Raw genomic sequence first — 144,179 nt, forward strand, 5'->3', positions numbered from 1 at the left:
CAGGACTCCTGTCAATGTAAAATTTAATACCATTTAAAAAGTGTTAAAATAGCTCCATATAACTTTGTAACCAAAACCACAGTTCTGGCATTCATAAGTATGCCATGCATGCTCACTGAAATCATTTTAAAAGAAGATTCCTGGGACTGGAGAGGCAGCTCAAGGAATAAGAGCATTGGTTTCCCTTCCAGAAGGGCCTAGGTTTGATTCCCAGTGGCACATGGTGACTCACAATCATCTGATACTCCAGATGACCCAATATCCTCTTCCGGTCTCTGCAGGTACATGACATGTGGGCAAAAAATCCATATGCATAAAATAATAATAAATGAAAGGAGAAGGAGGAGGAGGAGGAGGAGGAGAGGAAGAAGAGGAGGAGAGGAAGAAGAGAAGAAGAAGAAAGAAAAGAAGGAAGAAATAATGAGGAAGAAGCATAGGAGGAGACAGCGGGGGAGGATTGCTTCTTCCATGAATGCAGTAAAAACCAGGATTCACTCAAATATCCCTGAAGAACAATAGGAAGTGAGGAAGCAACAAGTTTTTCCTTTATGAAAAAGGAAGCTTTTACATTAGAGGGACTTCCCACAAGCAGGAAAATGTGCTGGTGATCAAGAGCAGTCAACACTGTATTAACTTTAAATTTAGGGGTTCGGTTCCACAAATCCAATGGGAATTTGTATGTGTGTGTGTGTGTGTGTGTGTGTGTGTGTGTGTGTGTGTCTAAGCAAATTTTGTGAGAAGACAGGCTCTGCAGCAGACCATGTGGGGTGTCATCTGAGGCATGAAGAAATGGAAAGGAGCTGATTTTTATATGCCCTGGAGTGGCTACGGCCTCAGTCTCTCTTACAGCTTATACAGACTTTTCAAAGTGTATCAGCGTTAGTAGTCGTTCCTGTGAGCTAGGAAGCTAGTGCTACAGTTTGACATCATTTAGTGAGAGTCCTCAGATGTTTCTGGAGACTGAATTCCTATCTGTAAGGAGATCTGCTGTAGAACATTTGGTGACAAAGAAAACTGTTTCAGTTATGGGTTTATTTCTATGAAGAGACACCATGACTTCAGCAACTCTTATAAAGGAAAACATGCTGGGCGGTGGAGGCACATACCTTTAATCCCAGCACTAGGGAGGCAGAGGCAGATGGATCACTGTGAGTTCGAGGCCAGCCTGGTCTACAAAGCAAGCCCCGGACAGCCAAGGTTACACAGAGAAACCCTGTCTCAAAAAACCAAAAATAAATAAATAAAATAAAATAAAAATAAAAATAAATAAAAGAAAACATTTAATTGGGTCTGGAATACAGTTTCAGAGATTAAGTCCATTATCATCATGGCGGGAAGCATGGCGGCGCGCAGGCAGACATGGGGCTGGAGAAGGAGCTGAGAGCTCTACACCTGGATCGGCAGGCAGCAGGAAGAGAATGCCACACTGGGTATGGGGTGAGCATCTGAGACCTCAAAGCCCACCCCTCAGTGACGCGCTTCCTCCAACAGAGCCACACCTACTCCAACAATGCCACACCTCCTAATAGTGCCACTCCTTAAGGGTCTACGAGGATCAATTTTTAAATTTATTACAATTTATTCAGATTACATCCCAATTGTTATACCCTTGCTTGTATCTTCCCATTCCCACCCTCCCTCCCTCTTCTGCCCTATTCTCCTCCCCTAGAACTCTGACAGAAGGAGACCTCCTCCCCCACCATATGACCACAGCCTATCAGGTCCCATCCAGATAGCCTGCATCCCCTTTCTCTGTGTGCCAACAGACCTCCCCACTAAGAGGAAGTGATCAAATCAAGGGTACCAGAGTTCATGTCAGAGGCAGTCCCCACTCTCCCTCCCCATCTGTGGAGAATGAGCTGTCCATTGGCTAGATCTGAATTGGCGGCGGGGGTGGGGGGGGGGGGGGGAGGGGTTTACTAGGTTCACTGCATGCGCTAGTCTCGATTGGCGCAACAGTTTGTGCAGGCCCTATGGGGACCGTTTTTATGCAAACCTCTACCATACTGTGTAATAATTTGCCTCCTAAATTTCATTGTAATATTCTGAAATTTCACAATTAAACAATTTCAGGCAGGTGTTTAAAACTTCAACACAGGTTTAGAATTGGAGAACAGCTAGATTTGGTTCTTTGTTTGTTTGTCTTGAGACGTTGTCTCACTCTGTTGACCAGGTTGGCCTTGAACTCACAGAGATCTACCTGCCTCTGCCTCCTGAGTGCTGGGACTAAGGTGTGTACCACCAAGCCTGGCATACCCAGGGTTATTGAGACCTAAAGGTGAAAGCAAGCTGGGAGTATATCTAACTTGGGCAACACGTTGAATATCCTGAAATTCCTCTTGCAGTGCCTTTAATTCTTCTTCCAGTTACTCTCTTTTATATTTGAATACCCATTGTTTCTAAGCTACACCATGTAGGATAGCGTAACTTCTCAATAACTGTGGCAGCCAAACTGGCCAAGGTCATCACTCTGCTTTTACCTTTTTCTCTTTCGAGGCAGGGTCTTACTCAAGGCAATTCTTCTGCCTCAACCTCCCAAGTGCTGGAATTACAGGTATGAGCCCCTACACCCAGCTCCCGGGAGACCTGATTTCATGTGAGCTCTGATTATGCCATCCCAGCACCACTCCCATACCCACCACACAACCACCCATATCCGCCCAGTTGTTGGGTCCAGCTGAAGTCCTCGACCTCAGGTAGCTCTCCTGTCCTTCCAAGGCCACAGAGTTCTGCCCACTGCTAATGCCCCACCATACGGCCACTCTTCAGGCACCACTTTATGCATTTTGCTATTGTTGTTGTTGTTGTTGGTGGTGCTGTGTGTGTGTTCGTGTGTGTGTGTGTGTGTGTGTGAGAGAGAGAGAGAGAGCATGACTTCATGGATACTGCCTGTGTGTAAGTGACCCAGAGTCTAGAAGGGTGCATTGAAACAGATGACTGTGAGCCACCACATGGTTGCTGGGACTGAACCCTACAAGGACAGTGAGAGCTCCTAACCATGGAACCATCTTTCTAGCTTTATGCATTTTTGAGTAGCCTGCTTTAATTGCCGTGCTTCTTAAATGAAGCGTAATTTCACAGATGTGCTGTATTGCTATCTCGCTCCTTGCTTTTTCATGCTTCCTTGCCTCCCAGGATTAGGGGTTAAGCCTGGGGCCTTACTCATGTGAGATGAAACCTACCACTGAACTACACCTTAGTCCTTTCCTGGCTGTGCTTCCCATCATTTTAATTCAAGCATATATTCAATTTTGCTTCCTGTGTGTAATTCAGTATAGAGTGGGAAAGCATATCCGAGCAATAACGGCATGATAGATCTATGTGTGCCGTGAGCAAGCAGAGGGGCAGACAGCCTTCTGGAAGGAAGGTGTCACAGCAGTTATTGTCAGGACTGGATTTCCAAGGACCTGCCAGAGTTGGCCAGAAGGAGAGGAGACGGTCCATCTTTGAGACTGCAGGAAGCTCGCTATGGGTGGCAAGGAGCCCATGGTACAAACTGGTCCAGCATAGAAACCTCGAATGCCAAGCCACGCAGCGTGAATCCATCTGCCAAGGGGCGGGGAGCCATGGAATATGCTAATTTGAGCAAAATCCATGGGTGGAATTGCTAACTTTTGATGACATACATAGACCCATGTTAACCTGACACTCAACCTTCCTTTTTAAAAATAGAACCCTGATTTGGTTAAGAGTCCCGGTGTACTCAGATGAGAGTCTTAGCTCCTAAGCTTTTAACTTGTGTGTGTGTGTGTGTGTGTGTGTATGTGTGTGTGTGTGTCGGAGATACACATGTATGTATGCATTTGCCTGTGCAGACCAGAAGACAATCTTGGGTGCAATTCCTCAGGCGCAATTTACTTTGTTATTTTAAATTTTTTTAAATATAAAGACAGATTCTCTCACTGGCCTGGAACTTGGCCTCTCATTGACCTGGAACTGGTAGGGAACCCCAGATCACTCACCTCCTCATTTCTGGGATGACAAGCACATGACCTTAGCTCAGCATTTCTTTTTTTTCACACATCGGTTCTAGGTTTTAAACTCAGGTTCTTAATGCTTTCAAGGCTAGCGCTTGTTGACTGAGCTATCTCCCCTAACCATTTTTTTTTTTTTTTTAATTTAGCAATTTGATCCTGTGTGTGTGTTTTTTAATTAATACTGTTTGGATGTTTACTATATGCACTCATGAACTGAATCTTACTGGCCTCTAAGAAATCAAGATATACAGTGGATTTAACTTGATCTCAAGCTTTGTTAACCAGTCAGTGTCTCAACGGCGCAGGTGTATTTTTAGGCTACATAAATTCAAGCCCAAGACTCACTAAGACTAAGTTTATTTTATTCGAACTGCTCGCACTTAGAGTTGATGTTGTCGGTGCACAGTGTAAGGCAAATTGGGGTGTACCTAAAAAGGGGAGATGAAGAGGACTTTTAAAAACACTTGGAGAGCCGGGCAGGCGTGGTGGCGCACACCTTTAATCCCAGCACTTGGGAGGCAGAGGCAGGTGGATCGCTGTGAGTTCGAGGCCAGCCTGGTCTGCAAAGTGAGTCTAGGACACCCAAGGCTAACATAGAGAGACCCTGTCTCAAAAAACAAAAAACAAACCGCCCCCCAAAAAAATAAAAAAACAAAAAACAAAACAAAACAAAACAATAAAACACTTGGAGATGGTGTTTAAATGGAGCAATCAAACTTGTCTTCATAGCCTTAGATTCTTTTTTTTAAAGATTATTTATTTATTTTATCTATGACTGCTCTTTTTACATGTACACCCACATGCTAGAAGAAGGCACCAGACCTCATTATAGATGGTTGTGAGCCACCATGTGGCTGTCAGGATTTGAACTCAGGACCTCTGGAAGAGCAGCCAGTGCTGTTAACCACTGAGCCATCTCTCCAGCCTCAAGCCTTAGATTCTTATCAGGTGGCTCATACTTATCAATCTAGCACTCAAGACAAGAGCACTGTGAGTCTGGGGTCAGCCTGGACTATATCAGTAGCAGGTTCCAGTCCAGGCCAACCTGGGCTATTTAATGAAACTCCAACCCCCACCCCCACTATAAGAGAGAACTTGTTTTACTCTGTATAGTTACAAAGGCCCATAAGAAGATAAACACCACAGTTAAAAGCAGTGTTGAAAATAGATGGAGTGTTTTTGATTCTTTTGGGGTTTTGGTGGGGGGAGATGCGCTGAAGAAAAATTGCTTGGCCAAACGGGCAGAGATCTCACGGTGAAAGCAGGGCTCCTGGTGGCATCAGAAGTTGGGGCCCGGGATCCCATCTGGTTCTGAATATTTTCCGGTCATTGGGGTTTTGTCCTGGGTGTTTAGAGTGCTCTCTTCACACTTTGTGGCACTTTGTTCTTGCAGCAACAGGCCTTAGACTGCAGAGAGACTTTTACTTTGGGGAGGAGTGGATATTGCTGCTGATGCTTTTGTCTCTGTGCCTGCAGCTCTAGTTACAGCAATCCTCTGATTTCTAGGCTACCTCGATTTATTCCTTTTCCTTAATAGGATCCTCTTCCATTGGAGCTTGTTATTCTAAGTGGGCACACTGCGATCAGAGGCAAAATTTAAATATCACTTAGGGGCACTCATGAATGAGGTCTTGGTGTCGTAGATATTCAAAGTCTTTTTTTTTTTTTTTTAACATCCTTCCATGTTATCAGGAATATTCTACATTAAATTTATCAAATTTCATCTTTTGGAACTCTGCTATTGAAATCCTGTGGTTTAGCGAGCCCTCCCCCCCAAATCGGTAATCCATGACACTTTTGAATCAGTTTTTGAAAATTGCATATTATGAAATCATAATCAGTGATGTCTTCACCCCGAGCAGATTTTCCTTATGTTGGTCAACTCTCTTGGTTCCTTTCCTCAAAATGAAAATATAATGTGTGACAACTTAGACCAGATAAGCATTTTTTCCCCCTTTAAAGAGGAGTTCTCATATAGTCCTGGCTAGCCACAAACTTGCTATGAGGCAAAGCTGGTCTTGAAAAGCCCGATCCACCTGCCTCTACTATCAAGGGCTGTGATTACAGGTGGGAGCCAGCACACTGCATCCCAACAGTGCTTATTCGAAGGCTTGTCACTGGTTCTCTTGAGCTAGTTCTCCGGAAGAGGCATCGATGTAGAGAGCACACATTCCTCTAGAGTCCTGGGAACCATTCTCATTTCACTGGTTTCCTTCTCAGTTTCTATTCCTGGTACCTAACAATAGTTTTCAGATAACTCAGTCGAAACAGCGAACATTTACTGCATGTCTAACAAGTGTTTTCAGTTAAGAATAATGAGCAATGTAAGGGGGGGGGGGGAACAACGTAATTGTGTCTTGCAGAGAGAGACCAAGTGCTCAACTGCCACTTAAGGAGCTTTCCTGTTTTATTAAAGGAGCAGAGAGCCGGTTGCAAAGCACACAGCGTTGGTGCAGACAGCAAATGCGTTTGAAATTCATAACCAGACACGGATTAGCTCTGCCGCAACTTAATATATTGACTCAGAGATTAATAGTAAATACTGTCTTTCTCTTCCTTTCTCTTGGCCAGTAGGCTAATACTTGGCCTGAGAACCGTAGCCTGTTATACTTTTCTATCATTTGCTTAATAAAAAGAACAGTTGGAGAGGCATTTTAGCATCTTCATCAGGAACAGCTATCTGTGAGAGCCAAAGAAGGCTCCAACCTTGCCAATATTTGAAAGCTCACAGAATTTGTTTTCTAAAGCTGGTGATGGCTCCCATGTCGTCTGCCACTTCCAGTATTGGCCAAAATAATAATTTTAACACTTCCCAAGTGGATCACACTAAGCTCAACTCAGTTCCCTTTGGGAGCTAGAAACGTATATGCCCACAGCTGGGTCATTATAAATAACACCTACACTTGCCCTTAAAGCTCTAATTGAACACATCTGTAATGCTGACGATTTATAATAACTGAATGGTATCTGTAAAGCAGTTAGTTTTCTGGAAATTATTCAAAGGCATACGCTGAATGCTGCAATACAAAATTGCATTTCGACTTAACTTTTGCCAGTTTCCTTGGATGTGTAAGCAGAATTATATTTTCAGTCCCAGGCTGAAGTGCTATTTAATCTCCTTCCATAAACACCAGCCCTGAGCTACAATTAGCTGCTTGTGGTTGCTGCTAAATTGCTGCCCATAAGATATTTCATAACACTATCTTTCCCTTGCAAGCCATACTCTAAAGAATGTGGGAATGCACCGAGGACCCAGGTGTTCTCTTTGTTACATCCCTAGTACAGACCGCCTGATCAGGGATCCTGGTCTAAGAGGCCCTTGAGTTTGGTGAAAGAGAACACCCTTTAGACCAAAACCCCCAAACCGGTACACCTCCAGCACCTGTAGGCAGCAGCTGTTAGGTGGGTTACACTTGGCACACACTCGGTGTCAGTACCCCAGGCTGAAAGTTGGGGGTTCTGAACCGAGACCCTGAGACTCTCAGAGAAGGCGGTTCCGTGGAGTGGTGGGATGAAAGTTTGTTTTGCTGGGTGATTTTTGGTAAAGTAGTACTTTGCCTGTTTCGCGGCTTTTTAAGCCCCTTGGCGTGCCCTGACCTGATCGAGAGGGAGTCAACTGCTCTCAGGAATGTTCCTGGAGAAGGTGAGAGACTGTTTCCCAGGCGAGGCCCTAGGGTGCTGGAGGGCACCCTCGAGGTCAGGAGGGGAGATGCGTGCAGCGGGGGCCGCAGAGACTCCCTCCCAGGGAGGCAGCGACAACGACCCCGGACCGCGCGCACACACGCGTCTGCACCGCCCGGGCTGTCAAGCGCGGAGGGCGGGCGGGAGGGAGGGGTGGAGGTGCGAGGGGAGGAGGAGGAGGGTTGGCATCGGAGCGCCGCGGTGTCGGTGCAATAAAAATGCATCCCATGGAACTGCCCATGGAAAAGGACGGGATCGAGCCGCGGCGGCCACAGGAGGTGGGAAAAGCGGAGGAGGACGGCCCGGAGGCGGCGGCGGCGGCCGGGAAGTGAAAGGTCTCGCAAAGTTCAGCGTCGGCTGTGGGCGACGAGCCCCGGGCGAGTGGCGCACCCGCCCTCAGGGCCGCTCTGCGGGCAGCGGCCAGGCCGGCTATGGTCCCGGGGCTCCCGCCGCTCCTGAGCTGCCCGGGCTCCGCCAGGCCGGTGCGCGACGGTCACCCCGCCGCCCGGCGCGGCCCCGGCCCGCGGCTCCGCGCCCACGGTGCCCACTGAGCGAGCCTAGTGTCCCGGGAGGAGGAAGAACCACAGAGCCCCGGGTGCTCCCGAGGACCGCTGCTGTTTCATCCCACCCGCTCCCGCCGCTGCCCCGCCATGGGGAGCTGCGCACGGCTGCTGCTGCTCTGGGGCTGCTCCGCGGTGGCCGCAGGTGGGTGGTGACGCGGCCGGGCCCCCACCCCTCTTCCCTTGCTCCTGCCCCTACCAGCTCCGGGATTGGGGGGGATATAGGAGAGCCCGGACAGGGAGCCCAGGCTCGGCTACTGAGGATGAAGCGAGTGGCCATGTTCCGTCTCTTTTTGCCCGCGACTCCACTTTCAAACAGTAGTGATTCCCCCCCCCCCCCCCCACAACTGAGATACACAAGTCCTTGAATAACCAGATATCCTGGGTACGCCCTGTATGAGATAAAGAGATCAGTATTTCTTTCTGAGTTTGGCTGGGGGGCGGCGGGCGTGGGTGGGTTGGAGGAACAACTGCCTCTGCACTTGGTGAGGGGAACAAAGGACCCAGCTCGCCATCCCGGGCTCTCCATGGCCTGAGGAGTGACGAAGAGGGGTGGCCCAGAGCCCCTGGGCTTGTGCGGGCCGAGACCTTTCTCTCATTTAGAGCAATCACCACCTTACGGGGTCTCACTCTGTGTACTTGGGAACCAGGTAGGGCCACCTGGGGTGAGGGTGAGCGCCCTCTTCCCGGGGGCGGTGGCTGCCACGCAGTAGAACTCGGAGCTGAGGACCATGGGGGGTGATCACTCAAGTGGTGATTGCCTGGAGCTGGCTGACCGCCCCTGGGGAATCGGTACCCTGCCCGAGGCTCTGCAGGAGGTCGGAGGCGGGTCTGCTCCTTGGCTCAGTAACTGGACTGACTACAAGCAACCAGCAGATGCCCTCTCCCTCCCACTCGGGTCCTGGCTCTCTTGGACTGCCCTTAGGCCACCGGTTCCAGGCTCGCTGTTTCTAAGTCCCCGGGGGCCTTTCTGCGTCTCTCCCTCCCTTCTGGCAGGCCACCTGGTTTTCAGTTGGGCTAAGGGCGGCGCAGTGGGGTACAGGAGGAAAATCGTGAGGGAGTCTGATTTCATCCTTCTCAGATGGACTTGACTTGCTCCAGAAAGAGGAGTGTGGCTTAGAGGAACTAACTGGAAGGTTCACAGGTCTGTGGCAGGCATCTTTTCTGCTGGGCTGCTCCCAGTCTCTCCTCAGAGCTGCTGGCAACTAAGTTGAGACTTGAGAGTCTGCATCCTCTGTCAGGGTGTGTAACTCCCCCTCCCCCCAACAGTTAGTTCTTCAGGGATCTCGACTACTTTTGCTCACTGATAACTATTTATTATCAAATTATTAGTGTGTGAGAAGTTTTAAATTATTATTCCCTTCCCCAAAGGATCTGCCAAACGTCTCACTGTTAAAGATCTCACTTGAATTCTTCCTGATCACACCCCTCAACCCAAAAGTGAAGTTTCCATAAACTTTTCCCTTTTCAAGCCATGTTATGACAACCTGCTTCCCCCTGTGCCCTCCCACGCAAAAAAAAAGAAAAAAAATAGTTGTAAATAAACATCACAAGGCGAGTGTTGCAAGTTAAAGATACTTGTACAGGCAGTATGCAATTCCCTACCCCCCCCCCACCCCCCGAAACGCTTCTTAGGTGAGTCATAGTACACTGTGTGTTTGTGTGTTTCTGGCCACAGGCAGCTGCTGTGCCTGCTAATCAGAACAACGGCAAACAGAGTCAGGGCTTGGTGTGCATTTTCATAACACACACACACACACACACACACACACACACACACACACACAAAATGCATGAGGAAAGCCCTTATTTTGGTTGAGAGCCTGTGTGAGGTGGTGATTGTCAGTGTGTGAAATCTCTCCTTTCCAAAGTCAAAGCTGTCATTTGGCTCCATTCGATGCCTCTGTGATAACAGTTCAGAGGTGCTGTCTTTTAAACAGAAACATCCAATTAACCAGAATTTGGGGTTTGGGTTTTTCCTTTTCCTTCTTTTCCTCTGTGTTTTATTTTTTTCTTAAATGGATGATTCTTGCTTAAGATATTCACAATTAAGATTGCAAACCCAAATTAAAGGATTATGACATGCAGTCAGAATGTGAATAAGGGGGGTGCTGTTTATCATTCTAAGTATCCCAGAAGCATTAAGGTGCATTGGGAGTTGGGGAGGCAGAGTCTGTCTCTTTAAAACGGTGTTTAGTTTGTGACAGTTGTTAGAGGTGCAGCTGGTGTGCCAGACCATCAGCATTGTCCCACTAAGCAAACGGGAGCATTGTGCAACCTGTCACAGCAAGAAGCACTTAGGGGCCAGAGAGCAGGGACAATAAGCTTTGCTGTCCTTTGGTAGTTTGGAAGGTTGGGTTTCTGCCCCCATAGTTATATTTAGTTAACACTAGACATGGATACCACGCATTTGAGATCCAGTATATGTATGTGTGTGTGTATGAATGTATAGATGTATATGCCAGGTATATATACTGTCTCATGCTTGTAATCCCAGCACTCAGAGAGGCAGAGGCAGGCAGATCTTTGTAAGTACAAAGCAAGTACAGGACAGCCAAGGCCACACAAGGAAACCCTGTATCAAACAACAACAACAACAATAACAACAAATTATACACACACACACATACACACACACACACACACACACACGCACACACACACATATCATGTGAGGGAGATGGGGAATCACTAGCTCAGTTGCCAAAGTGCTTGCCACACAAGCATGAGATGCTGAGGTCAATCTTTAGCAACCACATTTTAAAAAGCAAGATGTGGTAGTTGGAGATGCAGTGACCAGTAGCTCTGTATATCTCATGGGCTAGCCTACTTGGCAAGTTGCAGGTCAGTGAGAGACCCTGTCATCTCAAAACACGAGGTAAAGGGCTGGAGAGCTGGTTCAGTGCTTAAGAACGCATGCTGCATTTGCAGAGGTCAGGGGTTCTGTGCCTAGCACTTAAGTCTGGTGGCTTACAAGTATATGTAGCTCCCATTCCAGGGAATGTGGTACCCTCTTCTGACTTCTTCATGCACATGAGATAAACATGCATGTACCCAGACACACACACAGAGACAGAGAGAAGTCTAAAAGCAACAAGATAGATGGTACCTTAGGAACAGTACCCAACGTATTCTGAACTCCACGTGCACATGCGTGCACACTCACTCGTGCACACATTCAAGTGCACACATGGACACACTACCATCTCTCTTTCAAGCATGCACATACTTGAATCACTGTGGGTACGTGATAGTGTTCATGGTCCAGTTTGGCAGGTTCGTATCTTTCTAGAAAGGCCGAGGTCTTAGGTTGACGACACCTTGACTTTTGTCGACAAACCAGGCACACAGAAGAGCACGCACATTTCCAATGGGTTTGGCTTGAGTGACGCCTCGCTTTCCCTTCCTCAGGACTGAATGGAATAGCGGGAGCACATTCCCGCTGTGAGAAGGCCTGCAACCCTCGCATGGGAAACTTGGCTTTGGGACGGAAACTCCGGGCAGACACCACCTGTGGCCGGAATGCCACGGAGCTGTCCTGCTTCTACAGCGAGAATGCCGACCTCACTTGCCGACAGCCCAAGTGTGACAAGTGCAACGCTGCCCACCCTCACCTGGCCCACCCGCCCTCCGCCATGGCAGACTCCTCCTTTAGGGTTCCCCGTACGTGGTGGCAGTCCGCGGAGGACGTGCACCGAGAAACCATCCAGTTAGACCTGGAAGCAGAATTCTACTTTACGCACTTGATCATGGTGTTCAAGTCCCCCAGGCCTGCAGCCATGGTGCTGGACCGGTCTCAGGACTTCGGGAAGACCTGGAAGCCTTACAAGTACTTTGCAACAAACTGCTCGGCTACTTTTAGCCTGGAAGATGATATTGTCAAGAAGGGAGCTATTTGCACTTCCAGATACTCAAATCCCTTCCCATGCACTGGAGGAGAGGTAAGGGCACCTGTTTAACTCTACGCTGTAAGGAAAGTGGGGTAGGAAAAAAATGTTACCAGCCCACATTTTTTAAAAAGCATGAAGTAAAAGCTATTGCTTGTAGCAACATGAATGAAATTAGAATTTTTCGTGCGCTCTGTCATAAATTATTTCTCAGTCTTGTACATGGATGTGCAGTTGTTCTCAAGCAAGACAACTGCCCACTGGCTGGATTTTAGTCAGAATTCCTACTAATATTCTAGATTTCTGTTGTTGTTGCTGTTTACAGAAAGAGCAGATAAACATCATTGGTCTGCTTAGGAGGTTTAAAGGTGGCTGGTCCCTCCAGCTAGTAGAGATGTTTATTGTGTCTCGGAGACTGCTTGCTTGCAAAGCACATACTGGTACCTTCCTGATATTTGTAACATAAATAGGTAGTAAAAAGAAAGCCGTGGAGAGGGCTGTGCTCATCAGAAGGCTGTGGAGAGAAGAGCTGAGGTGATGATTTGGCTGATGATGTCCTTCTCCTGTAAGCAAGACCACCTTAGTTCAGAAACTCCCCACAAAAAGCTGAGTGTGCATTTAGGTGCGTCCTGGCACCCTCAGCTCTGGGGAGGTGGAGACAGGGGGATCCATGGGCCTTATTGGCCAGTTGCTCTAGCCAAATCAGTGAGCCCCAGGTTCAGTGAGAAACCCTGGGCAGATGGCTCAGCTGGTAAAGTGCCTGTGATACAGGCATGAGGATTTGAGTTCAGATCCCTGGCACCCATGATGGATTCCCCAAGCTCTGTTGGCCAGCTAGCTTATCTAACTAGTTAAGAAGCTGTAGGGTCAGTGAGAGGTGCTATCACAAAAGATAAGGCTGAGAATCATAGTGAAAGACACTCGTCACCTCTGGGCTCCTCGTGCATATATATATATGCACACATGCACACACACATATAATACACATGCATTGACACACATGCACACAAATAAGGTGGACACGTGATTGATAAATATGCCCACTATCAACCCCTACCCTCCACAAGCAGGTATACACATATGTACATGCATACACACACTACACATGCACACATGTACACTACAGTACACACACACACACACTCACACAAATATAATGGAAAAGTGATAAGGGAAGATGATAGCTGTTAACCTCTGGTTTCCACATACATATACACGAATTCATACACATGTGCACATGCGCGCGCGCGCGCGCACACACACACACACACACACACACACACATCATGGAGGTTTGGTGTTAAGATGCCAAGAATGTGTAGCAAGCAAAGGAATATGGTTCCTTTTAGCACAAAGGATGCTCTGAGGCTCTCTCTCTCTCTCCCTCTCTCTCTCTCTCTCTCTCTCTCTCTCTCTCTCTCTCTCTCTCTCTCTCTCTCTCCCTCTCCCTCTCCCCCTCTCTCCTTAGGGACTTGGGTCTGTTCTATTTCCTGGGCCCAAAGTCAGGCCACATTCATTCTGTAAATCAGCCTTGCCAGCTACAGATCCAATTTCTCTATATTTTCCCTGATTTCATATTTTCCTTCCCTTGGGAGGAGGGGGGAATAGTTCTTTTTAACCTTCGCAGAGGCACCCGGGGAGATTCTCCCCAGGTGCCTGAACACAAAGAACTGCAAGAAAGCAGACCAAGCGACTCTAATGCTTTCGGCAACTGGATCAAATAGTGATTTGAACCAGTGAAATACTGACTCAAGAACAGCAAAGAGGGCCAAAGAGATGGTCCAGCAGTTAAGAGCACTGGCTGCTCTTCTAGAGGACCCAGGCTCCATTTCCAGCAACCACTTGGTGGCTCACAACCATCTGTAACTCCAGCACTAGAGAATTCAATGCCCTCTTCCGGCTTCCATGGGGACCAGGAACACACGTGGTGCACGGGTGTGCGGGCAAAGCAATCATACACATAAGATAAAATTTTTAAAAAATTAAATTAAAAAATAAAGAAGGAAATTATTGAGGGAGAGAGAGACAGAGAGTGGGAGGGGATGAGAGTGTCGCCTTTCTGATGGTGATAACTACCACAAGACTAGATAATTGATGTGCAGCCAGGGGTCGTTTTGCGTAATCCCCTGATGTCAGGACACCTAGATATACCCTATGGGGAGTGGCGAACATCATTGGGATCTAGTGGACAGAAACCAGGGAGAGAGCTAAGGCCTAGACAGTGCACAGAACAGCCTTTTCTACTCCTTCCCTAGCAGAATCACCTAGCCCAAAATGTCAACACTGCCCTGGTTGAGAGAGTGGGAGCTAGGTGTTGGGGACACATCCAATGTGCAGGACACGAGGCTGCAGTCACTGAGTTAAGCATGCTTGGTGCAGTAGTCTATACAACTATGCATAAGTTTCCCCGATGGCAGCATTTAACAAACATTTGTGGAGTGAGTCCCCCACTGTGTGTCAAGCACTGTTCTCAGCGCTCCTAGTTCTGATGTCGGGTTGGGAGAGGATCTGCTTGCCAGGGGCATGATGCAAAGTTGAGTTTGGGACTTACTTCGTCCCATGAGTCTCTGATATAGAGCCCCACTGCTTGTCCCTGTGGGCTCACCTCCAAAGCACTCAAGAACAGTGCTACTGGAACCAGAACCAAGAAGGATATCGTTTGCCTCTGTTTCTATTCTCCTTTACAACCCTTAACGCTCACTTAATGTTGTGAGCCTTTAATAATGCTGTCAAGATGGACGTTTTTAAAGATACTAGGACAGGAAAGAGAAAGACAAATTAGACTCATTGTTTTCTTATGCAGGGAGCACTTTGTGTTAAGAACAAGAGAATCGTTTGAACTCTCCACCTCCTTTGGAATTGATCCACAGGCTCAAGTTGGCTCCCTACATCTCCATGCTACTGGGTCACGTGTCTCTGTAAAGAAGCAAAAATAGTGGGAGTAATCAGATGGCAGGGGCCTGCTCACGGAAACACATTACACCCGATTTGTACAGTGACTCCACTATTACTCAGAGATGACTAACATAACAGTTTCTGTGCTGTTACTGAGCTGTAATGGAGGTGCAAACTAAACTGCCAGATAGCTCAGTCAATCAAGGACTTGCCTTCTGAGCACAAGGACCTGTTTTTCATCCCAGAACCCACATTAAAAAAAAAAAAAAAAGCTGGGATGGTGCCACGCACTTGTAATCCCTGCGCTGGGAAGGCAGAGGTAAGCAGATGCTGAGGACTTGCTGATCAGGCAGCCGTACCTACTTGGTAAGCTGCAGGACAATACGACCCCATCTTTAAAACACAAGAAAAAGGTAGATAGCCCCTCAGGACCAACACAATACCTAAGCTCATCCACTGGCACCCACACATCTTCACACACACATAAACACCAGGTACACATGCACACACTCATGCACAATACTAAAGAAATGAATACTTATTGTCACCAATGCTTATATCAAATTCCAGGCAGAGACTAGCAACTTTTATCAGTTGTTTCAATGGACAGTTACCTTTTTAATCTACTTCATAAGCGGTTTTTCAGTTGACCCTGCTGTTGTAGCAGACTTCTGTTTTCATGGTGAAGAAAGCTTTCTTTCAGCTTACTGACCTCTAGAGTGATAAGCTACTGCCGGATTTCTCCCCTAAACTTTCCCGTCTGAGTTAGGAAGCGAAAGAGAGTGTCCCTTCAAGATCAGAGCCAAAGGGAGCCCTAGAACCCAGCAAGAACTGACCTCTCTTCTTGGACTCCATAGCTGAAGTTGAATGGAATGCACACTATTTTGAGCTACAATGAATTTTGCAGTTAACACTGCAAATCACCAGGTTGTATCTTTGGACACACAGTTCAGTGTCCTGGACCCACTTTGTAAACCAGGCTGGCCTTGAACTCACAGAGATCTGCCTGCCTCTGCCTCCCAAGTGCTGGGATTAAAGGTGCGCGCCACCACCGCCCAGCCCAGGCATTCTTATACCCTGGGCAGACATATATGCAGGCAAAATACCAATGAACATAAAATAAAAATAAATTACATATTTTAAAAAATGTAGGTGTATTAATATACCCATATTTCTTTGCAAGGGAAGAACCCAGGGAGGGCCTTGGACATGTTAAGCATGTTCAACTATACCCTCAGCCCCCAAAGAGTACTTTTTAAACCAAAAATGTTAGACCTGCCACACAGACTTCCCAAGGTGGCCAGTAGTGTATTTTCTAAAGCATTGTTTCTATGTAGAAGACCAGTCCATTGCCCAGGCGTAGCATGATCTGCCCAACAATGTTTTGTGAGCTGTGGGGCAGAGTTAGGGAAAATTCTGTCTCCTAACCTGAAATCCAGTGTTTGCCCAGTCAATTGTGTTCCACCTCTAATAGTGACACCCAAGAACTGCTGTGCGCCTCCGTCCCTCCCTCCCTCCCTCCCTCCTTTCCTCTTTCAAAGCCATTTCCTGCTGTTCACTTGGATGACATGGAGATGAGAGAATTTTCCAAACCGCTTTCTCCTAAGAAACAATATCTCCTGAGATGTCAGTGGTGTTTCAAATGGACAGATTTCAATGGTCAAGTTAGTCCAGGAAACACAGCCTACGGTCCCCTGGTCTACTTTCCTTTGCTGTAACAGAATACTTTGAGTCCAGGCAATTTGCAGGAATAGACATGTATTTGGTTTGTAACTCTCTCTGGAGGTTTCAAAGTCCACCATTGTGCTAGGAACATCTGCTCAGCATCCTAACAGCGTAAAGGGCATCCCATGTGTTGACAAACAACCTTGCTAGCTTGCACCTCTCTACTTTTAGAAAACAATAACTCCATTACCCTGATGGAATCCCAATTACTGCTCTAAATCCCCCCCCCCCACACCACCAAATACTATCAACATATGAATTTGGCACATACGTTTCTAACATGTGAAATTTTGGTGAGCAAAATCAAATAGCTACAACTGGGTTGAACACAGATACCATCCTTTGCTCTGTACACTACCGAGGGAAAAGGAACATGGCATTCAATGTGTCTGGCCACGGGCCCGCTTTCTGCAGCACTCCAATTACAGTCAGCCAGGACTCCAGAGCTCCACGGTGGGAAAGGCTGCGGTGGAGGTGCTGAGTGCTGCCAAAGCTCCAGTGGAAGGCACAGACAGGCCTGGGCTCAGGTGGCTCAGGTTGTTTGATTTCAAGACTCTCTGTCAACTGGGGGCTTAGTCGACTTGACAGAGCAGTAGATAATAACAACCTTGGAGTGGAGGATGATGGGTCAATTAGAGTCTTTCAGGATGAAAAGGGGCCCATTTACATCCCCCCTGGGAACAGAAAATGTAGGAGAGTGAGGTGAGAAAGCCAATCATTCTGGGTCCCCTGGTCTTCCAGGCGTCCTGGACGTGGAATTTTAGTCATGTGAACTGAAAGCAATGGTAGATGGTACAGACATGCTCTCTCTCTCTCTCTCTCTCTCTCTCTCTCTCTCGTACACACACACACACACACACACACACACACACACACACACACACACACACAGATTTGTTGCTAAAAGAATTCTACATAGAATTAGATCACAACCAACCGAGCCACATAGTGGCTTTTCCCCTTCCAGAGCATATGAATATATCATACTCAAGGAGAAGAGAGAGAAGTCAGAGACGTCAGTAAAGGAAGCCAAGAACACAAGGAAGAGCTGGGTCCCCCGAGCAATTCTTGAATAGACAGTGACTGCTAACAAGGGCCGGGATTCCGCCGATATTATTTATAACCATTTCCTTGGCACTGAGGACACTGCTTTGTAAGCAGTCGATAAATATGTAACCGGAACGAATGCAGGGATGGGTGAGATAATACGCTGGGGAAGAGGAGAAAGATGCTCTTAGTGGAAAGTGAGGGAGAAATGAATGAGGCTTGGGTGGGGGGTAGTGAGAGGCGGTTGACATGGAGAAACTAAGTCAGCAATAACAGAAGGTAGATGTAGAGAGGGACAATTAATAAGGATGCTAATGTCTACCTGCCCAGTCATTTAAACAACTCTTGAGCTGCTGTGTGTCAGGGCCCATTCTCCATTCTGGAGGTAAAGCAGTGAACCAGGCGTAGAATTTCCCTGTTCTAATGTAAACTTAGATTCTAACTCAGCGGTCGGTGGGTTGGGGTTGAGGAGCCATGAATAAATAAAATGCATCTTATATCAGAGTGTGATAAATACGAAGGAGGAAATAAAACAACATGGGAAGTGGGAAATGGGAAATGTCAACAATGGATGGTATGTATATATTTTTTAATTATGGTGACCGAGTTTCTAGAGCGTTTTCATGAGGGAACAATATCAGTAACATATCTGTGTGTGTGTGTGTGTGTGTGTGTGTGTGTGTGTGTGTGTGTGTGTATTATGCATTTGTATGGATTTTTGTGTGTGTGCACATGCATGCAGAGGTCAGAGCAAGGCAGTGGCTGTCTTTGAACACATTCCCACCTTGTGTTTGGAGAAAGCTGCTCTCGCTGAACCTGTAGCCCCAGGGATCTTCCTGTATCCACCTTCCCAGCACTGGGGTACCCAGCTTTCACATGGGCGTGGGAGACTGAACTCAGACACTCAGGCTTTGGCAGCAAACACTTCACTGAGGACACTATTAATCTCTCTAACCCTCTGGGTCACATTTCCCTCAGCTTCTAGATAAAAGCAAAATTAAGTTGGATGCTAATTATTATGACACAGAGTGACCAAAATCCAATTTTTTTTTCTTTCTTCTTTCTTTCTTATTTCACTCCCCAATCCATCAAAAGCCACTTTACTAGGATGAGGCTATTTGAAAATGAACTTTAATGCCACTGAGGGGGGAAAGTACATTTCCGTACTCATGAGTGATTTAAGGGCTGCAGAGTTTAAATGGTTTTCCTAGACCCCACTGGACTATGTCTTCCTGACCTCTGTTCCCACTAGACGTACTAACCCGAGATGCAGCTGTGACAAGTGAAGTAGTGTGAAAGACTTGGGAGCCATGTGTGTTCCTTTCCTCTGCAACCCTGCAGCCTACTGGGGGAGATGGCATTTATGGACTGACTCCTTCAGTAACCCGGGACAGTGTGGGATTAGTCCCCAGATTTTGTCGTGTACATGGCATGCTTTTCAAGGTCCATGCATTTGATTGTCTCTGTAGGACAATGCAAAGTTTAGATTCTAAAGTGGAAAGCCAATTGAGTTTTTACATGTATTTACACGTATGTATTAAGCTGTGCTTGGGATCTTATTGTTTAAAGGATAAAATAAACTAACACAGGACTAAGAATGCTTTTTGGTGAGCCGCTGTTGTCAGTTCCTGACGTCTGCTCACCCCTGTCTCACCAGCACAAGCAGTGGTTAAGTCAATATGATAAGCTAATATCTATGTAGCCTTCCCATGGGAGGGACCCTGTAAGCACACTGCATCCCATTTCTTCCAGGAACCCCACTGAAGCCAGGCGTGGTGGTGCACACCTTTAGTCCCAGCACTGGGAAGGCAGAGGCTGGGGATCTCTGTATGAGTTTGAGGTCAGCCTGGTCTACATAACGAATTCCAAAATAGCCAGGGCTATGTAGAGAAGCTCTGTCTCAAAACAAAACAAACGAACTCCATTGATCAGGCATCAGCATGAACTGCATTTTGTAGACATAAAAATGGAGGCTTGGTGAGTCAGAGTAACTCGGGGTCAAGTAAGGGAAGAGCTAACTAATATGAGAGCTGGGATAATGAGCTTTACCTTGAAATTGTCGATATGACTAGGTTCTAATATAACTTCTAAGTAGAGAAGAAGACTGTCAAGATGGTTCAGTAGCTAAGGACACCGCACCAAGCCAGGTGACCTGTGTTTGATCCTCAGGACACATGATGGAAGGAGAGAACTGACTCTTGCAAATTGTCCCCTGCCTCCCACACACACACACTGTGACATGGACTGCCCCCAAATAAATAAATGGGAAAGATCATTAAAGAAGAATTCATTAAGTAAAAAACAAAACGAAAACTAGACTATTCTGTGATCGTTAAGGATTATAGAGAACTTCCAGACTGAAGGATAACTTGATATAGGTTGCATTATATACTTTGGGTTAAGAAATTAATGTTTTCTTATATTGGAAAGATAGTTATAATAAGTGATGACTTAACATTACTATCAGATGATTTAAAAATGGTGGTTCTCAATGTCCTTAATGCTGTGACCCTTTAATACAGTTCCTCATGTTGTAGTGACTCCAACCACAAAATTAATTTCATAACTGATATTTTGCTACTGTTATGATTCATCATAACATATAAACATCTGTGTTTTCTGATGGTCTTAGGCGACCCCTGTGAAAGGGTCATTTGACCAGGAAAGAGGTCATGACCCACAGGTTGAGAACCATTGGTTTAAAATAAGCCATATAGGAAGGAGCATTCAGCTTCTTGGTGTCATTGAGCATGCGTTTTGATTGGTCTGATTTTTGAGAGGAGAGGAGTACCTTGAACATAGCTCTTAACTACTCAAAGACATTTTTCTAAGTTAGTTATCTAATGTATTAATGTGTCTGTCATTTTGGAGTTCACCCTCAGGTGCAACTTGATTATATATAGCCTAGTGTATTATAGCTTTCCCTAGGAGTTATAGCTGAAAACATATAATAGCGTCTATTCGGGGAAAGAAATGTGCCTTCAGCTTATACAAAACTCACACAGGGATTAGTGGTTAAAATTATTTAAAGAGGCTACAGAAAAAGAGAGCCCAAACAGACATCCAGTCAATAAATGCCCAACAGACTATATGTGTGTAATTCATGTATTCATGTGTGTGTGTGTGTGTGTCCAAGTATATACAAGTGTACAGGCAAAGGGTCTTCCTCTATGACTCTCTATCTTACTTTTTGAGATAGAGTCTCTCACTTAACCTGGAACTCACCTATTTAGCTAGACTGACTGCCCAGGAAGCACCAGGGATCTTCCTATCTCTACACACATGCATGCGCACACGCGCGTGCGTGCGCATACACACACACACACACACACACACACCACAGCACTAGCTTGCCACCATGTGCAGCTTTTATGCAGGTTCTGAGGATCCAAACTTTACTTGCTGAGCCGAGCCACCTCCCCAGCCACCTGCGTGGAGTTTTCCTCCAACAGAACAATACCCTGGGTTAGCTTCTTGTAAAATGTCTGGTTTTGGCATCTGTTTGCTTTGTGCTTGTTCTATCTGATGCTCTAACTGTGCCAATATTTGGTCAGGACATTCTACAAATTTTGAGAAATCAGATTGCAAAATGCCCAAATTGTGTAATGAGTCGTTGAAATAGAAAGGCTTAATGATGAAGACCATACCAGAGGCAGCTATCTGGAAGTCAGGTGTGTTCGATCGCCTGAGGCAGTTTCCAGAAACAGAGAACCCTCAGAACCAGAACAGTGATTAAGGGCATTAAGTGTTGGGAGCTCCACAAGACTGTGAAGGTGACTCATTAGACAATGTGGGAGTGACTGCTCCGGCCGGTGGTGGGAGGTGTGTGGGAACTCAGGGGACTCCCTACCGTAACACACCTACTATCTCTTCCACTCCCACAGTGTTTGTTCCTTGAGGGCCATTGTTTTTTCTATCACTGTATTTCAGCTATGGCTACCAGCCCCCAAAGCTCTCAACCAATAAGAAGTAGATGCCTAAGATACATTTGTTGAGCTGGAACTGAATTATATGAAAGTAACTATAAAATATTTTTTGACTATGTTGCATGTTACAGCTTTACTAAGTAGTGATCGTTTCAAACTATTCATGGTTCATTCTTTCTATAAATATTTTGGGGCGGGGTGGGGGCAGAAACCTCCTAACTTGCAGAGAGAAAAGTTGTTGCTGTTGTTTGTTTCTTTTATTTATTTATTTATTTATTTATTTATTTATTTTTATTTATTTATTTATTTATTTTTATTAATTTATTCTTGTTACATCTCAATGTTTATCCCATCCCTTGTATCCTCCCATTCCTCCCCCCAACCATTTTCCCATTATTCCCCTCCCCTATGACTGTTCCTGAGGGGGATTACATCCCCCTATATATTCTCATAGGGTATCAAGTCTCTTCTTGGCTACTTGCTGTCCTTCCTCTGAGTGCTACCAGGTCTCCCCCTCCAGGGGACATGGTCAAATGTGAGGCACCAGAGTACGTGAGAAAGTCGTATCACACTCTCCACTCAACTGTGGAGAATATTCTGACCATTGGCTAGATCTGGGAAGGGGTTTAAAGTTTACCTCCTGTATTGTCCTTGGCTGGTGCCTTAGTTTGAGCGGGACCCCTGGGCCCAAATCTGTCACTTACCAGGAAACTGGGACAGAGGGGAAGGCATCCTATTGGGACTCTAAATGAGAGACACATGGGAGAACAGCAAAATAAAAGGATCCAGAGGGTCCTAGAAATCTACAAGTAGAACAATATGTTGTTTGTTTCTTTCTTTGGGGTTTTGCTTTGTTTTGTTTGAGACAGGGTTTTGCTGTGTGGGCCTGACTGTCCTGCAACTTGCTCTGTAGGCCAGGCTGGCTTTGAACTCAGAGATCTGCCTGCCTCTGCCTCTGCCTCTGTGTTCTGGTATTAAAGGCGTGCGTGCACCACCACATCCTGTTGTTTTGTCTTTTAATCCCTTTAGACTTGGACAAGTGTAAAGCAAATGCTAGTCAGGGAGAGGGAAAAGAATGTGCAGATGAAGTGCCCAGGGAAAATCCTCATGACGACTGTAGAATAAAGTTCCCAGGACAGTGTGCGCTGCAGGACTGTGCAGGGAAAGGAAGGGCCCTGGGCCTGCTGGCCTGGTACTTTCAGAAGAGCAAGGCAGTGGGTGCTGAAGCAGGGAGGTAAAGACGTAGTGGAGTAGATGAGACATGAGAGGTGACGAAGAACAGTGAGAAAACAAGTGACATTTCAAAAGCAGGTAGCCTAGGGAGCTCCAAGTTCACTCCCAGATCAATTAAGTCAGATAATTGTTTTCAGCGTCTCCTTATGCTAAGCAAAAATAAAAATAAGAATAGAAATCAATCCCAATTTGCGCCATCAATTGATCCGATTCACTTATAATGTCTTTACCCTGAGTGGTATTGGAAATGATTGTTGATATAATGTATTTTTAAGATACATCTTAAGAAAAGGAAGCAAGGTGAAGGAGGCGCTGGGGACTAGCAGGAATGCGTGGCAGGAAATCAGGCCAGATGTCATAGAGGCTTGATGGCCAGAGGGGGACGACGAAGGTGGCAAAATGGTTGGATTATGGGTCTCTTCTTTAGAAAGAGCTAGCACATTTTGCTGACAGATTGGGTAAATGATGTGTGTGAGAGAGAGAGAGACAGAGGGGAGAGAGGGAAAATATAAGGGTGCTTATCATCTGTGCTCCTGGAAGAATAAAATACCCATTTGCTGAGGAGCAGGAGAGTCCCGGGGGTGGGGTGTGTGTGTGTGTGTGTGTGTGTGTGTGTGTGTGTGTGTGTGTGTGTGTGTGTGTGTGTGTGTGTGTGCAGAAGCTCATGTTGCCACGCTAAGTGTGAGCTGCCTACTAGATACACAAGTGCAGACTAGACACTGAGGAGGAGAAGTGGACAGTCCACAAGTGACATCCGAAGCCTTGAACCTTGGTTGAGATAATCCAGGATGCGGGTATGGATAGGGAAGGCTAAAGCCGTGAGAAGAGACAACTCGGTCTCTCGATGCTTCTGTCTCTGAAACACTCTCAGAAGTCCTAAGGCGTCCAGTAAAGTCAGTCTCGCCCACGTGTGGCACCAGTGGGAATCGTGCATTGAATTCCGTTGCGTTGCCATGCTCAGAAAGATGAGTCTGCACAATGACACGTGAGAGGGAAGTTGGAAGCAGCGCTTGGGGTTTCCGCAAGAGGCACCGAGGCAGATAGAGGGAAGGATGGCGCTTGACTGGGACTGAGCGGCAGTCGAAAGCCAAGGACAGCAATGCCGAGCGCAGGAGAATGAAGTCTTTCGAAGCGCCCCTCCACCCTCAGCCTCCTAGCTGCTCGAAATTTGGGCGCACACCAGCCCGCCTTACGTATCATCTTGCCTTATTCAATTTTGCATCCTGTCTCAACTCTCAAAGCCACACCTATGGGAGTAAGTCTTGGGATGCCAGAGTCTAATCAGGCCGCAACACACACTTCTCTATGTAGGGCTTTGTGAGATTTGAATGTGCTGGAGGTACTTGGGCTAGACAGTGAGTCCCTTTTAAATGAGAGTGTTTGCGTCTTGCAGCAAATTTTAAAACAAAGCCTTGCTAATGCTTTAATTAAGGTTGAGCCGTCCTATTAAGGAGCAGAACAGACGGGCTGCACTTGCAAATGACTAAGGATGTGCCAGGGCCTGCCCTGTACTTGGCATGCCTCCCCCTTTATCTCTAAGACACCCGATCTGGGTTCTCTTGATAACAAACACAAAAGTAAAGAAACACACTTCTCAGTCACATTTCTTTTTGTAAAGTCTTACGGGTCAAGTGAGACTCATATATATATATATATATTTTTTTTTTTTTACATTTATTTATTTGTGTGTATAATGAGTATGTGTGTGAGAGGGTTGGGTGGGTGGGTAGGGAGGAGGGGAAAGGACAGAAGGTGAGGGAGAGGAGTGGGGGAGGGCAACTGCCACTACATGAGTACGGAGGTCAGAGGACAACTTCCACCATCTGGGTCCCAGGAGCCAAACTCAGGCTGTCAGGCTAGGTAGCGAGGTTCTTTATTGGCTGAGCTGTGTTGCCAGTCCCTATGACAGTCCTCTTCTTGTCCCCTCTCTCCTGCAACTAGCAGCAGAGGAGCAGAAGCTTCCCCAGGCCTCTGTGATGTGTCTCCATGCTACTTTATGCTTCCTATCCTAGGTCAAAAATTATTATGCGCGGCCTTCATGGCTCCTACAGCTGCCTTCCATATGCCATGCCATTCAATCGTGCTGACACTGTGTCTTTTGGCTCCTACTGGAGAAGGCGTCTCTGTTTTAAAACGGAATTGGAGAAAATGTGATCATTCTTTATGTATCTTCTCTTCCAACATGGCCCTCAACCGTCCCCCCTCCCGCGCCCCCCCACCCCGGAATCTGTTTTCCTTTAATTCTCCTAAATTTCTACAGAAGCTCTTTTTTGATGCTTCTCTTCACGGTCAGGGACTGGCAAGACGGCTCAGTGAGTAAAAGTCGTTGCCATGCAAGCCTGATGACCTGAGTTTGATTCTTAAAACCTACATTCTACGTACTGATGTGGCCCTCGTGTCCCTTGGCCATCTCCTCTCCCCTCCCCTGCCCCATCCCTCTCCCTCTACACACACACACACACACACACACACACACACACACACACAATTAAGAAAACATTGAAGACTCTTCCTTGAGCTAAAGAGCTTGCCTACCCCTACCTACCCCATAAAACCTGTAAGAATGGCATCACTGTCTAGCTCAGAAAAGCAAAAGACCCTTCAGCCAGCATTGCTGCATCCTATCCCTCTCTGGAATGAGAGTCTCTCAAGCGTGTGTTCCTTTCTCCACCCCTAAAGCCCCTGTCCTGATGCAAACCGCCATTATTGCTCGTCAGCGTACATTATTTACACTGTTACAACGACGATCCTGAATGTCCTCCCTAAGGCCTTATGTTCTCCAGTCTCTTCTCTATAGTGAAGTCCGAAGGATACTTTAGTGTTACTTTGAGACAGCATCTAGCTATGTAGATCTGATTACTCTGGAACTCACTGTATGGACTGGCCTGGCCCAGAACGCCAGCTATCCTACCACCTGCATCTCCCGAGGGCTGGTATTGAAGTTGGCAGTCACCAAGCCCAGCTGGAGGATCTTTTAGGTTATAAAATGTCCCTTCCTGGCTCCTTAATCCCATCATAATGTCATCCCAATGGCATGACAGGCTGTTCCTGAGACCTGAGCTCCCTCCCACCCTCTGCTCTCATTGCCATAGCTCTAGCCTCCAGGGTGTCTGGGAAATAAGTCTCACCACTCCAAGCCCCTAGCTTACTCTCACCTTCTGACTGATACTCCCTTTACTTAAGGAACTCTTTTTCAATGTTTAAAAATTTTAATTGTTTCTATTTTTAAGATTATAATATACCATTTTCCTTTACCTTTCCTCCCTCCTACCCCGTTTTGCTCTCTTTTCTCTAATTGTTACATAGTATGTTGTTACATAATACACACAATGTATATCTATATACATATGCATTCCTAAATGCCTAACTACAACCTGCTCGGTTTGTATAGTGTTACTTGTACATATGCTTTAAGGACTGACCATTTGGAATTAGATAACCAATCAGCGTGCGCCTCCCTGGGGAAGACCATTTCTCCCACTCTCCACATTCCTTAGTTGGGTAGGGTTGAGATCTCCTGGGCTTTCCCCAGTCCTCTTTAGCATATCTATGTTGTCATCCTTGTTTAGCTCGTGTGTAGGCTGTCATGTTGGTGAGTCTTTCTGGGTGTCCCGTCTGACATTGCTAGAGGACACACTCTCACAGCAAACTCCCTGGTCCACTGGCTCTTACCAGTATTATGTCCCCTTCTGCAGTGCTCCCAGAGCCTCAAGTGTGGGAGTTGTTTCATAGATGTATCCGTTGGGGCTGGGCTCTACAACTCTGCGTGTTGATTAGTTGCAATTTTCTGTAATAGTCTCTGTGAAGAAAAGCTCCCTTGATGAGGGGTGAGGGCTACACATATCTATAGGTTGAAGAACAAATATTTAGGATGTAGCTAGGGATTGTGCTAAGTTAGTGAAGTGGTGGTAGTAGGCTCCTCCAAGGTATATGACTTCAGTAACTCTGGTGATCTGGACTTGCTTTTCTTCTTGTTAAGTGGGGTTTAGTCCAACTAGAGAGCTGATGGTTATCACCAAGGTGTATGTGTCACTACCACACCCTTGGGGTTATTATGCCATGATGGTCATGGTTGTGGCTCATAGGCTCACAGCTGGGTAAGACTGCTGGTTGCTTCCCTCCTTTGGAAACATGCATGATACCTTCTGGTACCACGGAAGCTAAGAGTGGCTCTTTTTTTTTAAATCTCCAACAAGTTCTACTTCTCATTCACTTAGCTAAGGTCTTACTCAAGCATGTTTTAGGTGGGTGGATGGATAGATGAACATATGGATGGATAGATGACTAGGTAGATGGGTAGATGGATGAGCAGATAACTCATATTCATCCTTAAGGACTTTGCTTAAGTTCCATCTTTTACCAAAGTTCAGGGGTAGGTCTTCTGTGCATGCGTACATGTGAACATCCAGTATCCTATACTCAACTCTGTTGTAGCAGTCATCACATTTTTTTGTGAACTCCTTAAGGAAGTGCAGACCACACATACAGAAGTACACTACTTGAGTGCCTAGCTTGTTGTCTGCCAATATGTGTGTGTGTGTGTGTGTGTGTGTGTGTGTGTGTGTGTGTATGAATTCTGAGATTATCACTGTTGACATTATTGATGACAACTTTGTGTGTGTGTGTGTGTGTGTGTGTGTGTGTGTGTGTGTGTGTGTGATTTAAAGTTCTTTTATGGCAGAGAATCAAGTATAAGAGACACAAGTAGAGTGTCTGAGAAGCGACTTGCCACGTGCCTCCAAAATTCACCATTCGAGATGACAGATCCTCAGGCAGACAGTTGACAAGTATAACTTTTCACGAAGATGATGTCATGGGTTCCATTCTTTTTGCGAACCCAAGCCACAGGCTCTGTGACTAGTTGCCATAAGCCTGGCACAAAGGAAAGACACATCTATTTCCACCTCTTGGAAACAGTGCACGGCGCATGGAAAGGTTGACACCACGATCTCACTCAGGTTTTCATCAGTGTCACTGGAAAGGATTGGGAAGGGTGCCTCACGCATGTGCCTCTGCAGTACTGCCAACTGGGCTCTCACCACACTGTGTTGATGGCATGGACAGTTGTTTGGGAATTCTGCAGAACAGGCCTCGTGATGCTATCTATTAGCACACTTTCATGGCTGTTGGCTTGTTCACAGAAAGCCAGGCCTGTCCCCCCCCCCATCTCTCAAAGACCTACACTTCCAAGTAAGCCAAATTCAACACCCACCCCCACCTGCTTACCTACAGCCTGAGGGGAAAAGCTAGTTGACAGAGAAACCATTTTGGAAAAAAGAGTTTACATTTTGTAAAAAAAAAAAAAAAAGATTTTAAATATCAGCCAGGCTGAGGTGGTGCATGCCTTTACTCCCAGCACTTGGGAGTCAGAGGCAAGCCGATTCCCAGGTTCAGGGCCAACCTGGTCTATAGAGCGAGTTCTAGGACAACCAAGACTACATACACAGAGAAACCCTGTCTTGAAAAACTAAACAATAGAGTTTAAATATCATTTTCTTGCCAAAACAAATAATATTCTTTTTTTTTTTTTTTTAGGGAAAATGTCTAAACTTACCAGTGTGTTTAAGGACTTCATAATTTAATTGAGAGTTTAACTCATGGCTCTTAAGGATAGATAATAATTGAAAGGCAGAGAAGGGACTTCTGTGGGAAAGTACATATAGAGAGTGGCCTCCCAGACTAGCTGGAGAGCCTGGAGCGCTGGTTGACAGGAAGGAGACTAGCACCATGGATGCTCAGGGTCCAATTTGTCAGGGCGTGATCCGGCGGCAGCTCTGGGTAAGAACAGCATAATCAGAGATGTTAAGAAAGAAAACCCAGGAATGAGCGTGACAAACCCTTGAGCAAAATTTACCAGGTTAGCCTCAGTACATATAAATTCCTCCGGTCACAACTCAGGCTGGGGGCTGGAGAGATGGCTCAGAGGTTAAGAGCACTGGCTGCTCTTCCAAAGGTCCTGAGTTCAATTCCCAGCAATCACATGGTGGCTCCCAACCATCTATCTATGAGACCTGATGCCCTCCTCTAGTGTACATGCAGACAAAACACTGTATAAATAATAAATAAATGATTTAAAAAAAAAAAAAAACACAAAAACTCAGGCTGTGCTGCCATCACCAGAGAGGTATGACTGATTTATCAGCCATTCATGTGAAAAGAAAAAGACAGACAGACGGACCCTGAGGGTTTTGGTTGACTGTGATTTCAGTGTGAATCATCAACATGTGATGACTGCCAAAATCCCTGAATGCAGTCTCAGGCCACATTCGCAGGGAGAGCAGCGCTCCAAGCGAAGGAGAAATAGTCCTCTGTCCTCCTCCTTGTCAAAGCATGGCTAGAATATTATGCTCAGGTCAAGATTCTCCTATTTAGAGAAAGCCAAGCAGAAAAAGTGAGAGCAATTAGAACCCTCGTTATATAATGAACAATTAACTTGGGATATTTCGCCTTGGAGAGGATTTATGGATGTTCGGGGATTGCTAGCATTCTTCAGATATTTGAAGAGGGATTAGATGGACTGTGATGCTTTCAGAAGGCGAGGCTATGACCAAAGAGAGGCTTTCTAAAAACCGAAATGCATCCAGAGTCAGACTGAACTCTTTAGTTTCTCGTGCCAGGGTGGTGTGTTTCATAAAAATCCAAGGACCCTCAGCGGGAAGCTCGTGTGCAGAGCGCGTAGTTAATCTCAAGACCTCTGGTTCTGTCCCCTCCGACGCTGAACACACTTGTTTTTGACTTAAATGCTTTACATCCATCTCATTCAAGAGTAGAGGATGTGTGGTAGGCACTGCGGAGCACTGCAGTCCTCTGCCAGTGAGCAGCCACCCTCTGCTTCGGCACACGCTCTCAGGGAGCTCTCCTGTCTTTCTTCTGTGGAAGAAATAGCCTTGCCTCTTAACCATTATCCATAAGGAAGTCACTTAACAGCCAGGAGAAGGGAAAGAAAATGAGTCCCTACTGTCTGGGTTTTTGCTTTGTACTGATGGAGAACATTTATCTTCCTCCTTTGACCCCCTCCCTGCCCCCAAAACAGGGTTTCTCTGTGTACCGTTGGCTGTCCTGGACTCCATTTGTAGATCAGGCTGGCCTGGAACTCACAGAGATCCACCTGCTTCTGCCTCCCCGAGTGCTGGCATTACAGGCGTGAGCTACCGTGCCGCCCCCTGCCCCCGCTATTTATTTATATTTTGTGATAGGACCAGATGCCATGTGGCTTTTTGAGAAAGGCATCCACCATCTGGACTGTGCTCAGGGACTGGCAGTCCTAGCTTTTACATCAGTCGGCCAGTGCTCCTGCCATCCCTCTAGATAAAAGCCAGTCATCTCACACTCCAATGTAGCCTAAGTAGCTGTCCTTATTCAAGGGACCTTCAGTTCTTCATTTATAAACTGGGTCAACGTAAGAAAGACTCAGATAAAGCACATGTAAATGTTTTTATAAATGGCTGAGCACTGTATAAATACTACTAAAACATCTCTGTTACATTACCAGTGAAGACGACATGTTGGGCCATTTCGTTTGGTGATTCTAGGAATGCAGTGACAAACAGAATGAAGTTCATTACTTTGTGAATGTAAATGGGCTTTTCTTCTTAAAACCTATTTTTATTTCATGGGAATGAGTGTTTGCCGGAATACATGTCTGTACACCACAGTTGTGAGCCATCACGAGTGGCCGGGAATTGAAACCAAGAACTCTGGAAGAGCAGTCAGTGTTCCTAACCACTGAGCCCCCTCTCCAGCCCCCTAAATGGACCCCTTTAGAACATCAGTCAGCTGTAACTTTGAGCATTTTTTCAATGTTCCCCACCCCCCAGATCATTGAGAACCTACCATTTTCTCTTAGTGCTTTTAGACAGACATTTATTGGGATAGAACATCAGTCTTGGTTATTTAATCGTAGATAAACAAACATAAAGAAGTACAGCCATCTCAATGGACAGTAACAAAGTAGCTGTGTTAGCTTTAGAGGGAAATAAACAAACCAGAGTGAAAGGACAATTTCATGTCTCTTCGGTCCATATTTAGTTCTGCCTGTTTACTGTGACTTTACAAATTATTTTAAAGCTGTATCATGAATGTCAAGTACAAGATAAAGAGCTAAGTTTTAAGAGATATTTTTAGGTGGCAAAGCCACGGCCTGTTGAAAGTATGAGCTGAAAGAGAAATACCATAGCAAAACTGAAAGAAACGTACCCACTTATACCTTCTTGGTATTCCAGACTCTTGAAGTAATTTCCAAGTGATTCTATTTAGAGGTTGCTCCGTGGTGAGTTTACAGTGAGCAATAGTTATGCTCCCAGCCCTTCCCTGGCTTCCCTCTGAGCTTGCTTTTATTCCTTGGCTAAGGGTAAATATTCTTTTTGACTTTCTATGACAGGTTTGCTGTTAAGATAAATAGACTTTTCAAATAATATGCTTTTCAAATTTCTTCGGAGGTGTTTTTTCAAGTTAGTTGGGGAGTAAAAACATGTTTAAAAGATTATCAGTTTAAAATATGGTAACCAGGACACACACACACACACACACACGCACGCACGCACGCACGCACGCACGCACGCACGCACACACGCATGCACACACCTGTTTTCCAAGAACTTTATAAAATATGTCCCAGGCACATACGGAAATCCACAGCCAGGAGTTCAGAGGTACTGTTTCTTTTTAGTTCCTCTTTCCCCCTTTAAAAGCCCAACTGATAAAGTGCTTAGCTGCCTCTGCGTGGTCTTGGCTAGCAGAGCCTGTGAGCAAAGCCTGTACAGCTGGCTGGGACTACAGGAGCTCTGCTACTTATGCAGCTGGCCCCTGGTGCTGTTCTCTTCAAAGGCCATTTTAATCTTTTGGTCCCGTTTCTAGCTAGTCATCTGCATCTCTTGAGCTGCTGAGGAATTCCGGGAAGACCCTGCAGATATTTCTCCCCACCCCCCCCCCCCACAAGTTAAGTTGATGACTACCACTGGTAACTATTTGAAGGATTCCCATATTGAAGATTAAATGGGCTTACTGTGTATGGCCCCTAGATGAGATTAGACAGTAAGAGGACTGGGGAAGAATTCTCTTTCACATGCTTTTATTGAAGACTTATGTAGCTTCCCCAAACCTTGACTCCTTTGTTGCTTCAACCCTACCTACCCTTCTCCCAATGACTTTAGTTGGCATGTAATCAGAAATGCCATTTTCTTGGGATCTAAATAACACAAAGCAGTTGTTATAGAAACGTGTAGACAGTGTATTTCATTTTATTGTTCATAAGTAGAGCTGACTCCTCCCCTCCCCCACTCCCCAATATAATAACCCTCAGTGTCAGTCTTGCGTCTTTGTTTTACCCTGACTGGAATTAACGGCATATAAAAGCCTACATAAATACGTGTCTCAAAAACAGTGCTCAGCCCCTGCTCATGCCACAGTCTCCACTGAGTCAACTGGATTTCTTCCCAAAGAACTGCATCAAAAGCACTGTAGGTCTTTCCGAATCTGAATATTGCTTAAGTTATAGAAAAACCTTTGGCAGTCAGTTTAAATTCAAAAGTATATGGTCAGAAAAGGAAATGTTCAGAAATAGAGGTTAGACTTTGCTTGGCATCATAGAAGGGAAAATGAAAATATTTTCATTGATGGCTTAAACATATAAATAAAAGAGAAGCCATTTGCTACTCAGCCAGTATGGTAAATGGCCTAGAAACTATGTGGCATGAAGTGCTGTAGATAGTTTACACAGAGAATGAAAGCTAAGCTGATGACCACCCTTAACCATTTGAAGGACTTTTCCATATTGAAGATAAAATGAATTTACTTTGTCTCCAATGTGGTATAAGAAACTGTAGGAGACAGACTATAGCTTAATGCAAAAGACCTTCTGATAATGAAAACCATCCAGCAGTGAAATATGCTGCTTGATAATGGTAGGGTATCATAGCAAGTGGGTGTGTCTCATAGCAAGTGGGTGTGTCTCATAGCAAGTGAATGTCTCATAGCAAGTGGGTGTGTCTCATAGCAAGTGGATGGGTCTCATAGCAAGTGGATGGGTCTCATAGCAAGTGGGTGTGCCTCAGAGCAAGTGGGTATGCCTCATAGCAAGTGGGTGTGTCTCATAGCAAATGGGTGGGTCTCATAGCAAGTGGGTGGGTCTCATAGCAAGTGGGTGTCTCATAACAAGTGGGTGTGTCTCATAGCAAGTGGATGGGTCTCATAGCAAGTGGATGGGTCTCATAGCAAGTGGGTGGGTCTCATAACAAGTGGGTGGGTCTCAAAGCATGTTAGGTATTAGCCATAATAGTGGAAATTTTCTCTATTGAGAAATTAAGGTCAAAGTCTTTCACTCTTTAGATTTGGTTCACAGCATTTTTGATAGAGTTCAGTTTTCAGGAATTCAGAGACAACTAAAATCTCAATAGAGTTCATTTTTTCAAAAATTAGAGACATCTGCAAACCAGACATGACAGGAGATGCCTGCCATTCCAGCCTTTGGAGGCTGAAGTGGGATCATCAGAGACTAGCCTGACCTGCGCAGTGAGTCCACGGACAGTCTGGACCACAGGGACCATGGGACTGTGTTAGTTACTCTGGGCCACATAATGAGACTGTGTTAGTTACTCCTTTTTGCCTTTGCAACAAACTATCCAACAAAATCAATTCAAGCAAGGAGAGTCTGTTTTGAGCCGGTCATGGTGAAGTCAAGAGTGGCAGGAGCTTAGAGCTGGTCATGCTGCATCTACAGTCAGGAAGGAGAGGATGGCAACATGGCTGTTTAGTGCCTTTTCTTCTTTCTTCAGTCCAACACACCATCATTGCGGGTAGCCCCTCCCACTTCGACAAATGTAATCTAGAAAACCCCTGAGATGAGACCACTGATTTGTTCCTGTGATGAATCTAAAACAAGCATACCCATCTGTCACAGAGACGCTGTCCCTTTAAAGAAGGGACACCTGAAGCAGGATATATGGTTGATTTTCTTTTTCAGTGTTATAGCCTAAGTACAGTACCAGGTTCAATTAGTAACCAAATAGTAGTTGAATTAATAAACAAATAATTCTTCTCTTTAAAAAGATTAGTAACACACAGACCTGAGATTTTCATCTTATTTAATCATGGGCTTGTCATCATTTAAAAATAAAATTTGCACTAGGGTTTAAAGATATATGCAGACTATAGTGAGAAGTTATACTAACAAAGTTTGCCATTTGGCCAGGTTAGGAATATCTTTTTTATTATCAAAATGCATAGGATAGAAACTATTTGCCTATTTATGTATGTGTGAGTGTGTTTCTGGGGAATCAAATCTGGGGCCTCATGTCTATTAAGTATATAGTCTACCACTGAGCTACATTCTCCCCACCCCCCACCCCTCCCATTCATGGAGCCTGAAATGAGAGTCCATTTGTTAACCTGCTTCTCCTTTGAGCCTAATGGCTTGTAAACATCTTTTAAAATGCTGTGCTTCAAACTCTTCCAGAGAAACCTCTACTCTGTGAGGAGAAAACATAGCATACATTTATGGTACTGTTTTCTCTTTGGGAGTCATACAGATTAGACTTTTTGATCTCTGGGTTGACAGAGAGTACTTCAAGATATGCAGTACGTACAGGAGCTGGAGAGATGGCTCAGCTGTTAAGAGCACTGGCTTCTTTTCCAGAGGACTCAGCTTCAATTCCCAGCACCCACATGACCGCTCACATAGGGTTTGCTTCAGACTTGAGATAAGTCTTCCTCCTCTGTAATTCCAGTTCCAAGAGACCCAACACAGACATGCATGCAGACAGAACACCGATGGATATGCAACAAAAAGAGGAGGGGGGGGGGGACAGTACAAATTGGAGAGTGTTTGTGTTTTACTTTGAAAAGGGCCAGTTATTTGCTGGCCTTCCTCTCTCTTTCCAGATCTTCCCTCCTAAGTCAGCTTTCTGTTCTTTCCCTTAATTCAACTCTTGAAACTAATCCTCATAGTTCAGACTGGAACTTAATGGGAAAAGATATGTGAGCCTAATCTCTACTGGGAAAAATTTTCATGGTGGTAATTAAATACTAGTCCTCAAGGTCTCCCACCAGTGAAGGGCAAAGTGGCCCTGTCCTATCTACTCTTCCAGCAACAGCAAATATTTGTCTGTGGCCTAAGGCAAGTTGGGAGGTCCTTTTGAAGTCTATTTGTTTGGTAGCTAGGGTCTCCCCACCAGGGAAACAGTGTTTGAAGCTTGTTTTCACACATTAATCAGAACATATGGCTGTTCCTGATAAAGTCTGAAAAAAGGAAAGAACAGTCCTGTGTTGAGTTTGTGTTATAGAAATCTCCTGATATGCACACTCTTGTTCACCAAGAGAGCTCATGTAACTGTGGTTTTCTATAGCACTTAGATAGATAGATGATAGATAGATAGATAGATAGATAGATAGATAGATAGATACTTCTTTTAACGTATTTCATTTAAAAAGAATATCTCTATTGTCCTATCTCAGAAAAGAAATCCCCTTTTCATTTTCACTACACATTTCTGCATTAGGATACCTTGCTGTCATAATTATGTGGTCAAGGCAATGAGGAGTCTAAAAGCTTTATTCCGATTGCACTGAGTGATGGAGGCAAGACCATTCAAAAGCCAGGGAGCTTTGAGCTGGAGAAGTGAAACATCTACCCAAAGGTGTTGGAGTTTTCTCCTACTTCCAGAAAATGGGGTGGCTTGCACTATTCAGACACTGAGTATGTCTCCTGACACAACATATTATAGAGAACAGACTCTGTAGCTTGTTCAAAGTATATATATTTTTAAAAAAGAAAGAAAGAAATAGAAAAAAATTATCCAGTCAAATTCTCAACCCTTCAGAGAACACATAAAGAAGAATTGCAAACTGCAAGAGATTTTCCCCCCTTTTGTCTCAGTCCTAACATTCCACAAGTTACATTATCCTAACAGTTACAGCTCTGATATGGAACTTCAGCTCCCAAAGTATTATCAACTACACGATTTAGCTTTCTGCAGTTTAAAGTTAAAACTGAACAAGCAAGCAAGCAAACTACATACTACAATTGTTCTCTGGTCCTAGATGTAGACAATCCAAGACTGAGAAGTGAGAAAGGAAAAGCAAGCATGGCAGGCCTTAGGGTTGCCTCCTCTGCTCACCAGGGGTTACTAATAGGGCGTTTCCAGGCCTTGCTCCCCATGGGAAGGGAGACCTAGCTTCCAGTAGCTAAGCTGAGGAGACAAAGAGGAACATTGAAGAAAGTAAATATGGTACCGTTCTGTGATGGTGGGTTGGGGCTGTGGGATGGAGGTCATGCCTAAGAGAAAAGGTGGAGATTAGTTCAAAAGGACTTTTGGTTGAATTCCAAGATGAATATATGCATCTTAAACCTCAACAAGAGTGGAGGAAGTGCCTCCAGAAAGTTGTAATGGAACAATGCTGAGCATCTTCACAAGGCAGGAAATAGTAGGTCCTCCCATTGCACAGCATGAAAGGCTCTGGAATTCATGGACATTGGCAGAGTTGTTAGAAGGATTCTCAGGAAGGTTTAGTGGTGGAGTAAAGTAAGGCCTGGCATAGAACAGGAAAAACAAAGCCCTAGCAAGATGGAACTCAGTCTACCAAACATTAAAAATAATATTTCAGAGGCTTGGGAAGATGGCTCAGTGGGTAACAGTGCTTGCTTTGCAAGTGTAGGGACCTGAGTCCGAATCCCCATCACCCACATAAAAAGCTAGGCAAAGTTGCATGTGTGTATAGCCTCAGCATTGAGAGAAGAGAGGGGCAGATCCTGGGAGCTCACTGGCCACCCAACCTAGTCAAAATGGTGAGTTTTTCCTTTAGTGAGGGACCTTGTTTCAAGGTACTCATGCAAAAAACAGTAGAAGAAGACATTCAATGTCTTCCTCTGGCCTCTACATATACATATGGAATGCATGTACGCATGCTCAAACACACACACACACACACACACACACACACACACACACACACAGAGTCAAAAAGAATAATTTATCTGAAGCAAACTAATTTTAAGACACATTTAAGTCTAACCCATCTTAGCAGTACACCAAAAGCTACCAAATAACAACCTAAAATTCACAATGCTGAATCTCTAAACAAAAATTATCAAGTCAGAATAAGTGACTCCTAACCAGAAGGAAAGTTAATAGAAACATACCCAGAAAAAGAAAGAAAGAAAGAGAAAGAACGAGCCAACCACAACAAAAACAACAAGACCCACAGCCAGTCCAATCAGCAAACAAAGGCATCCAAGCAATCATTGAAGAATACTCTTCCAAGTGTTCAAGAAAACACGAAGAGAGCCACGTGACACATGAAAAGCGTTCAAATGGAAGTTCTAGAAATGAAACACACAATAGCCAAAGTGAAAACCCACACAAGCCGCAAGGCATCAAATAAAAGGAGATTATATAGTGCAGAAGAAAGCTTGTCGCCAATAGGAACTCTAGAAGAGTAAGGACATAGGCAAAAGGAGACTGAGCAAAATAAGAAAGGAGCATTGAACTGTGGGAGAACATCGGGTGTTCGAAGAGTCATGCAATCAGACTCTAAAAGAAGCAGAAGGCAAATGGCGAAGGAATGATAGGGAAACTTTTCCAAACTGAGTGACAGCTGTCAATCTACAGACCTGAGCTCAATGAACAGGCAACAAAGACTGAGTGAGAAGAGCACCAAAGCTGCTGATGCAATTCATGGAAGAAAGGGCAGATATTTCCACAAACGTGCTGAAATAATTTAGATCTATAAAAATGTAAAAACAAAAGCAAGCAAGTCTCAAGAGTTTATACCACATTAAAAACTGACCTGAAAGTTGGCTTTTGGCCCAAATATAAGAGCTTACACCCGTAAAACTTATAAAAGAAGTAATGTATGACCTAGGGTTGAGCAAAAATATTTCATGGATGAGATACAAGAAGCACCAACTAAAAAAGAAAAAATATAAATTCAACAGTTTTCTAATTGAAAAATATTTTGCCTTTAAAACAATGTAAGTGTCTGGCTGTAAGAAAGGTTTGAAAATCCTATGTCTGAATATGTGTTTTTATGAAAGTCATAATTCAAGAAAAATAACAAAAATAGGTGAAAGGTTCCAATAGACACCAAATCACAGGAATGAGTCAAAACGTGAAAAGATGCTTATTCTTGTAAGCTGATGGGAAAACACAAATTAAAATCACCACAAGATATTGTATTCACTACAAAGGCTACAATGAAGACCTCTGATAAAACCAAGTGGTGACAAAGATGTGCAATAGCCGAAGCTTCTGGTTATCCACCTGTAGCAGCAATACAAAGGGGCATAGCCACTTTAACAGAATCCTGGAAGGTCCTCTAAACATGTGACCTTCATTCCTCCTAGCAATTCCCCTCCCAGGAGAAGCAATAGCTTACATTCTCATTATGACTTCTGTGTGACACTTTAATGTGTAAACCACCCAAATGCCTAATGAGTGAACAGGTAACTGCCAGTATCCCTTTATTTCTTTCTTGTTTCTGTCTCTTGGTCCCATTTTCTTTCTTGAAACCCCAACAAACTGGACCTTTATTCCCTTTGAGCTGTCAGAAGTATTCTTTCTGTACTCAGGAGGGTGTGGCAGCTCACTCACATCTTTAGTTCTAGCACTGAAGGCAGCTTATCTGCATAGTTCCAGGCCGGCCAAGGCTACATAGTGAGACTCTGTCTCAAAACAAACAACAACAAAAAACTATTCTGTATCCAGCCAAACTGGGCAAGGTTTCCAGTCTACCCCACCCAACACCCTCCATTTTTAGATTTGCATCTACCACTGCTACTTTGTGTTTCCTGGCATTTTCACTTCTTTGGGCTTCCGTGTTTTGTTTTGTTTTATTTTTAAATCTATGTATTACATTCATCTCTAACCCCTTCTGATATTTCTTCCTGGCTCTTTTCTTCCTTCTGATCTCTAGCTGTAGTGGTCCCCAAAGGTTAGCCTTTGGCTTCTCATTTAAACTCTGGCAGCCATTTGTTTGTCTCTCACACTAGGCTTCCCTCCCCTGACCTGCCCTTGCCTGAGTTCTTCTCTTTGTCACGTTGATTCTCCAGAAGGGAGTCCAGTCTTTCCTCTCCTATTCATTCTTCTATAACCAAAGTTAGCTGGACTTGGACTCCCAACAATGTGGGTTCAAATGTTCAGAGCCACACGCCAGCTCTATGACCTTGAACAAGTTAACATTTTCCTCAGGGTTTCTCTACCTGAAAGATGAGACTAAGCAACACACACCCTAGGTATACTTTAAGAGTGAAATGAGATTGAAAAAAAAAAAAAAAGAATGCCAACTGTGGATAAACTAAAAGCTATTGTCAAGCATGACTGTGGGTTCTCACAAATACGTATTTGGAGTATGTGTTCAGCTTTGCCTATACAAGCAAGAGAAAGTCACCAGTGTTCATAGAGCTCATAGTCTGCAGACAAATAAACACATTCAAAAACAGGCATGGTAACTTTGGAAGTCTGGAAGGGATAGTGGGTACTTGAAATAACACATAGAGGGAGTAGATACCCAAGCTGGCCTCTTGATGAAGAGGGAAAAATGAAATAAAATCCCTGAATAAGATGATATGGGAGAGGACACCTGTAACACAGTATGAGTTGGTTAAGTCACAGGGTGGGTTATGGGTGATGATGACAGAGAAGTGTGCTCCAGGTAAGGAAGAGCTCTGGAAGGGAGCTTTTTGGGAACCATATTGGCAAGAAGAGTGGGTAACAAACCAAATGAGGTTCTGTATGGGCAACAAGGAGGCCATACTACATGCATTTCCATCACAGAGCAAGCAACTAGAAGACCCACCAATCCAGGATGTGAGCCAAGGATGCTCTTAGGAACACAGGTCATCAGGACCAAAGTGGTACCCACATAGACAAACAGAATCTGAGAGGCCTGTCAATAAGTCCTAGACGTTGACTGGCATTCACCAGTTGGTCTGTGTCTCAAGGAAAGCAAGGTGCCCAGGGAAACACTGTATACCAATTTTATTTGTTAAGAGCAGTGTTTTGTTTTGTTTCAAGGTATCTCCACATCCACTACTTTTGGGTTGTTGTTGTTGTTTTGTGTGTGTGTGTGTGTGTTTTAAAAGTTTCACGGCTTCCTCGTGTCATGCAGGAGTGGGCTTCACACTTTTCCCATCCACTATTAAGATAGCAAGTAGAGGTTGGATATAGCATATGCGTTCGTTTTCTCTTAATTCCATGTCTTTTGGGTTCAACTTAGAGCAGGAATGGCTAGCTACAAAGGGTAAGTGGGATTACTGAGAACAATTCTTAAGTGGGAGGCAGAACTTCTGGGTCCTGGTCCTCACTGCCACTGACCTCCTGGTTGATCTTGTAAACCACTCTGAGACTTGCAGGACTGGATCCCCCCTGATCCTAAGGATGCTTCTGCCTTTGATTCTAAGTGCTGACTTAGGGGAAATGCTGGGATTCCATACATATTGGGGAGTTTGGGGCATTTGAGGTCAGCCCTATCGTTGTTTTTACTTTGCTCCCCCTGTTGTTTCTTGTTCCTCCTTTCGGTCCTGTCCTTCTCCTTTCCCTTTGAAGATTTCTAAAGGGGCCTTTCATCACTCTAAAACCGTAAATATGCCCTTGAAACACGCAAAGGAGCTTTTTATACTTACAACTGGAGGTTATTATCGGACAAGTAAGTCACTTGAGTGCACGGCATTCCTCTGCCTGCTCCACTGAAGAGCTTTATTGGGTTATAGTGTCCTATCTCAGCAGATAAGACTCTCCCACTTTAAAAGGTGGGCTATCTGATGAAGCAGGGTGCCTAATGCTCCCAGGCCGTAAGCGAAAGGACTCTGGGGCTGCCCCAGATGTCAGACATTCTTCTCCAAGACAAGTAGGTGCTTTACTTACGAGTGTTACAGTCAAGGACAAATGGTCTAAAATTAAACCGGGCAGCTGCTCAACTGCAGACGCCCACGTGTCAATTATGCCGTCCTCTCCTTATCCAGCCTTCCAGAACTCCTACTCTCTGCAAAGCCCGAAACTTCCCCGACTTTCCACGAGAAGTGGAACCCTATCCATGAAGGGCAGAATCCTGTTACAGGGCTTATAAGGGCACCTCGCTTCCTCTCATAGTGCGCATGCTCTTTACTCCCCCCCCCCCCCCCCCCCCCTTCGAGACAGGGTTTCTCTGTGTAGCTTTGGCTGTCCTGGACTTGCTTTGTAGACAACGATCCTCCTGCCTCTGTAGCCCAGAGTGCTGGGATTACAGGCGTGCACCACCACATCGGCTCTCTTTATGTTTCTCAATCGGATGCTGAAGCCTTCAACTTCAGTAATGGCAACAACAGGTTTCAGAAGTCAATGGCGCGTAGCCTTCCCTGTCGGCGCTAAAGGACATTAAGGATCGTGTGTGTAGAGGGAGAGATGGCTCCTGGTTAACAGTGCGACGCTATGAGAGTGCTCGAGTTCAGCTCCCAACAAGCGTCAGGCTGCTCCAGGGGATCCTACGTTTCTGACCTTCACAGCTACCTGCACACAGGTATATGTGTGCACATATACCCACACACAAACACATGATAAAAAATAAGAGAAATCTCCTTTTTAAAAAAGAAAGAAATTTGTTTTTCATGCCTGTTTTATTTCCTAACTGCAACCATGCTGTTGGCTTTATTATAAAACTTTCGACTGAGCAAGATGGCATATGCCAATAATCCCACCCCCTGGGAGACTAACCCAGCAAGGAAGAAGACAATGAAGTCAAATCCAGTCAGATTTAACGTAGTAAAACCTCACCTTGAAAAGCCAAAACAACTTTGCTGGGCACACATTTTAATCCCAGCACTCGCAAGACAGAAGCTGGTGGATCTCTGAGTTTGGGGCCAGCATGGTCTACGGAGCTTGTTTCAGGATAGCCAGGGCTACACAGAGAAACCCTGTCTTGAAAGGAAACAAAACAAAACAAAACAAAACAAAAACAACAACAACAACAAGAAAAAAACAAAGAAAGAAGAAAAATCACTACCACCATAACAAAAACACCTTCCAATATGTTATTCCTATCAATTTGCGTAAAAAATAAAGTGTTAGTCCATATGCAGTATTATAATTGTATTTCATGAAAGTTAAGTTGTCTTGGGTTTTACCCTTCATTATTTAGCCAGGATGGATGACAAAAAAATGAGGTCCACCCTCACTTGAAACAACCAACTACAAGACCAGGCTTGAGAAATAACAGTTTCAAGGCATCCGGACATCAGGTGGAGAGGAGAATGATGCCTGAGGTGCGTCCCGAGATTAACGCTCTTCCTGTCTGGACAAAGTGACCAGTGAGGGAAGGAGGAACAGAGATGGAGCCTGGTGGCCTCCCTGAGTTAAGAACCCATGAAAGTCTGAGAAGGTCAAGGCAGCTGGACCTCCTGAGGATGAAGTTCCAGAGAGGAAACAGACTTTGAAAGGCTGCTCTCAAACGTTCAGCAAGTATTGATCAACACCTATGGAGTAAAAACTATTACTGGGTGGGATAGCTCACACCTAAAATCCTAACTCGTGGGACCCAGGGACTGAGGCAGGAAGATTGTCTTGAGTTCAAGGCGAGAGTGGGTGATCTGTTGAGCTTCAGGCTAGCCTGTACTATAGAGCAAGATGCTGTTTTGATACCGCCACTAATCGCAGTCATAGACATAATAAAACTAAATTTAAAACAAAGCCACTATCTGCATCACAGAAGGCAACCCTCACCACAAAGGGCAGAGGGAACCGTTGCCATAGGTCACCAGGGTATGAGAAAGAATGATAAGACAACTTTTCCAAACTGGGTGATAGCTGTCAGTCTACAGACAGTGAATCAGGCAAAAAACAAAACAAGCAAACAAACAAACAAACCCACCACAAACAAAACAAAACAAAAAAACAAAAACAAGAACCAGAGTAAGAAGAACATGGAAGCTGCCATCACCGTCCCTCTTCCTCCCCTCTGTGAGCTTCAACTACACACATATTAAGCTGCTTGAAGTTTCCTCACAGCTCACTGGCACTTTGCCTCTTTTTCTGGATCTTTCCTCCCTATCTTTCTTTCTTGGATCATAACCACTGGCCTTAACTTCTGCGTTGTCTACTAATAGCAGCCAGGACGTCCTTCATCTTAGGGATCAACGCTTTCAACAAGAGACGTTGGCTGTTTTATCACCTTTCCTACCCTTCTACTGATTCATTCCCTCCCCCGCCCCCCGAATTTTGGTTTCATTGCAAGGGCCTGATGGGCAGCTATAAGACCGTGTGAGTTTTACTGTGTTGGGTACTAGATAGTTTGCTGGCCCAGAGCTTTCTCCTGGGCTGCAGTCAAGCTACTGGACACAAGCTGAATCCTCTTGAGGCTTACTTTAATAGTTTTTTCTTACTTAAGCCCCCATGCACTTGTACGTATACATGGGGATTTGAATAAGAATGGCCCCAGAGGTTCATTCATATATTTGAATGGTTAGTTCCCAGTTGTTGAACTGTTCCCAGGAGCAGGGAGTTTGGTCTTGTTGGAGGAGGGTCACTAGCTGGGGTAGGCTTTGAGGTTTCAAAAGCCAGGCTAGGCCCAATCTCTGCTGTACCCCCATCTCTGCCTCCTGCCTGTGGATCAGGAGGTAGCTCTTAGCTACTGCTCCTGTGCTGTGCCTGCCTGCCTGCTGCCACACTCCCCCACCATGATGGCCATGGACTCACCCTCTGGAACTGTAAGAAATTTCCTGATCAATGCTTTCTTTTGTAAGTTGCATTGGTCATGGTGTCTCTTCCCAGCTATAGAACAGTGACTAAGACTGTATAGGGCAACTTCTGCTCCTCCACAGAGGTGATGGGTCCTGTCTAGGTGCTCTAGCAATGAACTACAAGATCCATGCTGGCAGGTGGAACTAAAGAAGCACTTACGGGTAAAGTCCCACAGCAGTGGCCTCAGGCTCCACGCTAAGAAACAGCTGTAAGGAGTGCAAGTGAGCCAGACACTGGTGGCGCACACCTTTAATCCCAGCACTTGGGAGGCAGAGGCAGGCGGATCTCTGTGAGTTCAAGGCCAGCCTGGTCTACAAGGTGAGTCCAGGATAGCCAGGGCTGTTCTGTTACGTAGCGAAGCCCTGTCTCAAAAAGGAGGAGGAGGAGAGGAGGAGTACGGGGAGGAGGGGGAGAGCAAGTGAACCTTGGTGTGAGCAGAAGCAAATAACAGAAGCAAGAAGTAAGGAAATGGGAAAACAATGGTGAGCATGATGGAACCAAAAGCTACTTCCTTGAAAACCCAAACATCAGATTCCATGAAAGAATAAGTGCAACTGTGTTCCCAATGTTTCCTTGCTCTGCAAATAAGAAAGCGATGCCAGAAGTCACACTAAAGGTCTCAGCTCTTCATATCTGAGGGTCTACTCACCCCTGCCTCATTCCTTTCATTATGAATAAAAAAAAAAAAAAATCTGGGTTAATATGATGGCCCAGCAGGTAAAGGCATCTACTGCCAAGCCTGAAGACTTGAGTTCAAACCCTACCTCTACATGGTAGATGAAGAGAACCAACTCCTGCAAGTTGTCCTCTGACCTACACACACAAACACACACACACACACACACACACACACACACACACACACACACACAGAGTAATTGTTTCAAAAATTAAGAATATAAAAAACCTTTTATGCTATGCAAGAGAAGGAATTCATAAAGTCATTTTGACACATAACGTATTTTTTACATAGATATTTATAAATGCAGTGTTTATGTGATTCTCATTAAGGATATGTAGTATTATCAGAATACACATTTTATATATATATATAAAATCACCAAGGACTAATGCAATAGGAATTAAAAAAAAAAAAAAAAAGAATAACTTGCTTTTTTAGTTCTAAGTCCCTGCTTGAGTTTTCTTTTTAAAATAAAATTTGAGGAGCAGTTCATTTATTTGTTGATCTACTAGTAATTATGAAATGCTGTCACATGCTAGAGACTATGCAGGGCCTTAGCTGCTGACCAACAAGACCCCAGACCACTGAATGCTCAGTCTAATGTGTACAGACAGGCAAATAGACGCCGACAATTGATGCCTGAGCAAGTGCTACCCTGGAGCAAGTTCCAAGGGCATCCACAGGGTGGGTTGTCAATGTGGGCTTAAAGTGTTTCCCAAGGCAGCAACTGGAAAAATAAGTTTTTAATGTGGTAACTATTTCTGGAGGGCAGGCTTTCCCCTCCGCTCTTCCCTTCCCCTCCCCTCCTCCTCTTCGCCTCTTTACACCCTTCCCTGTTTCCCCCCTCCTTCGTCCTCCCAAACACCCAACTCCTGCCCCAGCATCATGTTTCACAAAGGACTATGATAAAACAGAGGCAATAAAACTTGAAGTGTGGGGCAATATGTAAGACAGGAGTTCATTTTTGGAAGAACTTCACTGCTATGCATCTGGTGATTGTCTAATCCCTAGTCTGTTCATACCGCCTTTTGTGCCCAGCTCAGAGCATGTGCACACACACACACACACACACACACACACACACACACACACACACACCCCAAACATACAAACAAACGGGGGTGGGGGGGGAGGAGGCAATGAATTCTCAACATACTGCCTCATTTAGGGGTGATGTGTTGTTGTTATTTGTTTACAAGAGACAGAGGGTTTGTTTTGGCTTCCAGTGCAAGAGGATAAAATCCACCATAGTGGGGGAAGGTTTGGCAGCAGGAGAGAGAGGCTGCTGTGAGTCCCAGCTTACTCCAGCTGCATCTTGTGTATGGGAAAGTTCCAGAAATGAAAGAAGATCTAGTCCATTCACAGACCTTTAAGGGTCACTTCCTAATACTAGGGCATATGATGAAGCAGAACCTGAGCCGAGAATGCACAGCCACAGGTGACAAGTTAGGGACCCTAGCCTCAGAAGAGTGAGGCGAGGCCAGTGTGGTGGCGCACACCTTTAATCCCAGCAGGAGGCAGAGGCAAGTGGATCTCTGTGAGTCTGGGGCCAGCCTGGTCTACATAGTGAGTTCCAGGACCATCAGGGCTACATAATGTGACCCCGTCTCCAAAGCAACACCAAAAACCAAAGGTGAAAGAGAGAAAGAGAGAGAGAGAGAGAGAGAGAGAGACAGACAGACAGACAGACAGAGACACAGAAAAAGAGAGAGACCGAGACCGAGACACAGAGAAAGAGATAGACAAATAGAGAGAGAGAGAGAGAGAGAGAGACAGAGAGAGACATAGACAAATAGAGACAGAGACAGAGACAGAGACAGAGGCAGGCACAGACAGAGATCAAGCGAGCAGGACCAGGCCCTGGATAGGAAAGGGTCCAAGATTCATTCAAAAGCACAGATATTTTTTAAAATTATGCCTTTTCTTTGCCCCACTGATTTACTTGTGGAAGTTAGGAAAATACCATGTAAGTCCACCTTTCACTTAAATGTTATTCATTGTATTTGGTTACATGGAGAAGGAAACAGTTTCCTCGCCTCACAATGGCAGCCTCACTAAATAAATTATGTCATCCGTACAATGGCATTCTAAGCAGGGTTTTCTTTTCTTTCTTTTTTCTTTTTTAACTGTGTGGCAATTTTTCTCGCTCTCTCTTCTGCATCAGAGTTGGGCCCACTGAAACCCAGATTGCTCGACCAAGCTTGTAGAGTTTCTGATTTAGTTGACTTGAGATAGGGCTCAAGAATTTGCTGTTCTAAGAAATTCTCCAAGGACTACACTTTCAGAGCTACTGATGTAGAGGCACATTTTTCGACCTGGAAGAACGCTTAAAAATCGAACAGAATTGTTGGCATTTTATACCGGATTTTAAGGGGGAAAGAAATTATTGATTTCATATCGCTGGCTGTCTTTGGTGAGATATAGCTAGGGTTACTTAACTGTCTTCTAAAGCTTGAGTGAATTATCTTTCTGTAATGAGAAGAAAGTCAATAACTAAAGCACAATAAAAATACTTAATTGGAGGGAAAAGAATCATGAGGCACTGGGCACGGGCCCTAACAGTTTGGAAGAAGGCTGAATCTTGCCTCCGAAACCTTTCTCCAGACTCTTAAAGGGCCCCTGCTGGGAGTGTGCTGTGCATGTGCAATCAGAAGCAAGTGGACGCAGAAGACCAATGATGGTTCAATCTACCCCTCTTCATGGGGACAAAACAAGAAGAGGATTATGGGAAAGGGAGAGCTTCCAGAGTGCCTTACTTCTCTTCAGTAGTGGCACACAGCGTCTTCTTAGTTGGACCCAAAGGCCACCTGCCAGGACTTTGCAGCATCTGGATTGGCACACTCTGTTTCCTGATGTAGGCTAGATCTTCTTCCCAGAGTATCAGATTAAGGTGTCTCCTCTCTGGGGAAAAAAAAAAAAAGGATTGCATGGTTTAAATTCCCCTTCCCTTTTGTGTCTGTGGCACTCCGCTGTCTCCTTCCCAGCATGCAGCCTCAGGGGTCACGATGTTGCTTCCCTGTTGATATCAGTGTGCCAACTGTGGTGTCATGCACACCCAGCACAGAGCCACCATTCAGCCTTCCCTGGGCTGAGCTCAGGAAGTAAAAGCCTCTTAAGTTTCCCCCAAACCTTCACAGATCTTCCTCCCCTTGTGCTGGTGCGGGGTGTGAGAGGGGTGGGGAGGGAGACGGAGTCAGGATAAATGTCAAGGGTAAACACGTGACCGGAACAGAGTGCAGACAGCTGCCACCAATGTCCAGGAAAAGGAAGGGTGGGCAGACGGCACCGAGAAGGCCAGCACCGGGTCCTCAGTGGGCATTGCTTGGTTAGCAGTGGATGGTTCCTCTCCGTGTCTGCCGGAGGAGATAACAGAGATGGCAGTGGCCCAGGTGACATGTTGAAAATGGGTCTCTTTTTTTTTTGCAACCCGTGATGGCTCCAGCTTTGGGGAGCTTTGCTTGTTTGTTCAGTGTTTCCAAATATGAAATATGTTCCGATTTCTGTCTTTTAAAAGCAAAACGTATTCCTTCTGCAATGACTCCCAATTACGTGAGGCACTGTTTGTTGGAAAATTTCATTCCCCACTGTGTCATTTTTCACTAACTTTACATGTTAGATAAAATAATAGGCCAGGATGCTTATAAGATAAAATCCGTCTAGGTTCGAGAAGTTTAGAAATAACTAGAAATGCATACACTGGTTAGTAAACACAGCCTCTGTCACTTGTGTGCAAGGTTCTTCGCTCTCCCCCCGCCCTGGGTCTGTTGCTGCACTGCAGGGATCTACAGAGGTGCCCTCTCCAGAGAGGGTGCTTAGAATCTTGCTATTGCTCAGGTGCCCAGCATGGTGGCGCACGCCTATAATCCCAGTGCTCTGGGAAACAGAGGCAGGCAGATCGCTGTGAGTTTGAGGACAGCCAAGGCTATACCAAGGAAACAAAAACAAAAACCACCAAAAAAAAAACAGTCACTTACCAAAAAAAAAAAAAAAAAAAAAACATTAAACAAAGTGCCAGGATGGTTTCTGTGACATTGGAGCTATCCCCAAGAAGTTTTCTTTCTACTGGTAAAGACAATGGGTCAATAAACAGCTATAAGATGACTGCCAAGTACTAAGTATTAGTACTATAGTACTGTTTATTGTTAGTACTATAAACACTAAGTACTTAGGACCAAGATACTAAGGTCCTTACAAGTACTAAGGACCAAAATCAGGCAGGACCATTGAAAGACTATTTTATTCTGAAGAAAATGGGTCTTTGGCAGGGCAGGGGGAGGATGGCCTAAGCAAGAGCATTGTGTAACTCAGTTTTCTTTTCTTTTCTTTTTTTTATAATGAAGAATCAGTCTGGCTGTTGTATAAAGGCAAAGTGTTCACTGAATCCTGCCCCGGGTCGTGTTGTGTTTTTATCAAGAGCAGTTTTATCCTTGTAGTCATGGAGACAAAGGTCTATACAATTGATTCTTGACTTTTCATGATTTTGCTATAAAATGCATTTTGGGGGGGGAGGAAAGGCATGGGGGAGTGATATAGGGTTTCTCTGTGTTTCCCTGCCTGTCCTAGAACTTTCTCTGTAGAGCAGGCTGGCCTTGAACTCAGAGATCCACCTGCCTCTGCCTCTGAGTGCTGCAATTAAAGGCTTGTGACACCAGGCCTGGCCATTTTTGTTTTAATTCATTTTTACAATGTTTATTTCTTTTGTGTGTGTGAGTGTTTTGCATGCATGTGTATGTATGCACCACACAGGTGCTTGGTGCTTGTAGAGTTCCAAAAAAGGCACTGGATTCCCTGAAACTGGCGATACGGATGTTTGTGAGTCATCATGTTGGTGCTGGGAACTGAACTCAGGTCCTGAGTGAAAGTAACAAGTACTCTTAATTGCTGGGTCATCTCTCCAGCCCTCCCCGCCCTCCAAAATCCATTTCTAAAATGAAAGTTGTATACCTAAAGCATTCCTTAAGGAAAATGTATTTCTCTAGAAAGCCACTTGACTACATTTGCCCTGGGTGGTAGTTTTTCTGAAGCCTGCATTTCATAACTATTTTTGTACTGCTTAACTATCAAGATGTTTCTGCTTTCTAAGTATTGGTGTTAGAGCTTTTAAGTCCTTACAGCCTATAAGATACTCAAGATCTCAATATATCTAATACTCAAGAGTGCCTAAAACTGTATTCCATGTCTCTGTAAAACCTGTGTCATAAGCATGCTTTCTAACTACTATTTCATGGTACAGCCTTCTTCAGAATCTCTCCCATCCCTTGGTTTCCGTTGGCAGTGTTGTCTTCTACCCAACCTCGCTCTTCCGGGTTACAGGCAAATGGGGAGCTTGTATGCCACCCTTGCCAGCATCACCCTATGAACCCCGGATACTGTAGAGACTCACACATGGCTGAAGGTTTCCCAGTAGCCAAATTCTACCCGTCTGAGCCTCCTCCCTCTCGCTTCCTTCCCAAAACTTCAGAGTCCATCTGTAACCTACACAATAGAAGCAGTCTCATTAACCATGAGCCGTGTCTAACCTAGAGCGCTGCCAGCCAGCTTGATCAACACTTTTCTCCTTCCACTTGGATTTAAATGACTTCTGCCTCGGTTCAGAAGCCATTTAAAGTCATCATCGGTCTCCTCTCAAGGGCAGTGCATTCACCATCTGTAAGGATGTTCACTTCGAAAGTGCCCCAGACATACACGGCAGTTCCGGAAAAGGATAACCAAAACTATTTGTGTGCATAGCAATAACGGGCCCAATAGCTAATCAATTAGTCTTTGGAAGGGTCCAAGTTCACTGTGAAATACAAGCTCCTGGATCTTGACTTTACAGTTGCCTCCCCACTGATCCTCCTGTGTTATTTTGTTTTGTTTTGCTTTTGTTTGTTTGGTTGGGTTTTTTTTTTTTTTTTGACTATTTAGATATTTGTTTATGGTAGTGGTGGGCATCAAGCCCAGGGCCCCCCTTGTGCTGAACACACTACAATCACTGCCCGTACTCTTTACTGGTACAATCTGTTCTGCTCTGGGAAGTGACGCTATCTTGTTAGAACATGGAATGACTCAGGTCAGATATCTGGCTACACCCTGCCATTGGCTCCTTGCAGTGCAGGTGACCCCCACCACGGCGTTTCAAGTCCTCCCTCTCTGCATGCCTGTCTGCCATTTGTTTTCTGGTCACTCCATCTCTCCAGCCACTTTTCCTTTGGTCTCTGGTGGTCTCCAGTCACACTGACCGTTGGTTTGGATTTGGTTTTGACACAAGGTCTCTTTAGGTGGCCCTGGCTGGTCTTGAACTCTTGCCTCACATGATCCTCCTGCCTCCATCCTATTTGCCACCATGCCTGGCCTATTGGTCTTCCTGAAATAAGTCAAACTTGGCTTTGCTGCAGGGCCTGGGAGCTTGCTGTTTTCTTCTGTTGGGAACGCTTTCCCTCACCGTCTCTGCACGGCTACCTCCATCTCAAGAGCTGAGGTTGTTGGTGACTCACTGTACCCCCAACAGGCAGTACACCTGTTCCTCAGAATAACAGGGTGGCTCTTCTCTAGTTGTGACCAGGGTCTAAAAGTCTCTGGTTATCTTATCCGTCACAGATAAGCAAAGGTATAAATCAAACTGGGACTACACTGTGCAAACAACCCGGGGCTTGCGCACAGCCCGTACACACATTGTGTTTCTCTTCTCTTTACAGGTCATTTTCAGAGCTCTGTCACTACCGTATGACATAGAAAACCCTTACAGTGCCAAAGTTCAGGAGCAGCTGAAGATCACCAATCTCCGTGTGCAGCTGCTGAAGCGACAGGCCTGCCCTTGTCAGGGAAACGACTTGAACGCGAAGCCCCAGCATTTTACTCACTATGCCATCTATGACTTCATTGTCAAGGGCAGCTGCTTCTGCAATGGCCACGCGGATCAGTGTGTCCCTGTGGATGGCTTCAGACCTGTGAAGGCCCCAGGAGCATCCCATGTGGTAGGTAAACAAACCAGAAGTTACCTTCGGCTCTGAGGACTATGGTCTTAGGGCACCCAAGTTGGTGTCTGCCTTACAGTGTTCCTTTGTTTCTTCCTTTGTTGTCCACCCCTCCAACTCCCTACTCACCCCACAAAGTCCTGTTCACTTTCTTTCTTTCTTTCTTTTTTTTTTTTTTTTTGGTGAAACTTCAGTTTTGGAATTAGAGTCAACTAGCTTCCTTGGGAAATATCCATGCAACTAGTTTGTTTGTTTGTTTTTGTGCCATGGCCTTTCTATCTGAAGTATAATGTGAGCAGTACTGAGACATTGATGCGATCATGTTTACAGCATTATCACACACAGGCCACCTTTGGCGGTAAATAGGGAACATTGCTGAGATTATGGAGCGAGGAAAGTAAGGCCCTCAGTTTGACGTCTGGTGGCTTCTGCTGCGTGTCCACCAGAGCCATCCGTAGGATGAATGGCGATTCTCTGTGAAGATCCTACGCTCCCTTAAGTAGCACCACCACCACCCATGGTCCCGGAACACAGGCAAATGTCTGCCATCCACTTCCCTACAAAATGTCCTTGTACTCGCCCCGAAACGCCGCCTGTCTCCCTTTGAGACTGTACCTTCCTGAGAACAGGACATGCGTTTTTTCAGGATACCCATGTCCTCAGGACCCAGCGTGCTGCCTGAGCTGGAAGCGGGTGCTCCTCGGTGAGTGAATAGAACACAGGGGGGAAGAAGAGTTTTAAAAATCAGCATCATTTGTCATCACTGTCGCCCGAAACAGAAAGAGTGTCTCAGACATTGAGCGCTTCAGAACTATGCAGGAATGCCCTCTTAATTATTATTATTTTTAAAGAAGTTTACCTTTCGGAAATTAATTTTTAGCTAGTATACAAAGTAGTGGATTTCATTTTGATTTTTTTCACACGTGCATGTCATTATTCTTTTTTTGTTTTGTTTTGTTGTTTGTTGTTTGTTTTTTCGAGACGGGGTTTCTCTGTGTAGCCTTGGCGGTCCTGGACTCGCTTTGTAGACCAGGCTGGCCTCGAACTCACAGCGATCCGCCTGCCTCTGCCTCCCGAGTGCTGGGATTAAAGGCGTGCGCCACCATACCTGGCTTTCAATTTTAATACTATATATGTATAATAGTAGATTGTGCTTCTTCAACCTCCAGCCTCCATTCTATCCCTCCCCACCTCTTGCCAACTCTCCTCCCAGAAGTCCCTCTGATGTCCCATCTACTCTACTTACCCTCTCCTTAGAACTTTTTCTTCCCCAAATAGTACCCTTTCTACTATCCTGCTCCTACATATGCAATTACATATATGTGTGTGCGTGTGCCTATGTATATCCAAACCATGCCTCTGCACGTGAAAGGAGGCATGTGCTGTCTTTGTTTGGGTGTGGCTTGCTTCATTTACCATTATGATCTTTGTTTCCATCCGTTTTCCTGCAAATGTCATACTCTCATCCTTTACAGCCAAATATAATTCTATAGTGTCTGTGCGTTGTAGAATTCTCCTTACCCAGACAGCTGCAGATAGTGTTCCAGGTTGGTTGCCTATCCTGGCTATTTGTATCCTGAATACATTCAATTCTTTAATTACACACACACACACACACACACACACACACACACACGCACACACATGCAAAGCAAAGGGAGTAACTGCAGCAACAACAAATCAAATAGAAGACCTTTGCACTAAGAAGGCGGGGTAACTTGGGCATGGTGGTGTACATTTGTAACGCCAGCCCTCAGGAGGCTGAGCCAGGAGGAGTACTGCAAGTTCAAGGTCAGCTTGGGCTATGTAGTGAGACCTTGTCTCAAAAGAAGAAAAAAACAAAACTCAGAGTATCTATATGACAGCACATAGAGGGTAGGCTCTCCAGTCCCTTTTTTTTATCCTGGTCCTATTATAGGAGAGACTGTCAGGGACCGTGGACTGACTACCCAGCAGGACACTGTGTGCTGAAAGAGCTGAGTTGCTGGGACGGGAGGCATCATCAGGAGGGTAACTCAGATATCTAGGGGAGTGGCCAGAGATTACCTGGATAGAAACAATGACTTCTGAAAGTGGATTTAGTATTTCCCAGATTGAAGAAAAGAAGTGCCACTTTCACATAGCCAGTGCCTACTGGGTCTTAGGCAGTGGAAGGTTTTTGAAACAATACTGCTGCCAATAAAGAGTAGAATAATTTGTGTATCCCCACTAATTTTGTTCAGGTGTGATTCAAATAAAAATGATCCAGATGCTCTAGAGACAAATGATCTACTCTAGCAGGAACACCTAACTTCTTAGCCTCTCTCAGTCAAATGCTGTCATCTACAAAGTTGACACTGGAGACCTGCACAAGATGGCGGGGGGTGGGGGGGGGAGCTCATACTGGTTAAAGTACTTTTTTTTTCATTGATATGGATGCATAACAATACCGGTAAGAATGCATGCTGCCTGTGGACTGCAGTGTAGGCACTAGAAAGCTTTTTATGGATGTTCATAAAAATCTGCCATTAGGGGTTGGAGATTTAGCTCAGTGGTAGAGCGTTTGCCTAGCAAGCACAAGGCCCTGGGTTCGATCCTCAGCTCTGGGTGGGAAAATCTGCCAATAAATCTTGGCGAATGATGGAAAGGTACACAGGCCCTTTGTCCCATCAGCTGATTTGTCATGCAGGACATAAAGGACTACTTGAAAATAGAGTCCCAAGCAAAAGGACAGACATGAACCTTGAGGCCCCAGCACGTGGCACAGAAGGGAGAGCCAATGAGTATTTGTAGAATGAAGGAATCTTCTAAACAGCTGAGTTTCTCACCAGGCATGGTGGCACGTGCCTTTAGTCCTAGCAGTCAGGAGACAGAGGCAGGCAGGTGGGTCTATGTGAGTTCAAGGCCAGCCTGGTCTACCAAGAGAGTTCCAGGACAACCAGGGCTGGTTACACAGAGGAACCCTGTCTCGGAAAACTAAAACCAACCAAACAAAAAGCAACAATTGAATACCTCTTACTAAGCAGGCTAAATTGCTGGAGTAGAGCATCCATGCGTGTACATTAAAAGGCAGCTATTTCTTTCTTCTTTAAATTAGTCAAAGATTCAGTCATCCTTCCTCAAAGAAACCTACAAGCTTTTCTTCATTCAAATTCAGTGGACCTTTTATAGAAACTGTAAAGTAAAATTACTCTGTACAGTATTCTGTCAGCAAGGGAATTACCAAACAACAAAAGGAAGCTTACTAACCGGATAAGGGAGTTCATATAGTGAGTGGGTGTCTGTCCGTGTCAAAGGGATGGTAGACTGGGAGGCCTATTCTATAAGAAGATCCTGTGGAACATGGACCGCATTTCTTTGCTAGTCTTGGGCTACTCTAAAGTTGAAATCAATTCCATTTAAAAATAGTCCTAGTTTCTGGCATCTCTGCCTGCTTTCCTATAGATGGAGTTTCTGGCTCAGTGGGGTAGCCCATTGTACTTAACGTGCCTGACTGAGCCAGGCCAGGTCAAGCAAAACTTTGATCTAAGACCAGGAATAGAGTAAAACACAGGGCAAGTGGCCAAGATCTGGCTTCACAAGGATCTCTGCCTTGTCTTTAAAAAAACAGAAAAATCTATAAGTACTTGACACTGAAATGGTTGGACATATGCTTGAGTGCAATTTTATTTTATTTTATTTTTTTTTACCTATTATTTCTGGATTGTGAAGACTTGGTTGTGTAGGTTGAATGTCACCTATATAAAATACCTGAGGCCAGAAATACTCAAGATTCAGGAAAATTCACAGATACATGATAAAATTATCCTGAGGATGGAATCTAAATCCAAACATGAAGTCATTTATATTTTTACATAATATAATAGTTACAATGTGCCTGTGTTTTCGCTATGACCCGTCACATGGGTCAATTGTGGAAATTGACACTTCATGCTATCTTAAATATGTCCAGAACATCCTGGATTTAGGATTTTGGAATATTGGACTAGGGGTGTCTAACTTGTTTTAAATTTGGAAATGGGGGCAGGGGGACTAAGGAAATGGCTAGGTTGCCAAAAAGTGTTTGCCGAGTATACATGAGGAAGGCCCAAGTTTTGATGGATAGAGTCCATGTAAAAGGCCAGGTTGCCGGCAGGTTTCTATAACCCAGACAGACAGACAGACAGACAGACAGACAGACAGACTCTGTATCAAAAAAATAAGGTAACAAGCAACTGAGGAAGTCTCCCAATATTGATGGCCCCTACCTGCTTGCACACACATGGGCATGTACCCCACACACCTATAAATGCTAAATCTGGAAACGGTTGCCTCGTTGTTGTTGTTGTTGTTGTTGTTGTTGTTGTTGAGTTCTTACTCTTAGATTGCTTAGTTGAGCAAAATATACATTAGAAGAAAAACCCGTGGCCTCGGTGAAGCACAGCCAGCAGGCCAACTGGCCTTCCATGTGTGCATGTTTGTCCACACTGCTTATTATATGAATATGACTTAAAAGGACTGGGTTAATAACTTGTGATTTCAGAATGCTATCTGTTCTGAACTCAGAGATCCACCTGTCTCTGCCTCCTGAGCGCCGGGATTACAGGTGTGCGCCACCAGGTGTACTGCCTGGTGAAACACTTTTCTTTCTTATAAGTATGTTCATAAAAGTGTGGCTCTTCTCAGCACATTGCTTTTTCTCTATAGGAGTAGTCCCTGAAGCAATGACATCCGCATTTCCCAGTCGCTTGTGAGCAATGCAAATATTTAGGCTCTATCCTCCACCGACTGACCCAGAAACTCTGCAGACAGGACCCTAGAGTCTGCTGAGCAGGGATTCCAGGCGATTTGTATACTTGCTGAGTTCCAAGGTCGCTGGTTTAAAGACCAAGCTGACTCACGCACAGCCAATAGTGTTCCTAGGATGTGCCACTATAACCAAGTCTTAATTTCTAGGCTAGGATTCTTTTTATTAAGATAAACAAATAGGTTTGTTTATTTTATTTTAATAACTTATTATTTTATATGCATTTGGTGTTTTGACTGCACATATGTCTGTGTGAGGGTGTCAGATACCCTGAAACTGAAGCTACAGATGGTTTTAAGCTGCCATATGGGGACTGGGAAATAAACCTGGGTCCTCTGGAGCAGTAGCCCGTGCTCTTAACCACTAAGCCATCTCTCTAGAACCTACTTATTTTATTTTACATGTGTACGTATGTGCACCACATGGATGCCTATAGGATGCCCTGCCTGGCACCAGATGGTTGCAACCCACCACGTGGATGCCAGGACTCAGACTCCAGTCTTCCATAAGTACACAAGGTGCTCGTCACTACCGAGCCATCTCTCTGGCTAGAATTCTTAATGGATGACGGCAGTGTGTTAGGGAAGTTGATGGAGATGACACCTGTTCTATTTCTTAATCTATCTAAGACTGTAGGGCCATTCCCTGTCTTTAGGAGAGAGATTCCAGTAGGCAGCTCTATGTGTCTTTCAAAAAGAATACCACCCCCTCCCTCTTCCCAGATCTAGTCTATCCAGCCTCGACCAGCTGCGTTTTTCCCACAGCTGTTCCCTTTTCTGGAAGGAAGAGCACTGAAGTGACTAGTCAGGAGCCTCGCTGAGCACCAAAAAAAAAAAGGAAAAAAAAAAAAAAAAAAAAAAAAAGGCCAAACTACAACAAAAAGTATGATGGTTTCGGGCTTGGTGGTGCACGCCTGTGATCCCAGCCCGCAGGAGGATTACAAGTCTGAGGGTAGTCTACGTACTAAAATGCTGTCTCGGGAAAATGAACACAAATCCTAACAAACGGCTGGCGTCTACACTAGGGTAAACACTATTTTCTCCACTGTTCCTATCACGTTGCATGATCTCAGCCACCTCTACTGCCTTTCCCACATACGCTTCTTCCCAGTTACGACAAAAATAAATCAAAGCGTATGTGCTACTTGGTATGTTTACAAGGCTAGGGGGTTCATGGCACGGGAAAGTGTACTTTGACTCCAGCCTGCTGAGAGAGCCCAGGAATTATGTGAGGGAGAGAACTGAAAGTTTCTTCTCTTTGCAGCTGTGCAGGGCTGATTTAGTTCCTGTTTCTTTGAGCAGCTGGTGATTTTACAGCTGTTGGATGATGGACGGCAATAAAAAGAAACATGGAGCACTTTTTTTTTTTTTTTTTTTGTAACCAAAATATCCAGTCCACTGGATAATTCCAGAGACCTTTGAGTACCATGGAGAATTACTTAAATGCCTTGAGCTATGCTCGTTAAGGTGGATTTATACCTCAATTTGAGAACTCGTCTTAAAAGGTCAGTAATTTGACTGGTGTATTCTAAATGTAAGAGTCAACACTGATATTTGGGGGACCATATCAGCTCGGTCTGTGGATGTTGGTGCCTAGTCTCATTGTATGAGACGTGTTTGAGGATCATTTACGTGGTCTTGTTTCAATTGGTTCTTGGTCTTTTTGGCAACCGAATCTGAGTATGCTTCTCCGTGTTTCCACAACTCATATATCATAAGTAAAGAACATATTTAAGTCCATGATCTCCATCTCCCTTCAAAATTTTCCTGTACTATAAGTAGACCAAAAATATAATGAGGGAGCTGGAGAGGTGACTCAGTGGCTAAGAGCACCAGCTATCACGCCAGAACCTGGGTCTTATTCCCAGTACCCACATGGCTGCATACGACAATCTATAACTCCAGTCCCAGGCACACACGCACTGCACACGCATACATGTAGGCAAAATACTCACATGTTTAAAATTAGCGGACAAATGTGAATAGAAAGAAAGCGCTGTCTGTAAAATGCATGTTATATTATAATTTATATAATCAGAAAACTTTAGTACTTAAGGTCTCATGGAAAAGAACAGAAAGTTTAAAACAGTGTGTTTTATTATTATTAAATGAGATGACTGAATCAAGATTTTAAAATCTTTTTCTGACAGTAAGATACATAGCCATATTTGGAAGTATATATTTGTAAGTTAGTTTTAGGTCTTAGCATAGAAAAAAACCAAGCTATTCAGGACTACGAATACTAACATTTACCATTTATTGAATGCTTGTGGTGTAGCGAGCCTTGGGCTATCATGCTACAAATGCTACTGATTTTAACCTTCACAACAGCTGTATAATGTGTCATTGTCATTTTTGTCATACAAGAGGGCACTAAGCATGGAGGTGTTTATTGCCTTCACAGAGGCCACTAAGGGAATAGCAGCACTCGATTTACCCATTAGAGGCAAAGGCTCATTCTCTGATTGTTATACTGTGAAAGGTATGTATCCAACTAGGGTTAACTAGCTAAGGACAGAGAACAGAGATGAGGAAGGATGAGAGGGAGAAGAGAGATGAAGACAAGTCAAGAGATGGGTTGTGGGGCTGGAGAGATGACTCAGCAGTTAAGGGCACTGACTGCTCTTCCAGAGGTCCTGAGTTCAATTCCCAGCAACCACACGGTGGCTCACAACCATCTATAATGTAATCTGAAGCCCTCTTCTGACCTGCAGGTGTGCATGCAGGCAGAGCACTGTATACATAATAATAAATAACTTTAAAAAAGAGAGAGAGAGATGGGTCGTGACAATGCACAATGGATCTATACCTAACAAGGATGGAGATGAGGACACGATAGAGTAAAGAGGCTAAGTGTTCTTTCTATAAAGCGCCTGCCATGGATCATGTCATGTGATCCTTGACGTGTATTTTTATGTCTGTTCTGAAGACGGAGGTCCAAGCATAACAGAGGACTTTCCTTTCTGAAGTCATAATCACAGAGCAGTTACTCAGACTCACAGTCTTTAGACTGCTCCCCATCTCCACTTACAGGCTACCAGGAAACACCCCCTCTCTTTTTTTGAAACAGGATCTCACTACATCACTATGTAGCCCTAACTGACTTAGAACAAGCTGGCCTCAAACTCACAGAGATCTGCCTTTGCCTCCCAAGTTCTGGGAGTAAAGGTTTGAGATGTCACACCAGCCTAGACAAAAATAAAGTCTTATTCCAAGGACTCTTATAGGAATAGGAAAGCTATCCAGGTTACCTACATTTAATTATAGAGCTCTTAAAATAGCATTGATCTCTTTCCCTTCCATTCATCAGCCAGTGGAATAGCTCAAAGAAAAGGAAATTTAAAAAGATGGAGAGAATGTAAGCGATAACTTTGGATAAGCTACAAAGTAAATAGTTGACATGTGGCTATCTTTTAACGATTAGGGTAATGGCTGGCTCTGAGTTCATTAGGAAGAGGGTTTTCTGGACCCAATAGCCTTTAGTCATTTTTGCTGCTGACAAAAAGCCAACAGCCACCCCACTTGTTTCACTTGTCACAGAAAGGTCTAGAAGAATAGATGATCCTGTCACCAACATGATTGTTATGTAGTCTTAACATTAATGAGACATAAAGTCTTCCAATTTTGCCCAGTTAGTGTGAGCCATTCTTTTTTTTTTTAATAATTTATTCAGATTACATCTCAATTGTTATTCCATCACTTGTATCCTCCTGTTCCTCCCTCCCTCCTGCTTTCACCCTATTTCCCTCCCCTAGGTCTATGACTGAGGGGAACCTCCTCCCCCACTATATGGTCACAGGCTATCAAGTCTTATCTTGGTAGCCTGTTTATTCTTTCTCTCAGTGATACCAGGCCTCCCCACCAAGGGGAGGTGGTCAAATATAGGGCACCAGAGTTCATGTCAGAGTCAGTCCCCACTCTCCACACAACTGTAGAGAATGTCCTGTCCATTGGGTAGATCAGAGTAGGGGTTCTATGTTTACTGCTTATATTGTCCTTCGTTGGTGCAGTAGTTTGAGCAGAGCCTCCCTGGGTCCAGATCCATTCATCATGATGTACTTCTTGTAGGTTTCTAGGACCCTCTGGATCCTTCTATTTCCCCATTCTCCTATATTTTTCTTACCTAGAGTCACAATAGGATGTCCTCACATCCATCCCAATCTCCTGGTAAGTGAAGACTTTCATGGGACATGCCTTTTGGGCTAGTGTCCAATTATAAGTGAGTATATACCATGTGAGTCTTTCTGCTTCTGGGTGAACTCACTCAGTATGATCATTTCTAGTTCTGTCCATTTGTCCATAAATTTCGGGATTTCCTTGTTTTTGATAGCTGAGTAGTATTCCATGGTGTAAATGTACCATGGTTTCTTTATCCATTCTTAAACTGAGAGATATTTAAGCTGTTTCTAGGTTCTGGCTATTATGAATAAGGCTGCTATGAACATGGTTGATATGGAAAAACAAAGAACCCAGAATAGGTAAAACAATCTGTTACAAAGAAAATCCTCTGGAGGAATCTCCATTCCTGATCTCAAGCTGTACTATAGAGCAACAGTAATTAAAACAGCATGGTACTGGCACAGCAATAGGCTGGTTGATCAATGGAATCGAATCGAAGACCCAGAAATGAATTCACACACATATGGTCACTTGACTTTTGACAAAAAAAAAAAGCCTAATCTATTCAATGGATAAAGGATAGCATCTTCAACAAATGGTGCTGGTCTATGCAATTAGACCCATATTTATCACTCAAGTCCAAGTGGATTAAAGACCTCAACATAAAACCAGAGACACTAAATCGGTTAGAAGAAACAGTGGGGAAGGGCCTGGAACACATTGGCACAGGAGACAACTTCCTGAACAGAACACCAATAGCCCAGGCCTTAAGGTGTGAGCCATTCTTAATTCATGTCAAGGTCTTAACCTTCTTGTCTCAACACCCTTGTGCTGTTAGCTCTGCCAGCAGTCCCTTAAGAATGAGTAAGCACTCAGAGTGATGAGTAATTCCAAAGTCTGCAAACCCAGAGGCATTAAACAGCGATCTGCACTCATGAAAGAATGCCTTGTGGGGTTTCTTTCAAGAGTTCTCATAGGATACTTAAAGGTTTATTTATAGACCTTTCGTTATTTCACAGTGAGGTAAGGTAAGGGGATAAAAATGCCTGGAAGCTAAAGTGCTGATGTCATAGTTGCTGCCTGTAAAGGTAAGCGGTAAAGCCACCAGAAGAGTGAGGCGGAGTCTCCAAAATTCTCATTCCCCTTTTCACCTGGGCATGATTTGAAGAAAACGAAGCACAAATATTCGGGTTAAAATTTAGGAATGTAGAGATGGAAATCGAGACTGTTAGTTTGAAGCACTGAAAGTGGGGGAAGGAATGACATAAATTTGGCTTTTTTTTTTTTTTTCCTTTAAAGTGTCCCCTAATAGGTAAGGCGTATCTCATTTTGGAAAAATTTTTTCATGAATGCTGCTAGCATGGGGCTTTGCAATCCATACTGTAGATAGCTGAGAAGCTGGTGTTGTGCCTGTGCAAGGCCTGGCCTGTCTCCAGTCTCACTGTGAATGTAATGGGGGATGGGGGGTGGGTAAGGGAGAAACTATGTGGAACAAGAAAAGGAGAAGTTACAGTAGCTATCATCTAATTCACGCTTCACAGCCCGTATCTCTGTAGTATTTCATTTGCACCTTGCCAATTTTGTAAGAGTTGGAATTGTACCTCAACTTGTCCTAAATAATTTCATTCAGAAGATAAACTGCAAAGTCCTCATTCTCCCTTGCAAAGGCAATCTTTTATTGACCAGACATATAAACCACACACATGCATGCACACATATTCAGATGCATATGTACACACACAAATGCACACATACTCACACACATGCACAGAAACACACACTCTCACATATATGTACACAAATGCTCACACGCATGCACACACTCATACATGTGCGCGTGCGTGCGTACACACACACACACACACACACACTTATTTTATAACTATAGAAGGCAAAGAAAAGTCAAAGCCTTTTTTTTTTTTTTTTCCACTTTTAAAACTGGGTCTTGCTGTGTAGCCCAGGCTGGCCTGGAACTCACTATACAGTTGACGTCAAACTTATAATCCTCCCACCCCAGCCTCCTGAGTACACAGCCATTTTAAATCACAGAGAGAGAAAGTGTGCTAATTTTGAATTTCACTACTTCTATAATATAACTGAGTCTGCCACTGAGTTACACCATAGCGATATAAACATATAATGCTATAAAGTATGGGTGGGGCTGTAGACTGTAATGCGTGTTAAAGCCAAGTAATGCCAATGTTAGTAATATAGCAGCAGATATCATTTTAGCTCCTCTCTCTAGTTCTGTGGATACAAAAACAAAACAAAACAAAAAACAAACAATGTTGGGAGTGACAAGGTCTAGCCTTGAACTTTGGGCTAAAATGATCCTCCTGTTTCAGCTTCCCAGAGAGCTGGGACTGGAGGTACGGGCCACCACACCTCACTGGAAATCATGCTTTCAAAAGCAAATAACTAGTTGTAAGAGCGCTCACTGGCTAGCAACAGGAAGTGACCGTGGATAGCCGTGGCATCTCAACATACCCGAATATGTCTACCCCAGAAGTTAAGCAGGGCAGGGTCTGGCTAGTACTTGGGTGGGAGGTAGTGACTGTATTTGTTCTGTTATTACATGCTTTATATATGATACTAACAATTGGGAGGTTCATAAGCAATCTTGCATCGCAAAAAGCAGCGCAGCCAGGAGTCGAATGGAGCCCACTGTGAGCTCTCAGAGATTTCCAAGGAGCAGGGCACTCACTGCGTGCCAGATAAGGCTCCATCAGGGGCATGGAAATTAAAGGAACCCCGACGGAGATTATGCTTCCACTGAGCAGAAAATGGCACACACGGCTGTAGTGCAGCTGCGCCGTAACTCTGGTCTGTAATTGTATTTGGTTGCCACAAGTAAGGAAAAGAGAACTCAACTTGAGTCACACAGAGTAGCTACCGACGTGGGATCGAGTACATCCCAGCTTTGCCACCAGCTTTCAGTACTGCGCAAAAATGAAGAGTTGCACCCTTTCCCAAGTCACTTGGGTTATTAGAAGCAATACACAAAATTGCAATCATTCTTCAAGTTGCCCACAACCCTTCTGAGAGGGTCGCTGTTCCGCACTGCCATTACCTTTACATTATATACCTCACTGTAGCGTAGTCAGCTACTTCCATACCCAACTGTCCCTGTCCGCTAAAGTATCTGCTTTCACAGCAAAAGATTGGCCACTCGTACTATCTAGTATAGGGTATGTAAAAAGCATTCTGGATTAAGTCCACTGAGGTGGTGCACGCATTTAATCCCACCACTCAGGAGGCAGAGGCAGATGAATCTCTGAGTTCAAGGACAGCCTGGTCTACACAGTTAGTTTTAGGACAGCCAGAGCTACATAGTGAAACCCTGTCTCAAAACAAAAAAACAAAAACAAACAAAAAGACCACCGCCAACAACAAGTCTGGATCGATATATGATTGAGTTAATCAATGGCATTTGAAAAAAGAAGAGATTCATTTAAGATAATAATGTTAATATTAACAATAATGGATAACCTTGATGATATAGCATATGCATGTGTGTGTGTGTACACACACACACACACACACACACACATTTTTTCCTTTAGTCCTCTAAGAAATAAATAGAGCCAATATTTATGTCATCTTTATAAGTAGGAAGATACATGTTGTCTATGATTGTTGAGAGGATTCTCAATAATTCTCTGTATCTAGTAGCGAATTTTATTTTCTTTAAGCTGCATAACGGTAAGAGAACCCATAGCCCCTAGAGCAGCAGTTCTCAACCTGTGGGTCGTGACCCCTTTGAGGGGAGGGTCATATACCAGATACGCTACATATTGGAAATTTACCCTACAATTCACAACAGTAGCAAAATTATGGTTATGAAACTACAATAAGATAATTTTATGGGTGAGGAGTCACCACAACATGAGGAACTGTATTAAAGGGTCGCAGCATTGGGAAGGTTAAGAACCACTGGCCTAGAGTTTCATATAGATTGCTTGCTGATTTCAGCTGGTCATTACTATGGTCTTATGAAAGCAATACATAAAAACCAAAATATATTTTAGGATCATCTCTAAGAAAATAAGTCCTCTCTGGCAGGCATTGCAAACCTATATAACTATGCAAGTATTAATAATGACCCAGAGGCACACTTTAGCAGAGAATACTAAACTATCTTCAGTGTTTCTTTCTAATTGTTAGATTTCCTTACAATGATATAAAGGAAATACATATAGTTAACTTCTGATATTGGCGTCATTTTCCTTCTCTCGTTTTTCTTTTGTTGTTTGAACAAAATAATAGTCATTGTGACATTTCCATAAGTCCATGTAATGCACTTAGGTCACATGCCATTGTTTTTCTTAAACTATTTTTAAAAAGGTTTATTTATTATTATGTATACAGTGCTCTAAACTATTTTTTTAAAGGTTTATTTATTATTATGTATACAGTGCTCTGTCTGCATGTACACCGGCAGGCCAGAAGAGGGCATCAGATACCATTACAGATGGTTGTGAGCCACCATGTGCTTACTGGGAATTGAACTCAGGACCTCTGGAAGAGCAGGTGGCTCTCTTAACCCCTGAGCCATCTCTCTAGTCCCTTCTTAAACTATTTTTCAGGGTAGAGATAGAATGAAAATTCTTGTAACATTTTTAATGTGATTTTCCTTGGTTTACCAAAAAGCAAAACAAACAAAATAACAGAAGTTCATTTTTATTTAACTTCTAATGGATTTTAATTATAAAACTCTATTCTAACTTTGACCTACATTTTCTCCCAATAAAGTGTGTGTGTGTGTTTGTGTGTGTGTGCACGTGCACGCATGTGTGTGTGTGTGTGAACATGGTGAAAGGGTGTTCCACAAGAGGCCAGAAACAGACACTGGACTCTCTCAAGCTAGAATTTCAGGCCTTTGTGAATTGTTTGGAGTGGGTGCTGGGAACCCAGTTCCAGTTCCCTGAAAAGAGCATCAAGCACTCTAAAACTGCAGAGCTTCTCCAGCCCCCGTAAGTTGTAGAATGTTTAAAGAAACAGAACAACTTATAACTATGAAGACATATATTGTCTTCAATACATTATCTAGCCCTCAATATAATATACAACAGTGGTTTTTGTACTTAATTTACTCTACTAGATATTTTTAAAACTCTTTTCATATCCCTTAACAGTTTCCTACTATAGAAATTTGTATTTTTAATTAAGACAAATCTTTAAATGTTTTTTTTTGTCTGGGATCTGCACTATTTTTCCTATTAGAAAAGGAAGTTAGCCATACACAGTGGTGCACGCCTGTAATCACACTACTTGGGGAGGCAGAGGCAGGTAGATCTCTGTGAATTTGAGGGCAGCCTGGGCTACAAAGTGAGGCCAGGACAGCCAAGGCTACACAGAGAAACCCTGTCTCAAGAAAAAAAAAATGTAAAAATTTAAAAAAAAATTGTACTTTTAAAGTTATACTTTTACCCTTTTTTATTAAGGAAAAGGGGGCATAGTGCGTTCTTCTTTATACCAAGTTTATTCTAAACTCAAATCTAGATGACCATGCAATTTAGAGCTCAGCATTGGTTCAACATCAGGAAAATCAAGATGCCATAATGATAAACAAAAGGCAAGACCTATCTGATCTTGTCAGTAGATGTGGGGGAAAGAATTTGACAGCATCCTCTCCTAGACAGTGAGGAAAGGCGCTCAGTGAGCTAGGGATGGGAAAGTCATCCTCGGCACAGTAAAGGCTGTCTACAAGGGACAGCGACATAAAGGGGAAAGCCAGTGCTGTCCCTCTGCTCTCAGGAACAAGACAAGTATGCCTGCCCTCACCGCCTGTTTAGCTTTGTTCTGGAAACTCCAGCCCAGGCAATTAGCACAAGATAAGAAATAAAAGGTACCCAGATTGGTAGTTCTGGAACCCAAGGCCATCCTCAGTGGCATTAAGAGTTCCAGTTGCAGAAAACCTGAGACCCTGTCTCAGAAAACAACAAATAAAACAAAGCAATTAAAAAAAAAAAAAAAAAAAAGACTATTCAATAACAGAGAACAGTCTTTCCAGGAAATGATCAGCTAATCACAAAAATATATTCGGACACCTAGCACACACCGTAGGCAAAGGGTAACTGAAAATGGACCGGCAAACCTAGACACAGGCCTAACATTGTACGCTCTTCTAAGGAAAACAGGAGCTGGCTGTGCCTTTGCATTGGGGAATGGACTGGGAGACGTGACACTCAAAAGCACAAGCAACAAAAGAAAAATAAGCCGGGCATGGTGCGTGGTGGTGCACACCTTTAATCCCAGCACTCGGGAAGCCAAGGCAGTTGGGTTTCTGTGAGTTTGAGGCCAGCCTGGTCTACACAGTGAGTTCCAGGACAGCCATAGACTACATAGAAGGGCCCTGACTCAAACAAACAAACAAACAAACAAAAACAGAACAAAAGTAAATATACTTGGTTTCATCAAAATAAAAATCTGCTGTGCTAAGGACACTACCAAGAAAGTGAAAAAGATGGTCTATATAGAACAGCAGAAAAATTTTGTTCAAGTCATCTCTCCATACAGATCTACAATCCATATACAATGGTGTAAAGAATTCTCACAGCTCAACAGCATAAAACCAATCTAGACTTTAAAGGGGCAGAAGGGTGCGAACAGACATTCTTCTATCGAACACACACAAAGGGGAGGCACGCACATGGAGTCCTAGCGTCTTTAGTCATTTAGATGAGTGCAAGTCAAAACAACCACAACTTCGAGACGTGCCTTCACATCCACCACACAGCTGTCACCAAAAGAATAAACAGTACCAAGTGCCAGCGAGGACACTTGGGGCTACAGTGCTGAGGGGAGGCCGCACGGCACCACGGCTGTGGAGAGAGGTTTGACGTTTCCTCAGAGTCGAAGGCAAGAGTTATTGTATGATTTAGAAAGTTCTTTTGCCTGTATGAGCTCAAACGGACTGTAAATATGCTAACATGAAATCTTGAATATGAATAGTCAGAGCAGCACTATTCACGGTAGCAAAAGAGCTGCAGTAGCCCAGTGTCCCTCAGCTGATGAACGCATAAGCAAAATATAGCATATCTGTGCAGTGGAGTATTATCCAGCCACACTAAGGAACAAAGGTCCAGTATATGCTTCAACATGGCTAGATCCCGTAAGCATTGCAGTAAGCAAAAGAAGCCGAACACATAAGCTCATGTTATATATTTTTTAAAATTTTTATATTAAATGTACAAAGTAAGAAATCCATAAAGGCAAAATAAGTTGGCAGTTGCCAACTGCTAAGACTCAGGAAAATGAGGACATGCTCACTTCATCACGTTCTTTTTAGAGTGTTGAAAAGCTCCACCACCCTCGCATTAGCGCTTAGGCAACATGGTGACTACACTGAAAACTACTATGCTTTACCCTAAAAAGGTGAAAATGACAAATTCCTTGGGAGCATTACCTCAAAAAGAGAACAGGGCTATTACAAAAGTCACCCCGAAACAAACCCCAAAAAGGGCAAATGTGAGTGTTCATAGAAGAACTTTGTAGACTGGGAGTGTTTCTTTTCTAGTCTCGGGCTTGAAACTGGCTGTTTTAAAAAGTAGTATCTCTGTAGGAAGCTGGTCTTTTGATGCCTATGGCTGCTGTTTCTGATCACATTCAGAGGGCCACCAATTTCTTAAAGGCTTAGTCTGTCAGAGCTGCCAAGCAAATGCAACTTTTAACTAAGCACGTTGCTTCTACCTTAATCCTTAAAAAAAATAATAACAATGCAGGTTTCTTTTCTTTCTTTCTTTCTTTTTTTTTTAAACAGAACTCACGTAGAAACGGGCAGTTTTCTAGTGTGAGGAGAAACCTGTGCATAAAGTAACTCAACCACAGAAATAACGCTAGAAACTCTGCCCTAGCAACTAGCTTCCTGTGCTACAATCGGGGCTCATTTATCTTAAACAAGTCGACTTTTGTAGCGCGCGCTGCACTGTATAGAACAGTGAGTGACAGTCAGACAGAGCTGTCAGGAAAGAAGGAAAACGGTGAGAAATACGAGCTAGAATGAATCGGGAAGGGGGGCAAGGGCTGTAAGAGAATTGCCTGTAGCAAAGAATTTTCCTTTAAAATAAGCAGAAGCCACGTGAGCACATTGAACAAGTGTCATCGAGGTGAAAAGTACTCACTAAACCGCCATGCTGCCATAGAATTTACCTGCCCCACCACCCCCCAGCCCCCCACCACCCTACCACCACCCCACCCCCAACTCCCCCAGCCCCCCAGCCCCTGACTCATTATAAAAACTCATCTAAATCTTAAAAGACGCTGAGCAAGGACCTACAGAACCTTCCTTCCGTCTCACGTCAAACCGCGCTTCACACAGAAGCCGCTTACAAAGTGAGTTCTATTCACTGCTGCTTTCGCGTTTCTCTGGGTTCTTGCTGCATAGGAAGGTTGAGCAGCAGACGGGACATGCGCGTTGTTGGTTCCGCTGTAGCCATTCCCTCTCGAGGTTGTGAAAATGAAATGGGTATTAAGAAACTAAAATGGAGACCTTGCTTTTCTTTCCTCAAAGAGATTACACCATAAGCAGTTATTTTAAGTGTTTGTGGGAAGGATTTTTTTTTTTTTAAAGACCCCTTGATGGCATCTTTGTTCGGAAATGGAACTCCTGGTATTTGGGTGCCTCTCGGAGAGTCTGTCTTGTGTGCTGTCACAGATTTGCTGTGAAGAGTGTAAACTGGTCGGTGTGACACCAAATGGAAACACCACTAACAGATCTATGCGTACAGAGGGAGTTGCGTGGCCGCTGGCAGCTGTCCCCAAAACTAAGTAAGCTTGGTGGCGAGGCAAGAGTTCAGCTTGAAAGCATGTACAATTAACTGTCCCCTACAGGGGCTTTCTTATACGGCGCTCTCGGAAATCTCAGTAAAAATACAGCCATATCTATCCACTTAAAAAAAAAAATCATGTTCTCTAAATTTCCAGTTGAAGAAGCTGAGACTATTCGGGGGTAGTTCTCAACCTGTGGGTCACAACCCCTTTGGCAAGACTCTGTCTCCGAAAATATTTATATTATGATTCATAACAGTGGCAAAATTACAGTCATAAAGTAGCAATGAAAATAATTTCATGGTTGAGGGGTCACCATAATATGAGGAACTGTATTAAAGGGTCACAACATTAGGAGGGTTGAGAACCCCTTCATCCCCTAAAGCAGTGACGCTTGAGATACACTAAATAAGTGTCATTAGAGGTGGAGACCCTGACTCTACTGCCATTGCCTGCATGCAGACGGTGTGGACACACTTGCCCAATTCACTTGTGTGACTTAGGCAAACAGCTTCCCTGTAGACAGAGTAATTTTTAATGTAGTACTCAGAAATGAGTTTTTAAATCCATTGGAGGCAAAAATATAAACAATGAACAGTTCTCTGCAATAAAGGAAGTAATGGGGGCACCCTCCTAACTCAGTAGTAATATAGTCTTATCTAAAGACCCCTCCACAAGCCTTCCGGAGATGGCCGCTTGTAGTTAAATGGCATTAGTTGCATTTTTACGGCAAGAGGGAACATCAAGCGCCCTGATGATACTAAAATGAGGAAGCTATCAGAACTACTTTTGTGTATAAGACACCAAAAACTCATTTATCTTTATAGAACATGTCAAAATTCTACCTTTACAAGTAATTCTTAAGGTTTTTTTTTTTTTCCCCCTTATCTTCTTTTTTTTTTTTAGACTGGGCCTATACTATATGAAGCCTTGGCAGGCCTAGTACTTTCTACCCAGCCCAAACTGACCTAGAGCTTGTGGTCCTCCTACCTCGGCTTTCCAGAATATTGGAGTTTAGATTGTACACAACATGCTTAGCCATTTTACCATTCTTATTCTTTAGAGCTAGAAGCTTGCAATGTGCACCGGACTGTTCTTGAATAGTTTGATCCACTCAGTCCTCCTGCCTCAGCCTCCCAAGTAGCTGAGACTACAGGAGCAAGTCACTGTGTCTGGCTTCAAGTATCCTTGAAAGAAAAAAAGGAAGGAAAGAAAGAAGGGAGAGGCGAGGGGAGAGGGAGGCAGGGGGGGGGGAGAGAGAAAGAGATAGAGATACAGAGACAGAGACAGAGACAGAGACAGAGACAGAGACAGAGACAGAGACAGAGACAGAGACAGACAGCCAGACAGCCTGAGACTGGCATGTAGCTCAGGTGGTCTAGCATTATCATGGCAGTGCCCAGATCCTGTCTTCAAACCCTAGAACCACAAAACAAACAAACAAACAAATCACATCACGGTCATAAAATGGAAATACATCAGAACCACTAAGACATTATAACAACTCAAGTGAAACTTTTAAGAAAACAAAACATATTTAGGCAAACGCAGAATGCTGAAGTGAGCCAAGCACGTGGAAGGCTGAGAGTCTAAGAGCAGGGGAGTTGCTCTGAGTTAGCGGCAAGCCTGGGCTGTATAGTAAGTCACAATAAGCACTTGCATTCTTTCAACACAACATGTTTTCTAACACGGCTCATTTGTGCATCTATGGATAAGAAACATTTGAATTACTGCTTTTCTACAAGTTACAGAGAGTAAAACAGCCCAACGATAATGAAAACCAGAGTCAACCTGGAAAAAGACCTCACTAGGTAGGATACTTAGCAAGTGGGGTGCCCCTCCCCCACCTCAGTTTTTCTTCACATTTTTCCAGCAGAAGAAACGGGCTAATTAAATGGAGAATGAGGCAAAGAAAGGTCCTTCAAGGAGTGAGGTTTCCCAAGTGAAGGCTGTTTGGGATCCTGGCCTCAGAAAGGAGAGGCTTGCTTTTACTTAGAAAGTTATTCATTTCTTTACAAAGCAGAAAAGCGTCTTACTTACAGTTATGGAAGAGCCTAACATTTAAACTGCTCTGTTCACTTTCCCCCAAAACAAAACAAAGCGTAGTATTGAGCCAATAGGGGGAGACCTGGTGGCACTCAGAGGAAGGACAGCAGGTAGCCAAGAAGAGACTTGATACCCTATGAGAATATATAGGGGGACGTAATCCCCCTCAGGAACAGTCATAGGGGAGGGGAATAATGGGAAAGTGGGGGGGGAGAGGAATGGGAGGATACAAGGGATGGGATAAACATTGAGATGTAACAAGAATAAATTAATTAAAAAAAAAGAAAACTATTAAAAAAAAAAAAAACAGTGAGAAAAACTAAGTCCTTTCTTTTTTTGCTTAAAAAAAAAAAAAAAAAACTGAATGTGTTTGGGCCGGAGAAAGAACTCAGCTGTTGAGAGCAGGTTGCGTTCCCAGCACCCGCATGCTGGCTCTTAACCATTTGCAACTCCCTAGGCCCCAGGGCTCAACATATTCTTAAGGCCTCAGGGAGCACTGCATACGTATGGTGCACAGACATACATGCAGGTATGCACTCATACACATATAAATAAATAGTCATATAGATAAATAAATATTTTTTTTCTTTTTCTTCAAGACAGGGTTTCTCTGTGTAGCCCTGGCTGTCCTAGAACTCACTCTCTAGGCAAGTACTGTGGTTAAAGGCATACAGAACCAGTATTTTTAAGTGCACAAACAGAAAGGTTTTTCTGTGAAACCACTGAGTTTCTTAAGCTCTTCTCCACCCCTGCTTGCTGGGACGCTTACCTTGTAGCAGGTTTGGGAAACTTCAGCCCATCTTCCTGAATTCCCTTTCCTTCAAAGCTGCCTGGTTGGTTTCACCACAAATTCAATCCAGCTCTGTCCTGAAGCACTCTGTTCATTAAAACAAAACAAAAAAACCAAAATGTGTGTGTGTGTGCTGACATGTGTGCACATATGCATACCTACACACAGGCACATACATGCCCCAGCACAAATGTGGTCAGAGGACAACTTGAAGTTGGTTCTCTCATCCCAACATGTGGGTTTCAGGGATCAGATTCAGGTCACAGGCTCGGTGGGCTGCATCCCTACCCACTGAGCCATCTCACCAACCCCCGAAAGCTCTTGAAAGGCAAACTGGCTTGGGACACACCACCATCGTTTAGGGATCATTCTGAACAGGCTTGAGCGAAGTGGGTCCCTCCAAATCTACACTCTAGGTCTCACAGACAGACTTGTTCAGGGTTTAGGTTGGGAACTCTGAAATCAGTCCACTAGAATTCGAGTCATTCTACCACTTTTTTGAGGCTTTAACATTTGGACAAATTATTTAATCCCTCCAGGCCTTGATTTAATCAGTTCTGAAACTGGGCAATGCACATTATCCCTGCCTTCTAATAAGGTTTTTTTTGTGTGTGTGAAGCAAGTTAATTAATATTTATACGGTGCCTAGAACAACACACGGTGTGTTGTAAAATGCTGTGCGATATAATCACTCCTATTGTTGTAATTATTCATCGTCATCCCACGCCAGATCCATGTTACAGTAGGTCTCTCAGAGACACTCGGTTATGAGCTGATGGAGCCTTTCCAGAAAGCACCTGGATCACGTCAAATTCGCTAAAATATCTGTAGGGATCTCGTGTCCACTCCACACTAGTTACTCTAGTCTTCTCAGCAGTTTTAAATAAATGGCTAAGGTCCCCAGTGTGCTGCTAAATATATATTGACTGAAAGGAAAAATAGCTCATATTTACTGATAACCTATTTTACTCTAGTTACTGGAAGTTCAAAGAAACCGAAGCCACTGTTCCCTCCAAGAAGGTATAATCTAGTGGAGAGAGATGAGTGTTTCGTTCTCACACAGAGTGCAAAAAGCTTAGCGTTTCCTTCAGAAATTTGCATTGGCTCCATTCATGCGTTTTCCCAAGTGTCAATCAAGGACTGGTCTTGGCAAATTAGTAAAGTAGGCAAAGCCTGTTTTGGGCCACCTCCCCTCTCTGCCTAAGGCGCTCCTTTCCGTTCCTCCAGGAGATGCAGCCTTCTTCCACGCGGCTCTGTCTCCAGCTGTAGGACTGAGAACAGATATTTATAATCTCTGCTGACAGGGTTGTCAGTACGGATTTAAGGTATATTTTTGTCCAGCGCTCCTGAACCCAACAGATCACTAGGGCTGGAAGGATCTCTACAAGAAACGTTTCAGGGTTCAGACAAGATGGAGACATTGGTCTTAAGTACGAACCAATTTTCTCTCTGTACTTGCCATCTTGTTTTCCTCTTCACCTACCCGCATGGCCCGTGCCTTCTGATCCAGGCTGTTTTCTCTAGTGTTCTAGTACAGACCAAAGGAGAAACCACGCAGCCGTTTGTTAAGGATCGGGACTCCCTTCAGCCTATTTTGTCCATTCTGACAGACCCATTTTTAATCTCCTCTTCCACCAAACTCATCATGAGGCTCTACCTCTGCCACAGAACTCTTGCTTCTGTTAAATTAAACGATGCAGGCCTTTAATGGAAAAGGGCAATTAGGGTTTTTGTTTTTTTGTTTCTTAACAAAGACACATTTTCCTGGTGTGCCTTCTGTTCACAGGCTGTAGTGTTGTGCAGTGTTGTGCGTGTGTCTGTCCCGTGTAAGAAGAGCAGGTTCCAACAGGCCGGCCTGATGGTAGGACTTCTCTCTCTCCATGCCTAAGAAGGTCATTCTTTTAGAAGCTAATCCTTTTTTTTTCTAAGAGGAATATACTATCTCCTCAGAAATTAATCGGGTTTGGTTTTGTTTTACCCCATTGGTTCTTCAGAGGCCACACAGCGTCTTTCCACTCTCTAGGTAATTTGTTAGAGCTGAGTAGAGGCCCACTAGGCAGCCATATTCTTTTTGACTCATACACTCTTCCTCTCACAAACGCTTTTTAAAGCTTTAATGAAGGTATGAGACAATATTCATTTTCTACTGAAATTCAAGGTTTCATAGTAATGAAGATAAAATCGTGCATATATAAATAATTATGGACAAGAAAATTACTCCATATTTGAAACTCAACAACTTCTTAATATGAAGCTATAAAACACATTTCTGGTTAATTTACACTGTTTTTTTTTGTTGTTTTTTTTTTAACCCCTGTAGGATCTGAACAAAAGACTCAAACAGTGGCTGTGCCTTCTTTCTCAGAAATAGTAGGAAGCCAAATTTGTCAGACATTCCCCAAGGAGCTTAGCACGAATCACTTGAAACATTAGCCCTACTCTTGATATGATGAAATCCCATGGGTACATCATCACTAGATAACGAAGTGCATGGTTATTGGGGAGAAATAATTAGAGCAAGCCTTAGTCTAAGATGGCTTTAGCTGTCCCTGAGCCATGGGAAAGAGGAAGATAAAGAAAACAAGGACAGAGAAATCACAGCGAACAGGACTTACTGTAAGTCCTAGCCAACAGACAAAGGAAGCTCCATCTTCAGACACTGCTACTGTTTGTCCATTTCCTTATCTGTGCTACGTAAGGAATACGCTCATGGCTCTTCTGCATTTCATGTCAGAAGAACCTGACATTGCGGAGAGGGCAACAGAACCCTCTGGTAGGTCAGCAAGGATGGAGGATTGTTGAATAGCTGTCTACAGAGCTCATCCAGAGTGCAAAGAAACAGGCCTTGATATCACAGTACTTTATCTCAACGGACCCTAAAGGGGGTCCTTAGACAACCTTGAAAAATCTTCCACTTACTATTTAAATAGTCTATAGCATCTTGCAGCTGGAGAGATGGCTCAGTGGTTAAAAGCATGCATTGCTGTTGCAGAGGACTCAAATTTGGTTTAGGGGTTCACGACTGCCTGTAACTCCAGTGCCAGGGGCCCTCTCCTGGAGTCTGCAGGTAGCAGCACTCACAGGTGTACATACCCACGTATAGACACAGATATTCACATAATTAAAAGTAAAATCAACCTGAAAAAAGTCTATATATAAATAAGTGGTCGTTCAATCACAATCACAAGTGTATGATACTATCTGTGACCAGATTCCTACCATCTCATGCCGTGACCAGTGTCCTCAATCACATGATAGATGACTACTGATAGGTAGAATGAATCAATAACAAGAAAAAAGAAACTTTACCATCCTAAGCCTGTCTTCTGGCAATTGATCTGAAAGACAGTCTTACATGCGCAGCTTCAAATATAAAGAGATGATATTTTCCTTTTCTTTATCTGTTTTTGAAGCGGAGGTTGTTTGTTTTGAGGGGGATGAGACAGGGTTTCTTTGTGTAGTAGCCTTGGCTGTCCTGGTACTCTTTTTTTTTTTTTTTTTCGTAGACCAGGCTGGACTTGAACTTACAGAGATCCACCTGCCACTGCCTCCCGAATGCTGGGATTAAAGCCGTGCACTACCTCTATCGGGCCACCTATCTGATTTTAATATACAGTTATTGTAACAAAACTGCACAGCTCATAATGAACACGCTGGTCTAACAATTCCTTGAATGACCTGTTTCAAGTTTGCACAAGTACCATCCTGTGAGGAAAGTGTGAAAAAATTAATAGAATCCAGGTTAATATTAGTGATAAATAGACTTGTGTGTAAATCAATCCCAGGAGGCAGAGACAAGAGGATCTCTGAGTTCTAGGCCAGCATGGTCTACAGAGAGAGTTCCAGGACAGCCAGAGCTACACAGAGAAACCTTGTCTCAAAAAGAAAAGAAAGGAAGAAAGAAAAACTTTAGACAATGAAAGAGAAAAGTATTCTTATCATTAACAGAGGAGTTTCTAAAACCCCTGCAATATTCAAATGCCTCCTGGGTAATTAGAAGTTGTAGTTTTGTGGTCAAGATCCATCCTTTATTTTCAAATTAGATCCCACTGTTGGATGAAATCTTCAGCACACAACTCCATTTTCCACTCTTTGCCTAGCTCGTGTTTATGTACCAAATAGGAGTTATGTTTAACTTATTGCTAAAGTTCCCTTTTTCTGTTTGTTCTCCAAGGAAGACCTAGTTTTACTTGCACATTTTTCACGAGCATCAAATAGTGGGTGATCTTTCAAGCTTGAACAGAAATAGTTGTATTGCTGAGGGAGGATTTCTTCTTTCAAACTGCCTGGGTAATGATTTACAGTTATTTTTGGTAATTCTCAAAATGACAGCGCCTTGAATTTTCCTATGTGCAGAAAAAAATTTGCTGGTCTAGCATCTTCAGACCCTGGGAGGTCCATCTTAGTCCTGGGCAGATGGGAACAAAGGAATGTTCCAGATGAAACAGACCTGTCAATATCATCCTGTGACACATTTGAAGGTTTGATGAGGTTACTCCCAAACATCTGTGACCCCCTTGAGGCCTAGAATTCGTGGGACCTCTGAGTTGGGTGAAATTATATATAGGCGTTGGACATTCCAAGACTAAACTGGATAAGCTGAACTCTTGGCAATAGTTGAGTTCCTGTAAAGAAAATCAACAGTGCCATTGGACATCGTCCTTGTATAACCTTTGATAAATGGACGCTAAAGGGGCTGGAGAGATGGTACAGTGGTTAAGAGCACTGGTTGTTCTTCCAGAGGTCCTGAGTTCAATTCCTAGCAGCCACACGGTGGCTCACAACCATCTGTAATGGAATCTAATTCCCTCGTCTGGTGTGCATAGAAACAGAGCACTTGTGTACATAAAATAAATAAATAAATCTAAAAAAAAATGGATGCTAAAAGCTTGAAAAGACACAAACAAGGAATAAAAATAATTACCTTTAAAACTTACAAATGTTAATCGAAAATGCAGGTGTCATCTCTGGCTAGTGGGAGACATAACTGGGCACAGGAGTAAAGACACAATAAAAGAGGAAAGGAAAGGAAAGGCATATTTATCAGGCAAGAAGGAAGAAAATAGAAGGCAGCTTTCTTTAACGTGAGGAAAAGGACGCGTAGTTAATATACTTATCAGTTAAAGATTAAAATCTTTAACATGTCTGCATTATCTGCAAGATAAATCCTAGATTCTTTGAGCCAATGTTTGGTGGATGTTGTGAGATGCTAGACCAAGCCTCTGTCTTTGATGCATACTCTGGGTTATTTATTGACTGTCCTTTGACCATCCCTTTGCAATTCTCATCATCTTACCTTCCAGCCATGATGAAAATCCTGTGTAGCCATAAACACCATAGATTTGTTCACAAGTTTCCCCTACACCATGGTTTTTCTTTGTTTCCATGTTCTGCGAGATTTTCTTCCTCCTCTTCTCCTTCTTCTTCTTCCTCCTCCCCCTCCCCCTCCTCCTCCTTCTTCCATGTCCTGGAAAATTTAGCCCATCTGTCAAGGCCAGATCAAGTCCCAGACCTTTCATAAAGCCCTCCACAACTATCAAGCCTATGATCAATCCTAAATCATTTGAATTCCAACATCTTTTCCCTTCTTTTGCATTTATTTATTGTCTTGCTTACTGTTGCATTTTCCTGCATAAATCTTTTGTTCCAACTGTACCATATCCTGTTCTCTATAATTTTTTTTTTTTTTAGGTTTTTCGAGACAGGGTTTTTCTGTGTTAGCCTTGGCTGTCCTGGACTTGCTTTGTAGACCAGGCTGGCCTCAAACTCATAGCAGTCTACCTGCCTCTGCTTCCCAAGTGCTGGGATTATGAGATTAAAGGTGTGTGCCACCACACCTGGCTTATAAAAATACTTTTATTTTTAATTGTGTGTGTATATGTGTGTGTGTACATGCACATGCCTGTATATACCCAAGAGGGCAGGTGCCTGCAAAGGCCAGAAGTATTGGAGTCCCCTGGAGCTGGAGTTACAGGCAGCTGTGAACTACCCGGTGTGGTTGCTGGGAATTGAACTTGGGTCCTTTTGAAGATTAGTATAAGCTCTTAACCACATGCCATTTCCCTAACCACCCAAATCCTTTTTTTTTTTTTTTTTAAATATGTGTGAGTGTTTTGACTGAGCCATCTCTTCAGCAACCACCAACTCCTTGTCCTTTCTTTTTTCCCATTTACTTATTTATCTAATCATTTTACAGCCTGATCCCAGCCCCTCCCTCTTCTTCTCCCAGTCTCACCCCCATGCCTCCTTCAACCTCTGTTCCTCCCTCTCCCTCTTGTCAGAGAAGGGAGGCCTCCAAGGGATACCAACCCACCCTGGCACCTCAAGTTGAAGCGGGACTAAGCGCATCCTCTCCACTGAGGCCAGACAAGGCAGTCCAGCTAGGGGAAAGGGATCCAAAGGCAGGCAACAGAGATAGAGACGTTGTTAGGGTACAGACATACTGACCAAGATGCACATCTGTTACGTATGTGCAGAGGGTTTAGGTCCAGCCTGTGCATGCTCTTTGGTTGGTGGCTTAGGCTCTGTGAGCCCCCAGGGTCCACATTAGTTTACTCTATAGGTCTTCTTGTGGTGCCTTTACCCTCAGGATCCCTCAATCCTTCCTCCCACTCTTCCACAAGACTCCCTGAGCTCAGCCTGTTGTTTGGCTGTGGGTCTCTGCATCTGTCTCCATCCTCATCCTTTCTTAAAGAAAAGAAAGGCTGTGGCTAGAGAAATGGCTCTTCAGTTAAAAGTGGTTTGGGTTTTTCCAGAGGACCCTCGTTCAGTTCCCAGCACCCACGTCAGGACTCTCAACAATGGCTTGTAACTTCAGCTGTAGGACTCCAACTCCCTCTTCTAGCCTCTGAAGGCCTCTGAACACACGTGACATACACTCACATATACACATAAGTAAAAATAAATAGACAAAAAGGCAGCACTCTCTGTTCCAAACTCAGTGTAGCACAGTGATTGTCTCTTCTAGGACATAAATATTTATTGACTGATTGGCATGATTTATTACCTTTATGCTGAGTTACTTCCAATACTGGGATTCAGACGTATGAACTCCATTCAGAGTTGCATCACAAGGTTTTGTATCTATGGTCACCATATCAGTAACCATTTTGGTACTGGACTCCATGGTAACTCTTCCTAGGTGGTACATGATGATACAAAGTATCTTTTAATGCTATCAGTGAGATAAAGCCAAAAATAATTCCTTAAGAATTTTAGTAAGGTATTCTTCTCTGTGAAACACTCTTTTAAGTAACTGTCAAGAATTCAGGTGTGGGGTCAAAAGAGAAGCCTAGTAATTAGGGCAAAATCTGAGTGATATATTCTGGCCCCTCAAATAAGTTTACTTCTAGTAAATATACTTAAGAGAAATAAAGAGTTATATAAATACTTAGCTACAGATATATTCATTGTAGCACTGGATATAGCGATAGTTTAAACCTTTGTAATAAGAACTAGGCAATTGTGCAAATAAACTGTATATCGCACAAGAGACTGTGTTATTTACAAGAATATTAAAGAAAGCACACAGATTTTTTTTTTTTGATAGAGTGCTGGGGATTGAACCTAAGGGTCTTACACATGCTAGGTACATATGGTACCACTAAGCTACATAGTCCTAATATATTATGTAGAAAAGTTTTTAATTGTATTTTAAGGTATTAGAAATATATATGTTAAAATGTTGATATTAATATTTTTAAAGAGTACAAATTTCTAAATTTCCTATGGTAAAGGTGCATTATTTTGTGCTAAGTATTTTTTTTTAATTAAGCATATTAAAATTGGCTTAGATACTTAGCCAATGCCAAAGAATTTCTCATTAGGGTCATAACTTCTGTAGTCAAGGAAAAGCATTGTTTCACCTTTGGAATTAACCACAAGAGACTAAAAGCATTTTTCCTCATGCTAGCTAACTTCTTCTTTAAAAAAAAAAAAAAGTGAATTAGTGGCTTACAACTAAACGAGCGCGAAGAAGAGATTGAAGGGCACCGTTTTCTCTTAGCGCCATCACCCACGCTCACAACGCGTCCTTTAATGCTGTCTGCAGGTCCACGGGAAATGCATGTGTAAGCACAACACAGCGGGCAGCCACTGCCAGCACTGCGCACCACTGTACAATGACCGGCCCTGGGAGGCAGCAGACGGCAGAACAGGGGCTCCGAATGAATGCAGAAGTAAGTAACAGCCCCAGCGACTCAAAAGCCTTCTTTGTAGAATGCGCTTATCTATGGATTCCTTGTTATCTCTTGAAACACAATATAAATCGGTGGGTGACCGAAGCAACACACAAACACAGCCCATATCGCTGCCCAGCATGACTCCAACCATTGGAAACAGTTTGCAGAGCTGCCAATAGGCCTGAGTGGCCGAGAATGTGCTGTCTATTTGCTTGGATGCTTCGTGGGACCTCGGTGCTCCCCTTGAGAACTTGACATGACACAAACATGAGTAGACACGAGAGCGACTAAGGATTGCTGTGTATAGCCGCTCTCCTTGCTGCGACATTGAATGGATAATCATGACCCCACGTCTTCAGGGTCCTGTTGCATCCTTGCCCCGCATGAAATGAGGATGCTTTCCTCAGACTCAGGGAGCAGACATGAAATAAAGCCAGGAGGACAAAAGTGGGATTGCTTTCCTAGGACTAATTTGGGGTTTACGTTGGGAAATTAGATAACGGAGGACAGGACGTAGGAAAACAAACCACGTTTCTACTTGCAGTTTAAAACATTCAGAGGCTGGTCCAGCAGTAGTGGGTCGTCATCCAAGGGATCAGCTGCTCTGAGAAGCAGACATGTTCAGAGAAATGTTGCCAATCCGAGGCCTGTTGATGAGGATTTTACAGTCTTGTGTCTGCTCGTGTTTACATCACGTCGGGTCTCAAGGAGAGCATTTAGGTCCCACAAAGTGGGCAAGCAAATAGCACATTTCGTCCTATTGGCAGCTCTGCAAACTGTTTGTACCATGAGTAAAGTTAGGAGAAATCTCTTCCCCAAACACAGTCTGCAATCAGAACAGATTTGTTTCTAAGAAACATAAAGGATTTCCTCTAAGCATAAATATCAAATAGCCTTATGCCTTTTAAAGATATGAGTCTGGGGAAAAATAGCAGAACACATGGAGGAAACAATGAAAAGAATAGCACAAGCATTTTCAGATACAGTTGACTTCCAGGGGGGCCGGGAAATGTCTAAATTCTTATTCTAAATTACTTATCAAGGAAATCTAAAGAATTTCTCTGAAATTCCTAGCGTGCCATTTTGGTCTTTTCCATGGAAACCCGCTGCATATCTAAACACACAGAGACATGTCACTTGGCACTAAAGACTGATAAGCTTGGAGATGTCACTGAGGAACAGTGAGGCCGCCTCTATTACTGAGGCTTTATGGCTTTTATAGCTTCCTTATGTTCACCAAAATGACAACAGCTGAGAAATGCTGCTTCATAGAAGACAACTCTAACTAGGCGTGATGGTCACTTGAAAGGCTGAGACAGGAGATTCTCAAGATCAAAGCCTGCCAAGACTATAAAATGAGTCCAAGGATAGCCTGGACGACTACATGAGATGCTATCTCAAAATAAAGAGTAATCAGGCGGGCCAACAATATGGCTCAACTTGTAAAGGTGCTTGCCACCAAGCTGGAAGACCTGAGCTCCTCAGGCCCCACACAGTGGGAGGAGACCACTCGAGTTCCATCTGGTACCCACACGGTAGAAGGACAGAATTGATTCCTTCAAGTCGTCCTCTGACCTCCAAATGTGTACAGTGGCATACACATATGTACATGTGTACACACACATACACACCACTTGACCAACATGTGTGAAGCCCTAGGTTTCATCTCAGTACCACAAGAGAGAGAGATGTAGGCTCTGTCCACTGTCCTCCAGATGTTTCTGTGAGATGTAGACTCTGCCCGCTGTCCACCAGATGTTTCTCTCCAGGTTAATGGATGAACATGAATTATGGCTCATATCTGCAATATACATTGTTCTTTGCCAATCATGCTGAGAGTCATAGGCTTTCTTCACAAAGGCAAGCGACCCACTGACCCTCAGAAAGTAGCAAGACCAGGAACGATCAAGTGTTGCCATCAAAGAGGAAAACTGGCAACCTCTCAAATATCTTTCCAAAATAAAAGCCAACCCCAAGGCTACAGGATAACCAGAATACCTTTGCCTGAAAGGACCTCGCTTCACTTTGGCAACTGTTGCAGTAGCTTTTCCTGTTGCTATGATAAAAACACTCTGACAAAAGCAACTTTAGGGGTTTCTCTGGCTTCTAGTCCAAGGGCACAATCCACCATGGCAGGAAGTTACGTATAGGAACTTGCAGCGGTGGCCACATCGCATCCACACCAGGACACAGGGTGAGGGGGAATGCACAGTAGCACTCGAAGGCTTTCTCCAATTTCATGCAACCCAAATTCCTTGCCCAAGGAATGGTCTGGTCCACAATTCATGACGGATCCTCCTGGATCAACGAACGTACTGAAGATAATTTGAACAAGCATACAAAGGCTAATTTCCCAGGTGATCTACATTGTCCAGCTAACAGTTAGCACTGACCATCACTATGACATTATATACATCGAAGTATATGTGTTAACACTTTAAAACACCAATATATAATGAAAATTAGAAGTGTAGGTGAGAAGGGTAAAATAGAGTGGTACCTTGATCAAAAGAAAGTAAGACAGTTCTTTTGGGATTTTTGTTTGTTTGCTGTTTTGGTTTTTGAGACAAAGTTTTTCTGTGTAGCCCAGGCTGTCCTGAAACTCACTCTGTTCCAGGCTGCCCTCAAACTCAGAGATCCACCTCCCAAGAGCTGGGATTAAAGGTGGTGTGCCACCACCACCACCACCTAGCTGATAGTTCTTAATATAGTCCTTTTTGTATTGTTTTAGTTCATGTACTATATATTCCCCAATAAGTAAATATAAATAAATAAATAAATGGAATTTAAATTTAATGATGACCTTATTGTCAAATTCTGTATGCCTTGACCGATCTTAACATCTTAGCCATTAGAGAACCTGCTGCTGCAGTGTTTTTATGCCCCCTCCTGTCTTGTATCACCAGCTTGCAAGTGCAATGGGCATGCCGACACCTGTCACTTCGACATCACGGCGTGGGAAGCGTCAGGGAACCGCAGCGGCGGCGTGTGCAACAACTGCCAGCACAACACGGAAGGCCAGCACTGTCAGCGCTGCAAGCCGGGTTTCTACCGTGACCTCAGGAGGCCCTTCTCTGCCCCGGATGCCTGTAAAGGTGAGCACGTTCATGGTGCCCGAGGCAATTGGTACAAAGGAGCCGTATCTTACAGTCCTTCACTTTTGCCGGACCCAGTGGAGAGAGGTTTTGAAACCCTCAGACAGTAGGCTCTAAGGTAGCAGATCATTTCTTATCAAATGTGGCAAGAGCTTTCAACCTGTTGGGTCCAAACAGTCCCTTCTTGCTCCTGATAAAGACGTCCCCTTCGCGCAGCAAGAGAGCAAGAGTAAGAGTGACGGAGACTGGGGAATATGAGTAACGAGTACACACTGCGCGAAGATACGCTAACGGAATGGAGTGGCCACTTCCGCTTCGGCTGTGCCACTATTTACCTGAGCAGTGCCCTAAACACCTAGGGGGCGGGGGGGGGGGGGAAGCATGGGTTTTCATGCCATTGAGAATACACTTCAGTTGACACTGCTCGCGTGTATCCCGGTACTGTGCTATTCTCTCTGAGAACACTGAATCACAGGCTAGGTTCCGCGGCTCTGTTAGCATAGCTGCCCGACGTCTGCTTGAAAAGACAATCGACTTGTTAAAGGTCTGCCACTTTTTGTGTGGCATTGCCACATGTGAGTATGAGGCAGGGCATGCAGAGGCAGGGCATGCAGAGCCAATGTATTGTCCAGTGGGATGAGGAGCCTAAATAACCACGTTGGGATCTGCTTGCCTCTCAACTAGAAGTTCTCAGACAAGAGAAACCACTTGCTTTTCAGTGGCAGAGAGTCCAGGTTCTGGCTTAAAGTCAGTCATCGGAGCCTTTGATCCCAGCACTCGGGGAGGCAGAGGCAGGTGCATTCCTGTGAGTTTGAGACCAGCCTGGTTGACTACAAAGTGATTCCTGTCTCAGGAAAAAAAAAAAAATTAGTGATTGGACAGAAACAATACAGTGGGAAACGAGCACTTTGAGATATCCCCGCCCCCTCCCCCTTTTAAGAAAAAAAAAAAAAACATTGTTCTTTAAAATACATATTTTTGGACTTGGAGGGAAATGGTGAAATCCCCACCTTACTTTAATGGGTTTCTTGCTGCCGGTTTCACCTCTTAAGCAGCGGCGGGTAGAGAATAGCATGACCCACTTTTTCCATCAAATGCTGAATCTGGATTTGCCTCAGTGCTCTTCACTAAGAGCACTAATTTACCCCCATCCTTGTTTGTATTCAAACTCTCATTTCCGTTTCAAACGCATCCAGAGTAGGTGACTTCACTGCCACTTACTGATCCTATCTCAGTTAGTACAACTCTTTAGTCTTCAGTGTCTTTCTTCCTTTTTTTTTTTCTTTTTCTTTTCTTTTCTTTTTTTTTTTTTTTTTTTTTTTTTGTCTGTTTGTTTTTGAGACAGAGTTTCTCTGTGTAGCCTTGGCTGTCCTCCTGGACTCGCTTTGTAGACCAGGGCTGGCCTCAAACTCACAGTGACCCACCTGCCTCCGCCTCCCTGAGTGCCGGGATTACAGGCGTGCGCAAAATCCTTCCTCGTAGTGGTGTCATGAGAGCTAAGGTACAGTAAAGTCATAAGATAAAGTGCTTAACATGCTGTCCATGCTACAGAAACGCACGTAACATGTCAAAAGTATATGCACCTGGGGCTGGAGAGATGGCTCCGTGGTTAAGAGCACTGGCTGCTCTTCCAGAGATCCTGGGTTTGGTTCTCAGCACTGACAAGGTGGCTCACAACCATCTGTAACTCCAGTGCCAGAGGGTCTGATGCCCTCTTCTGTCTTGAGGGTACTGCATACTGCAAACATGTGGTAAATACACGCAAAACACTCATTCACATAAAATTAAAAAAAAAAAACACTCATACACATAAAATAAAAAAAAAAAACACCTTCAAAAAAAATAGTTACGTCTTCAAAGTTCACAGTACTTTGGGGACTAAAACAAACAATTCCTGTCTATATGTGCTGACTAAAAGAACTGCATACAAAATTGCTTCAATTTAGATAAACACAATTTGGACTCGATATGTGAAAAGAGGTAGAAGTGTGTATGCATATCCTTTAGCCTCAGACCACTAGTACAAATGCCTAAAAATCAAAACACACTACCCAGAAGATAAAATAGGAAAGAAAAGAGAATTTATCATTGAATAGACTTTATGGCTCCTTTTTGAAAACAGGCAACATTTTCTAGTGTGTGTAACATTTACTTCAAATATGACATTGTCCAGTGTACATAATGCGTTCACTTGTTTGTCCACTCATTCATTCGGTGACTATCTATTGAGGACCTATCATGTGCTGAGAGCTTAGGACACATCAGGGAGCAAAGCAGAGGTCCTTGGCTTGGGGGAGCACATGGTCTGCTAGAGGAGAGAAGCCGTAAGTATAGTTGCCAGGTGTGTAACGTGCAGTAAGTGCTGGCATGGGCTAGGAGGATGGAGAGCGCCGCCACAGAGTGCCACATCGGATACGATGAGAAGGGAGGGTGGGTCTCAGGGTTAGACAGGTCAGATGAGGCAAGGTTTGAAGGCAGCGAGAAAGGTGGCTAAACATTTAGCCAAGCGAGGAATGTTCTAGATGAAGGGAATGCCTAGAGCAAGTATTGTAAGACAATAAGGAGCCTACTATGTCCAAAGAAAATGATGGAGGGCAACTTGAGTGCATTAGAATAGGAGCTGGGAAGCCGTGGGGGATGAGACTAGAAAAGTGGCTCAGGCAGGGAGGGAGTGATATGTATCTCCGGACAACCGTGAAAGCTCGGGATAAAACGAAGAGCCGGTGCAGGGTGTCTGAGAAGAGCAGAGGAGGTGGCTCGGTAGTCCAAGGCCTGTTCTTGTATAAGTCGAGGGCACCTTCCAGCATTCTTGTACTTCTCCCACTCAGCTTTAGTAAAGTTGACAAACAGGTGGTCTCCAAATTGTCACCCCTGGGGCAGTACTAGCAGCATCACCAGGGACATGTTAGATGTGCAAATGCTTAGGCACCAACAAAGACCAACAACTCACAAGACCTCTTGGTGGGACTCACAAATCTGAGTTCTAACAAACTCTCCAGGTCACACTGATGCACCGGAAAGTTTGGGGAACACTGAGAGAGATGTGTTCCCCCCCCCATTACTTTACGTTGGTCAAATCAGACTCAACCTCTGATGTTTCACTAACTTTGAAGCATCATTATGGGCTAGCAAGCACTTAGTCATTTCCATTAAAGAGTAGAAGGCAAACAGTGAAGGAAACTCAGAAAGGTTCTTGGAGTTGGCGAGATTTTAGAGAGCCCTGACAGTCTTAAAAATGCTGATGTTCATTGAGAAGGGCAGAGTGACACACACTTTTAATCCCAGTAGTTGAAATCCAGAAACAGAGGCAGGTGGATCTCTGTGAGTTCAAGGCCAACCTAGTCTACATAGTGAGTTCTAGGACAGCCAGAGCTATATAGTGAGACTCTGTCTTGATACAAAAAGATAACCCTCCACACACACACACACACACACACACAAAATACCAAATGCAAAAACAAAGTTGATGATCAGTTTCTAGGACACAGGAAGTAAGTCATTGCAAAAAATTAATTAGTGAAGTATTGTGTATTTGTAACATGTTTTAATGTTGTATAGTTCAGATTCACTTAAAAACATGACGTATTATTCACTGATTTTTATTACTTTAAAAAATTGTCTCCATGTGTTTGTGTGTGTGTGTGTGTGCATGTGGGCACATACATGCGTGTAGAGTCAGAGGACAGCTTTCAGAAGTCGGTTCTTGCTTTTTACCTTTACTCTAGACTTCAGGCTAGTTGGCCCACAAGCTTCCAGCACACTTTACTGTTCCTATGTCTACCTCTCATCTCACCATAACAATGCTGGGATTAAATGTGCTACACTGCATCTACACTTTTTTTTTTTTTTTTTTTTAAGATTTTACCTTATTTTTAATTCTTTGTGTGTGGCTATCTGCACATGAACACAATGCCCTCAGAGGCCAGGAGAAGGCACCAGATCCCCCAGAGCTGTAGTTACAGGCGGTTATGAGCCATCCAAGATGGGTGCTGAGAACCAAACTCACGCCCTCTGCTAGAGCAGCAAGCACCCTTAATCGCTGAGCCATTTCTCCAGCCTCTACCCCCTCCTGGCCCTGCTTTTTTTTTTTTTTTTAAATTATGGGTTCCTGGGATCAAGCTCAAATAGTCAGTCTTGCATGGCAAGCACTTTTGCCCTCTAAACTATCTCCCTGGCTCGCTCTTACCAATTTTTATTTTGTTTGGCTTTTATAAAATAAAAGGGCAAAAAAAAAAAAAAAAATGCATGAAGAATTAAAACAGGTGAAACTTTTTTGAGTCTGACTAATAGAAAAACAAAAAGTGAAAAGGATTCCCGGCAGACTTGGAGCCAAAATGAATATCTTCATTCTTTGCTTTTTGTTTTATTTTATTTTGGTTTTTGTTACTGTTCTGTGACAGGCTGTGATTCATATGCTTGCCAGATATAAAAATGCCATCATCTCTGGCTTTTTAAGACTGAAAATACTCAAGAGTTTTTATGAGATGGGTACAAGAAAAGAAACTATAAAAAAAAAAAAAAAAAAAAAAAAAACCAATTCCTTGTGGCTGTTTAGAAGACCAATGCTGTCTCAATGAAAACTTTATTAGTACCATGTTAAGACGCTCTCAGAACAAAACCATACAAACCCACAACTCACATTTTTCTGATTGAGTCCTTCAGCCTCTTAAGCTCTCCTGAGATTCCCCTGTCACTGTACTTAGAAGCCCTCTCTCCATCAGTTCCTACTTCACTTTCATGGAATGTAGTATCAAGAAAACAGGTTGATTTAAAGTGCACACACACACACACACACACACACACACACAAAAACCCAGACTACTCCCTTGGGTGGCTCTATCAGCAGCACGTACGATTTTACTCAGAATAACAATTTTATTGTATTTGTTCTACTGAGTTTAACCAAGGAAGAAGAACAATCTTGCCCTCTGTGTGTGGTCCAGAGACTAACCTCCTTGGCATCATCTGGTTGCTGCTTAGAAATGCAGAACCCCTGATCCCAACCCAGACGAAGTCAAAAATTCACCTTAGCAAATCCTCCTGTGACTGTATTGTATTAGAGGCTGAGGGGCTGCATGATGCTTCCCAAGGCAAGTTAAAAGGATTTGGGTGCTCTCTAGAGCTTTGTTTAAATAACATAGCCAGTTCAACCAATATCCAGATCAACCAAAGATTTTATCTCTATTTGTGTGCATATAAACTTAGAATTTTAAAATAAATTTTAAGAAGTTTACTGAGAGAGAATAGACAGGAATCCAGATACATGGGTTTGATTCTCGGCAGAACTCGAATTCCATGAAATGTCAGTAGAAATTACAAGAAGGAGTATTTCCCTATGGTTTTCAACTTAGGAAGTGAGTCAATTGAAGTTTTCTTACTCTCAGGATTAAGGAATCTTTTGTGTAGTGGTCGTACGCAAGATTTCACTTGAAAACATTTATTGTTCCCTCTGCCAGGCACTGTGGCAAGCACTGGGTCTGCAAGATGCCAGGGTCTTCCTACACTGAGGTAATGGTGAGGTGCTGTAGGAGCACGGGCTGGCACCCGCTGGGCGCACAGGACTCTGTTCACCGTCCTGAGGGCTGACTATGAACAAGCTCACTGACCTTTTTCAAAAGTGCTCTGATATGGGGACTGTTCTGATCCCTGGGTTATGGGAGGGAAGATGTGTGCCTGGAGGGAGGGTGGGGCGAGAATGAGGACAGTCTGAGAAAGACTTCCTCAGAAATCCCCTGCAGCAATATCTTCATGGACTTCTTTTTTATCCTCCTCTGAAACTATCCAGACATTTAGGAGCATAGCCACCTGGTCACTTTAGCTCACTGGCAAACAGGGTAACATCTAATCCTGGGAATCAGTTCTCAGGGTGGCTAGCTTCCTGCCCAATAACCAAGGTCTTGCTGGTCCCATTAATGTTCTGGTTGGTTCTGTGCCTCCCACTCTCCTGGTGTGCTGACTAGAATGGGCCTCGTGTGCACACTCCAGCTCATGTCACAGATCCATCAAACCTGAATAAACATTAGGTCCTGCACCAAATCTGCTGGCAACTATATTAATTCCTGTGAGCAATTAGATCATCTGTTTCCACTTCCTCTTTACTGCGGCCTTAACCAGAGTCTCTTGTGAGGGGCGGGGGGAACTTGTCTGCACCACACATTTCGAGGCCAAGAAATCACTTCTGGGGATTTCTGAGATGTTGTTTGTTTGTTTAAGACAAGTGGAGATCATTGAAACTGGATTTATTTACACAAGTCAGGGAAAGGAGTGTTTTAAAGGACAGTGCATCTAAGGTCTGCAAACACTAGGGAAAATGTGGGTCTCCTAGCTGAATTTAGGGCTAAGAACAGAAACAGGCTCAAACTAAATGGTTGCTAGGGGCAGAACAGAAGGGAGTGTTTTCCCTCTCTGTGTGGACTGAGCCACTCTGAGCAGTACTGTACTTCTGAGGGGACATAGTTCTTTCAAGCAGACCTATTTGAAACCTTTGGTCTCTTATGCGACTATAACACCTGTTGGTTTGTCCACGGAAGGTGTTTTTAAAAATGGGCGGAAAAAAAGCCCGGCTCCATGGCACACACCTGTAATCCCAGCACTTGGGAGGCAGAGGCAGGCGGATCTCTGTAAGTTCCAGACCAGTCTGGTCTACAAAGCGAGTCCAGGACAGCCAAGGCTGTACAGAGAAACCCTGTCTCGAGAAGAAAAAAAAAAAAAAAAATGGAGAATAAGCTATGAGGCACCCAGTGGTGTACTGTCTTTCAATGGGGATGGGGGAAGAGTCTTAACGTGTAGCATTTTTCGATTTCTATGGTTTTATGTATTCCCAACTTTGCCTGTTTAAAGCTACCAGCTTTTGCAGGTGGGACAACCGAAGGCTGAGTTTAGGAAATCAAAATCACTTGGGAGCTCTTGCTGAGCGTAAAGACAGATCTCCTGACTCAGAAACCCCAACAGGGAAGCGATCCTGAAACCAACACTTCCTTACACGCCTCATTGGTGATTCCAATTTAGCCTTTCCATCTCCCTGCGGGCTTCTGAGGACCACTGCACACACCAGTCCTATTTCTGGGGTGAGCTATCTTCACTTCCACTCCGGGGTGAAAGACCCCGAGCAACAATCACCTGTAATGTAATCTCCTCACTGACTTAGCCATACCTCCTGCAAAAAATCCTGAAGCATTGCTAAAACTCTGGCTAGTCATGCTTTTTTTCTGACTCACCGATAGACATAAATGCTGGTAAGCATCCATGTCAACTGTCTTCTCCCAAGTGACATGTTTAGCCTAGGACCTGCTTTTCTCCAGGAAATTCTGTGGAAGAGATTCTAAGATGTCTGTTTTTGTTTCGTTTCTTATATATAAGACTTGTTTATTTATTATGTATACAGTATTCTGCCTGCGCGTACACATACATTCCAGAAGAGGGCCTCAGATCTCAGTATACATGGTTGTGAGCCACCATGTGGCTGCTGGGAGTTGAACTCAGGACCTCTAGAAGAGCAGTCAGTTCTCTTAACCTCTGAGCCATCTCTCCAGCCCAAGATGTCTGTTTTCTACGCAACCATTTCAGAATAATTATCTGAAAATTCCAATCACAGGACTTCTTATTTATAGTATATAGATTTTGTGTGCGTATAAGTGTGTATGTGTGTGTGTGTGTGTGTGTGTGCGCGCGCGCGTGCATGCATGTGTGAATCTTTAAAGCAGATTGTTGTATTGAGTGAGTCCAGGATTTATAATAAACCTCACTTACCCCACACTGGCATTGAGTCTTGTTCTATACTGACCTATTTTGGGACAGTACAGCATTAAGCTACTGCCAGTATGTCATTGTGTTGGCGCTGAAATAATCCATGAATCCAGTTCCTCCCAAAGTCTCTCCTTCCCCGTCCCCTTCTTTTCAACACCAACAGATTTATTAAGTGTTGTGGAGGTGGGACACTAAGCGGCCACAGACTATTGACAGCCATTCTATGACGCTTCTGTACAAATTTCCTTCACTTTCACGGAGCATGTTTAAAACAGATGTTTGAAGGCATGCCTTGCAAAACAAAGTTAGCTTTTCTCAGGCCACAGCCAGTTAGTGTCTTTCTAATAAATTTTATTCTCGTTAGTGTCAAGAGACATAATTTAAAACACTGTGTAGTCTTTCTCCGTATGTAAAGAAAAGCAGCAACAATGTAGAATACCAAAGTCGTAACCACCCGGAAGGTTGCTGTGCCTTTCCTTCATCCTGAGTGGCCAAAATAAATGCAGCCTTTTAGGAGCAAGTGAATAAAAATAAACTTGGTCCTTCTGCTCTGGACCCCGAACCAAGTGTTTACTAAGATCCTATCTGGCTCCTTAGTTACAGTCACCCAAACTAGTGCGCTTGGATGACCCAAGCTGCTACCCACCCCCTTGCATCATCCTACCCTCTTCTTTCTGGCTTAGTCTAGAAGAACTCAAAGCACAGAAGAAATGCAAGCGCCTTGGGTGGGTGGCCTTTTCCATCCTTCACAGTCTATTCCTATAGTCCATCCGTACGATAAAGCCTACCTACACATTTCTCTTCATGAGGATCTTTATCAATTATTTCGTTCTCCCCTCTAGTATACTGTTTTTCCTTTCCATTTGTCTTATGGGTAAAAATTTTTACATTAATGAAACCCAGAACGCCTTACCCTGAAACACAGCTAGGAACCAGAGACAGCCTCAGTTTTCTACTTCTGTGCCTGAATCCAGGACACTGCTGCTTGGGTGCCAGCGAAGTCTCTTGGGACGGTCGCCCACTGGTGGAATCTTTATTTCCAAGTATAATTTGGCAAAGCCATGCAAGTTCATTTTATGGCATATGAACAACACAAGGCATCTCTGTTTTATTCTGAAAGCAAGTGTGGATGATTCCAACGTAGAACCAAAATGAAGTAACTGTCTTTGAAAAGCAAACTTTAAATAGAGCCAGCAGTGTGGCAACTACTTATTTTTAATCCAAAAAGTGAAACCAGAGGGGTGAGAAGATGAGAAAAACAGGAAAAAAAATCAATATAGCATAATATAATAACCATACTAAGACAATTCTTGAAGATGATTGAATAGCACACGTTAACATTTATACTCTACCTATAAGAAACATTACAAACTGATGAATAAAAGTCAGTAAAGGCTGGGCATGGTGGCACACGCCTTAATTCTAGCACTGGGAGGCACAGGCAGGAAGATCTTGAGTTCAAGGCCAGTCTGGGCTGCACAGGGAGAACCTGTCTCAGAGAGAGAGAGAGAGAGAGAGAGAGATAGTTGAGAGAGATAGTTGAGTATTTGCCTAGAGCTTCAATTTCCAGTCTCAATAACACACACACACACACACACACACACACACACACACACACACACACACATACACACACACACACAATCAATCAATTTGGGGAAGTGATAAATAAACCAGACACAATTTCACATTTGATAAGATGATAAACATTAAGTCAGCCAGTGAAGTATATGGATTTCAAAATCCTCAGAAAATCCGGACAAAATTGGAAGGAAGGAAATCGTATTAAATGACTGCTGTGTATAGACTCTGTGCTGGGCAGTCACCAAGGCCACTCTCCTGGCAATCATAAGTAGTGTTGGTTCCACTTTACAGATAAGGACACTGAGGCTTAACCTGATCACACCATTTATCCAGGTTCATACAGTCGGACAGCGGCAAGCCTGGCTTTGAACCCAAGTTTGTCTGGAGGCAAAGACTTCGATGCGATCGATGTATTGCAAAGCTCCAAGAAATTCTACTCTATACCGTAAGCTATTTGAAAACAAAATGAATAAATAGGGAGAAATAAGTATATATGTGTGTGTAATATATATATATATATATATATATATATATATATATATATATATGTGATAAGAATCATTTATAGTATCTTTTTTTTTCAAAGTCTAGCATTTGGTGCTGCCTAGGGCTCTGCTTCCTTGATTAACAGCCAGGTAAAATTTGAATCTAAAGAGCCACCATCCTCCTATGTCAATGGTTCTCAGCCTTCCTATTCCTGTACCCCTTTCATACAGCTCCTCATGTTGTGGTGACCCCAAACCATAGAGTTATTTTCATCCCTGCTTCATAACTGTAGCTTCACAAAGAATCTGATGTGTGACCCCTATGAAAGGGTCCTTCAGCCCCCAACGGTTCAGCACTCACAGATTGAGAACCGCTGTCCTAAGGAGCCTTGCTACAGAAAATACAGAGGTGGTGAGAGTTCCAGACAGACCAAAAGAAACAAATAAGGAAAGAAAGGCACAAGCAAGTATGTGTAAGTGTGAAAGAAGGTAGATGTATTCAGAGTACCTAGAAACTTCCCAGAGAGGAAACCCAAACTTTCTATAGATACCCAGAAAGTGTACGGGAATGTGGAATGGTAATTTTTAAAACAAGTTACTGCCCTGGAACAAAAGAGTAATAATTAGAGATAATTGTGTGTGAGAAAAAGGAATTTCAGATTGATTAATGTGGGAAAATTGGCTCCTAGTGAAAGGCATTGTTTGGGGTGGAGAATGTCCCTTGCAGTGTTATAATATAGTGAAAGGCATTGTTTGGGGTGGAGAATGTCCCTTGCAGTGTTATAATATAGTGAAAGGCATTGTTTGGGGTGGAGAATGTCCCTTGCAGTGTTATAATAAATACTTCTATCGCAAATAATAAATAATAAAACTGGACTAAGTGAAGCATTAAATGTAAGAAATAGCTGTGCCTAAGTGATTTAGCATAATTGATATGCTTTGACCATTTAAGTTTTCTATAGGCTTGCTGAGGGTCAGGTTTGCTTTATTTTCCTGAGTCTAATATCTCACCTTTATATGCAATGGTGCTAAGAAACTATAAAGCCTATAAAGGAAGCAGTATGGTCCTTTTGAGGCTTCAGCAAAACAGAAAATCATTTCATGCTTACAGAGACCTACATTCACCCATTCATTAAAAAAAAAAAAAAAAAAAAAAAGGCTGAGTTGCCAAAGTCGGTGGCTACAGGCCTAGGCTGTAATGGATATAGTTCTTTCCTTCTAGGCCTCTCATTGTACTGCAGAGATGACAGTGAGGCAGTGAAAGTACTAAAGGCCAAAGACTATCAGTCATTAAGAAATACTAGATTGGGGCCGGAGAGATGGCTCAGAGGTTAAGAGCACTGGCTGCCCTTCCAGAGGTCCTGGGTTCAATTCCCAGCAATCACATGGTGACTCACAATGTCTATAACGAGGTCTGATGCCCTCTGCTGGTGGGCAGATGTACATGCAGGCAGAACACTATACATAAAAATAAATAAATCCTTTTAAAAAAAAAAAGAAAGAAAGAAAAAGAAATACTAGATCAAACAATTCATTCATAGGAGCTGGGGCAATGGCTCAGCAATTAAGAGCACTGGCTGCTCTTCCAGAGGATCAAAGTTTGGTTCCTAGCACCAACATGGCAGCTCACAGCCACCTGGAACTCCATCTCCAGGGATCTGATGCCCTCTTTTGGCCTCTGTAGGCACCTATACACATGTAACATGTGTACACACACACACACACACACACACACACACACACACACACACACACACACACACCCCACACACAAATAAAAACAAATCTTAAAACTAAGAATTAAAAAAATAAAACAACCCTCAGCTTACTCAATGGCCTACCATGTGCTAAGCCTGCTTTATTCATTACACTTACAACAAAATGGAGCCTCTACCATAATGGAAATAGATCACAAGGGAATTTCCCCATGTGAATATATAATTAAAAGCTGTAAAAAAAAAAAAAGTGTTAGGAAGAGAAACAAATGCCATGACAGATAATAGTCCTGACGCGTCCTATCTGCTCAGAAATGGCTCCATTCCTGCCAAGGTGCCTGTCTAGCTGGTGAGAAGAATAGGAGTCCAGGAGACTGAACAGGTAGCATTTATAAAAACAAAATCTTTTAAAGACATTATGAAGACAATAATAACAACTGTGGTGTATGACAGAGCCAAATTGTTCAGAGTCAACCAAAGTACATAAAATCATATCTGGATGTTTCCTAGCAAATTAGACTCATCTGTACACTCAGAAGCACTTTCTTTGGTTTAAAAAGCTACAAACCAAGAGTATAAAGTTGTTTTGTTTTGTTATTTTAAACCACATAAGATCTCTTAGATATGGCCAGGAATAAATAGAAACTGGCATGGTTACAGATGGTAAACAGGAAAGGAAGGACACATAAACCAAATAGAGGGTCTGAGCATCAGCCGCTGTCACGGATTAAAAACAAAGGGCAGGACATCAGTATTTATTTACATTATATATTTAAATTTTTACCAAAGGCACATAGGAAATATACTCAATGATCTTCCATATACTGCTTAAGACGTTGAATAAAAGCATATCTTATGTGCGATGGGTTTTCCTGTGCCGTCTAATTTACGAGAGAATACATTTCAGTAAGTTAAACCCAAATGTTAATTTGGGTTACTTATGAGATTTAGTCAAGCATGATTCGGTCTGAAAACCCTGTAAGTCTGACGTGTGTGTTGGCTAGCATGCATGGCTATCTCTGCAGATAATGCCCTTATCACTCCAAGGATCCACAGGAGGATGTTCCATAGGAGCTATCTTGCCTTTCCCGGGGTGAGATTCATTTGCCATATTTTTAGGTTCATAGCTGTTCGTTCACTGGCAAAACTGGTTGTTTATGTGGCTGTTGATGTACTTTTGAGCAGAGATGACAGCATAAGGAAAGGAGTAAACAGTGGCCCTCGGGATGATAGACCGTTCCTTTCATCTAGTATTCAAGTCACACTTAATACATTTGTAACAGCTTATATTATCTCCTCTCTGCTTGGAACTGCGGCTCAAAATCACCCCCCTCAAGTTCCCATCCCCTGCCTCCGCAGGCAGCTGCCAGCTCCTGAAATGTCTTTGCTATTAAAATAAAAAATTAAAAAAAAAAATTCCCCATCAGAAGTTGGGTAGGGCCTTGGCCTTTCCAGAAGAAAACAATGCTGGGAGCCTGGGAGGCGCTGTAGAGGGAGTGGTCACAGGGCACTGGTGAAAGGTCCCACACAGCCACTTCGTTCCCAGCTAAGGGCCTTGAACTTTAAATGCTGTTTTTAGAAACGCTAAATCAGGAACAAATACTTTCAGGGTATTTTGCTCTCGGAACAGCAAAAGTTAGGGAACTAGCAGGTAACGCTAAAGAGCCCTGACTGCTGTTACTGCTGCGAGCGTGGTGTCAGTCTTAGAGTGGAAGAAACCCCAACAGGGACTACAGTTCTGCGAAAGGTGAGAATGAGGGCGCGAAAAGGCAACCTTAATTCCTCTGGATTCCCCTACCAAGGATTTAGCTATCCTTAAGGAGAGAGAGAGAGAGAGAGAGAGAGAGAGAGAGAGAGAGAGAGAGCGCACCACAGTGGTCCTGCCATTGTTCCCAGCGGTGTTTGTATTCTTCCAGTCATGTAGCTGAGCAGCTTTGGCTCCTATTCTACATCACATTACAGACTCGCTCTCTATAAACAGCGGGGCTGTAAATCACACCCTGCTTTTTCATCATCCTCTGATTTACTACATGAGCGATAGGTTGATGTTTTTATCCAATGAAAGGACCGTGTAACCAAAGAGGAACTTAAGTCTAAAGCACAGGCTAATCAAGAAAGGTATGCTACTATTTGCTGCCACATTCCTCCCAAGGGCACGGTAGAGAGGCTAACTGGAAAGCCAGTTGGATTGCTTATTCCCTTAAAAAAACAAACAAACAAAACTCAAGTGGCATCTGCCATATGGTCGCTACTGGTTTCCCCTCTGTGTTCTCACTCACTGTGGACTAACTCAAGTCGTAACACTCGCTGCCTTTTGTCATTTCTATCCCTTGCCCAAGAGATATAGTTCTTAGAATTTTCCCTCATATCTCTGGCTCCTAGTAGTTCATGTTAATGTGAAAGTTCAAGAACTCCCCAGAGAAAACGTGAGTCGATAAGTAGATGAGTGTGTGAGTGTGTGGGTGGAGAGGTGGGTGAGTGGAGAAATTCATGGATGGGTGATGGATGGATGATGGATGGGTGATGGGTGGATGATGGATGGATGATGGATGGGTGATGGGTGGATGATGGATGGGTGATGGATGGATGATGGATGGATGATGGATGGATGAACGGTAGATGGTGAGCAAGCAGGTAGGAGGATGGGTGCAAGGATTGGCAAGCAACTTAAAACATGTTAGCCAGAAAATAATACCAGTTATTTATTGATTATTTGGTACTACAAGCATCTAAAAGCATACACTAGCTTACTCATCTTCAGGCTGCCCTGTGACATAGGTATTGATCAAGTGTGAGTCTCACTTGACCAATGAGAATATTGAGACTTAAGAAAAGGAATTTTACAAAACCTTATAAAGAATAAGCCTTGTAACCAGGATTCCAACCCATCTGACTCCTGAGTTTGCCTTTTATTAATCTTCATTATAGTTCCTCTGTCTTGTTTTCTGTTTTTCTAAGAGATCTTACAGGAATATGTCCAAAGAGCTGTATTTATTACTAGCTCCTGTAGCTGACATAAATGTTTAACTTTGGATGTGCAAAGTTGTTTGAAGATGTGTCAACCCATTATTTAATTAGGTTTGTGCTTCCTGTTAGAAAATCCTCCAGAGCAGGTGCATGTCCTACACCTTTCCTGGAAACGTTCTAAAGAAGCAATGCCCATCATAGGTGTTTTCCTACAGACGTATACGGCAGCCACCACTTGTAGCTCACTTAGCAATGATCAAAGTTCATTGCTCAAAGAGAGCCTGCTGTGGAATCTTCTGTAAAGTAATTGTCTCCTCTACAGCATCTGTTTAGAATTTTTGTGCTATTGCTTAGATTTTCTTCCAATAGGACACACCCCCCAGTAAATAATGCACTACTAAAAATAAATCATTTGCATTATAAGAGAAGCCTTATGGGCCAGTAATATGGCTCAGCTAGTTAAGGCCCGTGCTGCCAGTCCCGGTGGCCTAAATTCGCTGCCTGGAACCCACTTAAAGGTAGAAGGAAGGAGCCAACTCCACGAAGTGGTAAATACACACACACCCTACAATGATAATTAGAAAATAATATATATTCCTCACTACTGAGGTTCATGTCTGATGACAAGCAGAGGCCAAGGACTTAAAACATTATTCTGTGTGTCATAACTTTCACAGTCTCAGAAAGATAAATGCAGTACTTGTTTTCTCTCATTTGTGGCTTCTACAATTTATTTAGACACAATTGTATGGGCATTATGTAACATAAAAGCAGAAGTGAAACTTTCTGGATAAACAGAGAATTGATCTGGGACACAAAGGAGAGAGGCTTAGGAGGACAATATGCTCAAAGTACATTATATACTTGTGTGCTGAATTTAAAAAGAATAACCAGCCAGGCAGTGGTGGTGCATGCCATTAGTTCCAGCACAAGGGAGGCAGAGCCAGGCGGATCTCTGTGAGTTCAAGACCAGCCTGGTCTACAGAGTGAATTCTAGGACAGCCAGGGCTACACAGAGAAACTGTTCTACAGACAAAAAACAAGCAAGCAAAGAGAGAATAATTAGTATTAAATATGTGTTAGGGTCTCAGACCTGAGCCATGACCTACAGACACCCTCTCCCAGCTCACCAGTCTTTCTAAACAATAATTACAAACGTGTGCATTCTAGAAGAGAAAAAGAAATGCAGATTCTGTGTGTCACATACTGACACATCAGACGTCAGGAGTCAAGTATGCAAGGCAAGCCCCCCTTTGCAGTCTGAAAAGGCACGCCGTGGAGGATGTTGGGGCCTTCTGCCTGCAGCCAGTTCTGCATAGTTTCCCACTGGTATTTTTGTCTTGTTATTATGCAAAAAGTCACATTGACAGAAATCCATTAGCAAACGTGATAGAACCGCATTCTTCTCTGGTCATTCCTGACATGTGTGTCGGCTTTAAAACATAAGGTCCTACAGAGAGGTCAACTCCTAGGCATACTTTCCCCCCTTTTTCCATTAATGGAAAAGCTATGAGTGGAGTCCCATGGACAGGGGCCCTACAACATCTGCCGTCTCTCTCAGTCTCCTGTGGCTGCTGTCGAGCGCCAAAATGATTTAACCGAACGACACAGTAACTGTTGGTTTAATCATCTCAAAATCATGTTTTATGCTTTCGTGTATGATTTTATTTAATGTCATTCTATGCTGTTTTGTACATGTTGTTTTGATATATTCATATCCCATATTATATAAACTTTCCACATTGGTTAACAAAAAAAAAAAAAACAAGTAATAAAACCAAATGACAAGGCCAGCAGGATAATTCACCAGGAAACAGCACGTGTCATGCATCCCCGTGACCTCCATTTGATCCCTGGAGTATGAGTGGAAGAAAGCCAGGGGTGGTAGCTCAAGCCAGTAATCCCAGCATTCAGGGAGGCAGAGGCAGGTGGATCTCTGTGAGTTCGAGGCCAGCCTGGTCTACAAAGTGAGTCCAGGACAGCCAAGGCTACCCAGAGAAACTCTGTCTTGAAAAGGAAAAAAAAAAAAAAAAAAAAAGAATGGAAGAAGAGAGCTGGCTATATAAAGTTGTCCTCTGACCTCTACACATGTGCCATGGCAGACACACACCCACACATCATAAGAACACATACAGCTTACATATACACACACCACACCCTTATATCCATCTATCACACACATATATGTCCATAGCCTGATAATAAAGAGACATTCTCTTTAATAACATGATAAATCAATGCTGATTTGACATCTTGTTTTGTTTTTTCAAGACAAGGTTTCCCTTGTGTAGCCCTGGCTGTCCTGGAACTTACTCTGTAGACCAGGCTGGCCTCGAACTCAGAAATCCACCTGCTTCTGCCTCCTGAGTCGTGGGATTAAAGGCGTGTGCCGCCACTGTCAGGTGGTTTGATGTTTTAAGAGAGAATTCTGAAAGGCCCTCATAATCAAATACCTAGGAAAAGCTTAGAAAGCTTAGTGACGACACAGCAATACATAACTGCATATACTTAAATGACATTACTATCACAAGAAATTCGGTGTTTTAAAGATACACTATTTTCTTCTCTTTGTATTATGAAAGTCCCTTTATGTTAGAATAATTATTTTCTTTTTTAATTTTGTAATTATACTTATGTACAGAAAACTTAGCAGTGTACATTTAACCCAGTTTAGTGGCGAGTTCTTTAGCCTATGCCTCTTCCAGCTTGGCAATGCGAGCCACAGATTTTGGACCCAGGATGTTGCCTCCCCAGTGGTGGCTGATCTCATTGTATCTGTTGTTGCAATTGGTCCTAATAGCTTCCACCAGCTTAGCCAGAGCACCCTTGTCTTCCAAGTTAACCCGTGTGAAGGCAACAATGGTGCAAGTCTTCCTGTGGACCAGCCGCTCCAGCCTGGCCTTTCCCTTGAGGATGCAGTAGGGACCCCCATCTTTTGACACAGGGCAGGTAGGAAGACCACCAGCTCAATGGGGTCTACATCATGGGCAATCACCACTAGCTGAGCCTTCTTTTTATTTATTTATTTATTTATTTACTTTTTATCAAAGAAGTTTGTGTGTAAAGAAATTTTTATTTTGTATTGTTTTAGGGGGGAAATCCCACAGATTTTGTCCACTTTCAAAAAAGGAAAAGGAAAAAAAAAAACCCCGAAATATTTACAGAACAGTCATACATCCAGAAAATCAAATTAAAAACACTTTTAAGAAAAGACCCTTCCCAGTGCTCCTGATGCACATTTGTAGACTCAAACTTTAATTCTCAGCTCTACAGTTGAGCATGTTTCCCAACCTGGTCTCTAAAACAATACTTCCTGCCCCTCCAAAAGTTAACTTCAAGACACATAATTGAGGGGCAGGGCTAAAGGTGAATATAAAACAGAATATAAGATTACCAGGGATTGTGACTGTTGTCTACACTGATATCTGCCGTGCTCGATGTGGATAGTACGTGACTCACTGGCTCTTCTGAAAATTCATGATATCACTGTTCTAGATTTTCAGATCTTGGCCTGACAAGAGGAAAATCTGATTCAAAAGTTACCAACCTCAAGCTGGCTTTGGCAATTACATCAGGTCCCCTTTCTCACCTGGAAAACACTTGTTTTAAAGATATACTGAATGAGATTCTGAAATATTCTTGTACCATCAGAGCAGATTTTGTCCAGAGACCCTTAACATGAAGCCAAAAGGCGGACGAATCAGGTCAGACTAAAAATACGTCAGTTCCAGCAGTAGCAAAGGGGTAGCCGTTGACTTCATGGAGCTGAGCCTTCTTGCTCTCCACCAAGGTGGTGCCTGTATTGACCCCTGCTCGAAGGACTGGTGGTCTCTTCGCTCAGATGTCCCCTTTCCCAGCAGCCTTTGCTTCTTGTCCTGCTTTGTCTCTGGTCTGTACTTGTGGGCAAGCTTAAGCAACTGGGTAGCTGTTTGCCAGCCTGGGTGCACTGGTTAATGGTAGGAGGTACTTTGAGCCGCTTATAGAAGATGGCCCTTTGCTGCTGCAGCCTGATTTAATGAAGTGAGTGAGATCTCTTTGGGGCTGGATGTTCCTGCCTGATGCCGAAGTTCTTGGGCCTCTTCTCAAACAAAGGATTGATCGCCTTTTTCGGCCTCCCGTTTCCTCACGATGGTGGGGCTGGGGCCACCTGCTTCCCCTTGGGCATCATGCTGGGCTAGAAGAGAGAGGAAATAATTATTTTCAATGTTTAATTTTTATTATTGTATGTATATGGTATGGTAGTATGTGTGTGTAGTGCCACGGTGCACATGAGGGAAGAGAGGGGACAACTTTCTTTTTTTTTTTTTAATCCTCTTTTGTTTATTTATTATGTATACAGTGCACATCAGATCAGATTGTGATGGTTATGAGCCACCATGTGATTGCTGGGAATTGAACTCAGGACCTCTGGAAGAGCAGTCGGTGCTCTTAACCACTGAGCCATCTCTCCAGCCCCCAGGGGACAACTTTCAAAACTTAGTTCTCTCCTTTGGACCGGTTCTAAGGATTAAATTCATGTCGTGAGGTTGGCACACTGACCTTGACCCTCTGGGTCATCTCACCAGCTCTGGAACAATTCTCATAAACTCTGAGTCAGTTCAAAGGACAAAGATTATTTAGTTCAGCCTAGATCCCTATCAGTCTGCTCAGTATTTACTTAGCACATAGTAGCTGCTCATTAAATAATCATTGACTAACTGAATGGATAGATGAAAGCTGCCGTATGCAAATACCCAGTTGTCTTTCTTGACATTTGCCAAGAGCTTTTGTAATTACATTTTAATTTGATTTAACGTTTTTTAATTATCTGAAATGTATGATTATTATGTATAGATACATGCATAATCTCTCGTTCAATCTTCCCTTGACTAGACAGAAACACAAGACTCAAAAGGTTAAAAAAAAAAAAAAAAAAAAAACCTAAGCATTACAGGAGGTGGATGTGATCCTCGCATCCTATAGTCTAGTCTGACAGAGAAAAAAGGGAAACCATCACTGTTTACAATGCAGAATAAAATGCTAGCGAAGCTAGAATAAGCAATGCTATCCAAAAAAAGAAAGAACTGCTATCCCTAGAGCATCAGATCGATTACATCAGGTGTGGGAATTAGGACTGACTCCTTAAAGACAGCAAACTTGCCCCCTCGATAGACACCAGGACTGGCTGCCTCGGGAGCCAAGCCTGGGAAAACTGGAGAGGCATGTGGAGGGGTGGTGCACCTTACTTTTCCTTATGAGTATCATCATATTGCCTGGGGACTGTTGAGGTGGCTCCATTGATGAAAGTTCTCTTGAGTACTTGCTGCCGAGCCTGATCACTGAGTTCGGCCCCTGGCACCTACATGGTAGGAACAGAGAACCGACGTCAGCCACTTGTCCTCTGTCTCTACACACTTGCCTTGAGCACTTGCTACCACAAACAAATGAGCTGAAGATGATGTCTAAAGCAGATGTGACAATGTACGGGATTTTGAAAACTTACGGATGCAGGGAGGGCTATCCCCTCTCTCAATAAGAGCACAGAAAGAGATGAGAGTGGAATGTGTCTGGAAATGGTAGGTAGGATTTAGTTAGGGTAAGGGATATATCCAAGGGGATAAGGAAGCAGTAGGCTCGGGCCATGGCATGCAACGTTTGACAAAGGAGTGATGGCATCTTCTGAATTGCAAATGCGTCATAAATATTAGAATTTCTATTAGCAACCCTCATTTCTTCTTGAGTAAATAAGTAACGGAGTGAGCAAAAAAAAAAAAAAATCTAAGAAGATAATTCATACCTTTTGCAGAAAATGAGTAACATTCTATGCCCTTGTGACGGCTCCCAACCAAAGAAAGCGTATGGAAGGGTGAGGAGACGAGGTGACATAGACTGAAGTGTCACAAACTTTACTCAGTAAAGTTTTATTTGAGAACACTGATCTAGCACTTACTAATAAAAGTACAAAAGAGTATTGTGCTAGTCACCATTTCTTCAACTATTCTCAGAAAAGTCATCAGGGACAGCCCCCTCCAACTGATGGTGTCCTTGGCCTGTTGTCAATCTTCTGTGACTTGTGCATTCTGCGGTGTATTTGACACTGTTAATCACTTGAAACTTTCTCAACCTTTTGTTTTTGCATGGCTAGTTTTATTTTTCTCCTCTCTGTCTGACCCTTAGCGAACTAATCTAGGCTGGTGCTCCTCTTCCTGTCTATATTGCTGTCCTGCCTGCGGTCACCTCCTTACTCTGTATATTTTCAGGGGAGTCTCACCATGTTCTCTCGGCTTCAACTACCATTGCCTGAAAACTCTTTAAACTGTTTTTGTGATCCTCCAACTTTGCTCCTACGCCTCAGTTTATTTCCAGTTGTCCGTTATACCTTGTTAGCATGTCCCACAAAGACATCAGAGCTCATCCCTCGCTCATCTTCATGCCATTCCTTTTTATAAACTACAAAGCTTAAACCGTCCCCAGCGTCTGCTTGCCCTTGACAATTCCTTTCTCATCCAGATGGTCTTTTTTGTTGTTTTGTGATTCTTTTTCTTACATGGAGTCTTAGCCTCAAATACTCTTTATCCTTAAAAAACAAACACATGGAGTCTTAGCCTCAAATACTCTTTATCCTTAAAAAACAAACACACAAAGCTGGCCCATGGTAGCTCACACTTTTAATCCCAGCACTCAGGAGGCAAAAGCAGGTGGATCTCCTAGTTAGAGGCCAGCCTGGTCTACCGAGTAAGTTCCAGGACAGCCAGGGCTACACACACACACACACACACACACACACACACACACACACACACACACACACACACACACACACACAGAGGTGGGGGGAACAAAACTAATACAAGCAGAACTTTTTATCCAAACTTTCCTCCCACCCTTTCTACCTTACATGTCCTTGTCAACTCTTGCTCCTTTCCTCCCCTAACGTTCTACATGCCTGCCAGAATTGAACTATACCCATGCCCCGACTCTGCTTGAAAACTTCCTAAGCCGTTAAACCCATAAATCAAAACTTACCTTCTTGGGATAAACTCTGAGTATGACCTGCCTTAACTCTGTGGATTTTTACTCTGCCCCTTCTCCCTTCAACCCGTTTCCACTCAATTCACATCTCCCAGGTTGGCACTGCTCTCACATGTGCTACTTCTACAAGCTGGAACCACCTTAGCATGATTCCACAAGGGTTCAGGGATCTACCATGTTCTAAGAACCATGCTAGGGCCTCAAAAACAAAATTTAGAAGATAAAGATGTGATGGCTGATGGTGCCAAGCCTGTGGTAAGGCAGATGAGCATGTCAACAAATAAGAATAGGCTGTGATACACACAAACTAGAAATATGTGAGGGGGAAAAAAAAGGTGTAGCCCGGAGAGTGACTGAAGGAGGGGAGCTAGACAAGAAAGCATGTTAGCATCCCTAAATGGGCAAGATGGGGAGAGGCAGTGCCAACATGGCCGAGGGCATTGGCCTGAAGGAGCTTGGCATTTCCAGGAAGCAGTCAGAGCTTCCATATAATGCACAAACGTGGGCAACAAAGGAAATAATGCACGTGAACTGCACATGTAAAAATAATTAAGATAGTAAATTTTACATGTTTTCACTGAAATTAAAAAATTTTTTTTAGTTGTTTCTAAAATGTACAGCAAGGGGAATTCCTCCCACCTCTTCAGCATATGAACACTCCCTCTTTTATACCCAGCTCACACATCTGAGGACCACACCTTTGTGAGCCCTGTGGGATTATCTCAGGCTCTGCTGTCTTCACCTTTGCTGTGCTCCTATGCAGACCCCTAGTCCATCACGGTGTATGGGGACTTTTATTCGCTGCTCTGTTTTCATTACAAGCCTGTGAGTTCCTTTATGTCTGGCAGCACCTCTCATACATATAATCCTTTACATCTATAAGAATTTCTGTGGCTTGATTAATTAATCTACTATGAATAAACTTTATTTCAAACTCCATATTAACGGCTTTACATACATGATCTCCTTTCATCCTCCCAGCCATACAAGGAATACATGTATGTGCATGTGTACATATATGTATATATGTATGTATATATATGTGTGTGTGTGTGTGTGTGTATGCTGTGTATCTTTCCAAAAGTCATACAGTTGGAGCAATGAAGTCAAGTGGAAATTTGGATGTCAAGATTACTAATATTTATAGTTTTGAAAGGGAAAAAGGATAAAGTAGGGTCTAGAAATGTAGTAAACAGGTCATGGCAGGAAATCTTCCCTGAGTAGCAGCAGGCAGTAGCCATTGTGAGGAGTATTTTGCCTTTAATGTAGAACTCGGACACAGCATCAGTTAGAGGACCCAAACGAGGACATGGTTGATCAGTCATAATGGACCAAATAAGCCAGGTTCATATAGGTTCACGTGGACACTTTGTCCATGCGCACACACGCGCACACCACGTGCACACAAATCCCCGTTCAGTCTCACATCCCCAGCCAATCTCGGCTTTGAAAAGAGCTGTCAGCCCTCACAGTTGAACTCTCTCTGGAGTTCTCCTTAATCACACTCCGCGTGTACCGCTGAATTGAATCTTTGCCTGTGAAGGCCTTCGTGTTGTTAAATGCCACGATTCATTCTCTTTCTTCATCTTCCTGGCACTAGCCGGTTAGACAGTTGACGTCATCCTCTTTCTCTTTCTTTAAAGCCTTCACTTCTCACCCTATGGGTTTTGACGCCCTTGGGGGGCCAAATGACCCTTTCACAGGGGTCGCCTAAGACCATCGGAAAACACAGATATTTGCGTTACGATTCATAACAGTTGTAAGTTACAGTGATTAGGTAGCAATGAGGATAATATTATGGTTGGGGCTCAGCACAACATGAGGAAGTGTACTAAAAGGTCGCAGGGTTGGGAAGCGCTGCTCCAAGGCATCCTTCCGCTTGTGGGTGAGTTCTCGTTAAATATGTGTTCTGTACCTTCCTCGCTGGCTTTATCCTTGTCACCTCAACCGAAAGGTGTTCACTTCCAGCTCTCTCAACTTTAGAATAGATCGCATGGCTCTTTCTGCAGCAGACACGCGCGCTTTCTAATTGTAGCTTGCTTATCTGTAGTTGCGGTAACGTCCGTTCTCCAAGCGTCCCCCAGCTGGCTAAGGGAGGAGTCTCAGAGGCACGCTCTTGGATGAGGTGATGCCATTTGCCGGGAGATCCACAGCCACTCATCCATCCTTCGTGTCTTCTGTTGTAGCCTGCTCCTGCCACCCAGTTGGGTCCGCTGTCCTTCCTTTCAGCTCGGTGACCTTCTGTGACCCTAGCAACGGTGACTGCCCTTGCAAGCCTGGGGTGGCGGGGCCACGTTGTGACGCGTGCATGGTGGGATACTGGGGCTTTGGAGACTATGGCTGCAGACCTTGTGACTGCGCGGGGAGCTGTGACCCGCTCACGGGAGACTGTATCAGCAGGTGAGTTTGCGCGCCTCATGTTCGTGTCTATGAGCGCCTCGCGCTTTCCAAGATTGGGCAGTGAGTGGCTGTTATTAAGAAGAGCACAGTCATAGAGGAGGGGAGTAGGGGGGAAATGGGAGGGAGGGAGGAATGGGAGGATACAAGGGATGGGATAACCATTGAGATGTAATATGAATAAATTAATAAAATAAAATTTTTTTAAAAAGAAGAGCACGCATAGCTGAACATACCTCCCTCTCTCTCTCTCTCTCTCTCTCTCTCTCTCTCTCTCTTTTTTAGTTTGAAGAATCAAAAATTTGTTCTTGTGATCTCTGGGAAATTGGCTAGTTCATTTTGCTAAGTGAATTATTTTGCACAGGAATTTCTTAAAACAGCACTGGTGAAAAAGTGAAAGTAAGGGAAGATAAACAGGAGGGTTTGAGTCTATATAACAAGATTCATTTTACTTGGTTCCTAAAACAGCATTTATTAAATTTGTCACTGTTTTCTGCGTTGTTAGCAGTGCTGACATAGACTGGTACCATGAAGTCCCTGCCTTTCATTCTCCACACAATGAGAGTGAGCCACGCTGGGAGTGGGAGGATGAGCAAGGGTTTTCTGCACTTCGACACTCAGGTGAGACAGACACACCCGCTGCCGTGTTTCCATGTCTGGTCTTGGGCAGTAGTGATTGTGTCAAATTGGGGCAGTTTTTGAATTCTCTAAAGGGCATTCTTTAGTTCTGAGGGTTAGGTAATGGCCTTATAAAGGTGAAAGTGAAATACGGCTGAGGGGTTTTAATGGATTATGATTTTTTCTGATTTATATTGTATATAAAAAATAATATATATAATTACATATATTTATATTATGTATAATTTTATATATTATACGTAATATATAAATAAATTGTATATATCATTATATATTATATATAAATTAGTTCTATATGATACATGAATATGTATATTGTATATTTATATCATAATATATATGTATGTTATATATTTATAAATTATAATATATTAAGATGTATGTTGTATGCTTATATACATTTATATGTTATATGAATATATGTGTTGTGTTTATATATATATTTATATATTATAATATACAAATATACATAGTATATATTTATATTATGATATATAGATATATTGTATGTTATATGTATGTTTATATGTATATTTATATATTATTATATGTGTGTTATATATATATATAATGAAAATGTAGAACATCACAGTAAAAATGTTAAAGCTCCCCAGCGCTGCCCACTTACCTACTTTTGCAAATTGCAAACTAAAAACCAAGGTCATGGGGTTTTTTTTTTCAAACCTTTCATTACCAAGGAAAACCTCATCCGTTCTGTGTCTTTAAAGGGGGCCTCATGGTGGTCCCTCCTTATCCCCTCTACCCCATAGTCTGAACTCCTGACCACAGCCACCTGAGTCTGGAATCAGAAACAAAGGATCTATGATTTCTGACACACACCCCGATTCTTGTTCCAGCCCCACCCCCCACCTCTGTGCACTATGTTGTTTCTAGCCCACATGAGGTTGTTGTCTGGCTCTGACGCAGACTGCATCTGCTTTACTTTCTCGGTGTCCTAACATGGCTGCATGCTTAAACCTAACATGAGGCTGAGGACACGGCTCAGCCAATAAAATGCTTGCCCAGCGATCCTCAGGGCCTGAATTTGATCTCCATGTATGACAAAACTTTTCCTGGGGAGACATAACACACATATCCATTCACCCCAGATTGGAAACCCAGACTGACCAAAGTACGGATACCACCAAAGTCCACCATGGTGAACCAATGAGCTCTATTGGGGTTACTTACAGGAGTGTGGACAGGGGGTTATTACAGAGGCAGAAATGACTCAAAGACAGCTGCATCACCAATGCCTACTGCACCATGGGTGGCAGCTCACACAAGCTGGGAAGCCAAGGGTGCACTGCAAAGCCAGCAGGCAGCTCAACAGGTTGCAGAGTGCCCTTTCCAGGTCTGATCTCAGAGTCTTCTCTGCAGCTTTTCTCCCCTGAGAGCCTTCTTTGCAGATCAGCTTGTCTGAGTCTTCTTCGTATACCTCTGCTCATCTAAAAGTCTTCTTTGTGTCAGCTTCTTCATCCGAGCTGCACTCGCAGGTTTTAGGCTTACTCTGGCAGGAGTGGTCTGGTAAACCCGGTTTATTTCAGGGACTTCCTGAAGCTGTCTTTTTGAGTTGTTTACCTTCCTCCTGGGGGAGGTTCCCCACTGGATGGAATGCTTCAAACTAGGAGGAAACAGTTACACAGTTATTTCCCAGAACAAGCATTAAGCAAAACAAAACAACTAACAACATTTTTAAAAGAATAGAAAAAGCAGCCTACTGGCACAGGACTATAATCCCAGCACTTGGGGGAAACAAAGGAAGAATAAAATCAAGGTGCCTGGGGTTTGCTGGCCAGGCAATCTAGCTAGAATAAGCAAACTCCAAGCCTAGTGAAAGGAACTCAGTCTCAAAAATTAAAGTATGATTAAAGAAGATACTTGATATTGATTCTAGCCTATAACATACACACACAAACACACACACACACACAGGTATCCTAAAATAAACACATACATATACACAAATATAGCAAATAAATAAAATTATTTGAGTAAAAATTTATAAAACTGTATTGCTTGACTATAACATTTTCCCAACGTTTTATTATTTTCAGACATACAGAGAAACCTAGAGCTGTCATTTAATTCAATCTACATTTTTAGATAATGATGACACCATTGCTTTAACTTTTCATAGGAAACCTATAGTCTAAGACCAAGAAATTAGGTGTGTGGTTTTTTTTTTAATTTGAAAAGGTTTTTTTTTTCCTATAATAAAATTTATTTTTAAAATGTTTTAAAGATTCAAGTCAGAGATGGTAACACAAGCCTTTAACCCCAGCATTTGGGAGACAGAGGCATGAGGATCTCTGTGAGTTCAAGGCCAGCCTAGTCTACATAACAAGTCCCAAGATAACCAGGGCTACATAGTGACACACTGTCTCAGCGACAACAAAAAGATCCATGAACCCAAATTTGAGAGGCAGTGGTATTTGTGGGTCCTGTTTTTCTCACTAAAAATAATGTCATGATAATTTTCCTAATGGTCTCATTTTAAGTTATAATAGAAAGAAGGTAGGAAATATGAAGTAATATGAGATTGTCTTATCTATCTATTTCTATTTGAGACAAAATATAGTTGTATAGGCCAGGCTGGCCTGGAACTGGCTATGAACGCCCATCTCTGCCTCCCAAGTGCTGGAATTACAGGTGCTTGCCTCTCATATTTGTCTTTCAAGCATTTGAGAAAGAAGACAAATATTTATCATTGTGTTTGACCGTATGATGTAATCCACATTTTATCACTTTAATAGCCACTCTTGTAGCTGTCTTCTACTACCGTGTTGCAACAATGACTTCCGATCTGTAACTGCCTGCTGGACCAAATCTGTAATAATTGTCTCATTTGGACTACAGGACATCGTGGTACTAGGGAGCTGGCAGCATGCTGAGTGAGCAAATACAGTGTCCCCAAAGCTGTTAGGCCTAGAAGGTCCCCAGGTCGCCTCTGGGATCTTTCCGGATGCTCCTGAGGGAGGAAGACTGCTCAGTTTGGACATCCTCTTTGGGTATAGCTCAGAGCTCCTGGGTACCTTCTTAACAAAAAGGGGCAGACGGTTTCTTAAAGCACTTACGAAGCCATTCACCCTCAAACCTAGCTTCCAGCTGTCTATCAGTCTACTGTAAACACCATTAAAGGCTTTCGACTACAACTATAAGGCAGTATGCCAACAAAAATTGCTTAATTTCTTTCTTTCTCCCCTCTTATTTTCTCTTTTCCTCCCTCTACCTTTCTCAGTGCAGAGATGAAACCCTGAGCCACGTACACGCTAAGCAAAGTCTTCTACCACTGAGCTCACCCCCAGCTCACTAATCTGTCCTTTCTACCACTTGTGAGGTAGAAAATACCAGGTGTGAGCTCCGACTTCCAGAAAGACAAACCAGGCTTTAACTAGTATGAGAGAACCGTGAGCAAGGTTCATTCTTCCAAAATGTCCTAGCAACCTACAGTAACCAAACAGGCCTTTTCCATTCACAGATTTCTTAAGTCCTGCAAATGAAGAATATCATTCTGAGATTGGCTCTCATGGGCTGGACATGAACTCCTGGCCTCAAATGGTCCCTTGGGCTCAGCCTTCTGAGTAGCTGGGACAACATAAGTCCCTCACAGAACCCAGCGTGGCCAGTGCATGGTAACACTTAGACTCTACACTGTCAGGCTGCCAAAGACACACTTCCCAATGACAGACTTGTGTGTGCTCCCAAAGGGACTAACGAGAGGGCTTTGTGGTGAGGAACGGTGAAGGCACTTGCAGTCTCATCAGGTGGTGTGGCAGCATGGTAGCTGGCACACACCCCACTTCAAGGCAGTTTTCAAAGTCCACGGGCCTCTCACTGGCTGCAACTGCCAAATGGGTTCCTCATCTGTGTTTAGATTATAAGCAAATCGTAACAGCTGGCCTTAAGCACCTTGAACTTCTCTTTCCCACTATTTAAATTTCTACTTGGGATTTTTCCACTCGCAAATCTTATACTCTTTTCTGTAGCTGGGGTTGCTATAGCTGATACGGCAGAGTTTTCCGCCCTACTCTCACTGGATTGGCATCTCTGCCCAAACGTTCTGTCAACATTCTCTGAGTCACTGCACCCTTGTGCTCGACAATGGTCATTTTGGTTTGGCCAGATCCATTTCTCCCTCTTTCCTGGTATTTCTGGATTAGTGCCACTCAGTTTTGCTGTAGGAAGCCATCCTTCCTCCCTCACTATGGTCTTAGAGAAGCCATGCCAATGTCCTCTCTGTCTGGGGAGCCTACCTAAGTATCGCACCAGTGGCGACAAAGTCTGCACATGCTAAAGTGCAGGGCTCCAGAGGCAACTCCATTCCCTCACTCCCCAATGCCTCGCTGCTTCCTGCTCCTGAGTTCTGCTTTCCGCTGCCTCTCCCTTCCAGGTCCTTTAGAGCACTGAACTACATAGGAGATTGCTACTAGAGCCTTGAAAACCCTAAGGCCCTGAAACGTCCCTCTAATGCTCCTAGCACAGCCCTCTGCCGCTCACTGAAGACTTGACTTTGATGGCGCCCAGTTTTGCTCGGAGGCGTTTTGAACATCTTCCATAGGGCCTGGCAATCCTCTCACATGCCACAGTTCTTGTAGATGATTTCAACGGCGGGAAGAAATGGCCCTATCTTTTTGTAAAAGACAATTCTATATCTTTCTTCAGCCATGAAGGCTTTTCTCCCCTTCCCAAACATAGGACCCTCCTACCTCAGCGTGTTGTATTTCTATCATAGGCCACTTAATTGTTTTTTTTATACATACTCACCTTTTTGCTTTCCAATTTGCGAAGCCTTGGGCAAGAATTGTATCCCGCCCGTACTCATGTGCCCCGAGTGATATCACCACGCCTAGCACACGGTATGGTACCCAATTACCTTTAATGGACTACCAAGCGTTATTTTTTGTTGTTGACCTAATTAATTGGATACTTAGTATACTTAGCTACTTTTCTGCAGGTTGACACTTTTAGCTGTTCCTTTTTGTTACCATGGAGAATTGATACAGGACTGTATCACAATATCAGTTTGTGCATTAGAATTTGATGTTGATTTTGTCCTCCATACTTTACTTAGGTTAATATTTTATTAGGTGATAGTCAATTCCATTTAGAAGTAGACTTTACCTCTTTTAAATTATTTTCACGACTGCTTAATACTCACGTGTCATATGAATCAATGAAGGAGTAAACTGTGTTGCCTGGATTTGCCCACTGAATCCCTTCCCCACCCTCCTTTAACACACTTTTCCATTTTACTCTGTGTAGGTAAATGTGAATGCAAGGAGCAAGTGTTAGGGAACCCCAAGGCGTTCTGTGGAATGAAGTATTCATACGGTGAGTCTGCATCCTCAATGCTTGTGTACGCCCGATTCAAACTAAGTACAGAGGTTTGCAAGGATCTGGCTGGCAAGATTCCATAGCATATCAGATTCTTGGGAAGTGGTAAGAAGGTTGTTTGTGAGGCATTGAGATTGGTGATTCAACCAGGCTCACGCCTTTAATCCCAGCACTCGGGAGGCAGAGACAGGCAGATCTGAGTTTGAAGCCAGCCTGGTCTACAGAGTGAGTTCTAGGACAGCCAGGAGTACACAGAGAGACCCTGTCTTGAAAACAAACAAACAAAAAGATCAGTGACTCACCTAAGTCTAGCTTGTTTCACAATGTCTCTAAATATTCTTCTACCATTCAAATGCCAAAAAACAAAACAAAACAAAAACTAGCATATGGAAAAAGGAAAAGTTCCTATCCTCAAATTCTAAATGGCTTTATATGTACTATGAAATATGTGAAGATATCTTATCCTGCCAACACCTCTTTGACCACTGTCTGAGCCTTTTTAATTACCCCACAGTTTCTATGGCTGAAAATATGCATTTGATAAAGAGAATTTTTTTTTCAATCATGATTCTCAAAACCAAGTAGAGTATTTTTATTCTTGATTTTGTTTGTTTGTTGCAGTTTGGTTTTTGGCTTTTGGCTGGCCTGAAACTTGCTACCATGTTGGCCTCCAAGTCACAAAGATCTGCCTGCCTTTTTCTCCCCATGTGCTGGGAGCCATCTATCCTGCCAGTATTGCCATTCTTGATAATGTTATTTTGAATCTTATAAGAATTAAGTAGTAAATGGTTTTATAAATTTAATCTTCCTAATTTGACCAACAGAAGAAAAATTTGAAAACATAGTGTGTGATAAAGGAAAAGGCATTTAGAGGAAAAGAATTTACTACAGAAAGCAAGTAACATGGCAATTTTGTCCAGAATCAATCAGTTCAGTGACTATGTCAGCTGGGCTCTTTGCCTAGACTTGGCAACTCTATGACAAACAAGCAATCTCTTAATCAACTATTTAAGAGAATTTAAACATTCTTGAGGGTGTAATAAGGCACCCTCATCTTGATAAGTGTGATACAAGTACAGGGTTAGGGAAAAAATAATAATGGTTTCTCCAGCTTTATTCTGTAGCACAATGGAGGAAAATCCACTTGGTTTGTGGTTTTATTGTTGTTTATTCCTGTTTCAAGTATTCACTGAGTGACAGTAGTGAGGGAGCAAAGTCCCTGCCGCCTTGGCACCTACAGGCTAACGGAGTAATCACGCTGCTTACGTGTGCTCTGTGCTCTCTCTGGATACACAGAGATTCATCTCATCAGGGGTCTAGTCTAAACGCTAGTGCAAAGCAGCTTAAGTTCACTTAATTTCTTAAAGTATTGTAAGAATAGACTCATTCTCAAGATCCCCTATAAGTCTAATCTTCGATGGTTCTGTGAAGTCAGCTGTCCGACGCCATGTTCTTGGAATATGGGCTCAGCGACGTAGGGTTCTCCCATTACACACAATCTTGTATCAAAGTCTGTAAACTCTCTTAATGATACAGAAAACTACATCCCAGTGTTCCTTGGGTCTATATTCTTCCCTTCCCCAAAAGGCTTCATTACCTAATTCCCATCCATAGACATACATAATTTCCATTTCATAGACAGTAGAATGCCGGGGGGGGGGGGTCTGTAATCCTAATGTAGCACACTGTGTACTGCAGAAAGAGAGGCGGGTAACGGATTGGCGGTGTTTTCACTGCAGAGGTATGATAAGGGATCCAACAGGCCTTCTACTCTGTTCTACATTTTACAATGTATATATTAAAACATCACATAGAATTTCATAAGCATGTACAATTCCTATGTGCCAATTTAGAAATGCTTTTTCAATTATTAAAAATTAAGAGAAGGGCCTGGAGAGAGATGGCTCAGCAGTGACCACACTTGCTAGTCTTGCTGAGGACCAGGATTCAGTTCCCAGTGTACACATAGTAGCTGACAACTGTTCTGTTACTCTGGCTCCAGGAGGGATGTGATGCTTTCTTCTGGCCTCCATGGGCACCAGGCACACATGTGGTGCAGTACATACATGCAGGCAAACATTCACATGCATAAAATAAAAAAATACATCTTAAAATAATTCAAATAAAAAGAATACTACAGTCCTTTTATCGTGTAGGAGGACAATTTACCTTGCTTCGTCAGCTTAGATTGTACTCCATAGAACAGTAAATAACCAATAATGTTATATAGCCTCTGTAGAGTGACGTCAAATATGCTCTACCAAAGCATTCTGTTCTCTGTCATAACATCCCACACAGTCAACCATGGTAGTCAAATATAATCAGAACATAAATAAAATCCAGGACAATAGTTCCACTTCTTCTTTATCCTTTCTTTGTAGATTTGATATATCAATATACTATTTTGCTTTTTTTTTTTTTTTTTTTTTTCTGAGACAGGGTTTCTCCCTGTAATTCTGGCTGTCCTGGATCTTACTCTGTAGACAAGGCTGGCCTTGAACTCAGAGATCCATCTGCCTCTGCCTCCCATGCGCTGGGATTAAGGTGTGTGCCACCATGCCTGGCTCAGCTTAATATACTTAAAAATATATTTGCAGCAGGCAATGGTTAATGTCTTTTGAGGGTCACAATTGGAGAGGACAAAAGCTGAAATTTCCTAGTAAAGAGAAAATTAAATATAAATGAATTTAAATAATCACAACGGTGAATATGTCTCGTGATCTTTCGAATAGATTTCCATATTCTGATTTTCATCATTTTACCTATTCACCATACTTGGAAATGAATATCCAGATAGTTCAAGTGCCAAAAGAAAACACGAAATCCATGTGGTTTTTTGTTTTGTTTTCACTTTTGGAATTGTGTTGTTACAGTGTTAAAAATCAAGATTTTATCCGCCCATGACAAAGGTTCACATGCTGAAGTCAATGTGAAGATTAAAAAAGTCTTACTGTCTACCAAACTGAAGATCTTACGAGGCAAGAGAACGCTATATCCAGAGTCCTGGACAAACAGAGGCTGCACCTGTCCAATCCTCAACCCAGGTGAGCATTCCACTTAACGCGCTACTCTTACAACCCTTATCTCTGCACATAGGCTGGCTGCCTTTCACCCTCTGAACCAAAACTCCATGAAAAGCATCTTTCCTTTTACCTTCTGAACACTGGGTAAAAAAAAAAAAAACCCAAGAGGAATTCTTTGAACTGACATTAAAACCCCCTCCATGTGCTGTATAAAAATAAAATATTTTTAAATCCAGCAATATAATAACTTGCCGTCCTGAAAAGAAACCCCCTCAGATTGGTTCCAGGTGCCCACTGCATTAACAGCACTTCCGCAGGCTTATCTACCCCTTGTGCGGTACTTGGAAGCTAGGTCCTATTGCATGAGAGCCTGTCCCCAAAGGAAGCGCCGATGCAGAAGCCCATCTGTGCAAATAACCCTGAAAACGGTTCTGCTCTCGCATGAGAAGCATCTGTTTCGCCTGGATGGAAAACAACTCCCAAGTTTTCATTGTGTTGTTTTTCATTACATGATCATTCTGGTTTCAAATGAGAAACAGCCGGCAAGAATCATTTAAATACAACCCTAGAGAAACTTGGACCCGAACAAGATTCGATTTGAACCTTAAAAATGTAAGGCAGAGATGGTGGTGACAGCGGCCATAGCTGAGTTCTTAAGACCCCTTAGAAGTCCAGGCTTCTGTGATTCTACAAAGACAGCCCTGTGGCAGTGGTGCTCTCAGAACGTAAGGCCAGCTGAGATAGAGTCCCTGCCCGCCAGGACAAGCTTCCATCAGGATGTGTGAGAACCCTGCTAGTTATGCCAAGAACTGTATCCTACTCATCAACGTCCACCTCGCAAACTGTCCCCGGCTACTTCTCTGCCTGCTTTGCTAAGTCTGAAAAGAGGACTTAGATTTCTGATTACCCTACCCAGCGCCCCTCCAGCATTAGCACTCAAATATCACTAACTCAGTGCTCAGATAACAAGTTCTAGGAAACGGATACTTCTCAAAAGGCTTTCTTCTCTGCTCCTGTGTTTCGCGATGTCCTGTTTATGCAGTCATCGTGTGTGTTGTGGGACACTGCTGTGACAGGTGCATAATTTATATTCCGCATCTAATGTATTCCTCTTATGAGCCAGGAAACCGAGCTATGTTAATAAGAACTCTTAATTAACAAAGTAAATGAAACAGATAACAGAGGCAAACGCCAAATAAAATATCCCCTTAATCTAAACATTTAAACAGTGATTTTAAAAAAAAAAATGTTTTTCTCAAGTTAAGTAATTTTTATACTCTCTTTCATCCCTCTAACATTTCACTTAATTTCATTTGCACTTCAATAAGATAGAAGAGAAACTTCTTTGATTATAAAAATAAATACTTCCAAAGAATAAATCTGAAGAATAAATAAGAGTCTTGGAGTTTTTAGTACAGGACACAAATAGTCATTTAAATACTGTTTTCCAATGATCTGTGCTTAAGGACTCCTATGAACAAATTTTCTATTATCTTGGCAAAAGAGGAAAAAAAAAAGTCTGTCTAGTTTTGCAGAATGACATTAAAAACAAAAGCTTTGACATTCTGAGCCACCCTCCAGGAAGTGAGCTATATTTCCTTCTCAGGTCTGTGCCAGGGTCAAAGAAACAACTGAGTTCATCACAATTGAAAACATAAGTGCAATTATTCAAAGAATTCTTGAAAACATGTTTACTTGCTTTGAAGAAAAATCTGGAAGCTGCCAAAGCAAAACCAGACACTGTTTCGTTTTGCTTTTCTTTGTCCATTTTTACAAGTTCAATGACTAAAGCCAAAGAAGACAGATGCAAAAACTCTGAAACCTCACGCCTTTAACCTGTCCCCCGAGCTGCCTTTGAAAAGGAGCTATCTAAACCGGGCTGTGGTGGTGCATGTCTTTAATCTCAGCACTGAGGAGGCAGAGGCAGGAGGATCTCTGAGTTTGAGGCCAGCCTGGTCTACAGAGTGAGTTCCAGGACAGCCAGGGCTACACAGAAAGACCCTGTCTCAAAAAAAATAAAAGAAGGAAAAGAAAGAGAGAGAGAGAGAGAGAGAGAGAGAGAGGAGAAAAAGATGTCTACTGGCATCACATTGGCTCCTGCATACATTTCATCAATCACATATCTTTGAATACCAACGCTAATACCAAAGTAAACTCTTTTTTTTATATAGATAAAAAGCTTTGTGCCCTTAAACACATAACAAAGCAGACATCAAGCTGTAAAGATAGACAAATTAAATGTTAAGTGCTACTAAGAGATGTAAAAGAAGGCACTGCATGCTGAGCTAGGGTTTATGGTTCTCCATACTCTAGGGCCTTGTTCAGTCCCACTTAGTTTCATTTTATATTGATACTTTAAATGGTAAATTCCAGGGCCTGGGAAATGGCTTAGTGGTTAACAGCGCTATCTGCTCTTCCAGAGGTCCTGAGTTCAATTCCCAGCAACCACATGGTGGCTCATACCACCTATACTGGGGTCTGATGCCCTCTTCTGGGATGCAGATAGAACACGCATACATAAAATAAATCTTAAAAAGATAAAAATAAAAATAAATGGTAAATTCCTGTCCTAGTTGTTCTATGTATGGCTTTAAAGTAAGTTAAAATACTGGTTTTGATCTTCCATGTTGGGTTTTAGGTTTGGGGTTCGTTTTGTTTTTTTTTAATTTTTAAACCTTTATTTTTATTTTATGTATGTGCATGTTTTGCCTGCATGCGTGTCCGTGCACCATTTCTGGGCAGTGCACAGAGGCCACAAGAGGGTGTCAGGTCTCCGAGGACTGGAGTTACAAATGGTTGTGAGCTGTCATGTGGGTGCTGGGATTCAAAGCAGGATCCTATGTAAGAAGAGCCACTGCTCTTAATCACTGAGTCATTTCATCAACCCCAAAGTTTTGTTTTGTGTGTAGGGGGGTTTATAAATGCTTATTGCATTTATAAAAGAGAACTTTATTATTTAAACATTAGACAATCATATATTTTTTTAAATGCTTATTGTATTTATAAAAAGAGAACTATATCAGGTAATAGCAAGATAAATATATATACACACACATATATATATACACACACATGCATATATACACACACATGCATATATACACACACATACATATATACACACACATACATATATACACACACATACATATATACACACACATGCATATATACACACACATGCATATATACACACACATGCATATATACACACACATGCATATATACACACACATGCATATATACACACACATGCATATACACACACACATGCATATACACACACACATGCATATATACACACACATGCATATATACACACACATACATATATACACACACATACATATATACACACACACATATATACACACACATGCATATATATATATACACAAATACACACACACATACATATATATACACACACATGCATATATACACACACATGCATATATATATACACATATACACACACACATACATATATATGCACACATATATAAAACAAAGATGCAAACTACATACAGATTGTATGTTTGTTTTCCTAGTCACTGAACCTAGCTCATTGTGCATTGCCAGGGAAGATTCCTACCTCTGAGTTATTTATTCCCACAGTCCCTTTTACTTGGAGACAAGGTCTTGCTAAATTGCCCAGGATCCCACACTTGGGGGGTCCTCTTGCCTTAGGTCCCAAGTAACCATGATAATGGGGTTACAGGCATGCATCAGTACATATCGCTCATACATTTAAACAGATATTTGTTTGAATTTTCCAATCTAGTGTTTTAATTAAAAATTTAAAGTATATAGTTCTTTGTCTTAGAAAGTTATAAGCATAACTGGTTTTCTTTTTTTTTTTTTTATAACTGTTTTTCTAACCCTATCTTTTATAAAATTTTTTCTAAACATCAAAACTGACACCATTATAATATGCAATGTGGGATATTATCATTTCCTTAATTAATACATAAGATACAGTCCACCCCTCTATGCATTTGTTAGCCAACTTTTTTTACTCTAAGCCTGGACACTTTTTTAATGATAAGTCTCATCAGGTTTTGTTTTGCTTTATTTCATTCATAAACATGCTTTTTATAGTCATCCCTCAAATAAGCTGTGTAGAGAGAACAGGTGTCATTTTATGTCCTCCGTAGCTCTCTTCTAAAATTTTCCAAATAGTAACTTCACTTTTGTAAAGTCCTTTTTTTGTTTTGTTTTGTTTTGTCTGTGATTTTTCAAGACAGGGTTACTCTGTGTAGCCCTAGCTACCCTGGAACTCACTCTGTACACCACACCCGGCTTGCAAAGTCCTTCTTAATTGCTGCTAACACAGAGAGAGAGAGAGAGAGACAGACAGACAGACAGAGACAGAGACCAGGGAATATTACTGCATTAAGCGCCCACCGATCCCTCGCTTCTCTCCCACTCAGGGTGGAGCACAGAGGTCAACAATCAGAGATAGCCCTGAGTTTGAGTCAAGGTTCTGCTGTATAGTAGGAGAAACTGAACAAGCTTCCTAACTTCTGAACCTTGGCTTCTCATTTGTCCAAAAGAAGAGACATGATACTCACTTTATGAGTCACTGTCAAGGTCATATGAGATATGTGTACAGTATCTGGTGTACGATATATATGAGATTTCAGCTCTCACTATTTATGACTCTGTCTTATCCTATATAAAACTATGAACCAGGAATGTATGGAACTGATAAAGTCACACCCCCTCCTTTAATAAGTTATAATGTGGCACATCTCTTTAATCGCAATTTGGGGAGTTCGAGGCCAGCCTGGTCTACAGAGTTCTAGGACAACCAGGACTATACCTAGAAATCCTATCTCAAAAAGCAAAACAAACCCCCCCCCAAAAAAAGTATGCTATAGTGTGCCTGTCCTTTTGTGCTTTCAGGTTTGGAGTACCTGGTAGCTGGACACGAAGATGTAAGAACAGGCAAATTAATTGTGAATATGAAAAGCTTTGTCCACCTCTGGAAACCAGCTCTTGGGAGACGAGTCATGCACATGTTAAAACGGGAGTGCAAGTAGCCCTGAGGGGGTTAAGCACACAACAGCTCTTCTCTCAGTATCAGGCACACAAGTATGAGGAAAGAGACCTCAAAATGAAACTGGAGTGTTTTCTTAAGTGCCAAAATGGGGGGGGGGGGTGGAAATGTTCCAATGCGTAGGCCTTGTCTAACATGTCCGTTCTGGGTCTGTGTTTGAAAACGATTGTTTCATGAAGAAAAATGAAAGCCCCTGAGCTGACACCTGCTCCAAGTGAAACTGGCCCTGAAAGTCGTAGCTATGGAGAATATTTTAGTAGTGCCATATTTAGCAGTCATCCATTAAGGGCTATATATCCCCGACAAGGTCTCCTTCCCAGCTTCAGAGATGCCATTTGTGTTGTGTTTGATGCTATTTAAGGAATTCTGGAGTTTTTTAGGGAACCCTGACTCCCCAACTCTACTGCCAAGAAAGGCGTTTCTTAAAAAGAGCCTTGTCTTGTGTGCTGCGTGTGGACGTCCGCGTGTGGGCCGTGAATGGAAGTTCCCTGTGTATATATGGTATTTCCTTGTGTAAAGCACTTTATTTGCCATTTGTGTTGTGAAAGTTTGGAGGCTGCTGTTGACAGGAAGGAAGAAGGGCTGTGTGGAGACCTACTGAACAGGAGCTCTGCTGCTGTAGCTGGACGAAGGAACCGTGGACAAAGGAAACTGTGCCGGTTAGCTCCAGACACTGGGAGAAACACTATAAAGATGCAGCCTAGAAGGAGACTATTGGTGGCATGTCTCAGTTTGGGGTGAGACGTTAGATTACAAGATACTGGCCATAATGAAAGTGAAAAGAGAGATAGAGAGAAAATATGTTTGCATAAAGAGGAAGTAGACTTCAAATGTCAAAAAAGCTCATTTATTTGTGAGGCACTTGTACACACTTCGAAAATTATTGTAAACACAGACTCTGTTCTATATTTTGTTTAGTATTTAAAACATGAATATTGGACCAGTTTTCCTCCTTCTTTTATTAACAGTACCTGGCTATGCCCTTTACCCATTTCTTAATACGACATATCTGATAGTTCACCATATTATTGTCGTTCATTTTCCATATCCAGACATAGCCATACTGCATACAGTTACTACTGTACTTGAATTTACAAACCAGGAACCACAGAGCCTAAACTTTAGATTCATATCCAGAGCATATTTTTCCCTGAGGTCCTGTGGACTCACAAAATATAGATATATATATATATTGCTTTGTGAATTTGTTTTTATATTTCATGTATGTAATAAAGGAATATGACCTCCTGAACTTTGTCTCCTGACCAATTCTTCAGTGGTGCTAAGGATTAACTCCCCTTAATAAGGGAACTTAGAGCTGGGTGCATGCCTGTAATCCCAGTACTCGGGGAGGCAGAGGCCAGTGGACCTCTGTGAGTCCAAGGCCAGCCTGGTCTGCAAAGTGAGTCCAGGTCAGCCAAGGCTATAGAGAAACCCTGTCTGGAAAAACAAAAAAGAGAAAAGAAAAGAAATGAACTGACTCAAGAAAATTGTCCTCTAACTTCTACATGTGCACCAGAACACACAGACACACAGACACACAGACACACACACATACACACACACACACTAAATTAGTGTTTTTTTTTTTTTTTTTAAGGGGGGTGGGGATTTAGCTCAGTGGTAGGGCGCTTGCCTAGCAAATGCAAGGCCCGCCCTGGGTTCGGTTCTCAGCTCTGGTGAAAAAGAAAGAAAGAAAGAAATACCATAATAAATAAATAAATAAATAAATAAAAGTTCATCCCAGCCATCAGGACACTGAGGCAGGTAGATATCTGAATTTAAGGTTAGCCTGGTCTACAGAGCAAGTTCGTTGTCCTCTGACCTCCACACATACAGTGCGGCACACACTCTCTAAACAAATGATCCTGAAAGACTCTGCAGTCACTCTGGGATTTAAGAACAGAACAGAAGCAAATCCAAATGGGCTTTCTTTCTACAGCCTCTGGGCATTGCATCGCCCTTTTTATGACATACTTATTTTTTTATATTTTTGGTTGTGAGCCTAGCCTTTAATGGTTGAGTCATCTCTCCATCCAAACATATTTTTTAACTACTTTGCTTTTTTTATTAGCTAGTGGGGAGTGTTCTATGCCACAGCACTCACGTCAAGTCAAAGGGCACCTGGCAAGAGGCCTGCGTTTCCACTATCTGGGTTCCAGGCTTGGCAGCAAGCACCTTTACCCACAGAGCCATCTCACCTGCCTTAGTAACTGTAACAGTTTACTGTTGAAAATACAAAAGGGGGCTTATGAGATGGCTCAGTGGGTAGGCACAGCTGACACGCACATACACATACACACACACAAAGGTAGAATGAAAAAAAATATTTCTATTCCAACCATCCTTCATTAGCAATCAATAGTATTTAATATTTATATGTAGATCATTTTCCATGAATATATGTGTGTGTGTCACCTATGTCTCTCTGTCTCTGTCTCTGTCTCTCTGTCTCTCTGTCTCTCTGTCTCTCTGTCTCGGTCTCTGTCTCTCTCTCTCTGTTTGTGTGTGTTTGTGTGTGTGTGTATGTGTGTATCTTACATGTTTGGGACTATATTACACATACTCCTGCAAAATCTGTTTTCACCTGTAACATGTCTCTCAGTTTCCTTTCTATTTCAGGCAACTTATAAAATATGTTGCTCGGTATATAGTTTGAAAGCATCAGGCATAGGGTTTTTCATTTCACTTCACTTTAAATATTGCCTTCTAAAAGGAACAGCAAGCCAGGAGCAGCGGGGCGCGCCTGTAATCCCAGAACTCGGGAGGCAGAGGCAGGCAGATCTCTGTGAGTTCAAGGCCAGCCTGGTCTACAGAGTGAGTTCAGGACAGCCAAGGCTACACAGAGAAACTCTGTCTCAAAAAACAAACAAAAAGATAATGATAATAGAAGGAGCAGGAGATATGATGGCTATTAAAAAAAAAAAAACAGCATGAAATGCAAAGCATTAAGTAGAAAAGAAAAGAAAACAAACCACAACAGCCTGCCTGAGTGCTGGGATTAAAGGCGTGTGCCACCACGCCAGGCTAAATAAAGCAATTTTTCTTTTTCAGAGCTGAGGACCAAACCCAGGGCCTTGCACTTGCTAAGCAAGCACTCTACCACTGAGCTAGATCCCCAACCCCCAAACCACAACTTCAGAACAACGCATGATTATCTCCCAGCCTAAAGACTAGCTTCTAGGATCGTATAGTAACTTAAAACATCTGAAAGACAGATCACAGCGATGTCTGCCCTCCTACGGAAAATATATTTCTCCCTTTATACACATCATCTGTCCCATTAGACCTGCTTGCTGCTGGTCACCTGCTGGATTTGCCTTTACTTTTCCCAACAGTTAAATTTCAGCCAGTGGTTTTTTAAAAACACAGTCGAGTAAAATCATAACTAAAAGTTCAATTTTATCTAATTTGCCTTATTGTTGGGCTTAGTATTTTGAGTGTTTTTTGTTGTTGTTTGTTTTGTTTTGTTCTTTTTAACTTCTATAACAGTTTGGACCTTAAGTGTCTTCTGGCCTAAGGCCCACATGTTAACGGCTTGGTCATCAAACTTTTAGGAGGTGGTACCTGGCGGCAGGAAGGGAAGTGCCCTTGGAGGGGATGCTGGGGATACAGCCCTTCCCTTACGGGACATTTTTGCTTTCTGGGTACCAAGAGGTGTGGTGTTTTGTCTTCCACATCCCTCCACCGTGATGTTCTGTGTCAGCATGGGCCCAAGAGTAACCTGGCCAAGTGACCACGGGCTGAAACTTCTATTACTGTGAACCAAAATCAGCCTTTCCTTGTCTAAGGTGTTTGTCTCAGGTGTTGGCCACAACAGCAAGCTGACAAACACAAATCCTCTATGACTAGAACGTTTCCTTCTTATAGCTACTCTTTCAAGCATGTTTCTTGGCAACATTAAGAAGAAATATCTAGTGGCTGGAGAGACGGCTCAGTGGTAGAGAGCACTGACTGCTCTTCCAGAGGTCCCCGGTTCAATTCCCAGCACCGACACAACATCTCACAACTGTCTGTAACTCCAATATCTGGCGCCCTCATGCAGAGGGGCATGCAGGAAAAACACCAATGCACACAGATAAAAATAAAATATTACAAAAAAAAAAAAAAGAATGAACTCTCTCATAAAGTAATCCTTAATATCTTGATTTTAAAATCACTTGTAGTCTCCCCACTGCCCCTTCCAACATCCTCTGAGAACCCTTTGGTTTCCAACGTGACAGTGGGGATGAAGTCAATCTTGGAGAAGAAAAAAAAAAAAAGAAAGAAAAGAACTCTTGTTTTGCACCCCACCTCACCCCCATCACTGCCCTGGTTCCGTATGTGTGTGTTCCTCTTCTGAGCACTTTACAAAATAGCCACCTGGGTATTGAGTCAACAGGGTCAGATACAACTTCCATCTATGGAAGCATGCGAACCCAGACACATCCTCCAAGAGCCGCTGGGAAACTCAGTGCCCCTAGAGCTTTCTCCTCTGTACCACGGGGCTTAATTAGTCATCCGACTATTAGGCAATCTCCGCATACCTAAGCCTCATGATGTGCCTAAGATCAACAATCTGTCCCCTCTCCCGACATCATTTTCCCTGTAGAGGACTGTTGCTAATGTTGAGTATTTGATGCAATGGAAAGTCTCAATAATAGGATCATCTTTTAATAGTGTCCACAAAATGAGGTCAGATCTGTGGGGATGTGACCATGAGTCAAGAAGCAATGTGCATCTGGCTGCATTAAGCAAACAGCAAGTCCTAGTATGGGTAAACAGTTCTTTGGGATGCTCTAATTTCTTGCAAAACCAACCCTTTCTCTTAAAATGACCAGAGACGGGCACTCTGAAGGGTGGGGAAAAAGAGCCCTTGAAAATGTCTCGCGGTGGCCGTCCCTGTGCCACTCCCCAGGAACGCCTGAGAATAAGGGTGAGCAGCCTGTTGGCCTCTTGTCAGAGGCCCCGGGACTGAACTGCTTTTGTGCCCATTGTTTAAATGATAAGCTGTCCCCTACTGTAACCCTTATCAAAGTGCCAGCGTAACTCACAGCTGATTTCCCACAGTTCGGAAGGAAAATATTTATGAACAGCTTCAGTTTTGCAAGGGAGGTTGGTATGGTAAGAATGGAGCAGAGGCAAAGGCGTGTGCCTCGCTTGACTGGCAGCTTGTTTTTTAATCGCTCTCTGGGAGAAGGATGTGTCTGGATGTACTTTGTCAAGTACAATGACCCGGTCGCTACATTGCAGGAAAAAAAAAAAAAAAAAAAAGTAAATGTCTCTGTCCAAGTCTTAATGACTATATATGGAACCTACAATTTTTTGAATGAGAAATGCTCACATTTTCAGCATTTACATATGCTGAATTACCAAGAATGTAGGGAAAAATGAAATATGCATAGGAGCAAATACATACGTCTAAAATGCGAGACTGCTGTTCCAGTAAGGGCCAGGGATACAGCTCCATTGTAGAGCATGTGCTTAGAACACGTGAGGAGTGGCCCTGGGTTTGTATTTTTGTCGTAGTGTTTTTGTCTCAGCAGGAGAAAAATCACAGCCAGATAAGGGATCTTGCTTGCCATAAAGAGAAGCAACTTCTAGCAAATTCTCACAGCCTCAGTACAATGATCTGCTCAGAACTCCTGGGTGCTACCAGGATAAAAGTTGCTGTCTTCAGCTCAGTGTGGTGGCACACACCTTTAATCCCAGCATTTGGGAGGCAGAGGCAGGAGGGTCAGCCAGGCTATAGAGAGAGGTTCTGTCTAAAAACAAAAACAAAAAACAAAAAAACAAAAATCAACAAAAACTTAGCAAACAAAAAAAGTCATAAAAACGTAATAACAAATAATAATTAAGAATTTACAATTAAGAACAGGCTAGAAGTCACAGCAGTCTATGGCATTTGCCATCTGGTGATGCAAGCCAGACAATGGAATTTGACACCCAGAACCTACACAAAGGGGGAAAGAGAGTTGCTCTCCAACCTCTCCTCATGCATCCATCTGCCCACAGACCCAATACTAAAATAATTAAATTTTAATTAAAGAATTTTACAAGTGAGGTACTTTCCTAAGTGTTTAATGGCCATTATCTCTCCCTTCATCCTCCTAAACACTCCTGATTGCTATGTTCATTTCCCAGATGAAGAAACTGAGGCACAGAGAAAATGAACAGTTCAAGGACACTCCACTCACAATTGGGAAGCCTGGATTTGAACTCATGCATTCTAATCACAAAGCTCATGTCTCAAGCATCAACAGGCTCAGGAGGTATCCATGGCAACCGATGCCAACAATGACATTTTCATATCAGTTCTTTCCCCTGAGTCATGATTTAGAGAAGAGTGTTGAAGCTCTACATCTTTCTGGTTTTCCTTCTCCAAACTCCAGACTCCAGTGCATTCGTTCCTCTATTGTATTCTGTGGGTATGTGATTTTTTTTTTCTACCGTCTTTGTCACAGAAACAACACTGCCTGCCACGAATTATATTAAGATGAAATGGAGAGAGGCCATCTTTGAACTTCACTCTTCCCCCCTTGGCCTTGCTTTGTAAGGTCCGTCTTGGGCAGAAAAGCTGCCCTTGCATTCATCCATAATGACCCTGACCGCGCTGCTGTGAACCGCAACAGCGTCTCCAATCGATTCTCTCAGCTGGGACCTGCGCTGTGTAGGCAAACTCTGCTTCCAAGAAGAACAAGCAGGCTTTACCCGAGAGTGAGACAAGGAGGCGGTGTGCGGTGTGTGTGTGTGTGTGTGTGTGTGTGTGTGTGTGTGTGTGTGTGTAATACAGACTGTGGGCACTTTGTCAACCAAGGATGGGTAGGAGGAGGCAGGAGACAAAGGAGGAAGGGTTAAAAGAAAGCAGAAGCCGGAAGCCAGAAGCGGAACCAGGCGCCTCATTGTAGTACTAAGTGTGGGCAAAATACTTCAAAGCAGAGTGCACTCAGCCAACTGCTTTCCTTCATAGCTACACGTCCTATTTTTCTGTCTGTTTGTTTTGTTTTGATTTTTGTTTTTTGGGTTGTTTTGTTTTGTTGGATATCTATCACTAAGTTTTTCTACCTAATACTTCTCTTGTTAGTTGTATTAGAGGAATCAGTAAAACTACAGGAGATAAAATACCACAGAGACATTAGAAAACGGTGGTAATAAGAAAATTAGAAAGCCTGAGCTGCAGAGGTGGCTCAGGGTGGTTGAGAGCACTTCCAGCTCTTTTAAAGGCCCTATGTTTGGTTCCCAGAATCCACAGGTTGCCTCGCAATCATCTGTAATTCCAGTTTCGGGCATCTGACACCATTTTTTGGCCTCCTTGGGCACCAGGCATGTGTGCAGTGCACATACACGCATGTAAGCAAACACCCATACTTATAAAATAAAAGTAAGTAAATCCTTCTTTAAAAAAAAAAAAGGAAGCCGGGTGTGGTGGCGCACGCCTTTAATCCCAGCACTCGGGAGGCAGAGGCAGGCGGATCGCTGTGAGTTCGAGGCCAGCCTGGTCTACAAAGTGAGTCCAGGACGGCCAAGGCTACACAGAGAAACCCTGTCTCGAAAAACCAAAAAAAAATAAAAAATTTAAAAAAGGAAAATTAAAAAGCCAATTTGATTTTACTACATACTGAGATGTGATTTTAAATTTACCATTTTACAGGGTATCCAGTCAACAAAAATCACTATAGTCAGTAGTCATCGCCAAAAAGCCTTTTTACATGTTATTCATAATGACAGCTATCTCCTTTGCCATCCTCATATGCCAGATGCTACACTAAACTCTACGTGGACTGGCTTCTCTGGCCACATATAATAATCGCTCTGCAAGGCCAATGATATAATTAGGCTGAAACTAATGGCCAGAGCGGTCCAATAACTAACTCGTCGAAAGCGCAGCCTAGGCTTTGACACCTGATGGCTGTGCCTTGGGAATTTACCCATTTTGCCTCTGTGCTCTGCTAGCAGTCTGCGCCAAATTTATCAGACATGGCTTTTTAACACAGTGTCCCAGACACACCCCTCTGGGGCCTTTACAAAGGTCTGCGTGGGCAAATAGGCATGAACATTTTATTTCTTTATTAATGTTGTTGTCATTTTGGGTTTTTTTTTAAATATATAAGGCAGAGACTGACTTCCAACATACTACATGTGACTGAGAGTGGCCTTGAACGTCTCACCCTTCTGCTCCCATCTCTCAAGTGCTGGGTCTGAAGGCATGCGACACCAAGCCCAGCCAGGGAGGGACATTATAATAAGTACCACTGATGACTCAGATATAGGTGACGTCTCGACAAGACTGAGGAACACTGCCATGAGACACTTCTCTGGAATAGTATCCATAAGGTCATAAAATGATTCATTAGTTTGTCTCTGCAAATGCATCTTCTCCCCCTGGCCATACATCTACATGGCCTTTGTCACAAATGTCACTTTGTGGATAGCAGAGTCGTTCGCCCTGCTACGCCACTGTGAACTAGGTTACCAGGAAGCAAAGTACTGAAAGGTAAATGCAAAGGCTATCTCTCCGAGGACACCCAATATGGCCCCACTTTCTAAGCTGGTGGTGAGTGTGACCGCCAAGTACCTGTGTGTCTGTCTTCAATATCTAAACTTCCTCAGTTCGCCTCGGCCATCTTGTCTCCAGTGGCCTTCCGGTCTGTATTGCTCAGGGTACCATTTAGGTGCCAGATAAGCTCTAAGCTTTCCTTCTGGTCTTGAACTGATTTGACATCGACCTATCAGGATGCTATTCTTGAACAAGAGATTGAAATACTAAGATAAAGCAACTCATTCTGAAAACAAACAAAACAAAACAAAACACTTTCCCGTTCTCCCACTTTCCAAATCCTGAGGAAACCATGTAAGTCGGCTGAAAAGCTTTTAATGGCCACTTCCACTCAGGGATCTCAGGTACTGGTGGCAGGCCAGTGCGGGAGATATTTTTGGTCAGATGTGCCTGTCAATGCCTCATAAATCAAGTTGCCTGGACAGCTTCCTAATTTCCCTTCAGGCAGTGCCAGCCTCGCTCACACACTCAGCTGCACCCCATTGTAGGCTCCAGTAAGGAGAAAGGTGACGAGAAATGACATTGGGAAAGGCCAGCATAGGGACTGCCTCTAAAACATGGATTCAAGACACAAGTCAATCAGTGGACACAGACTACCCTCCCAGGTCTCCTTCCCGTAGGTGGAGAATAAGACGCAGGCTAGCCTGTTCCTTGCCAGACACGAAGAGAAAAAGTCAAAGAAGGTGAAGGAAGCGTCAGCATTCATGCAGAATCCGTCCTGTGAAAAGACAGGGTCCAGTGAGGCCCATGATAACCCGCCTAGCAACACTTGCTTGGCAGTGACCTACAGAGCTTTTCATAACACCCAAGAACACGTAAGTGGGCATTTCCATCAAGGTGGTCTATGCCTTTCAGAAAAAGTGTACTAAACCACGTGAAGAAAAATGCAGTAAACATATTCTTAAACAGCATTTCCCAGGTCACCTCCAAATTTTACAAGTTTTACCCAATGTCTCAGGGAAGCAAAAGAAGTTTTGAGAAAGCCCGGTCCCTCCCCCAGCTTTTCAGTTAACCCAACTTTCATCCTATTAAAATTTTATTGTCCTATTATCCGACTCGAGAAGCCACAATCAAAGCCTCATATTGCCCAGGGCTGATCTTTCAGGATTCAGTGTCTTTTGAAATGTATTTTTCTTTCCCAAATAGAAAGCAAAATAACACACGTAAGAACAAAACAGTGTGTCCTGCAACATCAAGAGTGACTTAGAATCTATTTGAGGGCAATGGATAGATGGTTGCCTTTCTTTTTTTCATTAATTGTCTTAGCAGATAGAACAATGGATTTTAACATGACACTATATACACCGGATTTTGCTCTTGCTTGCCACCCTATTCTATCCTTCCATGTCCCCACGTTTTTCCCTTTCCTAACCCTAAGATGTCAATTAAAGAAACCCATAGCAACGGACTTGGAGCTAGAGATGTGAATAGGAGAGAAATAGATATCTTCAGAGTTCCACATATCATCATATGTTAATAATCACCCGTTATTTTTCTCAGAACCTCTGATGTAACCAACATATGCTACTCAGTGGATTCTTCTTTCTTCCCCCTTTCCTTCTTCCCTCTCAACGCCCTAACACAGGATAGAGAGGAAAGGAAAGAGACCCCTGAATAAAGTCAGAAGGGAGCAGCATTATTTGAGTTCTTCCTGCTGACTAGGGACGTCGAGCCCCTGAGGGCAAGTTGGCTCTTCACCATCAGCATATCTAATTTTTTTTCTTGTTGTTGTTGTTGTTGTCTGTGTTATCTTAGCTCTCCTGGACTCTCTTTGTAGACCAGGCTTGGCCTCGAACTCACAACGATCCTCCTGCCTCTGCCTCCTGAGTGCTGGGATTAAAGGCATGCGCTACCACGCCCGGCTCCATTTCTGGGTTTTAAAAGAAATCAAAATTCTCACTCACTTTGGCAGAGGGATTAATATTTCATTTCAAATGTGGAGCTAGGGGAAGTAAACTAACTTGTCCGAGGCCACACAACAATTACTTGGGAAAGCCAGTTTCAAACCTGGGGATCATCAAATTGTAAGCTCCTTCAACTATGTAACATTGCCTTAGAGCTCTGTGCTCCCTAAAGCTCAGTGCTCCCTTAAGCTCAGTGCCCCCTTAAGCTCAGTGCCCCCTTAAGCTCAATGCTCCCCAAAGCTCAGTACTCCCCAAAGCTCAGTACTCCCCAAAGCTCAGTGCTCCCTTAAGCTCAGTGCTCCCTCCTCAGTATGATTCGTTGGTTTGTAAATCTGTATTGACTTATTATTCCCTGTTGCCCAGCATAGATCTTATTGTGGGATTATAGCAGTGACCCACGTAAAGGCCTTCCTCAGCTTGAGCTTAGACGCTGAGCGGTGGCGAGGACTTCAGAAGACAGCTAGCCTAATCTGCCACTTCTCATGTTGTAGGTGTATTTATGCAGCCCTCGGCATCTGCAATGATCTAAAAGAGCAAGGCCAGCCTGCTCTACAGAGTGAGTACCATCCCATCACAACTAGACTAAATACGATCCCCCGGCGACTGATGAATTTCCAGAACGGAAAGCTATTGTGGTTGGGAAATGGCCACAGAGCAGACGTTGTTGGGTTCTGCCTAACGCCTAGGAGGAAGCAGCAGAACTCGCCCCTCCCACCACTGATAACGTGTGTGTGTGTGTGTGTGTGTGTGTGTGTGTGTGTGTGTGTGTGTGTGTGTCCCGCTCTGCGCCACACCTAGGAGCTCTCCTATTGACTTTAGATATTTACAACAGCTCTGCCTGAAATCCCTGCATGAGGAAGCCAAGGTTTCCCTCACTAAGTCTATGCTAGGAAATACTGGCCAGCTTTGCTCCACCGGAGCCAGCCAGGGGCTGTTCTTGTCCAATCACGGTAGCATGGGAGGATTCATTTGCTCCTGTGAGAAGCAACAGTGATCATAACAGAAAAGAAATTCTAGACATTCTTTCAAGCCATTGGGAAGTTCTAGCACATTCCAGCTGAGAAAGAATTCAAGTCCCTCAACTCATGTCAAAACTTTAGTCCCGTCCGGCTGTGCTTTGTACACTGAATAGGCTGAAGCCCGGTAATTAACTCCACCACCCTCCCCTGCCTTTTCATTGTGCACCACAAGCTGATTCTATAGGGAGGTCAACCTGGGATTAAGTGAATTATCCTGAGGTTTTGGGCAGAAGCAGAGGGTGGCCGTCTACGGTCTCTGTTACAGAGTCCGGAGCCAACACTGGTGAGCTGAGGGTGGGGGTGGGGGAGGGGGTTCGCAGAATATTCCATCCTTCGGCCTTCAAGGCTACATCCATGAGGCCATGTGGCTGCTGCAGGAGGAAGCCGCACTCCAGCCGGGCTTCTCCCATCTTCCTTGAGGTCCAAACGTATTTGTCAAGCTGCCTTTTGTGAATCTTCCCTCGGAAAATCTCAAACTCCCTTTTAAGAAGATTTGCCGCTTGCTTACCTCCCAGGTTTTATTTTATTTTTTTTATTTTCTTCTATTTCCTCCTCTGAAGGAAGTCAGGAGGAAAAATAAATAAATAAATAAATAATGAAATGAAAACAAAAGAAGAGAAAGCCCTAAGCAGCTGCAACTTGTACAAATTTAGGCTACCAGCTAAGTGTCAGACCCCTGCCTCAATAAAACAGCAGTAGTAATTACCCGATACAGAGAGACACCATTTCCTCCCTGGGCTGCTGGCCCAGCACCAGTGGGTGCTTCTATACAGAGTTTGTGTATCCTCATTCCAATAATTTGAAATGAAGAAGGCGGAGAAGCGCAGGCCAACACGCGCTAGCCGGGAGCCGGCCGCGAGAACGAGGAGATGAGCGGTGGGCTCTACACTGGAACTGCTGGTGAACCACAAACAGAGCAGGAAAAAAGCCTCAGGGATGAGGGGACTGGAACCTGGTCTCTCACCAACTTCTCGGCTTTTGAATTTCACCAGGGCTGAGGGGAGAGAACCCCATGTTGCAGTTTATAACGTCCATGAAAACCCAGAGGCCCAGACTTTGTGAAATTCAAGCGCTAACTTCCCCCGGAAAACGGTTTTATACGTGACGTCATCATCATAAACAATTCGATACAAACCAGGGACCCAGATGCAACTGTCACCCCACCCCATTTTAAAGACAGAGGAAGCGGAGTTAGTACCTAGACCACCATGTGATAGATACACAGAGCAGAAGTACAGGCTGGGACTGAAGCCCACGGCCTTTGCTCCTGGTCACCATGCTAAGCATCTCCTCCATAAGGTGTGCATCCTCAGAGTGCGAGGACAGCCAGCTTCACTTCCCTTTGAGTCTCTTCATTCCTTCTCGTCTGCAGTGTCATTTCCTGGAGTGAGTCAAGGACCAAGACCCAGGATAATGAGCCCGGGTAACTCTTCCTGCAGTGAGTCACCGTTACTAAGAAAAGCTTCAGCCTTTTTTATTTTTTAGCATTTATTTCGGGGTGTGCGTGTGTGCGCGTGTGCACGCATGCGCGTCTGTGTGCATGAGTATGTAGGTAGGTGAGCACACACATGTCACCTCGCATCTGTGGGTCATAGGGCAATGCGCAGGAACTAGTGCTCACCTTCCACCGTATGGGTTCTGGGACCACACCCAGGTTGTTAGTCCTGGCCGCAAGCACTTTTACCCACTGGGCCACCCTCGTGCCCAGGTCAAATCTTTCTAACTAGGGAGAAAATGTTGCTGATGGGCCAGTGGGATAGGTCATCAAAGACACGTGCTGCCAAGCCTGAAAACCTGAGTTCGATTCCCGAGATCTACGCAGTAGAAGGAAAGAACTGACCTGGCCAGTTGTCCTCTGAGCTCCACTCATGGTATGTGCATACCCTTACACACAATTAGTTAATTATCTAATTAATTGAGTAGCTAATTAAAATGTATTTTTTTTAATTGGGGGAAGGGCTGGAAGAATGGCTCAGCAGCTAAGAGCACCTGGCTGCTCCTACGTGGGTCCCATGTATCCTTCCCAGCAAACCTTCTATAAATCCTGTTTCAGGGAATTCAAAGCTCTTTTCTCGTCTTCTAGGGCACTGCATGTATGTAGTTAATAGTCATACACATAAGCAGAACACACATAGACATAAAATAAATATATCTTTAAAGATTGTTAGTTGGGGCTGGAGAGATGGTATGGTAGTTAGGAAGACTTGTGGCTTGCTCTTGCAGAGGTCCTGGGTTCAGTTTCCAGCACCTACACAGCATCTCACCATCAGTAACCACTAGTTATCGATGGAATTACCATCAATAACTCCAGTTCCAGGAGATCCACCCTCCTCATCCGACCTCCACAGACACCAGGCAAGCACATGGTGCACACATAACACATATAAAACATAATTATATTTATATATATAGCTGTTATATATGAATGTATATCACATAGACCATATCTGCATATATGTCACTGACTGTAAGAAGCGCACTCATCACAGACCTGTCACCTGACAACGGACCCTGTTCTTAGGTAAGGGTGGGGCTCTGGTACCAGAAAAGTAAACCAATCATTCTGGATAGTGATAACAGTAGTAACAATATTTAATAGCATATTTATCTTCAAATATGATTTATTCTCTCCCATTAAATGTAATAAGCTGCTCAAAGGTGGGGATCCCACTCGGTTCACTCATACTGTGTCCCCAGAACATTTCACCAGACCTGGCATTTCACGGATGCTTAAGATACTTGTCAGATGGGCATGATGATGTACACCTGTGATCTCAGCACCCAGGAAGCTAAAACGGAAGGAGTGTAGGTTCACGGCCAGTCTTCGCTGCACAGTGAGGCCTTGCCATAACAATAGCACAAAAATTACCCAATTGGATTGATGGGCAAGCTCCTCAAACCCTCAGATTAGTTAGCAGAGAACTGAACCCTGGACCTTCTTTTAATAACATATTTATCTTCAAATATGATTTATTCTCTCCCATTAAATGTAATATCAAAAACAAAAAATAAATAGATAAATGTAATATCAATTGAGCTATTTGGTCATTCTAAGCCCTCAGATTAAGGCCCAGCTCCTCTCATTTACTTATCTCATCACTCAACAAACATTTATGAAACAGCTGCTATGGCAAAAGGAAGGAAGAAAGGTAGGTAGATAGAAAGAAAGAAGGAAGGTAGGTAGAATGGAACAAAAAAAGAAAGAAAATAGCACAGCCGCACGGTGATGTACACAGAATGCCAAACCCAGATTGCCTGACCTCCGATATGGGTTGACTCGCTTACCTACTGTGTGACTCTGGGACAAGACCCATGAATCTTCCTGTACTTTTGTTTGCCCATCGGTAAAGTAGAGCAAACAATAGTTCCAATGTACTGGGGGTGGGTAGGAGGAGGAAGTGGGTTAATATGGTTAGTCATAACAGCACCTGGCACAAACCGATACAGGCATTTGCTCTGATGGTGGCAACAGTGAGGACCACTGTTCAAAGCACTAGGAATACAGGACTGAAGCACTGTTGGCGGGGGATGGGGGCGGGGGGTAACCTACACCCACATAGCTGTCATTCCAGGAGGAGAAACAAACAGCAAGCTACAAGCAAACCAGTGGAATAATGTTGAATCATTTTAAACACTATGAGAGAAAAAAAAAATTTGTATTGCTATTGTGAAACCAACATTGACTCATGATTAGCATGTGGAATATATATATATCAACATAATATATCATATATTATTATGTTATGTAATATATGCAATATAATATTATATGTATATTAAAGAGTGTTTGTGGGAAGGAACTGTAAGCACAGAAAGAGAAGCCAGGCTGGAAAGCATGCCCAGCAATAGGCTCAAACTGCACAAGAAATACTCTCTTCCCAGGTACACACCTCCTACTGAAATGGATGGGCCTCTATCTATGCCACTAAGTGTAGGTCTCCCAGGCATGGGTACAGGCTTGAGTAAGTCAACTCTCTTGAGGCAGGACAACTCCTAAAGCTGCCAAGAGCTGCAAGTTGTCTTCCGATAGCACTCTGAGCCACCGTGTGGTTTCTGGGCATTGAACTCAGGACCTCTGGAAGAACAGCTGGTGTTCTTTACTTCTGAGCCATCTCTCCAACCCCCTTTTTGTTGTTGTTGTTTTTGTTTTGTTTTGTTTTGTTTTTTGAGAAAGGGTTTCTCTGTGTAGCCCTGGCTGTACAGACTCACTTTGTAGGCCTGGCTGACCTCGAACTCACAGAGATCTGCCTCCCTCTGCCTCCGGGATGCTGGGATTAAAGGTGTGCTGTGCACCACCACTGCTCACCAATAGCACTCTGAGAAGCTGAAACAACAAGGCCTTTTCACAGGAGGATTCAGGCACCATCACACCAATAAATGTGATAGGTGGGGGGCTGGAGAGATGGCTCAGCGGTTAAGAGCACTGCCTGCTCTTCCAAAGGTCCTGAGTTCAATTCCCAGCAACCGCATGTGGCTCATAACCATCTACAATGAGATCTGATGCTCTCCTCTGGTGTGCAGACATACATGCTAGCAAAACACTGTATACATAAATAAATCCTTTTTTAAAAAAAAATATGATAGCAGAGGTGACCACCCTTCTAAAACAGAAAAGGCCTCTCTGAAAAGGTCATATGTAAGCTACTAAGTACACAGTGAGAAATCAGTAGCCTTGTAAAGAGCTGGGAGAAAATACACTTATCAAAGGGAATGGCAGTGGAATGCCCCCTAAATTAGAACCAATCGAGTGTTTGAGGTATGTGCAACAAGACCAGTGAGGCCGATGGGGTCAGAACATGAGAGCCTTGGAGGAGTTTGGAATTTAGTGTAGGTAATGTTGGTTGGGTAGCATGGCAACTGCGGAAGAGGCAGGCATGACCTGATTTACTCTTTCCAAAGATTCCTCTGGCTGATATGTGGAAAAGAGGCTGAAAGTAAAAGCAGGAGAAAAAAAAAAAAAAACTACAAAGGAGCTATTGAAGTGTTCCAAGTAAGAGATGGTACACCAGGAAGGCAGAGGGATGTGGCTGTGTTCTAAAATAGTTTTTAAATAGTTCACATGGCACTATGTTAGGGCTCAGTAGCAGACTACATACAAACGGAAGCAGACAAGGGAGACAGGGGTGTCTCCTAATGTCTTTTGGTTTGAAGAAGTCAAGGGATGATTATTACATTGCTTACTTGGGAGAAAGCAGATTTAGGAATAAAAATAATTACGTCCTGATTTTTAGAAATTATTCATTTACTATTGTTTATGGTTCGGTTTGCAAAGCTTCTTGGATGCGGAACGGAGAGGCCAAGTACTCAGCTGAATGTCCAAGTCTGAAACATAAACAAAGCTAAGGCCCTACGTTTGGAAGTCACACACACAGAGACAGTATGCCGGTTGGCTGTTGCTGCGTAGCCATTCCCAGCACGCAGAGCCATAAGACAGTGTGAGTCTGTTTGCGCCTGCATCTGACACTGGCATTCTAGCTAAACATCTCTGTTTCTACCTGCAGGTCTGTGGGTCTGACAAGCATCTCTATTCTGTATGTCTCTCATCCTCTTAGTGTCCCCCTCAGGCCTCCCAGGCCGTGGCCACGGCGCTGGGCTAAGAGAACAATCCTAACTACGCTCATAATGTTCCTTCAACTCTGCCATTATTTCATTACCTAAAGCAAGTTATTGTACATGCCCAGTCCCAAGTCCAAGGCGGGAGAAGTATGCATTGTCAGTGATGAAGCTGGATACAAGAAGGTAGGAGAAAGGACGAAACCGGGGTCGATGATGTAGTCTAACACATCACCCGGGATAAAGACTTAGGTAAAGAGTAACTGGGCCTTGAGCAAATATCTAAGGCATTTCAGCATTTGTCAATCAGCTGGAACGGAAAAGCCCTAGCAGAATATGCACCAAGTAACGCCAGCGACTCAACTGTGCCTGCAACGCAAGCACGCTGCAGGCCAAGGCAGGAGGATCAAGAGTTTGAGCCAATTTGGGATACATAGCAAAGCTCCTGTCTCAAAAAGCCAAGGGGGGGAAAAAGAGAGTGTGTGTAACAAATACAGCTGGAGAATGACCAAGGGAACACGGGAGGAACGTACAGAAGAATATTCCAAAAGGGAGCTGTTGGCCTGGAGGGATGGCTCAGTGGTTAAGAGCCCAGAGGATCTGGGTACCAGTCCCAGTAACCACAAGGCTGCTCACAATCCTCTATACCTCCAGATCCATGGGATCCAACGCCCTCTGCTGGCCACCGCAGGCAGTGCATGCAGGCAAACCAGCTATCCTTTACACTAAATTTAATGCTTGTGGTTATTGGCCTCTTACTTCTGGCTACTTTTCCTCCTTGGCCCCAGTTAACACTCTGTCCTGATCAGGCTCAGCACTCACTTGTTTAGGGGGAGTAAAAGTAGCATCTCCCTTCCGGTATAGGAAAGTGTCTCCATTCACGGGCAACTGTGAGGTTCAAGGAGCCTCACAGTGTCAAGTGTTTCCCTGCCTATCTCCCTGCAGCTCTTCTCCCCAACCCCACCTTTGTACGTTCTTCCGGACTAGTCACAGCGCATGTCCATAGACTCAGGACATGCTAACATCCCCCACAGGCTGGTCTAGGCTTCCTTCTTCCTCTCCACGCACCTCCTCATTTCTGACACATCTGAGGGGCTTCACACTTAGGTCAGATGCTGGTCCTGCTGAATAACTCTCTCCTGGTCCCTTTAGTGGCTCTAGCAAAAGATTGAGGTGACGAAGCGTTACGGTACAGACAAGCAATAACCCTGAAAGCGGTCACTTTGTCCACACTACGCCTCATTCTGTGCCACTCCCAAGAAGCCTAAAAGGAAAATATGCCGATACGCGTTTCGCATAGCGAAATCACATTAGTACTATTACATAGCTACTTAGTTTGGGATTTCCCCCCTACATTCTCACGCCTTCCCCCGACATTCTGACAGATCTACAGAAAGATGAACAGGTGCTATTTGTAGAGCACACGAAGATCACTCGAACGAGCTATAATTAAAATTGAGAAGTCATAATCGGATCTGTGCTAAGGTTTTCTTTGATTTCCCAGAACCAAGCTTTTTCCCATAACATACATCTTTGGTTGCTACGTGCACTCTTTTCCTGTTGTCTGACAGCCAAATATTCTCTAGCTGAGAGGAAAACGGAGAAAGTCTGGGGACAAACAGCATCAGTGCGCAAATCAAACACACGTATGCGCACGCGCACAGAATTCCACTCTGACTCCGCTTTGCACTGTTAACAAAGGGTTGGATTTGGTAGAGTGGGAAGGCTCCAATGGCTCTGTCTCACGGTCATTTGGTAAATATTTGTTTCCCTGAACCCAACAGGCTCTTTTTCCATGCCCGTTCGCTGGAAGTCTTGTCCCCATAAACACGCTGCATCTCTTGTCACGGAAACAGTTCACGATCTCGCCCTCAAAAGTAACCCCCCCCTCCCCTCAGCTTCTCCGTGCTGCCTTGGCCTTTGTGGGACATTAGTCATCTTTACAAATGGCTTTAGCCCTAGTCTCTGCCCTCTGGCCATTTTCATATAGATTTCCTTTGCGGTGTAATAGTTCGCCGGTATTGCTGTGGCATGGCAGGGACTGGAGTCTCTTGTCTGATGTGCCATACTGTTGTCTTCAGCCGTGGCTATGCTAAGTTACAGAGCTTACAGACCCTAATATCTGCTGCCTTCGCAGTTAATAACTTTCTAGAATTCCTTCTTAGGGCCACTCTGCAATACCTCTGTCACAGTGTCTCATAACTCTTTTCCAGAGAATTTTTTTTAAAGGTACTTAATTTAGATTTTTGAATACAGGGGTCTCATGTAGTCTAGTCTGGCCTCAGAACTTGATTCTCTTGCTTCACCGCGCCCCCCCCCCCCGCAGCCCCCCCAAGTGCCAAGGTTTAGCATCATGAACCACCAAAAGAATCCTTTTAAATTAAACTCATTTAAGGCCTAAAGGCATGGTGGCACATGCCTTTAATCCCAGCATTCAGGAAGTGGAGGCAGGTGGATCTCTGTGAGTTCAAGGCCATCCTGGTCTACAGAGAACAGTAACTAAGACAGAGCCCATGGCCTGAGCTCACATAAGAGTCAGACACTGGGAACTGGAGAGATGGCTCAGAGGTTCAGAGCACTTTCTGTTCTTCCAAAGGTTCTGAGTTCAATTCCCAGCAACCACATGGTGGCTCACAACCATCGGTAATGAGATCTGGTGACCTCTTCTGGCTTGCAGGTGTATGTGCAGGCAAAACATTGTATACATAATGAAAAAAAAATCTATTTAAAAAAAAAAAGTCAGACACTGAATAGGTACTGAGCTCCTTATGTCCAGTACTAAGAAGTTTCTGGCACTCAGCTACCATCACCACCAGCCCTGACAGGTACTCCGCTGACAGGTTGATTACACCATCTGCTTTTCACAGCTCTCATTGCCCTCCAGTAGCTATGGTGCAGCATTGGGCAACTGTGGCCAGAATAATGGAGCAAGCCTGGGCCGAGGCAGGAGAACCGAAAGCAGATGCGGTACATACAGCCGACTCCTTCATTCCCCCTCTAGCCTCCAAAAAAAAGTGCAGAGTACACAGTACCTTTATGGTGCCTCATTACTTCATGTCTGCTGCTTTGACCATAAACACGGACTAAATGCCAAGCCACAGACTACCGTCACCAGGAAAACCGACTTCTTGTGCCAGACCCACCTTTGGGCTTTTGGACTATTTGCTGTGTTTGTTTAAAGATGCCAGGGGAAAGGGGCCACACTGCACAGAGCTCGCGTGTTTCCTCTTCGGCTGGTCTGAAAACCCAAGACCGGGGCCGGCCTGGCTCCTTTAGTATAGCTAACCGACTCAAGCATCCACTCCCAGTCTCAGCCCAGTGAGTGTACATCTCCTCTTTTTTCCTTCATCCCTTTGCCCAACGTCCTGTCTTCCAGAAGCCTGTGAACCACAGATCTCTCTTCTTTCTGGTTTTATTCACAACAGAGGGGAAAGAAGATTATCTAAGCCTGCCCATAACTTGTGACACAAAAAGATCTCCATCAAAGACTCCTCCCTTAATAAGTCCCCTTTGCCATCCTACACTAAGGCATGACCTTCCAGACAGTACAGCATTTGTGTGCTATTTCGTTATTAGCTTATCACTTTTGTTAATGTACATTCCTGCGTTGCACTACTTTCCACTCAACCTGAAATCTAAACTGCATGGGGATTAAGAATTGTTTTTAACCAATGCTCCATTAAAAAAAAAAAAAAAAAAACAAAAAAAAAAACTTTAACTCCCAGCCAACACTTCTTAATGTTTAGAGGTTACATCATAAAAATAACACATTTATTAAGTCCTAGAAAAGTGTAACAATGCCGTCTTTGTGTCAACGTTTGGCATAGTGCAGATTTTGGGTTAAAAAGGAAAAGAAGAAGAACGCAAAAGAAGACCTAGCTGAGAGAGCACTGTCATTTCTACAGCCTCTAATCCCCATTATCAAGGAACGGTTATCAAAGTGGGAAGTGACCATCTGGCACTGAAAGCCACCCTGTAGACGCTCACTCAGTAAATCAGAGGGGTTGCTCCCTGTCATCTACAGGCTCAGAGGGGAGAGAAAGGGAAACGGTAGCTTTCGTGAATCCTTAGTTTCCAGCCAAAGGCTTCTCAGAGCTCCTGGCTGCCTGCATCAGCTGTCTGGGATTGGGAAAGCAAAGACAGTTTATGGAGCTGCGGAGGGAACTCTTTACTTGGCAGGAAGGGGAGAGGAAAGCGATGTGGATAACTTAATATCCTATATAATTACCTAACAGTTGCTACACCCTCCCCCCCCCCACACCCGTTCCCCGTTCTACCCATGATAAGATTAAGACCAGAAAGAATTCTGAGACTTGCTCATATATCAGGCGAGGAGATATGATGCGTGTAGAATGCAAACTTTCCCCCCCACACACACCCCACCTCCCCACCCCCCCCCCCCGGACAACATCCACAACACACAACAGGGCATCAGAGGGTGCTGTCTAGCCCCATCAGTCGCCTGGCATGAGGTTATGTCACATGGGGAGCCGGGTCATCGTGTTGACGAGATCAAGTTACTCGATGATGTAACAAATGATACTGAGCAGCTATGCTATGCCGGTTATTATAATATATATGTACATAATAATATATGGACAAACATAATAAGAATAGCTAGAGTAACACAGAAGTGAAAAATACGCAAACCAAGACGGACAAGCATGTAAAATACATTCCGCGTCAAGCAGTGAGTGACACGTGAAGGGAGGGAAAGAAACAACCGTCTGGGAGGTGCGACTTTGTAGCGGTGGCAAAGAAGCCTTCTCTGAGGAAAAGACCAGAACAAAGGAACCAGAGGAAGGGGAAGGAAGCGAACAGAGCGAATGCCAAGTAGTGCGCAGAAGCGGCGGGCCACAGGGGAAGTGGGCAAAGGAGGCTGAAAGAGAGGAAGCCGAGCAGGGTGGCAAGGAGGCGGGTAACCCAAGAAACGCGCTGCAAACACTGCAGCCGCTTTGGATCCGGCTCCTTGCGAGATGGGAGTTCTCCTGCGGAAACAGGGACATGCTCTGATTAACATTTTCGGAGAATTACTCTAATTAGCAGTTGACTTGGCTCCCAGTAGTTAACAAGGCCCCACATACCAATGGAATGAGAGGCCGGGCTGTAGAGAGAAGAGCATGGGTTTTGGAATTAGACCGGAGCGTGTCCAAACCTCAGGCTTTGCTAGCACTGCTTACTGACTGCGCTAGCTGTTCTTGACCTGGGAAATTCTATTGCTTTAAACACAAGAGAGTAATATAGCCGGGCGCGGTGGCGCACACCTGTAATCCCGGCACTCAGGGAGGCAGAGGCAGGCGGATCTCTGTGAGTTCGAGGCCAGCCTAGTCTACAGAAGCGAGTCCAGGGCAGCCAGGGCTACACAGAGAAACCCTATCTGGAAAGAAAAAAAAAGAAACAAAAACAACAACAAAGAGAGCATAATATAATCTGTCACAGAGAGTCATTATTTCTAAATCACCAGAAATTGAACAGTAACTAATAAAATATATAAAGATGCTTCTTTAGTCATGTAGCTTAATGATTATACTGAATTACTTTATCAGTTTTTATCATTATTAAAAATAACATAGGTTAGTCCTTGGTTGCAAGGTATATCTTCTCTGCTTCTATGACTAACAAATTAGTAGGAAAAAAATTTTAAAAGAATGTGCTCTTTTTCTTGAAAATAATTTATTTTCATTTTATGTACATTGGTGGTTTGCTTGCATGCATGTCTGTGTGAGGGTGTTGGGTTCCCAAGAACTAGGGTTCTAGACAGTTGTGAACTGCCGCCTGGGTGCTGAGAATTGAGCCTGAGTCCTCTGGAAGAGCAGTCAGTGCTCTTAAATGCTGAGCCGCCTCCCGCTTCAGCCCCCATTTCTTTTCCTAAAAAATAAATAAGTAAAACAAAACAAAGACTCCTTGGGCTGGAGAGATGGCTCAGTGGTTAGGGCACTTGCTGCTCTTGCAGAGGACTGGGGTTCAGTTCCCATGCCCTGCATGACAACTCAAAACCACTTGTAACTTCAGCTCCGGGGATCCTACACTCTATCCCATGTGGGGATTCACACTCATGTATGTTCACACACACACACACACACACACACACACACACACAATTAAAACAATAAAATAAAATCTTTATGGAGCATGGTGGTGCATGCCTGTGTGTGTGTGTGTGTGTG

At 43.6% G+C, this 144,179-nt stretch overlaps 1 protein-coding gene across 2 annotated transcripts; it reads left to right on the forward strand.

The window, feature by feature from the left end:
• Window positions 1-8,138: 8,138 nt before the first annotated feature.
• Window positions 8,139-121,044, forward strand: Ntn4 (netrin 4). 2 transcript variants are annotated; one of them, XM_051172888.1, is made up of 10 exons: window positions 8,139-8,363; window positions 11,630-12,159; window positions 50,993-51,271; window positions 79,810-79,936; window positions 82,846-83,034; window positions 106,729-106,942; window positions 107,445-107,560; window positions 112,844-112,912; window positions 115,789-115,959; window positions 120,847-121,044. In XM_051172888.1, the coding sequence occupies exons 1-10, from the start codon at window positions 8,309-8,311 to the stop codon at window positions 120,981-120,983; spliced, it is 1,887 nt and encodes a 628-aa protein (XP_051028845.1). In that variant the 5' UTR covers window positions 8,139-8,308; the 3' UTR covers window positions 120,984-121,044. The 2 variants fall into 2 exon arrangements, with proteins under 2 accessions (XP_051028845.1, XP_051028847.1); XM_051172890.1 differs by having other exon boundaries at window positions 107,448-107,560.
• Window positions 121,045-144,179: the final 23,135 nt, after the last annotated feature.

This window comes from Acomys russatus, chromosome 31 (genome assembly GCF_903995435.1).
Source record: "Acomys russatus chromosome 31, mAcoRus1.1, whole genome shotgun sequence".
Lineage (NCBI taxonomy): Eukaryota > Metazoa > Chordata > Mammalia > Rodentia > Muridae > Acomys > Acomys russatus.

Bases quoted from the DNA above. Each gene is read 5' to 3' on its own strand.
- Ntn4 (XM_051172888.1), top strand. From the start codon at position 8,309: ATGGGGAGCTGCGCACGGCTGCTGCTGCTCTGGGGCTGCTCCGCGGTG. The intron at 8,364-11,629 runs GTGGGTGGTGAC...TCCCTTCCTCAG, and splicing joins CTGCTCCGCGGTGGCCGCAG to GACTGAATGGAATAGCGGGA. The intron at 83,035-106,728 runs GTGAGCACGTTC...CTTCTGTTGTAG, and splicing joins TGCCCCGGATGCCTGTAAAG to CCTGCTCCTGCCACCCAGTT.